The sequence below is a fragment of the Podarcis filfolensis genome, assembly GCF_964270895.1.
Source record: "Podarcis filfolensis genome assembly, chromosome: 6".
Taxonomy (NCBI): domain Eukaryota; kingdom Metazoa; phylum Chordata; class Lepidosauria; order Squamata; family Lacertidae; genus Podarcis; species Podarcis filfolensis.
In genome coordinates, this window is record NC_139609.1 from 48912515 (window position 1) to 49040270 (window position 127756).

A 127756-nucleotide genomic window follows, 5' to 3' on the forward strand; every position below is an offset into this window, starting at 1 on the left:
GCCTTCCTGTATGTGTGGGGAAGATAAATAAGAAAGGATTGTTGCCCTTGTGAAACATTAACTTTGATCCTTTCCTTCCAGTGCTGCTTTTAAACTCTTCAGGAAGTAATGGAAAACTCAATGAGTTGTCTGTCTTGCTGCCACACTCTGTGATTGCTGCTGGAATAGCCTTCTACCCTTTGCCAAGCCTTCTCCCACCAGACCCACTTCTCCTGAAAACCACAATTTCTCCCTCGTCTTTTACAAACAATTCACCTCCCTACCTACCTCACTGCATCACTTTGGGCAGCTCCTGTCTTTTCCTCTAGCTTTTGCCCTTGTCCTCTATTTTAGGTTTTGCAGCAGTCATTCATTTTTAAGGCACAGAGATTAGAAGTTAATTTCTTTGCTGGAATGGGCAAAGACATTCATTTCTGTGCATGTGAATGGCAACACAAGTGGAATGCACACTGCAAATACAGACAGGCAGGGGCGAAGGAAGGGGGTTCGGTGGGTGCAGGCTGCTCTGGGTATCGCCACTGAAGGGGGTGACAAAATGCCAGGTGGCACTCACCACGGGGCCTGCAGCGCACCCAAGCTACACATCTCTCCTGGGAGATACGCGGTGGCTTGGGTGCACACAGGCTCCGTGCTGCCCAGACTGTCCACCTGCTGCCTCCCCTCCAGCTGTAGGACAGCTGGGTGGGAGGAGGCAGGCAGACTCCAGAGGCCCCGTGGTGTGCCCCACCCCTATGAGCGGCTCGCCCCTCCCTGCTCTCGCCCCATGGGCGGCTCATCTCACCCTGTCCCTATGGGCAGATTGTCATGCCCCAGGCGCCTGAGCAGCTTCCTCCGGCACTGAGGACAGGGAAGATGTGCCAACCTCTGTGCTGGGAAGAGTAATTTTTAGAGCATTCCTTCAAACAGGGATGGGGAGCTTGTGGTCCTCCAGATGATGTTGAACTACAATACCCATCATCTCTGACCACTGCCATGCTGGCTGGAGCTGATAAGAGTTGAAGTCCATTAGCATTTAAAGGACCATAGGTTCCCCATCTCTGCCTGCCTTAGATAATAATTGAGAAGCGGTTCGAACATGTAGAAATGGCATGTAGTAGACTCTATCCTGAGGTAGAGATTACTGTGTTCCTTGCAGTTTGGGAATATTCAGATGTATAATTCTCCATCCTATAATATGAAACAATGCAGTTTTTACAAGGTGGTACCACTTGGCTTCCCTACTTATATGAAACAGCCCTTAGAATTTAGTTTGAGTCTTCTGGGGAGGCTTTGAAAGCAGGGGAAATGTGTTTAATACTGATGAGTTAGGTTCCAAGTGGCCTTTCACAACATTCAGTCCCCAGATGTTGTTGGTCTACAACTCCCATCATCCCTAGCCATCATGTCCAGTGGAGATTGGTGGTGGAAGTTGTAGTCTTGCAAAAACTGGGGACACATGGTTGAGAAAGGCTGATTTAGGGTCAATTGTCTTTCTGATGTTTTCTGGAGCAGCTGAAGTTTATGAGGACAGACTCACATGCAATGCATTTATTACAGCATGATACCAGACATAGATAGCTGAAGCTACATCTATCCAGGAGGGGGCAGCTGAAACAGATAAAACATGCTTCATGCCACAGAAGACGCTTCACCCTCCAAAATAAGGGTAGGATCTCACAGCATTCCCAAGCTACAAATGTGATAATTGGCAACACACCTCAAATCCTCTGCTCTGCAGGATCTGGCACATATTTTTCACCATGCTTTATTTGCAGCAGTAAGTTCAATTAAAAACATGTAAGATTAAATACTTGGGATTCTGAAATAGCTGCAGGATTATGGGCTAAATTTCAGACTCTTAACATGTAGACTCTTAACTACAATCTCAACTAGTACACCAGATTTCAGATCTCCAAAACTTAATACAGTACAGGATACTTCCCTATAAATAAGGAGTGATTTAAGTGCCTGCCAGAAGATGTCCCCAGAGAGTTGGTAAATGGCTGCTTTGTATCTTGCAAAGGACAAAGGAGACTGTACAGAGAACAGTGCTTGAGTTTGCTTGAGAGTATGGAATAGCAGTACACACTCTTCATGCGACAAGCTACCAAAATCCTTAAAGTTCTTCCATCACTAGGCAGCTAATATGTTTGAAATAGTGCTAAATATGTTTGAAAACAATTCTACCTATGGATCTTCTCTCCCTTATCTTGTTCTACTACAACAGTGCAATTATTAGTGTGTCTGCAGAACTAAATATTACTAAATATTAGCTTTTACTATTGGAAAGGGGGTTGATGGTTGTAAAAGCTGATAGTGTTTTGAACTAACTAGTCTAAAATTATGTATTTATATCCACCTGCACAAAAGAGCACTATTCTCAGATAACTGTACATTATTTAATGCAAGCAGGGGTGCTTTCTCACAGCAGTATTTCTGCTGATGGTACTGTACTAAAACTTAGGAAGCTCATATGTGTTTTTACTTGCTTTAGTTTGTAAAGTGTTTGCTCTTATTTTGATTCTGATCTTTCTTTTCTGTTCCTATCCTTTATTTGCCTCTGTTTAGATTGTACATTTTTAGCAATTATGTGGTTTGCTTCCCAGCTTGTAAAGTAGCATTTACATTGACTGTGCCACAAAAATAATAAATAAGTAACACAAATGTCCGAATTTGCACCATACTTTCTATATGTTACTTGTTTAATTGTAAACAATATGTTGACAGAATATACAAATCTGTGGCTGGATGGGAGAAAATATCATTTCCTCTCTCTTGAAAAAGTAGAACTGTGTATGTGTGTGCATTTTACATTATGGTATTTGCCACTCATACATTAAAATAAACTGAGTTTCAGAACAGATTTTAGTAAAGGCTGATGTAGTCCATAAATGGAAGTGGGGACAAGATCATGCTGTCAGCAGCTGCTTTCCTGTATTTTTTAGAGCAGGTATATATCGGCTGTGCACCTCTATCTTTGTTGTTGTTTTCTTCCCTTTCATTTAAATATTAACTAACTAGCCATTTTTAAGTAAGTAGAATTGCTACACCATTCTCAAAGGATTTTAATTCCAGATACAGTACCTGTAAACACTTAAATTGTTCACTCTTTTGAACGCTAGATGTCACCATCCTTCAGTGTTTCATAGCACTGCCCTATACTGTACTGTGTGGTCTAAACCACTGAGCCTAGGGTTTGCCAATCAGAAGGTCGGCGGTTCGAATCCCCACAACAGGGTGAGCGCCCGTTGCTCACTCCTTGCTCCTGCCAACCTAGCAGTTCGAAAGCACGTCAAAGTGCAGGTAGATAAATAGGTACTGCTCTGGCGGGAAGGTAAATGGCGTTTCCGTGCGCTGCTCTGGTTCACCAGAAGCGGCTTAGTCATGATGGCCACGACCCAGAAGCTGTATGCCAACTCCCTCAGCCAGTAAAGTGAGATGAGCGCCACAACCACAGAGTTGTCCGCAACTGGACCTAACGGTCAGGGGTCCCTTTACCTTTTTACATCTCTTTTCAGAAATAAGTCTCACTGAGTTTGGTGGCACTTGCTCCCTGGTTGGTGGATACAGGACTGCAGCCTCAGTGTACTCACCACAAGCCTAACCACAAAGTCTGCTGAATTCAGAGGGGCTTACTCCCAAGAAAGTAAGGTTGGGATTGCAGCCAGGGCTATTATTAACTGATCTGCTGATACTAACAGGGATATTTATACTTGAACCAAGAACAAAAACATGTGAACAACCCCAAATGCTGCTAGAGAGCTGCATAAAATTCCTGAGAAATTTGATTTGTAATCTGGGTATCATAGGACCTAGCAGAAAAGAGAAATCTGACTTTTATAGAGAAGCCCTGATAGACTATGGCAACAACGCTTTGTACAGAAGGGATCTATGCCTTTTTATAACTACAACACTACATACCCACCCAAGATCACATTTCCCCCCTCTTTAGAATTCACCCACTCTATTGATAAAGGCGGACGGAATGTATCCTTTTAAGTCAACACCTCAGTTATGAGTACCAAGAGGAGCATACTAAGAGTGGTTACAATGTATTATGGGATAACTGTTTTGCATTATGCTAGGTGCATAATCAGGTAAGTCTCTGCTGCCCTGGGTATCTATTTTGAGTTGGAAACCTGAAGAGAAGGGCAGTTATCATGTTTCAAAGCTGTAATTGATATTTTTGTAACACCAGAGTACAAAGCACTTTGCAGTTCTTATTCTGTTCATCCTCACTGCTACAGTGAGAAGCAAATTAGGATTGGAGTTAGTGACTTACCTAAGGGTACTCAGTGATCAGGAACTGAATTTATGCAGTCCACTGCTCCAATATTGATTCAAAGTCATAGTGGTATAGTTGGTACATTGATGCATGAGGTCTTCTTCTTCTTTTGTAGGTGTAGGGTAGTCATATTACATATGTGCATCATGAAGCCCAGCTGTTTTAATAGGACATATAAATAAAAATGATAAATTTCTTAAATTATCTGCATATACCAGTCATAACTTTTGGTTGTGACAAAAGTAAGAGATGTTCAAACTTAAAATTTGAACCATTGTAATGTCTTTTGCATGGGCCAGTACTTGATGACTATTTGGAAGTTGCAGCTGTTTAAAAATGTGACTTTCTAATTACTGTCTATCACTAGCCACTGGGGGTCATAGTGTGATATGGGAAGTGTAGAAATATCTTCATTGGTTGCTACTTCTTCTGGAAATAATTAGAAATGCTGGTTTCTAAAGTCCTAAGTGATCCAGGATCAGGTTACGTCAAGGAGTGTTTTCTCCTATGCATATTCACTCAGGTGAATCCCTGAATGAATCTTATAAATCCCTGACCTTAGTGCCACATCCACTAGGTTGTGCACCTTGGAAGTTAGGTTGCTGGCAGGTGAGAACAAAGCCGCCGCCCCCGAAGCCCCCACCCCAACTGCAGGCACACAGGCACATAGTTAACACGTGTTAGTTTTTAATGTTTGACTTGATTGGATGTTGCTTGATTAGTGTCTTATATACTGGGTATATAAGAGGTAAGTCTGCCTCTCAAGTGTATGTCAAACGAGACCTTGACATCTGCAGTGCGTTTTCGATATAATTGCTATCCATGTTAAATAATAATTTTTAAAAACCTGAAGCACAACATCTTTACATTTCAAAACACAAAGCAAGATCTCTTTCATGGACAGGTAAGGGAGTAATAATGTGTCTTAATTCTATCTTTACATATTTGGAGCAGATGACATTGTTGCTGAGGCAGTGTGATTCACTGGGCAGAGTGGTGTGGATGGATCTCTTATGTCACAGGGCCGTTTGATCTAAAGATTCCCTTCATTATCTTCTTGAACAAGAAACTAAAGTATTATGCTCATATGAAAATAATTTCCACATTTTAAAGATGAATGAGGATAGTAATGCACATTGGATTTAATTGCACAGATACACAGTGCAAATGAGGCAAATTGGCCTTGTATTGTAAGTGTAACTTTAATTGCTAGGCAATGGACACACAGAACTGCCATTAATTTATGTATCTTAATATGCTAATACAGTGGCACCTCCATTTAAGAACAGCCCTGTTTACAAACAATTCGGTTTACAAACGCCACAAAACCGGAAGTAGTGTCCCGGTTTGCGAACTTTACCTCTGTCTAAGAATGGAATCCAAATGGTGGAAGGGCACCGGCGGCAGGAGGCCTCATTAGGGAAAGCACACCTCGGTTTAAGAACGGTTTTGGTTCAATAAGAGACTTCCAGAACGGATTAAGTTCGTAAACTGAGGTACCACTGTAGTTGGTTGCCGTCCTTCTGTCTCAGGAGACAGTGGAAGAGTGCACCGTCAGGGGTGAATTCAGGTCATTGGAGGGTTACAGTGCTGATGCAGCTGTAGAGACTGATATGAGAGAGACATGTTTTGGTGCAGGTGGGGCAGATGAAGGCATCTGGTTGTGCTGATGCAGCTGTATCATGGTGTTTCTTCTTTCTGTGCTCCTCCCAGTAATCATTCCTTGACTGATCACTGCTGTGGATACACAACTTGTCTCCAGGCACTGTGGGTCATCTGCGGGGAATTACCACACAGCACAGTTAATGTTGCCAGCCTTCTTCTCACATTTACATACATCTTTGTAATGCACTTCCTTGGGGATCCTGCCATTTTCCATTCTGTGGACATGACCAAGCCAGTGTAGATCTTGCAGAGACAGGAGTGCAAACATGCTGGGAATGTGGGCAAGGCAACTATGGCAATACCAAGATGAAGGGTTACCAGGTTTATGTGTTGAGCGCACAGTTTTATGGCAGTGAGACCTGGGCAACTTGCACACACCAGGAGCGATGCCTCAACGCCTTCCACATGTGCTGTGTCAGGAAGATTTTGGGCATCTCATGACACAGTAATACACAAATTAACCATTATTATTACGCGTGCACGTGTGTGTTTTTATTACTAGAAACGCTGCTGCATATCCAAACGCCCACTCAGCAAATCTTGATCCCACCCCCGTCCAGCGCCCAGGCAGTTCATGACTCTTCACTGTCTCTCAGCACTAATTAAGGTCTGAGCCCGTGTTGACAGCTGTATTATCCCTCCTCCCGGGTAAACAGTTTAGAATTGGCTCCCAGGCTTTGCAGTCTCTGGTAAGCACATTCTCATTGGCCTGACGCCCTGTTTATCATCCGCCTTCGACTGACGGCCAATAGTTCTGAAGCTCCCCTAGCAACCCGCCTTCTCCTCCTCCTCCGTTCGCTCTTCCCCGCCCTTTCGCAGGCTTCGGCCGAAGCTGTTGTTGCGCTTGAGTCAAGCTGGCCTGTCACTCAAGCGCTCTTTCGCTAACCAAAAGGCGACCCACACCTCGACCGTGCTTAAGTCTTCGATATGATTAGCCGCGTGAGCCGCCAATCAGACTCTGGTCCATGCGGATTGGCGGATATAGCAGGGGGAGGAAGGTTAGCTCCGCCCTTCTCCGTCTTGTGGTGGCTTCGAGCCAGACAGGCGACTCAGTTGGTCTGCGGCGGCCGCTGGACTGGTGTGAAAGTGCGTCGTCTCATTTCCTCGGCGCTGCGGAGGACGGCGGGCAGGGGGGTGGGGAAGGGCCCGAGGCCGCTGCGGCCCAGCCTTGCCGTTCCCTCTGGAAGAAGGAGTCTCGGGTCGCCCTGTCTCTGCGCCCCCTCGCCCCGCCCGGACGTTCACGGCGGGGCGTTAGACCTCCCCCGGCTGAAGCGCTGCTGGAGTCTTGGTCGCCTCCCAAGGAGCGGGTGAATATGAGCCGTTTCTGGGTGCGCGGAGCCCACCGCCCCTCCTCTCTGAGGCAGGTAAAGAAGAGCGAGGTCCGGGGCGAGGGCGGGCGCTTCGTGGGGGCGGAGGCGAGAGAGGCTGGTTCGCGCGTGGGATGCGGGGGGGGGGCTGTGGAGGGGGGGTGACAATGAGCCGGGAAGCGGGGATGGGATTAGCGGACAGGGCCCCCGACGGCAGCGAGTTCTGAGGCGCGGAAGGAGCGTGGAAAACGCCCCCTCCCCTTCCCACCCCCTTTGTGGTGATGTTGAGGAACATGACTGTCACAGAGTGAGTTCCTGAAGACGGGAGCCTGAGGAGCGAGGCTGGGGGCCTCTTAGGTAGAGAAAGGTTGGGGGGCTGTCCCGAGTTGTGCATTTTGTGGGAGTGTTGTGAAGGAAAAGTGCGAGGGCAGGAACACGAGGGCGAGGAGATTCTTTAGTAGTTTGACAGCACTTTGGAGAACTCCCATTCTCTCTTCTTTCCCTTAAAAAAAAGCCCTAAAAAGTAATGCAAAGCCTTTCTTTTGGTCCCCAAGGGGAGGAACTGGTCAAAGATGGAGGAGTATAGCCACCTGGCTGAGGGTGTGAGGTAAAGATGATGAAGGGGAAGGGGGGAGATGACTTCCTTGCCTTTTTCTTTTTCTCTCTGCCAGCCGCCTCCATGCCGTTTAATGCCCAGAACTTTTCAAGTAATGAATCTCATCATCTTACTGATTTTGGTTCAGAAGGTTTGTCTTTGCTGGGATGCTTTGAAAGATGCAATTGGAAATATCCAGCGATGCTTAATCCCAGAGCTCTGCTGCTGTTGCTTCTGGGTAGTTGTTTCCATGAAAAGGGCTGCTCTTACTTGAATGGGAAAGTTGAATGCTCACTGTGATGGTTTAATTATCGTTTTGTCTTTGTTTATGTTGCACATGGGTTTGCTTTTAATGGAAGGTATAATAAATTGTCGTATGTAGAGTAGGACTATATACTTTTGGTCACTTATTTAGGTTGTTGATTAATTGCCTCTGAAGTTGACACACTTTTTCTTTGACATTGTTCCTATAGTTTTTGTAAAGTTTGTTGTTGAAGTTTTCTATTTGTTAGAAAGCTACATAGAATTCAGTATCTGCAATTCTGAATAAAACATTTTTTTGAATTGCACTTGAATTCCAGCCCTACCTTGCTTTGTAGATCTACAAAGTAAATAAGACTTTTGCAATTTAAAACCTGAGATAAGGCATTCAGAGGCCTTTTACATTAGTGTATGCATCATAAATACTTTCATTGTTTGTTCTTGGTGTGAAAGAGTGAAAATGGTGAAGTGTGTGTCACATGTCTCACCATTTCAATAACATTTTTTCTGCCATTTCTCTTGAGTTTAAAGAAATGCATATTAAAGAATAATGGCTATATTATATATATATTCTACAATATTTAGTGTAAGATGTATTACTTTTCTGAGCGAGTATACTGTTCATCTAAGCATTCTTTTATAATAGTGGTTTGCTTCACTTCCATTTAGAGGCAAACTACTACATGAAAAGGGGATAGAGCAACTCCCTTATGATGAAAGATGACACTATTTGGGACTTTTTTAGTTTAGAAAAAGGCAAGTAAATGATGGCATGATAGTGATGTAAAATAAGTATGATGTGGAGAAAATGAATAGAATAGTTATAGGGAATATGATAGTAGACGGGCGTTCTAAAGGACAATATTGGTTGCAAAAGTGTAGATACTGTATAAATATTTTTCCTAATCTAAGAATCTGTACTCTGGTTTTCTATGAAAACTTGGCTATTTGAGTTTGTTTCCTAATATATATGATAGGTTGTGGCAAGAGTAAAATAAAAAAATCCCACCAAGGAAACATTTTCAATAACAATAGAATAGGAAGGGGACAATGGGCCATTCTCTGTTGGCATTTTGGTTTCTGTCTGGAATTACTACTTGCATATGCGCACAGGAACTTTGCATTTTATATACTGTTTTGCAAATTGATGCTTTAGAAAAGAAACAGCTTTGTGTAGAGGATTGATAATGTAAATCAGCAGTCGACTGTTCTCAGGCAACTGTGTTCTACTGAAATGTTTTTAATTTACAAAGTGAGACTATATACTTGGGACCTCTTCACAGTTAAAGCATAACTAATGTGTATTAAACAATCCTGACTATGCACTCATATTTAAGAGCATAAGGCCTGGACCCTGGATCTGATTCAGTACATCTAGTCTAACACAGTCATAGGACATAATGGTAACAGCCATATTCTCTTATCTGTCACCAGTTTCTTGTAATTGGTGAGATATGTGGTCTCTAACTATATCTTGTGACTGGTCACTTGTGAGGTCCTTATTTGTAGCCAAGCCTTGCTTTGTGTAACTTAGGGCATTTCCTGGTGATTTAAAAAAAGGAAAACAGTTTTGATGTTATATTCCAGTCCCAGTCCAGCACCAGCAATGCAATTTCATGTCTCATAGGATACATAAGGGAAGCTGTGCTCTGGCGGGATTGCCTGTTCACTGCTTTTGCCTTTAAAAAAGAGTGCATACTAGATAGGGGAAATTATACATAATACAAAAAATATGTAGGGAGGTAGCTTGCTTGTGTTTCCAAGTTTGTAATATTAAACAAGTTAAATGATCACTGCAGTAAGTATTGTTCCAGGCATAGGCAAACTTGGCCCTCCAGATGTTTTGGGACTACAACTCCCATCATCCCTGACCACTGGCCCTGTTAGCTAGGGGTGATGGGAGTTGTAGTCCCAAAACATCTGGAGAGCTGCGTTTGCCTATGCCTGGTTCAGCCACTTAATCAGTCTAATTTTTAAAAAATGGTACGGTGTATGTAGAGCATTTCCATCATGAGAGTTGTTGTGGGCACTAACCATTAGGTGGACTGCTGGAGTAATAAAGTTACGGATTTCTCCTGTGTGAATATGACTTTCCTGCAGTTGAAGTGCTAGCTGTGAGAAAGATATCTTGCAACAACTATTTGTCAGTGAAAGGATAAGTCTGGAAAGGCTCTTGCGGACTTGCATCTTGATAGCAGAACACATGCTGACGTAAATGCATATAGATTGCACCTTTCCTCTATAAATCATGACCTAGATAAGATTGCTCACCAATGATCAAACAAGTTGCCTGTTCACTTTTATTATTATTATTTTTTTCAAATGACTGAAGTGTAGAACTCTTATTAATAATGTCTTTAGCTGTAGCACATGGATGGAATGCAATGTTGTGCAAGTGGACTTTGGCTTGCGCAATGTCCACTTCTTTCCCAAACCTCCAGAGCAGCTTTGGAGGTGCAGGGGAGAGAGATGGTGGTGAAGTAAATGCATATAGATTGCACCTTTCCTCTATAAACCATGACCTAGATAAGATTGCTCACCAATAATCAAACAAGTTGCCTGTTCACTTTTTTATTATTATTCTTTTTTCAAATGACTGAAGTGTCATTGTTGTGTGAGCAGAAGTCTGCTTTGCTTATTCACAGACAACATTGGATACAACCCTGTGTTTAAATTGCTATGTTTGCACTTCTGTAAGTGTTCTGTAGGTGCCCAAGTCTGCATTGTTGTAAGCCATAATTCAAGAGAACAAAAATATTTTGAATAAGCTATGTCCACTGACTTTGTCATGCTTCCATTGTGGCTTTTGTTAGGTTCTGATATCCTGTAAATTGAAAAATAAAAGCTGACAATGACTGTTCCTTGTGTGGATGAATAACAAAGCACTATCTGTCCAATTTCCTTACCCACAGGGCTAGGCTTCTGCTCATACTTTCATTTTTCCAGAAAGTCTGTCTTTCCTCTGGTTCTGCAATGAATCCTTTTGTTACCTTAGATTTGCTTATGCTGATAATACTCCTACAGACATGGATTCCTGTTAAAATTGACAGAGCTATTCTAACCCTGGCTGAGCAGCAGCAGGGTGTAATTGAGGAATGGAACCACTGTTGCATCCGTAGCCCTGCTGCCCCTGCTGTCTGCAATGGAAGGTGGGGACCAGGTAAAACCTGCTCTGGTGTAGCTGTCAGGCCTAGATTGGGAACTAGAAAATTCTGGACATGTTCAATCTCTCCCTGTCTGGAATACCCAGTATGGGGTTTTCTACAGGTTACAGCTGGTGGAAATCCATGGGGTATTATATCTGCTGGCCTGCACTTTGGGCAGGCAGAATGGGAATTACCTGAAGCATCTTGTGTAGGTCAGGATAATGAGAAATATGGGCCACTGAGCTGTTCAATAGTTTACCGTGTTAGCTATTGCCCTCCAAGTGTTTGGGGTTACACCTCCCATTAGCTCCAGACAAAACAAAGGCAGATTATTGCAGGGGTCTGAAAATAAAAAGTTGGCTTACTTTGTCCTTTGATCACAATCAAATATTTTTTGAAGTCTAGAATGCTCTTTTGTAAATGTCAGCTCTTTTCACGCATCTTGGTAGGAAAGTTACACACAAATACACCTCCCATTTAAGAACTGGCATTCCCAAGTATTTCTGTGCTCTACAACTGTTTCTGGAGAACTTCTGCTCTCTCCCTTCTGGAGTAAACCACATGGCTAGCTTCTATTAGTATATGCTGTAACTGTAGGCATATCTGAACAGGAACACAAGATTGAAGAGGAATAAAAAAATAAACACACCTGGTTTTATTTGTTTTATCCTGGTACATTATCTTCCTTCAAGGGTACTCAGGGTGGCTTATGTGGACTATTTTATTTCATTCATCCCATAACCTTACAAAGCAGAGTGGGAGATTGTAATTGTAACTGACTGTAAGTCATCTATTGAGTTTCACATTTGGGTAATTACAACTTTACAGTATATCCAATATGCTGGCAGGTTTGTCATTCAAAAATATTAGTTTTTAAAATTATTGGAAATTGATATGCAGTCACGTAATTGAAATAAAATAAAATTTAGCGAGGAGCTTTCTGAAAACATGTTCACTTTAAAATCTGTCAAATTGAAGGGAAAAAATATTTTAAAATAATTACAGCCTCTGAGTTATCAGGGCATGTACAGGAATGCTAAAAGGATTTACAGGCCCCTATTGTCTTGCACTGAGTAGTGCATGACTGCCTCCACTAAAATACAATGGAAGGTAGTGATTGTAGAGGCAGGAGGGTGATCAGGATGCTGGTGCACAGCTGTTGATTGGACAACTGATGCCCTTTGACTTTTATGCTGTCCTGTTTTCTTAAGTTGTAGGAAGAGAAGAGTGGTTGCATATAAGGAGAGTTAGGCAGGTGGTAACAGAAAAATGGGTTGAAAGAAAGCAGAAGGAAATAAGTGTTCAAGAGTAAAGTAAAAGGGAAATTGATTTGAGGAATTTAATGTTTGTAGCATAGACCTCACATTTGCCTTGTACAGTACTTTGTTCATAGCCTTGGGCAATTCACTTGTGTCAAACACATTCGCTTGTCTTACGTAAAATGTTTCAAGAGCAAATTTGGGGTTCAGGTCCCACCACTGCTTTGTATTCCATCTAGTTCAGCATCCTGTTTCCAGCAGTGACCAATAAAACGTCTCTGGGAATTCAAGTAGGTCATGAGAGTACTGTACAGTTAGCCCTGTTCTTCTATAGCATTTGGTATATACTGCCTCTGAACACGAAAGATACATTTAGGTGTCATGGGTGCAGGGCCTGAGCAAGTATGAAAACTTTTGGGTAGGTAGAAGTGAATAATGGGATAGTGCATGTAGTTTGGGGAGAAACATGTAATGCTCTCACTTTTTGGAAGACACAAGCTGCAATTCATGGTATACACACTAATCCATCTTCCACCTTCCTCAGTTGCACCAGAGAGATGTGAAATTCAGTTTTTTGGGGGGCATCTTCTTGGGGAGGCAAGCTAGGTCCAGATTAGAGAATTAGAATGGGCAATTGTAACTGTGTTCTTTAATTTGGTTATAGTAGTTGAAAGTTCCCTACATGTTAACTGGCACAAGCACTGAAGGAATGAATTCTGTGTGAGGTTTTTTGTTTGTTTGTTTTTGCACCACAACTACGTTCCAAGATTAAAAATACCAGTCTGTCTGGTGTGAAGTATAAATTTGAGACTCCCTGGCTCCATTCAGAAAGTTGATGCCTGGTCACTTTATTGGGTTTAGACTTTGCTTTGCTAATGTGAGACGTCCTTTTATAATGTGAATTAATTTCCACCAAACTAGTACACTATGTAGTGACAGGCTCTGCCTGAACCAGAATAGTACAGGGTAAAGAAGGTCACCTCTTGGGACTGATTCCATCTGTGGGAAGTGAGAAATATGATAGCGCTAGCTAAAACTAGGAGTTTTCTTTTTGGAGAAGCAGTTAATCACTGACAGAGGCTATGCATTTAAAATACTTCACAAAAGGTAAGATGTAGAAGATGCTGATACCGCATCTTCAAAGCATTGTAAAAAGTGATAATTTGTGGGTGAAAAATTTCCCTTGCCTTACAGAGAAAGGTGGAAGCAAGATAAACTACCTATAAATGACATACCAAGGCAATCCAATAGATTAATACAGTGGGCACTAACTTTTTTAGACTAGCATTCACATCTTAAATTTTGAGAAAGTCTTGTGATCATCAATCACAAGATTTAACAATATTTATGTTGATTGATTGTTGTGATACCTCTGGCTACCATAAGGAAGAGAGGCATAACACACCACCACCATCATCACCATCATCATTTTCATTTCTATACTGCTTGGCTGCCATGGGGGCAGGTGAGCATGGCAAAACCCAAAAATAGGGCGGGTATAGTCATTGCTACAAACTACAAACATGAGTCTGACCAAACTGCGGGAGGCAGAGGAAGACAGAAGTGCCTGGCGTGCTCTGGTCCATGGGGTCACGAAGAGTCGGACACGACTAAACGACTAAACAACAACAACATAGTCATTGCTGCTCCTTACCCCCAGAAATTCTGATTGTGAAGATTAAACAATACTGATTTCCCCCCTCAAATACAATGCTGCTGCTGCTTTTTATTGACAACAGGGAGCATTCCCCAGTACCAGCGAAATGTGCAAGGTGACCAAAAAATACGGTGGGGGTAGTAAAGCATGGAAAGGGTTGAACAGGCTGATTTGGTACAAAAGCAAATAATGGTGTCTGGGCATTTACCTCATATCTCTTATTCTGAAAATGCTATAAAATCTATTTAAAATGAAAACTGGGAATCTGAGGATCATTCTTAATTCTGGGGCACCAGATAAGGCCTTAATGGGCATCATGGCAGTGACCTCTAGGTTAGTGGTTGAGTGGCCTTGTGAGTGAATTGCTACAATTCTTCTAGGTAACAACATAATAAAAGTCCTACTGGGTCAGGCCAAAGTGGCCTACCAGATGCCTAAGAAAAGCCTAAAAGCAGAACATGAGGGCCACAGCATTCTTGCCGCTTGTGATTCCCAGGAACTGCTATTCAGAGGCATACTGCCTATGACAGTGGGGATAGAACATAGCCGTCATGGCTAGTAGCCATTAATGGCCTTAAGGCTCCTATAGTCCACCTGCTTGTTTGGCATTCTCCCTAATTTGCTTGCACAAAGCTTATGTGGCAGATAGACTATGCCTGGTATTTACTGAACACTTGTTCTGATTTGTTTATGGGGCAGTTTTATCTCAATGAGATTTCATTCTGCTTACATATCTTGGTCATCATTTGTTCATCTTACACTTTTCAATGTGTTTTCCTCATCACTTAGTAATCTGCAGAAAGTCTGAGTTTTTAAAGTGGATCTGTAGTGCTAGTCAGAGGACTTTAATTTTAATTGCACAAACCTGAAGTTCCAGTGTGCCCTTTAATCTCTCTTGAAAAATACTAGCAATCTTCCATGAATTTGTCTGATCCTTTTTCAACGCCATCCAAATTCATGGCCATCACAAATTCCATAGCTCCGTTTGTCTGTACTGACTCTTTTAATAACCAGAATCATTGGATGCCCCCAAATTCTAATACTATGAGAGAGGAAGAAAACCTTTTCCTTATCCATTTTCTCCACTCCATGTATAATTTTACACCCCTCTGTTATGCCCCCCGTCTAAACTAAAAAACTCCCAACTGTAAACTTCAGGTGAAAATATCAACTACGGATCAGTAGTGCAACACATTGCTGCAGGCTCTTGAGAGAGCTCTCCCTTGAATCTCTGGGGCAAGCAGGGATCACAGCACAGGCACAGCTGCAGAGAGCAGCTGGCACTGTGGTCTAAACCACTGAGCCTCTTGGGCTTGCTGATCAGAAGGTCGGCAGTTTGAATCTGCACGATGGGGTGAGCTCCCATTGCTCTGTCCCAACTTCTGCCAACCTAGCAGTTCAAAAACACACCAGTGCAAGTAGATAAATAGGTACCACTGCAATGGGAAGGTAAATGGCGTTTCCGTGCACTCTGGCTTCCATCACAGTGTTCTGTTGTGCCAGATGCGGTTTAGTCATGTTAGCCACATGACCCAGAAACCTGTCTGTGGACAAACGCTGGCTCCCTCAGCCTGAAGCAAGATGAGTGCTGCAACCCATAATCGCCTTTGACTGTACTTAACCATCAGGGGTCCTTTACCTTTACCTTTTTTATGTTGGACTGACTGCATCCTCACCATGCTGAGATATGTGTGTGGAGGATTGCTTCACTATTCATCGTGCTCTAGCTGGAATGGGGTGCAGGGATCTAGCACATTCTGAAATTAGAAGTTTAAAATGTTAAACTATATTTTAAAAATTCAGTTAAACACTGTGTGTGAAAGGAGAAATTATTATTTTCTTTCATTTATGAATCTCTTCCTGTAGGGAATCCCAAAGTGACTTAGAGAATAATAAAACAGTTGCACATATAAACATTTAAAACAATTGCATATATTATAACACACCAGTGTTATATTATAACACATAAAACCAGTTTGAACTGAAACAGATAGCAGTTAGTATAAAGATTTTAGAAGGTTTGTTGAAAGAGGAACATCCTTAACAGATGCCAAAAAGACAAGAGAAGGCAGCAGTCATTTGTGTTCAACCTTGCAAGCAAATATGCAACACTTTAGTATCCCATTACAGTGGTACCTCTGGTTGCGAATGGGATCTGTTCTGGAGCCCCATTCGCAACCTGAGCAGAACGCAAGCCACGTGTGCACAGGTTGCGATTCACCGCTTCTGTGCATGCACGTGACGTCATTTTGAGCATCTGTGCATGCACGAGCGGCGAAACCTGTTCCGTTACTTCCGGGTTGCCACGGGACGCAACCTGAAGCATCTTTAACCCGAGGTATGACTGTAGTTCACGATATTAATGTTATTGATTTTTTTGAGACTAAAAGAAAAGGTACCCCAAGTTTTGCGAAGCTAAATTCTCTGCTCCCCTAGAGTCAATTCTGACCACAGATTGATTGCAAACCTGGGATCAAGCATTGTGCACCTTTTCCCCTTCACATCCACCCAAGTAGAATTATACTTTTGTAGCTTCATCTTGACCATTCTATCAATAGATTTGGGACAAGAAAATGGTTCAATTCTTTTTCCTTCATTTTTAGTATACGGCCAGAGAGAAGAAAAACAAATTGAGCACCTAGGATGTGAAAGCTCCTCTTCTTCCTAAAGGAACCATATTGTTTGCAAGATGGATCGGAGTAAGCGAAATTCAATAGCAGGATTTCCACCACGCTTGGAGCGCGTTGAAGATTTTGATGGGGGTGGCGGAGGCGATGGGAACGTGTCCCAGATGGGCAGAGTTTGGACTTCTTCATACAAGGCCTTGATTAGTGCCTTTTCAAGACTTACACGACTTGATGACTTTTCTTGTGAGAAAATAGGATCTGGTTTCTTCTCTGAGGTGTTCAAGGTGAGTAGACTGACCTTAATTCTCCTCTTTCCCTATTTTTCATATAGTAATTAAACAAATTATGAATGAATATTCTCTTGCTGTTGGTCTTTTGACTGTGCTTTGCCTAAGATCACTGAGTAACAGGGACTTTAAATGCCTTGGAATATTTAACATCTATGAGTATTTCTGGAAAGCTTAAAGTACAGTGAGATGAGACACCTGGTTGGCAGCTGAGTAACATATCTATACTAAATACATGAATACATTTAGATTTTTTAAGTTGGAAAGCTTGCAGAAATGTGTATGTTTTATTTAAATATCTAGCTCTATTTTTCAGACTGAAGCAAGGTGACTTGCAGGCCAAAAATTAAAACGTCATGAAACTGTAAAAACAGGAGGGAGAAAAGATGTTAAAATTAAAACCTCATCCAATGGCAATCCAAAAGAACAACATATATTCTCCTTCACTACTTGGGATCAGAATGAATTGGCAGCTAAGCATAAGATCTTGCCCAATGAATTATGATCTTCAAGTCTTTTTCCTACCTCAAAGAATGGTTTAGTAATATCTCATTACTGGACCACTCCATGAGACAGACAATTCAAATTTCCTTTGCAGGTTTAAGTTGCTGTACAAAAAAACCGCACTTTCTGATCATATTACATTTTATAGACAAAACATTACAAGTCTGAGGAGATGATAAGACTGCCTGAGGAAATAAGCCAATCTTGCAATCTTCCCTTTTTACTGACTGGATTAGTTTCTTATGCACCTTTAGCCTCTGGTCAGTAAGAAGAATTATTTGAAGTGTGCCCCTTGCCACTTTTTAATGACAAGGATTGAGGCTGCAGGACCTTGGTCTATGGCAGGGGTCGGCAACCCGCAGCTCCGGAGCCGCATGTGGCTCTTTTACACCTTTGCCGCGGCTCCGGGCCAGATACTAGCGAGGGGAGGAGGCGCATTGTGCGCCCCGACACTCCCCACTGTGGCGGGTGCTGTACTGGCTGTGACGTCGCATGGGGGCGGTGCGTGCGTTAGTCACGCACCATCCCGACGTCACCTTCCCGCCCACTGTCAGCTCGGAGGGCAGCGGCGCGCATGCAATGGTTTTGCGGCTCCCAGTTGTTTTTTCTTCGGAAGATAAGATAAGATAAGATAAGATAAGATAAATTTATTGTCATTGTCCGTATATACACAGTATACACAACAACGAAAATCAAACACCCCCCCAAAGACCGGGTTCACATACACATTTACACGTATCTCCAACACTCTCATCCTATTCAGACATAATCTATAAAACATAACATAATCCAGAATATAACATAACCTATTTAAGGCATAACATAACCTAAACCTATCTCATTCCTTCCTACTCCCTGCTTGCTATTTCTTGCAACTGGCCCTGAGATCATTATTTAGTGCAATCAGAGCTCTTGGATAGAAACTATTCAGAAGGCGTGTGGTTCGTGTTTTCATTGTCCTATATCTTCTGCCCGAAGGCAACAGTTCAAAGAAGTTGTGAGCAGGATGGGTGGGATCTCTCAGGATATTATGTGACTTCTGCAAAGTGCGAGACGTGAAGATCTCATCCAGGGTTGGTAGTTGGAGCCCAATAACATTCTGGGCAATTTTAATTATTCTCTGTAAAGCTTTTTTATCCGTTTCGGAGCTGCTCCCATACCACGATAATACACTATAGGTTAAGACACTCTCGATGGTACTGTGATAATAGGACAGAAGTAGGTGCTGAGATAGATTCAATCCCCTGAGCATTCTCAGGAAATACAACCTCCCCTGCACCTTCCTCACAACCATATTAATATTTGCAGTCCATGAGAGGTCCTCAGAGATATAAATGCCCAGGTATTTAAAACTACCAACCCTCTCCACCTCCTCGCCATTTATGTACAATGGTAAAAGTACACTTTTCTTTCTCCTAAAGTCAATTATGAGTTCTTTGGTTTTTTTGGTGTTAAGCATAAGATTGTTTTCTTTACACCATTGAATTAACCCCTGTACTTCTTTCCTATAAGCAGTCTCATTGTTCTCACTAATGAGCCCCACCACTGTTGTATCATCCGCAAATTTGATGATTGTGTTGGACTTATACAGTGGGGTGCAATCAGATGTGTACAGGGAATAGAGAAAGGGACTTAGCACACATCCCTGAGGGGCTCCTGTGCTTAATACTAGAGTAGAAGAATAGTAAGGTCCCATTCTCACTGTCTGCGGCCTATCAGTCAGGAAATTCCTTACCCACAGACAGATCTTCTGATGTATACCCAAATTGGTCATTTTAAGAAATAACCTGTCTGGCAGAATTGTATTGAAGGCAGAACTGTAGTCCACAAACAACAGCCTTGCGTAGGTTCCCTGTCGTTCTAGATGACTCAGTACAGTATGGACAGCGATGGAAATAGCATCATCAGTAGATCTGTTTCTTCTGTATGCAAACTGGAACGGGTCTAGAGTGGATGGAAGACCAGCCTTAATATGATCTAGCACCAATCTCTCAAAACATTTCATAACGACAGATGTTAAAGCTATTGGTCTATAGTCATTGAGAGATACCACCACTGACTGCTTGGGGACTGGCACTATAATCGATGTCTTCAGGCAGGTAGGGACAGAACCCTGCAACTTGGGTGGAACCCTGTCCACTTGGAAACGGGTCCAAGTGGCTCTTTTTGTCTTAAAGGTTGCAGACCCCTGGTCTATGGTATGAGTAACCCATTAATGTCATTGAACTCTCACTTTCTCACTCTCACTCTTTTTCTTATCTTGTCCAATGGCATAGCAATACATATTACTTAGAGCAGATGTGGGAGTGGCATAAGCTAAGTTCTCTATCTACATGGTCCACTGTTAAATGAGGTGAAGAAGTTTAACAAGTTTTCTGCATGGCCATTTTACCTACTCAAATTTTGATTTACAGCAGACATTCTATATTTAATGTCTGAATATATTGTTCTAATTGCATTCCAGTTTGTGTTGAAGCTTTACATAGTATGTACCTATTGTGAAAATTACTTCATAAAACTAAAACCCTGGCCTAGGCTTGTGTACTATGCAGTCCTTGGTCATACAAAATTGTGATGCTATGCTTCTTCCAGAGAAAACAGAATAATCCTCAACTGGATTTTGCCCATATATAGAATTTATTGTGTACTCCAGTTATCTTGTTGCATTTAGTAATGGCAATAATATTTAAAGCAAACTGCAGTTGATGAGGTGTAGATAATATGGGTATGTGGGGAGAACTTACTGTGGAGCTTTTAGCTTCCACAACAAAAGCCTTTAATGCTTGAGCTTAAAGAGAGCTGCCATATGCCCAGTTCCTTTTTCAAAGAAAAACAGAAATGTTCAGAACAAGCAAGGCTTTTCCATGTGTTTTTGATTCTGGATATTTTGGGTCATACCCATGACAATGTAGGCCATCTGGGAAGTGCAGTTTGTGCTGAGTATGTTATCCAGCAACACATACATCTATGGGAGGCTGCTTCTGCCTTCAGGTTTTGTTTCAATGTCTTTTTTCGTTAAAACAAACCATAGTAGGAATTCATGACACAGAAACATGACTGCATACACTTGCCAGTTCTAAGCACTAAACTTCCCACCTCCCTGTGTGTCTGGAAAAGCACACTTGTGCATGTTGGGGAAAGAAAATGCTACTTTTCAGCAGCAGCTGCTCATGTCTTATACGTGAGTTGGTGTTCCAGAGTGTCCTTCAGTCCTGAAAGGTTTTGAGGGTGGTGGGGATGGGAAGAGAAAAATCACCTGAGTGCAAGAATACTGTATGTGTCATTTTGGATCCCTGCTGTTGCATTTTGCATTTGTTTTACTTCATTTATTGGTCAAAGGAATTGCTACCAATATCTGAGAAGAGAACCACGTTATCTTCAGAGTTTTCATTGTTTAATGAAGGTCCGAGCTGCTTCTACATCTTGGAGCTATTTATTTTCTTTTTAAAAAACTGTCAAACCATCTATTTGAATAGGAACTTCCACTTATGACCTATTCCAATCCACTGAAGAACAAAAACAACATATTTGAACATTGCCTACTTGCTCAAAATAATTGAGGAAAGTTACTGGAACAGGGGTAGATAACTTGTGGCCCTCCACGTGTTGTCGGACCTGAACTCTCAACAGTTGCAGCTGGCATAACCAGTTGGTGGTGGTGGGAGATGTTATGCAGGGTTTGAATAGTGGTGCAGTTTCCTCTCCTTTTAAAATCTTCTTTACTGGGTCTTTTCTTTTATATTTTAATTATGTATTTTCCTTCTGTATTCTGACCTGACAGCTCATGGAGAAGAATCATTGTTTGAGCAGCCTAGTTTTGGATTTTAGTCTAGTCTACTCTGAAATGGTAGACTTTATACATTTCTTGTCCAGTCATATATGTGCTTGTGTGTGTGTGTGTGTGTGTGTGTGTGTGTGTGTGTAGATTAACTTTGGGAAGCACTTGTAGATTTTCAGATTTTCATGAACCATAGTTTGGTCTTCTGTGCATGAGAATGGGGGAGGGGGAACACTGAATTAATAACTGAGATAGCTAAAGACGAGGCGGGGGAAGAAATATGAGAACAAATTAAAATAAATGACAAAGCAGCAACTGCTGAATGACTGCATGGCATACAGCATAATATGCACATTACATATTATAAGGAATCAACTTCATTTGGGAATCAGTACACTGAGGATTTGTATTATGTGCTAGACTGAGATTCTCTAACTTTACTCTTGGGAAGTTACTTTTAAAATATGATATAAAAGCAAATAAAATCTTAGGCATCTTTCAAGGCCATAGAGGTTGTCCCACCTGGGTATACAGTAGTTGAAAGGTGCTGCATTGCAGTTTCCCATTTACAGGAAATGCATCTCAAGGACAGAAGCATCATTTTTTAGTTAACTGCTTTAAAGTATTATTTTTTAGTAACTGCTTTAAAGAAAAGTGTCTTGCTGTAATCAAAGTGAAGAACATTGTACATGTATTATTTAGGAAATGTGGTACAAATTTAAAACGACTGGGAAAATGCCAAGTATTTTCTTATACAATGTGATTTTAAGAAGAAAAGGCACTGTTTTGAAAACTTGGAATACAGTGAGGCTTAATAGGGTAAAATTATTATTTGAACTCTGCCTAATAATTGTGGAATCTGTTGTGTTTGCTATTCTCCACATTTTGCTTACATTCTGAAAAGCAGAGTGGGTAGTCCTGTAATTTGTTTGCATGTTATGTTTTGGATAAGAGTTGCTAATACAGATTGGGAAGAAGAGGTGGTTAAATTGACAGTTGGAACATGAGGTTTGCTAATGTAAACATCCTGCAGCCACAGTTTGTTCCTTTTTGCTTGTGCAAGTTCATGTGAATTGTTTCCAGAATTTGAAGAGGAGAGTTTTCCTCTTAAATCTAACTAAAAGGGACAATCTTCTGAGGACTATTTGGGGTGGGTGGGTGCTTTCTGTTTTCCTTTTCAGGCATTTTTTATTTTTAAAAAGAAAGTTATTTCCCCTTCTGTTGCTGTGGAAACCTCTGTTGGTGTGATTTGCAAGTTATGTGCTTATCTTTGGTTATAAAAGTATTTATATACCTCCCTCTCATAAATCATCAGGTCCAGCAACATAAAAACATTTAAAAGCAAATAAAGCAATCCTTTAAATGACTGGTAACTCAAGGAACATTTTATATTTTTTATCCTTATTGACTTGTCTAAGTGTAAATCTTCTAAATCAACTTAGTTTCGTGTAAAAAAATGAGCAAGTGCTTAATTGTGGCTTTTGTGACCATAATAGAGATGCTTTACTGTGGTCACCAGGATAGATTACTTTAATAAGCATTGATCTTGGGAATTCCCTGAGGGGAATGGCTCCATAATTGCATGTTTATGTTGTGTACCATCAATTACAGTTAAATGTCTTATTTTACCACTTAAAATCCACTGGAAAATGAAATTAAATATTTAGCAGGCTTCCAATTGAAATTCCTTATCTAATAATGCAGCCTGTAAGTTTCCTAGTTCAATGCATCAGTTCATTTATGTGTCATGGTCATGCTTCACAGCAGAGTTTGTGGAAACAAAATACAGTATGCTAATACTGTGAAAAAGGAAGAAATTTTAGTAGCCTGGTATACAAACTGTCCAACATAATTTCTATCTAGCTGCATTCGAAGTTTTGTGAGCAGAAGCTCACTAAGCTAGTACAGTACAAAGTTGCCCAGAAGCAGGTTTAAAAACTGTTTCTGTGAAGGGTTTTCCCTTGCCATATCTTGTACAGTATGGGCTGTTCCAAGGCTCATTCTGACTTTGTGCGATTTTGCCTTTATGCCCAACCCCCGGTAACATAACCTTCATGTAAGTTGCAATTGCCTTGTAATACTTAATGCACAGCAATAGGCATTTGTAACCAGCTACCCCTACCACTAGTTTGTACAGCTCAAATACTTTCCTCTTTTTCATTCTTGTGAAGAAAAACTCTTGTGAAGTTTTTGTATTCTTTAAGCTGGAGAGGTGTAAAATAGCTCAAAGACAGTTTTCTTTGGGTTTCCTTGGCATCCTTTCTTTACCTGTCAGTCTGATGGGGTGTCTTTTTTATATTTATCCTTTCAGTATGTCTGGCATATAACTAAGAAGAAAGGGTTCTAAATTGGAGGTGAATATTCTTCCCTTGCTCATCTGATTACCTAGTATAAACAAGAATTCTCAAATTGCTTAACTATGAGATATACTAAAATGATTGTAAATTGAATTTCCTTTTTTAAATACCCAACATATAAATGGTTTCTGCTTTAGAGACCAATATTTTTCTCCTGTTTTCTAAAAAGAAAACAAAGTTGTTGATATAATGCTTATTTGTTTTTTCTAGTTTCTGCAGATATGTTTGGCAGGAGCTATTTTATATATCGATGAACTTTTGAAGGAGTAAGGGTAGTCTGTGTGCTGTTTTTTCTCCTCAGCATTTCATTTGACAGTGCTGTTATTTGTTGAAATAACCCAGAAACATTGAGGGGAAAGGGAACACTGTGCAGATTAAACTGAAGTCAAGAACTTAAATTCCTTTTCCCATGATTGCAGAACATAGGGATTATATTCAGCATTTTATATGTGATATGTCTTAACAAATACTGACAAATGTATTTCTAATATAAAAGCATGCTCCTTTCTGTACATGCTATAGAAAGCATTTACATTTATCACAAAGTTAAAAGCACCCCACTCTCCATGCAGCCCAGTAGCAATGTAGTAATTTCTTCTCAAGAAGTCATTTCACAAATAATGCTTTTGCTATTATGCATGTGCTTTTCATTAGTCTACTCCAGCACTAGTTGCCAGTAGCCTACTGATGAATGACTTGCACTCCATCTTCTCTTCAGATTTTTTTTTGGGGGGGGGGCAAGGCTTGACATAAATGCAGCTTCAGTTCCAGCAGAAGAAAATGCACATAAAATTGATCTTCTGTTAAGCATGTCTTCAGGCTACTTTTAAAAAATTAACCTTCTAAAATATTTGGCAGGCTAACTTTTTTCTTGGGTATGCGGATCTTAATATAGGACAATATACAAATTGTGTTTCACTGGCTCAAAGCTATGTATAGTGGGAAATATAGTGTGGAACGATAGGAACTTAAAAACCTGCACAATAGATTTGACCAGATATGAAAGTAGGACAAAATAAATGTATGTACACACCATGGAAACAATCAAGGATTTTACTGCAGAAATAGAGTAGCAAATGTTTAGTTAATTGATTGCATTACTGTTTCCAAGTTGGTTTATAATCAGTTTGCTTGTGAAAAAAACAACCAGCTATGGATCTAAAGTACCTGTGACACAAGAGAAGAATAGGTATCAGGCAGGTTTTTCAAGGCTCTACATAAATCGGGGTGGGTTAGAACGGTCTTGTTCAGCGTAAATGCCAATAACACAGAATATGCAGAGAAGGCCTTCCCTTTCACTCTATACGGTCAGCATTGCAGTGCTGAAAACCAATTTGATTTGATTTGGTTTTATCTTATTTGGTTATGACTTAATGCTCAGTTTTAGATTACTATATGCTTATTGTTGCACTTTTTTACTTTTATTGCTCAGACAATTTTTGTTGTTCAGTCCTATAAATGACTTAATTTGGTAACTCAGATATGAGAGCTTTGGACTTTGCAGGCTTGATTCAAGTCTGTGGGTTATTTACAGTGTGTCACCGAAACTGGAAATTCTTCCACTTACTATTATTGGTTGCTGTGCTCAAGAGTCTGAAAGTGACTAAAAATAGTAGTGAAATACTCTATACTACAGATAAAAAACAAAATAATTAAAAGTAAAGCACAATAAAAGGCAATCAAACCATAAAAGCTATCCTTCTATCCCCTAACGTAAGTCTAACCACCACAAATAGCCCCCAAAGAGGGAAGAGGGCACAACGAACTGCTGCAAATGAAAAAAACAACACTAAATTATCTTGAAGATGAGAAACATTCTCTCATCTCCACACTTCAGACAACTGCTGGAGAGGGCACTCATAGAAAGGCCTTTGACGCTCTTCTCAGGGCATAGTTGGGCTCGTATGGAAAAATTCATTCTGTAAGGCATGAAGTCCTGAGCAGTATAAGACTTTATAGGATAAAACTAGCACCTTGAATTGAGCCCAGAAACTGCTTGGAAGTTAGTGCAGTTGGGTCAGACAAGGTATTATGCATGTGGATTATTTTCTTTGCTGTGGCACTGGCCAACCTGTGATTCTTTTTGGAAGAATCGCATAGAGATGTGAAAGCCTGGGGGAAAAGACAGAGCTGTGGGGGCTGATCCCCCCCATTGCTTTCTGCCCTCCCTCAATTTTGCAGAAACAAATAGGGGGAAACTGAAAAGAGGGACACAACTTTCCCCAAGTTTTTCTGACTTCCCTAATTTTTCTGACCTCATTTGTAGAACAAGTAATGGCTTTTGCTACATGTTATGGTGCTGATGTGAAAACTTCATTATGTAGAGACCATTTCTAGCATCCTCCATGCAATTAAAGATTAAGGGTTTTATCCAGTGTTGGTGCAGCTCAAATTAGAACCATCAAAATGAATGGGCATGACTACCGGTAATTTAGGTCCACTAATTTCATTGTGTGAAAGTTACTTGGATGCAACCCCAACTTTGGACCTGCCTTAAACACTTGTGACCACTTGCAAAATTGGAATAGAGAAGGGTAACTTAACTTAAAGGGCAATTTGTGTGGAGTCTTAGGGTGTTGGCAATACTCCCCTCAACTGCGGAGGAAGCCGCTCGGGCGCCTGGGGTGCCACAGGGCCTCTGGAGTCTGCCTGCCTCCTCCCACTCAGTCACCCTGCAGCTGGGGGGGAGACAGCGGGTGGACCGTTTAGGCAGCGCGGAGCCTGCGTGCTCCCAAGCCACTGCGTCTCTCCCAGGAGAGATATGTGGCTCGGGTGCACTGCAGGCCCCACGGTGAGTGCCGCCTGGCATTTTGTCACCCCCCCTCAGTGGTGACACCGGGACGGCCTGCTCCCCTTCCTCCGCCCCGACTCCCCTTACTCAGCTTTACTATAAATTAACATAGTCTACTTGAAAGTGGAAGAGAACCAGCAAGGAATCCATTGTTACATAAGCACATCTCTGAAGTTTTAGAAATGCTTTTAAATATCTGTAGAAGGTGATTAACTACTATTGTGCCACATTTCATATTAGAGAATGTAATTTTAACTTATTGAGATGTGTTAGGCCCATTACTGTTTCCATTCATTTTCACTGTGTGACTCATAGCTTCTTTTTCGGGGGTTGTCTTTTAGGTGCGGCACAAAGTATCTGATCAGGTTATGGCTTTGAAGATGAACACACTAAGCAGCAACAGAGCAAATATGCTGAAAGAAGTCCAGCTCATGAATAGACTTTCACATCCAAACATATTAAAGTAAGAAAGGTGGGGTGTATGTTTGTATGTGGGAATGCAAATCAAGTTTCATGTACCATCTCTTATGATCCTTCATGTTTGTGGAGGTAAAGTTGAATATTCACGTACTGTCTCTCAAAACTTCGGAGCTAAGTTTTGGATCAGTGGTTAGACTCTTGTTTATCCCTTTATTCCCAGACTCATCCTGATTCCAAATACATTTCTATTAGCTTATACAATAATTTTGACTAGCTTTCTTCTGGCCTTCTGCATTCTTAATTAAATATTATGTGTTGTATTCCACTAACTTTTACTCAGAGTAGACCTTTTGAAATTAATGACCATAACTAATATGGGTCCATTAATTTCAGTGGGACTGCTCTGAGTAAAAACTGAATACAGCTGCCCTGTCATCTGCAGTTGATAAAATGCAAATTGAGCAGATGTGTCTGCAAGTTTATGTACTATAAATGTATAAATCACTTTTGCATAGGGGAGCACAAGAGGATTGGCTTATATTCTTTATGTTAAAATGGGTAACGGTGTTTAAACTTGTGTAGGGAGACTTTTATTTATATTGCATGCCACCGAAGAATGTAATTTATTTTTACAAATATTAGTTGTTTAAATCTTAATTTGCATTGTGCCTGTGTGAAGTAGTGATTCGAGCATTGAACAGAGCTCAAAGACTTTGAGGTGGGTGAGACATAGCAGTGTGCAGTTTTACAAAGTGGTTGTAAATTTAAATGAAACCCCTCTGAAATGATATTTGAGGTAGTGCTTGTTGTGGAATATTTGTTACAGTACAGTGCAAGTATTTTGCACAAATAGAGCATTGCAAAACATAATATTACTACATGTGTTGTGGTGATGACTGGCATTTTGACCAGAAATACTCATGCAAATGATTAGGACTCCACTGTCATCTTTTAAATCAGTATTCTTTTTGTAGCATGATTAAAGTCTCTAAACATCTATCTTGCTTATAGCATATCATTTCCATAGGAAATATTTTATGCAGTTCCATTTAAACCTGTATTTAAATGAGAAAACGGGGAAAATATATTCGTACAAATGAGTTTATAAAATGGGATTACAATTGCACCTGTATACTTTGAGCTTTGTGACTTCTTTTAACTAGAACTGTTCATATGAATGAAGTGCAACTTGTCTAATTTCCTCATTTCCAACGGCTGACTCTGTGCAATGCTACTCAAGTGCTTAGCACTGCACTTTTGGGAACTAGGAACATAGGATACTGCCTTAATGCTGAGTCAGACCTGATAGCAGCTCTTCAGGATTTCAGCCTGGGCCCTTCTGCATGCAGGTCCTTATAACTGAACCACAGCTCTTCTCAAAAATTGTGAGGCTAGGGTGGAATCGAAGCCAACATGGGGTTTCCAGTTCCATGTTTGTTTGTTAATGCAAATGGACAGAGGCATCTACAGAGGGGAATGGGTAAATATAAATTTCCATCTTACATAAACATATTTGTATAGTCCTGCCTCAAGATTCTCCTCCTCCCCACTTGGCACGTTGTTGCATAGGTATGTGTATGAGTGTAAATACTTGGATAGGTGACTGCCTGGAAACCACACGTATGCTACCTTGAGTTCCATGAAGAAGGGAGGATAGAAATGCAAGAAAATAAAAAATAAATAAATAGGTGTGTGCTCTGTTGGGAGTGGTGCTTTTTTTTAAGGTGTGGGGGACACAAGACTTTTTTTTCCAAGAAGAGGAAGTATGTATGCATAGGAAATGCACAAAAATTAGTGGGACAACAGCAGTGAAGGGCAACAAGGAGTGCTGGTGCTAACACGTTTTCATTAAACTAGGAACTGGATTATTTTCAGACTTTGTTTCTGCTCTACTACGCGAAATAAAGTGGGTTTTAATGGATCCTGGATCTTTTTTACTTTAGGAATGCTGAAAAAGTAAAGCATGAGATGTCATAACTTTCACTCATGGTCAGCACTTGCTATTTTCACAAGTTACGTTTTGAAAGTGAAAAATGTGTTGTCAAGCTTTTTTTCTTTTTTTTATGTGGTTCTGAGGTTTGTGTTCTATAACAGCCAGTGTGGTGTAGTGGTTAAGAGCGGTAGTCTCGTTATCTGGGGAACCGGGTTCGCGTCTCCGCTCCTCCACATGCAGCTGCTGGGTGACCTTGGGCCAGTCACACTTCTTTGAAGTCTCTCAGCCCCACTCACCTCACAGAGTGTTTGTTGTGGGGGAGGAAGGGAAAGGAGAATGTTAGCCGCTTTGAGACTCCTTAAAAAGGAGTGAAAGGCGGGATATCAAATCCAAACTCCTCTTCTTCTTCTTTCCTTTTAAATACTCTGATATGCCTTCAGGTAGCGGCATAGTTGCCATACAGTCAGTTTGCTGGTTAGTTATCATGTGTGATCCCATGTGCTATAATGTCCGAAGTAGCATCATTCTTTGTGCTTTATTTCATTTGAAGGCAGAACATTGTATATTGGATAAGAAAGAAATGAGCCTATTTTATTCTATTAACACAAACAGATTTTCATAGCTGAAGGCTTATTTGCTTGTTTTCCTTCAACTCTTTATGAAGTTATCCCTGTACCCCCCCCACTTAATAGGTAAGAGTACTGAAAGTTTACTCAAAAGCAGCTTACATTCTACCGCATGTTTCTTGCATCATACAGAACTTTAAAATATATATAAATGAACACTTTCCATAAGTCAGTTTTACAGTATTCCTTTTGTCAGGCATCTTGTGGTCTTTATTTTTGAAATTGTGCATTTTCACTTCTTCTTATGCTAAATAAAGTCCCAGAGTTGCCCCACACTAAAAATTAAACTATTGTTCCATTTTCAGTTATGACATAGCTCAATGTCATGACAGAACTCAAAGGTACTTTCATAAAAGTCATATTTAAAACTGATAACATTTTGCAGTTGTGAGATGAACTGTAAACAATTGGATTCCTAAGCCTTTATGGCATGTGGAAACTATATTTTAAATGAATAGAAAACTTAGCAGTTTATTTGTTGGTCTTTTCTGGCAGTGTGATCACATTTGGTGGTATCTTCATTGCTGTTCTCATAATCCAGATTTTGTATACCAATACTAATGTCTGGGTAGATATAAAATCTAGCTAGACAATTGCTAAGGCCAGGCCAAACATACACTTTGTTAAGATGTCCATTTCTACTTTAAGACACAGCATTGATTTCTCTACACCAAACTTTTTCTGTATGTATGAATGTAAAACGTTGTGTCTGTTAGTATTGTCCTCACCCCAAATCCTACAAATGTTTAGGAATAGGCAGAATTTAGAAATCTACTCCCCATCTTCAACTACATTGGTTAAGTATACTAGTGCTAGACAGAAACTAATATACTTAGTGATTTGTATTTTTAAAGCAGCAGCTACTAACATAATGATTCAGATTCACTGGTAACTTGTTTTAAAGTTGACAAAATGCACTGTCTGTTTCCCATTTTAAGAAGCTGTTTACTCCTGTTTTATAGGTTTATGGGCGTCTGTGTACATCAAGGACAACTGCATGCCCTTACTGAGGTATGACTGTATAAAGTACCAAGCTATTTATCATATGTACTTCCCTTGAACTAGTTGGGTTATCTGTAATTGTCCCTAGAAACATTGTTTCCTTGGAGGTTTTTAAGCAGAGGCTGGGAGGCCACCTGTCATGTATAATCTAGTTGAGAATCCTGCATTACAGGGGGTTGCACTAGATGACATACGGGGTCCCTTCCAAATCTATGATTCTGTGTTTACCCAAACATTCCAATATAATTGAATGCAAGTCTTAATTGTAAGGGTTCTATAATCAGGCCTCTTAATTTTCACTGACACATTCCTTATTAGAATCAAGTAGGAGACCAAGGCATTGCTTAAGTCATTGCATACTATGCTACTACCACACCTATAGAACTTCTAATATACTCTAGTTCACATTTTAATATTATTGTAGTTTATATTTAAATTTCACAGCCCTTCCTTGCCCAAAGTAGAATATAAGAAAGGATGTGTTAAGAGTATCTCCGGTGTTCAAGTAATTTAATTCCTATGCTGCTTTATAAATTTGAGTGGGATGTCATTTCTGAGCACAACGGAATTAATAGGGAGATGGAAAACAACATTGGTTTCTAAAAGGCAGGCTTGGTCACGAACTGCAGCTTTTAATCTAAAAGGACATTCTCCAGAAGTCAGAACACACTTGTAGTTTGTTCATCTTGTGCCACATCTAATGTTATTCCTATGAAACCAAGTGTCATTAATTCAGCTACTTGCCTTCAATAATTCAGAGCAGGAATATTATTAAAAAACATATATAAACTCTATTGCATTAGCACTGGTTGTTTTTATGTTGCTAGTTAAGAAACATCTTGGATTCAAAACAGGTTTTGTTCAACAAAAAAATTGTGCTCATAGAAGTTCTGTGCATGCAACAGAGCTTCCTCTCCCTCTCCTCTGCCTGCCCCCTCATATCACCTCCAGTTTTGCACTGGAGGGTTGAGAAAACCCTTGGAGCAGATATGGGGTATGTGCAGCAGGAGGAAGGGGAGAGGAAGTTCTTATGAACTAGTTGAAGCTGTCCCACGTGCACAAGTATTTAGTTGGATACAACCCAAGATAGTTAAAGGAATGCTATATCTTTTCTTCCTTTCAATTCCTGTTTAGGTGAGACACAGATTCATACTGAATGAATTTTGAATGCAAAACTAGAGATCTAAAAGGGTTAGATCTAGTATCTAGCATAAGATTAGCACATGTTCAAGTGTCCAAGATTTCACATCTGTTCTTTGAGCTGGAGTCTTCTGGAAAATATTATATGTGGATTCTGTTGATGCCCTTCACTCAAGCAACAAAGATATCAAGGAAGTGTAGCAAACTTGCTAAAGGAATTCTGAAACTGAATAATGCATCTTTGCACTGTTGCAGATTTGTGTTCTGTAGAAGTGCAGAATGGCTATGGATCAAGTATTACAGGCTTCTTTCTCACATGTCTGCTTGAGAGTCTGTACACATTAAAGATTTTGAGGTTATGTGCTTATGTTTGAAGGAAGTTAGCACATCTGGTTCTTTAAGGGAAGGGAGGGAGGACTGATACCAGTCAGTCTTATTTTGAATTGCTTGCTTTAGAAATTAGTTTTCTAGCAAACCAATCACATATATTGCCATCCTGCCCTACAAATCCTCAGCTGGATGTAGAGCAACTGCAGTAATACGTTTCCAAAAACATTAATGTGGAATTAGTTGAATGAAAGCCTGAATGAAGGACAGGTGAGGGAGAGGCTATTTCTTTCAGTTATTTTCTGATCAATATGAACACACCCACCCTCCCAGGCTGCTTGTTTAAACCTGGAGCCACACTATTAGAAAGTGAATAGAGACTGGTTTTAACAAAAGAGGGGTATGTGGGTGAAGAATATAGATCTTTCCCTTCCCCCTTTCCCACTTACTTCCATATTGTCCTTCTTCCCAAGCCTTTTCAACAGCTGAGTTCAGATTGCAAGAAGGGTCAAACAGCTTTTGCATGCATGCCATCTGTTCATGGGATCATATACCTCCCCTCACTCCCTCTTCCTAAATGATTGGGACAAATCTGGATTAAACACTGATCTACTGTTACCATGTCTAGTTTGTCACTTAGTTTGGCACCACTAGAGACAGAAAACTACAAAAGCTATGTTTGAACCATTGAACCATCAATACCACTTCCTAAGTGCATGCTCTATTGAGCTGAAAATCCCACTTGTCTCAGTGGTTACAGAACTTCTGCAAAATCAGAAATCAGAGAAGGGTGCTAAGACAGTAAGGATAGTCACATCCCACTGATTCTGTAAACTATATTGCACCTGGAGGCATCAAAGTGTGATTGCAATGAATTCTGTGGCATTGTTTTGAGTGGACTCCATCCCCTGTGGTTAACCATTCTCCCATTTGATCTTTTGTTCTTAATGATGCTTTACAGATGTTACGCTTTGAGAATATTCAATAGGAAATGCTTCCTATGCCCTCCAAATCCAGCAGTTGTTTTCAGTCTAAAGTCCTTGCGTACCATTGTGCAAGGAGGGTAGGGCACTTAATGCATATATACAAACTAGAAGCAAATGTGTAACTTATTGGGACAGAGTGTACATGCTTCTGGAGAGAAGTTTGCACCTGCTTTGCTTTTCTGAGATTTTTAGCACACTGCAATAGCTAAGCCAAGCTTTTACTTGGCATCCAAACCAGGATTGTGGTTAAGGTCTTAGCTGCCTCACCAAGCTAAAAAGTCCAGGGAGGAGCAGCGTAGATTCTCCAGTGGGGAATATTGTCATTTTCATGTGCTTGAAAAATTGATAGAATTTCTTTGGCTGTAGTTTGCTTTTGTTAGGTGTGGGGAATGGTGAAATTGAGGAGACTCTTCGCTTTTCACCTAGAGATTGTATTCCTATAGTTTGAAGGCCAAAGAGAAAGTCAAAGTTTATAATTTTTGTCAAATTTCTTACTTTTTTGCTCTCCATAGAACACCACAACGGTGGCTCAGGAGCTCTTGTAAAGAAAGGGTTGAGCTGGAAAAGTTATATCTGTAGGAGTAGGGTATGGGTGGTGAACTTGATCCACTGACGGGTGGTGATTTCAAGCTACATTCTGCAAGGATAAACTGCACAGTTGAGTTCCCCATGGGGAACTATGTTGTGCATCTAATTGAACTGTGACTCTACCAGCTCCACACGTAACATCAGATGTGGATTAGATAGGTGTGATTTGGGGGAAACGGCCTCACAGACCAAATGTGACCCATGCTGGGCCAAATTTGGTCCATAGGCCAGAGGTTCACATCCTTGTAGACAGGGGTAGGTACTCCTGTTAAGGGGAGAGTGACTCTTCCTTTAGTTGGGAACAAGAGGTGCCCATTACAAGGAAAGGGTTGGCTCCTTTAAATTTCACCAGCAATTACTTTAGTAAAGGTGTAGATGAAGTTTATCCTAAGCATAGTTATCCCTTCTGTATAAAGTCTATTCTGTGACAGCTGCATATTGCTTAATTAGCACTGCATATTGCTTAATTAGCTAGAGCTTGTATAGTATCTGCAAAAGTAAATAAAAATGCTTATTGTTGTATGGAAGCACTTTTTGATACAAATAAGTCATGTTGCAGTTAGCCATGTGGCTGTACTTTGGCATGAAATCACTCTTTGGCTTGGAAGCTGTTCTTCAGCAATTCAAGTATTCACTTGTAAACTCTCTTGAGGTCTTAATGCATATTTCATGTAGTTATTTTTAGTAACTGCCAAGGCCTTTGAGAAACTTGAACTGAGTTTGGCACTTAGTCTGCACAAATAAAAGATATTTTGTTACTTTATAAGCGTAACTTTTCCTTGTATTTTATACAAAGAATAATTTGCCTTGACATTTCATAATACTCTCCAATTTAAATGCATTAATTTTTAATTATAACAAATTAAATTGGAGCTATTTTCATTTTTAAAAAGCATTGTTAAAATACTATTTTCTCATATTAAATATTTGGAACTTAATCTGGCTGAGGAACCATAATTCTCAGTGAAATTCTAAAAATTCAGGCCATCTCTGCTTCATCAGCATTTTCACAGGTAGACAATAGACTGAAATGGCTTAATTCACATGTTGCATTAAACTGGTTTAAAATAAACTGTGGTTTAACGTGAATGTACAGGGTGCTAGTGCATCCTGTTTAAAAGTTATTGCTCCTCCCCTGCTCCTACTGCACCATCAGGAAACAAGGCAGAATCTGGCTTATCATGAGTCAGGGGCTCATGACTTGTTTACCTTAAAGAAACCATGTGCAGGAAGCCAAGGACAAACCAGTTAAATGTTTTTAAGTACAGTCCTTGAGCTTGTGTGCTTTCTCCTTTCCCTTTCTTCCCTTCACACATGGCAGTTGAATACTTCATTTTATCCCATGCTAATGAAGATGGGTGATTACTTTGTTGCAGTGAGAAATAGCCATGCTACTGTTTGCCCCACCCTCCTTTTTCAAAGCTGGGATGATGGTACTTTCCGGCTGTTAAGCCTTATAATGAGAATTTGTAGAGGAACTGAAACTGATTACACTCAGGATTTATGTGTGGAAGCCTCTGGTTCATTTCACTTCCACTGGTGGTTCAGTTGAGACAAGTTGTGGTTTGGTAACTGGGAGTACCCAGTCACGCAGCAGGCTTCCCTTTCTATTCCTATGTCACAGGAATGATGACAAACTATGGCTAGCGAATATGAAGTGCAGGAGGGAGTTGCATGTGAGAAGGAGGGGTGGAGGAGGCATACAAACATTTGGGTGACTTGTCTTCCCCACTGTGGCATGTGTTTTGAGTTTAATTTTCTGAAATTCTTAGTTTATGGTCATCAGGTGCTAATCTTAAGCCCCAGTTCACTGATCCAGTTGTTACTGCTCAGCCTAGGAAACTAAATTCTATTGCACTATTGCGGACTTGATTACTAGTCCCTAAACTCACTGTACCCCAATATCAGATTACACAGAATAACCTCAGTATAAATTGGATGGTGTGAGGATATAGCTCATGGTGCTCAGCATCCATTTCTTGTAGTTGCAAAAGTGTTTCTTCATCTGTGGAAATGTCTTCTGATTTCTGTAAGCTTACAGCCAGATCCACACATAGGCTTTTCCACATACATAGGAGGGATCATGTGGAAAGAATTAAGTGACCAGGTCCTTCACAGTCCTTAGTGTTGCTGTACTTCTTGCTGTGCTAAACCTGTTTCTCCAACTGGAGCTGCATCTTATTGCATAAGGATACAGCATACATATCTATAAATTCATCATCTGTTCTATTTCTTTCTCTTACCTGAATAGATATATATTAAAAGAGATGTTATGGTAGAATTCACTTTTAAGAATGCAGCCAAGCTTTTGTAGCATTTCTATGAGTAGGTTTGTACAGGCTTTATTTTACAACTAAATATAAGTTCCATGTACTTTTTCTCTGCAGCATAGGGGAAAGGCCTATAGTTAGTTGCCTGCAAACTTAAGATCAGATTGTTGGAAGAAATTTGTGAAGCTCAGGACAAAAATAATTGCAGAATATGTGCAAACACTTATTCTTGTCCCAGTCTGGCGTTTCTGTGGGCCCCTGGCTTCCATCACGGGTGTTTTGTTTCACCAGAAGCGATTTAGTCATGCTGGCCATATGACCCGGAAGGCTGTCTGTGGGCAAACGCTGGCTCCCTCGGCCTGAAAACGAGATAAGCGCCGCACCCCATAGTCGCCTTTGACTGGACCCAGGGGTCCTTTACTTTTACCTACAAATTTCTCTAATCCTGAATTCGCTAATATTTTCCTACAACCCACAGTTTCACAGGACCATACAACAACTTTGCAAACACTCAGAAGTAAAAACACCAGAATCAAGAATTTAGATCTACATGAATTTGTATTGCTGCTTAAAGTATATTCTGTCAAGGATTGTGAAGAAAGGAAACAACATTCAGCTGAGTTCCCACAACACACCCAGTAGGCCTTTCCTTCCCATCTAGCTCTTCAAGGGCAGACTTGTATTTTTAATGGAATTTGAATTGTTGGCATACTTGGAGCACAAGTATTCAGTCCTGAGCTGCCACTCTTGATGTACTTAACCCTTGTTCCAGTTGGAAAAAAGTCCTCTGTTACTTGCAAAGCCGCAGTTTGTTTTGTACATGATGGGAGCAAAAGCTGTCACATCATTACACTTTTTTACTTTACTTCCCCCCTCCCCTTGCTTAGAAGGCTATTCCAAATATATAATTAGGTGGAGCCTTATCCCTATTTTGAAGAGTTGGATTAATTTGGTTTTAAGTATTGTAGAATTGTAATTTCATTTCTACACACAATGAACTTTTAGACCCAACTGTTAAAGCAGTGCTTATCTTGTAGCATCAGGTGGAGCAAGGCCCCATAGGATAGTTAATTTAACTGAAATGGCAGACATTCAGAGCATGCATATTTGAAATTGCAAAGACCACATCTTCCAGTACCCGCGTTGGGACTGATAACTTGTTGGGAGGAGGAGGGTGGAATAGCTTGGTAATAGAGATCCTTTCACCTGAGATTCTTGACTATGGGAGCCTGTGGGGCTGGTGAAATGAGCCATAGTCCTACTATGTAAAGAGAAATGAGCAAAGTGTTATAATTCCTCCTGGGGAAGATTTATTCAGATCTCTGGTACCAAATGTTTGAGGAGACTGGATCTTGCCTTTTTTATGTGGTAACTGCATCAGCAGATGAGATTAAATTACAGTTACAATAGACAAAGTACTCTGAAGCCAAACAGGCAATCAGCATGAAATTGGACACGTTTGTACTATCATACCCTTTCACTATTAAAGGTTTTTCTTAATTAAACCTTCATTAAAGATTTGTAGTCAAATATTTCCAGTATCTGCATACAGGACAACTCCATGCTTTACATGCCGAGCTCATTTTGCTGTGGTGACATAGCATTCAATAAACAAGAGGGTGATATCCACCAGTGGCAAGTTACAGTTTGTGGAATGGATTCCTGCTCCCATTGCAAACCTCTGTACATGCTGCAACTCTGTTATGGCGGCTGAGCTGTAGCAGGTGCAGGGGATTAGAAAGAGGAAGTCCAGTTGCATGAGTGGAGGTCCAATTCTGTGACGTTGACTATTGCCCATAGAAGAAAAAAGAGTGATTGTGGTAAAAATGCAATGTGCTAATATACTTGTAAGCTGAATTCAAAAATGGGTAATACTAAAATACCTGGTAAGCCCAGTTTAATTATTGTCTGCAGTATAGACACCACAAACTAATCAGTGGTTTGTTCCAAATCAATTTATGAATTGCTTCATGCAGGAAAAAGTCCCACAGTGATTTACAACACTATGCAGTTTATACACAATAAAAAGCCATTGGAACAAAACAAATATGAAAAGTCTAAATTCACAAAAACCACCCAGCAATATAAAAATAATCAGCCCACATTCATAACCAAAAGTCAGACTATTGGAACTCTTTCCAAATGCTTGTGAGAATAAAAATGTTTTTGGCTGGCGCTATGAAGGTGACAAAGTCAGTGCCAAGGAAGCATCTTGGGGAAGGACAATCCATTATTTGTGGGTAGCTTCTCTTGTTGACACCCTCTGAATATCTGTTGGAGGGGGTACACAGAAGGACCTCAGATATTGATTTCACCTTCATGTGAGGAAAAGCAGTCCTTGAAGTGCTGGCGTTCATAGCCACCCAAGACTTTATATGTCAAGATTAGCACTTTATATGTCAAGATTAGCACTTTGAATTGGGGTCAGGAAAAAAATATTGACAGTCAGCACAAGCTAGCCAGAACTGAAGTTATATGTTCAGGCCAGCTAGTCCTGGTCAGTCTGGCTACCACATTCTGCACTAGCTGCAGTTACTGAATAGTCTTCAAAGGTATTTCAACATAAAACACAATGCAGTAATCTATCCTATTACCACATCACTCAAGCCAGGCTATCTGTATCCAGATAGGAAGGCTGCTGGACCACCAGCCAAAGCTGTTAAAAGGCACTTGGCGGCATGGAGCCCACTTGTTCCTTCATTGACAATGGAGGATACAGGAGTACCCCCCAGGTTTGCACACCTGTTTCTTCAATGGGATTCTGACCCATATGGACGGGGGAAGGCTACCTACTGACTGTGCATATCTCTTGTCTGAGTTGAGCTTCAGTTTTTTGTCGCTCACCAATTCCATTATCAAGGCCAGGCACTGGTTCAGCACATCTGCCACAACACCTCTCAGTCCTTCAAACAATGATATGCAGGAGACAAAACAATACTGAACTGTTAAGGACAATATGTTCTGAGAAAAATATGAAGGAAGTACTGCTTGTGCAAAGGAGGCTCTTTGAGAATGACGGTTGGACATTATGTAGCAGGACGGTGATCTCCTGCAGCTTAGTACCATGTAAAGGAGGTGTGGTGCATTGCAAGAAGACCTGACATCAGTATTGCTCCAAAACTGCAGATTCTCACACCAGGGAATCTGCGAACAACTGTGATTTGCAAAGTAGATACTGTGGCTCAGTTGTTTTAACTATCAAAAAAGTATGCCACTATTTTCATCCCAAAACATTTGCATGGTTCCATAGAGTGCTGGATGAAGCAAGCAGGAGAGCCATAGCTCAGTGACAGAGCATCTGCTTTGCATGCAGAAGGTCCCAAGTTCAATCCCTGGCATTTCCGGGTAGGACTGGGAATGCCCCTGTCTGAAATCCTGGAGTGCTACTGCCAGTCAGAGTAGAACACGGTGGGGAACCTCAGGCCCAGAGGCCGAATCTGAACCTCCAAAGCCTTTTCTAGTCAGCCATTGAGATTTTCCCAAGGTCACACCCCTCACTGTAGTGCTCCACAGCTGCCTCAAGTGCTCTTGCCTGGCACGAATCTGTGCTTGAACTATGACAATGATTCTTGTTTTCTTGAATGGTAGATGGACTCTGTGTGTGTGTGTGTGTGTGTGTGTGTGAGAGAGAGAGAGAGAGAGAGAGAGAGAGAGAGAGAGAGAGAGAGAGAGGCTGGCTGGCTGGCTGGCTGGCTGGCTGAACTGACTTCTGATGTTTGTGTGGTTGAACGAAGGTAAAGATTCACATCCGTTGCTGCACCCAGTTCTTGTCACTGGCCCTATGCACCACTATCATGTGGCCCACAGAAGGTTGTCCGTGAGAGTATCTGACTGGCAAATGTTCTAGATGGGCTGATGGGTCTCCCTCAATAAAAGGCGGCTTCCTTTGTTCCTAAGCAAGTTGCTGCATTACTGGATGACTCATAAATTGAATAAAATTAATAGAATTTAAATAATGACCTGACAAACAGAATAGAGCAGAGTGCGTGCAAGACTGTTACCATGTACCATCGGAATATATTTCCTACATGTATGTTCATGGGCACCTCTCTTTTAATTATGTCAGTAACCACGCAGGCACAGTGGATCCTGGAAGACTAATTTTTGCTGCATCAGAAACTTGCATTTGCCTGGGGCATATAACTGTTGCTTCCAAAGGGCAATCTGCGTTAATATGCACAATTAATTTGCTTGTAGTGGAAATCGGTACATAGCCTAGTCCTGGTCCACAAGTGGTAAACAACTGCACTTTTTTGTGAGGTGGCCTTGAACTCTCCTGGCATAATATGTTGAGAAACTTGAGCTGGCTCCTAAAATCTGGGCCAAGTAGTTTGGCATCTAGCCAAGGAACACTTCGTTTTGATCCTCTTTAGATCCTCAAGTATTCTGGACAGCTAGAAATTAACAGTTCTTTGATTTGTAGCTCAGTGGATGATACAGTTGCTGGGTCACTGGTTTGTGTTAAAGTAATCCCACTTGGATATAAATTTTTGGTCTCATTGTATTTAAAAAGGGGTGCAAATATAGAATGAATGTTGTATATTTATTCTTTGTGCACATGAATTTCTTCAGCTCTTGCAGTTTAACAAGTGGGACTTATTTGATAGTACTTCTCTACAAGCCTGAAGTCTGGGCTGACTTGCAGAAATATTGCGCTACAGTGTGTGGTGTTTAGCAGTTAGAAATCTACTACATGAGAACTCTTTTTATAGTAGAAATACAGGGAGAGAGGAGAACCTTGAATTACTTCATGCCACCACCTGCTGGCAAAAACTCACCATGTTAATTGAAATGATGTCTCAGTTATCAGTTGTTTTGTCTGCACTACCTCTTTCCAGTTGTCATTTCCTCCTCTTTTGGTGTATACTGTGCTTTAGGGAAGGGTCATAGCTCAGTAGCAGAGCACATGTGTTGCATGCTAAAGGGCCCAGGTTCAATCCCTGGCTTGTCTAGGTAGGGCTGAGAATGTCCCTTGGCTGAGATGATGGATTTTTCGAAGCTAGCCGACCTGACTGGAAGAGTCTGTGACCAGAGGGAGGAGGATTACCAGGAAGAATGGACGAAATTTAAAGACTATTTAGTTAAATATGTTAAGTTAAATTAATTGGAAAGGCTTGCAAATACCAGATAGGCTTAGGACTTAAATATGTAATGTGATAAATTACTATGTTGAAATTTAGATTGGGAAAGAAAGAAAGATGTTAAGTGACTAAGTTAATTTTATGAGAATATAGGTTTTGGAAAACCTTTAAAATGATATACACTGAAATTCAACCAAGGGGATACGAGGAAGTCGCTTAACAATGTTAATAAGATTAGTTTTAATAAGGTTAGGATTTATGATTGTTTGTTTATTTGTTTGCGTGTTTAAACATTTTGTGGAAAACTAATTTAAAAAAATTGGAAAAAAAGAGAGAATGTCCCTTGGCTGAAACCCTGGAGAGTCACTGACAGTCAGTGTTAACAGTACTGAGCTAGATGGACCAAAGGTCTGACTCAGCCTTGACAGCTTCCTGTGCATTCATGAAAAACGGGTCAAGAAGGTGGTTTCTAAACATATCCCAAGTGGGGTCCCTAAGACTGTTGGATGGCACCTTGTATGCCTCCTACCAGCAACTGAGGCAGCCTAGCTTGTGTCAAACATATTGCTCTGCTTTCCTTTGGACCACATCAGTGAGGTCTTGTCCGTCTGGGCAGCTGAGGACCTCCATACACATTGGAAAGTTACTTCTGTACTACCAACACAGCAGTTTGTCTTCACCCCTGGACGCACACTCCATTGTTTCTCGAGATAGATGGATGCCAACAAGGAGGATGTCCAGGAGTTATTGGGGATGCATTCACCTACCAATCTTAAAGTTAATAGATTATTTACTTTTATGATTGTTTGGTTTGAGTTAGTATATCATTAATACAGTTGGAGGAACTTACATTTGCCCCACTAAATCCAAGAAGAAATTCCTCACCTGTCTGTACTTTGAAGTTTAACTGTGGTTCTTTTCTTTTCTTTTTAATTGTTTTTTTATATATGTTCAGTATATCAACTGTGGTAACCTAGAACAGCTGTTGGATGGTAATCAACACCTGCCTTGGACAGTAAGGGTGAAGCTGGCACTGGACATTGCTCTGGGACTCACTTACCTTCACTATAAAGGCATTTTCCATCGGGATCTGACATCCAAGGTACCATGCGTCCCTATCAAATGAAACCATTTGGCAATAGATGTGTATTACTTAGCGAACTACAAACAATCTTGCGTAGTTTTACTTTTCTCCAGCCCCACTCAGTGCCTCAAACTGTAAAACTGTTACGTAAAATGTCACTTTAAAAGATTGCGAGAAAACACTGAAAACATAGTTTAGTGGATTAAACTTTCCCAGAACAACTCATGTTGTGTAGATGTCTGAGAAGAAACTAACCTGAAGTAGAGGTCACAAATAAATGAGTTAGGATTATGTTCCTGGGAAGGTGGTTGCACAACTTTTTTAATTTGTTCGCAGCAAGTTATTCAAACTTCTAGTTCCCAAAGCCTAGGGATCCAACTGCTACACATTTTATAATATAAAACTACAAAAAGATACAGACATACAGACTTGTCTCTGTGTCCCACCCTACTTTCTTAAAGGTTTATTGCTGTATATTTAAATGTTCCCCATAACTTCAGATGCATTCAACATTGTTCTACAGGTGACCTAAACTGCTACAGAGCAACACTAAGCTGGTAGTAGTTTTACTTCAGCAACTGTTCAACTGATGCATAAAACAGGGCTACAAATAATTGCATAAACTTTGCTTTTCAAGATGCCGTGTCATTATGACTATTTAACATTGCAGCTAGTAATATGAAAATCATTTCTTTCCTTATAAATGTCCCATTGTAATTGCAAACTGGTGAGGAAAGCAATCAGAAATTTATCACCTTGACGATTATCTGTTGTTTTGGCACTAATTCATAAACAACACTATTATAAACAGCTAATGATTAAAAAATAGTGATAGTGGTTTTTTAAATGTGCCATAGGTAAAATGCCGAGTTACGATGAAGGTTCTCATGCCAAAACTGCAAATGACCAGCTGGGATGCACTTTAATAGTCTGCCAACTCTGGGGAGATGGGACAAAATGGAATAAAGAGTTACTGTCTCTGTTCTTGGGAAGCAAAGCATCCCAAATGCCACATCTTCTGTTTATATGAGTATTTCCAGACTTCAGTATACTAATTTTTGTAACTGAGCTGTGGTCTTTTTTAAACTAATTCAAATGGAGGGCAAATATTAACAGGTGGTATACTTATGGCTGAAGAGTTGTGTGAGCCTTGAAAGTAATTAGGTTATGCCTGAAACAGTAAGATGAGAAGCATTAGTACAACAGCACTTAGGCTGCATTGATATCACTTAATAGTGTAAAATTGTTTGGTGTTACAATATTGGTGAGCAAATCGTAATTCCTGTTAGTGTTGCCTGTGGTTTCACTCTATCTTACTATTTAGGTGATTGAGATACAAACGATGAATTCTCCCATTTGAATCAGCCCTGAACTCACTAGGTAGCCTTAAAAAAGCTACATCCTCTCAATGTTGACCCCTCTCCCCATTTGTACTATGATGATATCTACCTTTATAGATAGTTAGAATTACAACACTATAATGTATTCATATGTGCAACCTTTTTGAACGCTTTAAATCGGGGGCAGGGAAGCTTTAGCAGCTGGTGGGCCATTTTGGCAGCTCCCCCATCCCCTGCAGACCAATTTGACAGCTGGGTGGAGCTGTCCACTCAAATTACCAAATTACCTGACTTCAACATGACATCAGATGACGCAGAGTAATTATTTTCCTTTGTCGCCATGGCTTGAGCCATGCCAGTAGATTAAAATCATTTGAATCACCAGCTTGAATTCAAGCTGGGAATACAAAGTAATTGGTTCTTTCAGCAGCACCAATCCTCACTTGCCAAGGAACAACTGGGAGCACACTCCAAATCATTTGTTGGCTGCTGTGTGTCTACCTGCTGCATACTTGACATCACAGGTATGGGGTATAGAATTGTAGAGTTGGAAGGGACCCCGCGGGCAATCTGTTCCAACCCTCTGAGAGGCAGGAATCTCACCTTGCAATCCCCCATCCACTTTGAAACCAAAGCAGACCTGCTTAGCTTTGCAAATGTACTAGCAGTTCTATTTCCTGGCAGAAAGCCCCATTTAATTCAATTGGATTTTCTTCTGGTAGGCGTGGTTAGGATTGCACTGCAAACCTCCTTTGCCAATATCTATCTGACTTGTTTGTGTTTTGTAGGTAGGATCCCAAGAGGTTTTATATTTAAGCCCAGCAAAGCCCCTAATGGTTGAACATCTTTATCAGTATCACAAAGGACTTGTGTAGAACAGCTAAAATATTTGCATTTCTTCTTTGCTTTTAAACACAGCTTGGGAGGCCTTCTGTGAAGCACAGAAGCTCTGACTGAGGGTCCAGTTCTTTTCCTCATTTGAAAAATAGTAGCATTTTTGCTCGTATGCTTTCCAACCAGATGCACATTCATTAAGCTTACAAGGAGAGACAGACAGCTCAGGGTTTTTTGAGGAAAACATCCTTGTGGACCATTTTGGGATCCTTATTAGACTAACGACCAAAGGTTCTTCCCTGCACCCTGGTCTAAATGCAAAATATATTGAGAACACTGTGGAGAATGAGGAGTAGATTTCCATGTTGCCATCATACTTCTTGAAAAGTTTTCAAGATTTTCAAGTTTGACAAGCCAGAGTAGTACAAAAGTTCCATAATCCTAAAATTAAAAATCCTAAAATAGAAATACCAATGTTACTTAAATGGTAACAATTCTACTCAGCATATTATTTTTTTTATGCTAGCCTTTTTCCTACCTTCCTTTGATTTATGGAATTGCTATTTAAGCTAGTGAACTTTATATTTAAATTTAGATAATTTGCTTGTAAAACCTTCAAGTTGGCAGAAAGGAATAATGAAAAAGCATGAGAAGCAGGAGACAATGAGTTATTGTGAGGATGCATTTCTTACCTGTTAATGTTTTTAGATAAATCTGTTTGTCTGAGACAAAATTTTACAGTGCACAATGTCTGAATTCTCTCTTATTTATATATATATATATATATATATAGAGAGAGAGAGAGAGAGAGAGAGAGAGAGAGGGAGTTTATATCACACTTTTCAGCATAAATTGCATCTCTTAAATGACTTCATTTAGCAGACATGGATTTCTTTAGCATTACTGTAAAAGTTGTATGTAACCATTAAGACAGTGGCAGGATTATATTGTCCCATTTGGCTGTTTTAGCTAATGTGAAGGAAACTCTGGTAACATGCCTGAATATAAAGCAATCCTTCTTTGCTTTCCGCAGCACAAAAAAAATTAATGGAAACTGCATTGGGCCTGAACAAGCTATTGCTAGTGGATATCTTTTCTTATGTGAGAAGAAAATAAATGTTGAACTTCCTTAGCAGGATTACACTGTGCAAAGCAGATGTTAAGCTCTCTCAACACACAAAAGGAGCTTTATGTTCACTCACATCTGTTTATGTATAAACATTTGTTAACTCTTTGGAGCTCAGTTTCAGCTTCTTTAAGTGAAGATTTCAGCCTAAGGAATAACTCAGGTTGTATAAACTTCCAGAATTGTATCTCTGGGGAAGTCTCCACAGAGAGATTTGATCATGTATTATTGGACTTTTTTATACATGCAATGTAGCAATACATTCCACAGAATTTGAATCTGCATAACGAGGGGCCGTAGCTCAGTGGTAGAGTGCAGTATTTGCATACAGAATATTCCATGTTCAATCCTTGGCACCTCCAGCCTGTGAAAAGCCTCTGTGCAAGACCAGTCAGGGTAGAGGGTACTGGGCTCAATAAATAGAGCAGTGCTAGTCCCACCCACCATGTTTCAGATGGTGATGGGTGATTGGACATACAAAAAGCGCCTCTCTCATTGACCTCAGTGGATGGGCAAGATTAAAGTAGGGCAGATGGCAGTCCTTTAAATATCCTGGACTGAAACAAATAGGGTTTTAAAGACAATGACTTTGAATTTTGCCTGAAAACAGTATGGTAGCAAACCTGATTTTTTTTTCCTCAAGGGGAATACAATTCCACCTAAAACTTATTGCTAGACTGTCACTCCTTACTAACCAAGAGCACTCCTGATTGTTCAGATTAAATTCATTCTAAATACTTATTTTCAGGGATGTTATAGTGACAGTAAGTATTCCGAGTAAATGTCACCATTGGTTCCCAGTCTGATTGCCTTCTCTTTATCAAAATAAATATAATTAAAAAGTTTCCCAGAGACCTTCTGTGAAGCTCAATCCAGGGACATATCTATAAGAAGTGCTCACAGTTGCCTTGTAGAGCACAGCTTGGCTAATCAGTGATGTGGGTTTTCTGGAATAATTTTCTGATGTCCTTGTAGTGTTATCTGATTTAGCAGATTGCCCATGTTAATTTGTGTCTCAATACATATTAGTATTTGAACTGAAATTTGATTAGAGAAGAAACTAAATAAAGCACAATTAATATGGCTTAAAATTGGGTTTTTAAAAAACAAATCTATATGGGACTACCTATGTACACATAGATCATAGATTTGTAGAGTTGAAAGAGACCCAAAGGATCACCTAGTCGTGCAAATGCAGGAATTGCAGCTAAAAAATAGCTGACAGGTAGATTTAAACACTTCCAATGAAGGAGAGTCCCTTTCCCTTCTAATGTAGTGCCTTTCCACTGTTGAACAGCTCTTACTGTCAGAAAGTTCTTCCTAATGATTAGTTGGAATCTCCTTTCTTGTAATTTGAACCCGTTGGTTCAGGTAAAACATGATGCTTTACAAATAGCATTCTAAAATAAACACAGGAAAAACAGAGGAAGTGGGAGGGAAATGGAGGCAGAGAAGAACATGGTGGTTTCAATTACACACACTTTGACTTAGTTACAGTAAGGTATAGTTATTGGGGTGAAGGGGCAGCAATTTCAGAGAGAACAGGAAAAGGGAAGTTTTGAGCGAGATAATAAATAGGAATGAGTTTAGGAGACAAACTGTGGGTGGGTGCCATAATGATTGAAAAGGGTATCTCAAGCAGAGTTTGACATGAAGTTATGTTCAAACAAATTCAAAGCAGTTATTCTTATTGGAATACTTGTAAAGGTTTGGACAATAAGATGTGCCTCCCATGCATTGTTTACATTTAAGGAAAAAAATATTGAAGGCTAATGCAGGAAAGCATATGAATAGCAACCACTCACTGATCAGCAACATTTTTTTTTTTTTTTTTTTTTTGAGAAATACAACTCTGTATTCAGGGCATATAGTTTGAAAGTTCATAAACTGTAAGAGAAAGCTTGATTTCATTGTATTCTACTAAAAGCTTCTTAAGTAGGTAGAAAAATTACTTGTCATATGAAGCACCAAAAAAGAACCCTAGCATTATCAAATGGCTGCTGCCCAACATACGGTTACTTCTACACCAACTGCTGAATTTTCATCGTGGTTTTAACATTGCTGTATGATTAATGTTATCCCTCTAGGATTTAGCTGCATTTTGCTGTGAACAAATAGTTTACCACAAGCAAGCTGAATGAATGCATTCTTTGACGAGAGATAACAAAGACCATAATTGAGAAGCTTTAGTGTGTGTTGGGTTGGCCTGATTCAGTTGACCTTGTGCAGTTTTTTAAAACTCAAAGTGAGCTGTGTGTGCTATAACTGATCCAGGTTAAAATAAAATAAATATTAATTGGGACCTAGGAGTCAAACAGGAATCTCTGTGTGTCCATGATAGAAGTACAATGAAGATCTGAGACCTCCCCCTTCCTCCCCCTCCCCTTTCCTATCTGCTCTTTTTATGAGCAGGCAAGTACCTGAATTTATTTGCTGGTTTTGCAGGTTACAACTCAAGAGAAGTCCATAAAGATACTGCTGCCTGCTGTTAACATGGATGTGTGTGTTACGCACAGTGGGCAATGCAGTTGTGCAAGAAATTAAACTGGACAAAACTAAAACAGAACAGAACTTTGCTATACTTTCATTTTATAATGAAAGGCTAACAGTGGCCAGTGCCAGAGGCATCAGTACATTAGAGAGAACAGTACACAGACCAGAATGCTTAATTTCCCCCATCTGCTCCTTGTCTTTGACAGTTAAGTATCATTGTAATGATGTGGCCATTGCTCTCCAAATCCAGTAAAGACTACAGTTCACAGTCCTAGTTAACCTACAAGATTTTGGCTAAGTGAGACTTGACAGTGGCTTGCAGACATTGCAAGCAAGTTATTTTTTAATTTTAAAATAGATTAAATGTATGTAAGCAAAATCCCAAAAATGTTCTGAATGGAAATATCAAATTAATGTTCTACCTGAGATCTTAAAATCAGTAAAAGGCAAAAAAAAAAAAAAAAAAAAACACTGTCCTTAAACTACAGCCTAAATGCAGTGTAAACCTAGAAATTATAATTCATAGTTGTAATAATCCATGAACTGAATCTAGCAGTGATTTCACTTAAAGATATCAAACATCACAAGAGCCCAATGTATCATATTTGTTCCTTGTTCTGTTTGGAACTCATTCCTATATGTGTTTGCTCAGAAATCTTGCTGCGTTCAGTAGGATTTGCTCCCAAATGTGAATAGAATTTCCAGCCTTATGGTGCAGTTGTATACTTGTTGAGAATTCCTACTGTGTTCAAGGGGAATTGCTCCCTAATAAGCATGTTTAAGAGTGGAGCCTTAGGCTGCAATCCAAAACATACTTACCTGGGAGTAAGCCTCCTGAATGTAATGTGGCTTACGTCTGACTCAGCGAGCATAGAATCGCACTCCTAGTTTCTCTAGCCTCCCCAATGTTCCTGTGCTATTGGGTAATTATTCAGGTAACTGTTGCATATTTAGAATTGGGGTGGACATTCTTTTTCCCAGTCAAACTGTTTAGTAAACCAGAACAGATTGCTAAAAAAATGAGCAGTAGCTTTGGCTGATCTTCAGATCAGTCATACCTGGAGATTGCAGAAGCCAGAGTTTTAGTAGGTATATTTGCCTAGGACTGTATAACTAGTCCTCAAATACATACACCTGGCTGCCTATTGGCCACCAGGCCAATTTCAGTTTTATTTCTGACACACAAACCCCTAAATGGCATAATAGGGGCCTGATTATCTGAAGAAACACCCCATGTTGTTCTGGCCAGGCTTTGTGGTTGGAGGCTCCTCTGGCAGTGCCATTGCTGACTGAAGTCACAAGATGACGCACCAGAGGGTCTTGGCAAGAACACTCCATTTGTGGTACATTCGCTCCCCTCAGAACTTCACCTGGTGCATACTTGTCTATATTTATGCACCAGCTAATGACTTATCTCTTCAGCCAGCCCTCTTAAATTTGTGGTGCATGTGCCTGCATTACAATGAGAGGTGTTCCTTGTAATACCTGACAGATGGATTAGTTACTATGATTAATGGTTTGTTAGTTGATTGTATATTTAATTTTGTGAGCTGTCTCGAGATCGCTTCTGATGGAGGGTGGGATACCATATAACACACACTCTTACTTGCATTGCTTCCTAGTTTTAAGTTTTTAATGGTGGGATTCAAATGTGGACCACACTAATTCCCCTCTTCTTTTCATTCAGAACTGTTTGATAAAGCATGATGAGAATGGATATTCTGCTATAGTTGGTGACTTTGGCTTAGCAGAGAAAATCCCAGACTTCAGGTAAGTAGCATTGTCAGCATGAATCAAAATGAGGAATATTACTGCAAACATAAAATATGGGGGAAATCCTCAGCCGTGGGAATAAAATGGCAAAGAAATTTAAAGGTACAGTCTGAAAATTCAGTAAAGCTTTTAATCTGTCAAACAAGTAGTGACCATTCACAGCAGCAGGTATTGGTTATAAGTTATTTAACAGAATCAACTTCTCATTGCTAATACCTGTAGTGGGAGAGAGAACCGTTTTGTATATACAAACAGAATTAAACTTGCCAAACAGGGCAAACAAAATCAAATATAGTTATTAGTTCTAATTCTTCTATTTCATGCTAGATTTCTTTTTGAATTTCTTCTAATAGAGAGTGGCAGCTTTCAGATCAGCAGCAACCTGCAAAACCAAAGCTGAAGAAGAACAGGACTGTATTCCACCTGTTTGCAATTATTGGCTTTTTTTAGCCCACCTATTTATATTTTCTCTCTTGTATGCCCCAGTGTGTACATGTATCTGTCAAGTGAGGATAACAGTCCCAGCAGCAACTTATGAAATGGACTCCAGACCATGAAAGCTTATGCCATAATAAATTGGTTAGACTTTAGAGTGCTATAAGCCTCTTTGTTTTAGCTGCAATAGACTAAGACTGAAGTTGCTCTGGGAGTTTTTACCATGAGTTTGCATGGTGGCTAAATGAGGTCATCTCCTAAAAAAGATAGATGTTGGTGCTCACCTTGACATGCACCTTTTGATCCTCAGTGTTTGCTGCACTATATGTTTGCTCAGTGATGAATATAAGTACTTTGCACATGCTCAGGTATATCTTCCTTTACACGATCCACATCTGAGTTCTCTCACTGAAATCAGTTCTTGAAAGTTCCATACAGTTCTTTCAGATATCATCACGCCACTTAGAAACCTTTCTCCTTGCCTTCCTATTTTCATTTTCTTTTTAAAAAAAGATATCAAAATGGTTTAACTGCTGTGTAAAGCACCATGAATACTAATGAGTGGGGTTCTGTAAAATTACTATTTTGACCCTGAACATACTTCAAGCAGTTATGCAAATCAATATTGTCATATTCTTCCCACTGGTTACAGATAGGTAGCCGTGTTGGTCTGCCATAGTCAAAACAAAAAAAAAAATTTTTTTTTTCCAGTAGCACCTTAAAGACCAACTAAGTTAGTTCTTGGTATGAGCTTTCGTGTGCATGCACACTTCGTCAGATACACTGAAACAGAAGTTGCCAGATCCTTCTATATAGTGAGAAGGTGGGGAGGGGTATTACTCAGAAGGGTGGTGGGAATGGGTGGTTGGCAGATAGCTGAGATGAGCCTGTTGACGGCTCTTAACGACTGCAATAGGTCTTACAGGAATAAGTGATCCATTCCCACTGGATAAGTGATCCATTAATGAACTGAACTAGAACAGTTCGGGTGAAACAAAATTAAACTAAAAAATGTACTGACTCGACACAGCTGCTCTGTAAATATAGAAATGAATTATTTCAATTTCTAGGAAGCTTCCTATCATGCTTCCTAAGTAGAATTGTCTGAATTTTCTAGGGAGAAACTTCTGAATAGTCTGATTTGTCATGGGATATTTTGTTCAAGATAAGGGTTATCTGCTACTGAATGGTGTTCTGAAGTGTCAACTGTTGCATGTTAATGATATCTGAAGACTTGCTCTAAAGAGCCTAGAACTATGAAGAGGCCTTTCAGGAGAAAGGACAGAAGCTCTTTTGGCTTGCAGTGGTACTCTGGCCACTTCACACTTCACCTCTGCTCTCTCCATCACCTTCTGTTGCCCAGACAAATAGAATCAATATGAATGGCAAGAGAACAGCTTGTACTTGTTCCCATGCTGAAAGTGAAAGGAGTTGCAAAGAAATGCTTAATTTGCCAGCTTCTAACCACCTCTCTCTTCAAATGTTTAAAGTGAGAAACTGCCAGTGGTGGGCTCTCCTTACTGGATGGCACCTGAAGTGCTGAGAGATGAGCCATATAATGAAAAGGTTGGTCTTCTTTAATTATACATCAGTTAATAGATACTGGGTTGCTGGTTGCCTGGCATAGTTGGGGGTGGGGAATTTGTGAGCATCTGTAGCTTTAAAGCTGTTCTAACATGATAGTAATTAATACGTTTAGCTGAATGGGTCCTACGTAGAAAATTCAGTTGGAATCTGCTCCTTCCTGAACATGATTTCAGAGTTCTGTGGATTACTATAGATCTCATCTGAATAGAACGACAGCACTTTTTATTTCATTAAGTGGAATAAATATCCAAGGTTTCTGTTTTTCTTAATTTTCAGAGTAGCAAAAAATGGGTTTCTCAACCTTTACAGTTTTATTATGACAATAAATGCTTCTAGATAAGCAAGTAAAAAGCAGCACAGCATAAATCATATGAAACCCTGTGCCTGCAAGTACCTAGCTGAATTATCTCATATGATAGGTATGATATGCTGTAGGGGAGGTTGTTTTCTCTAGTCATACACATGCTGTTTTGTTTTGAATATTGCACAGCAATATGTTATGTACTTTCTCTTTTCTTTGAGTAGTATTTTCTATAGCTCTAAATACATTTGGTAATTGGTTGGATGAGCTCTCTCTCCCAATTAATACTGCAACATTTTCTGATTTTCCTTGTTTAGAGTGGGCAGTGGGATACATGTACATTAGATGTACATTATTTTTTAGCACACCACATTTTTGTCAAGGCTCTCCCAGACTGAGCTTAAATATGTTCTTCTGGTTTGCAACAAAAGCCAGTTTTGCACAGTACTGATTAGCTGGCCGCAACCACAGTCACATCTTCTCAGAGCAGTTTTAAGAGTGAATAAAGGTTAGCCATTTTTTAAAAAGTATAGTAAACACACACTTGATCATATAACAATACAAATTGGGCATCCTACCTGAAGGGGGTTGGACTCGATGGCCCTTGTGGTCTCTTCCAACTCTATGATTCTATGAAGCATGGAAGGAAAGGGAAATAGGCAATTGGACTTTGATTTGGGGGCTTGCACACATGCACTGAGCAGCAGAGATGGGGAAGCAGAGAGCACCTCAAAGTTGAAAAGTCCACATTGAGCCCTGTTTACAGGTACATCTCTGGGTCCTAAGATACCTTTTCAATGAATATGCTTTTATGCATTATCCCTTAGGAGAAGGGAGTGAGACTGCCACTCTGCAGGCCTAGGTTTTAATTGCTTGACCTAGAACTTTGGCAAATGTTGGAAAGTAAAAAGCATGAACACCTTAGAGGACACTTTTGTCATGTGAATGGGGAAGGGAGACCCTACCAGATCAGGCAGCATAGGAGTGCCTGTAATAAAGTTGTGGTCATGTTTTCTTTCTCCCCCTCCACCCCTCCTCAGGCGGATGTATTCTCGTATGGCATCATTCTTTGTGAGATTATAGCAAGGATCCAGGCAGATCCAGACTATCTCCCTCGCACAGAGGTAAGCAGAGTGCATTAACAAGGACTGGAAAGGGAAGAATCCTCAAGAATTTCGCTGGGTCATTAATGTTTGCAGAGTTGCTGAACACATGATGAATGACCACTGTATAAGTCTTCTAAGAAAGCATTCATCCTCTGCTACAGTTGCATGCAGAGACTGGCACTAACTCCTTCTCTCCACTCCTTCCCCATTTAAAGCACATAATTATACTTTGCAGGTGAATGCTACATCAGGAATTAGTCATGAGCTTCTATAATATCTGACTGGTATAACCCAAAGCAGGTTATTGATGGTACCTTATTCACTGAAAGAGGACTATCTGCATAGGAATCCTTCTTTTCTAAATTAGAAATACATTTTGGTATTGGCGAGTTGCCTCACTACCTCAGATGCACTTCTGCCTTTTCACAGGAGAGCAGGATAAGAGAGAAGTTGTCATGTCCTATCCTAGCTATTCAGAAAGTTCCAGGTTCAACCCCAGGCATCTCCAGTTAAAAAGACTAGGTAGGCACTGATTTGATAGACCTCTGCAGGAGACACTTGAGAATTACTGCTAGCTGAAGTAGATGATGCTTGGCCAAATTGCAAGTAGCCTGACCTGGCTTAAGGCAGCTTCCTATGAAATATTCTCAAACTGAAAGTGTAGAAAATGTCTTCTCTTTGCAAGAGAAGGGGGGATTTTGAGGCAGTCATCTTGCCTTGGAGAGAACTTATGAAATTACCAACTCTTAAAGTAGTCCATGCCAAAGTTATTGCAAAACTAGATGGATTATGATGCAAGTTGAAAGTTTTCCTACTTCATCACAGATACGTTATGCAGTTTATTTATGCATTTTAAGCTGTAGATGGCTAAACATTGTACAGTTAGGAATGTCAGGTTATATGAACTGTGCTTCAGATAAATTCAGCTCATATGGCAGAATGTTTAGGAGACAGTAGGTATACCTCAGTGTCCATACAAGATCAAGGCACAAACTGAGACAAGAAGAAATTACCCTTTCCCCTTGCCATTGCTCATATCTACATAGGAACCTTGTATTTGTGTTAGAGCACTAATAGATGTGATTTGGTGTGTTGCTTGTATGGGGAATAACCTATATATGTAATTCATTGTATTGCTTAAGTAGAGAATTATTATCTGTAATTCCCTTTCATGCTTTGCCTTGTAACACTGTCTTCATGATTTCCTCATTTCCTCGTCTAGCACATATTTCCTCCCCCCTCCTCTCTTGTGCCTCAATTGTTAACTTTTCCCTTCCTTTTCTTTTTCCACCTCTACTTGCAGAATTTTGGGTTGGATTATGATGCTTTCCAGCACATGGTGGGAGATTGTCCCCCTAACTTCCTCCAGTTGGCCTTCAACTGCTGCAATGTGAGTATATTTAAAGGAAAATAATGGAATGAGCATATTTCCTAAAACAAAACATCAGTACACTGAGTCCTCTGGTAACTTGGATAAATGGTTCATGAGGGACTTGGAGGAGAGGACATCTATACAATCTAACGTTAGATTTCTGGAATGCAAATAGAATATTTTAAAGCAAAGAGGATATTTTAAAAGTTATAGTTCCTCTGCTCCACATTGCTTTAGATGTATGGCTTTGTCAAAATGAAACATCAGTTAATCTTTCTTCCATGTAACATAACAATATGCCTGTAGGTATACATGTGTTAAAGGTGGTGCCTGTGAGAATTAATTTATAAAAAACCAAGAAAATAATGTTTTTGTAACATAGTGCTATGTGTACAGATTTTTCTTCATGACTAAGCTCTTATGTATCTTGTCACTTATTTTGTTAATAGATGGACCCAAAATTACGTCCTTCATTTGCTGACATTAGCAAGACACTGGAGGAAATTCTAGGGAACTTGAAAAGTGAGGAGGCTGAAAGAGAAAGAAAGCTCCTAAATCTGGACAGCGCAGATCGAAAACCCATCTCAGTTTCCAAAGGTAGGGATCAAGGGGAATGAGCACAAAGCTGCTCCGATTACTAATCAAGAATAACAAAAATTGTATTATAGTGAGGGTTCCTTTCTTGAATTTTTGATGGGGAATGTAAACCAGAAATAATACTTTTATTTCTAAATAAGAAAACTTGACTTGAGCTACATTATCACGAAATTCAATATTGATGTTGCATTGGGGAAACAAGGTGTGTGCCAAAGCCCCCTTTCCCCAGACAGGCCCATGGAAAAGGTGCAATTCTGTCCCAGCCCTGTCAGTTCGGGCTGGGGAGAGAAAAGGAAGCTGCTCTGTTTGCAGTGGCAGTAGCAGGACAGTTGGTATGATGGACACTCTGCAAATGGATCTCCAGGATGTTGTCTTGTCTTCTCTCTGCCACGCCCCATGTGTAAATGTGAATTAGAATTGCTCTGCTTAATGTCATTAAGGGTCATCTTGACTAGTGGAGTAAAATAATCCTTTGTTTAGTGTCGTAATCCTTGCAGGATCAGAGGAGGTGCCACTTTGAGAACAAACTTTCCCCCATACCCTAATATCATTTCTGAGACACCCATTTTTTATGCATCATAGGCTATGACAGATGAAGACCAGTTCTCACAAATGCTTTGTTGCTTGACATTAGTCCTCTTATTTTATTTTTCAAAGGGAACATTTTATTTGCATATGATGTAAACTTTTGATCGTTCATCTTTTTTATTCTTATTTCCCACTTTTTCTAAAGCCCAGTTCCGTAGGTACCCAAATTCTAACTATATAGACCTCAAAAGGAAACTGTTACATAAGTAACTACTAGCTGTTAGTAGCTTTTTCTGTAGCTTGCACTTTTGGAGTTTAAATATCTAATTTTAGAAGCAAACAAGGCTCCTGGTGTCTGCTGTGCCCTTGTGAAACAGATTCCAGGAACTTCATCCAAATTAAGCTCTTCCTTGTTGGCTTGGGATGTCTGACCTTTAACCAGAGGCTGACTTATTGCAAAGTATTTCCTAGAGGCTATATCAGATCAGTTTGAATTATTGCAGCTTTGAAGACTACTGCTGCAAGTTGGTTTGTGGAAACTGCGAGTGAAATGAATCTAGGGACTGAATACATTGTTTTGGGCTATAGGTGTCATTACCCCACACAATAAGGATTGAGGATTGTATGGAAAAGTGCCTTCATTTGAACAGCGATAGCCACTGTCAGCTTCATCCAGAGTACACTGGGTTCTTCATTCTTCAAAGTTTTTTGCAGATAAAATCGCTCAGATTCGGGAAGAAGTAGACTCCACCGTGGGAGCAGGGCCAGGGCGGGAGAGTGCTAGAGTTCTGTCTAGTCAAGTTGAGTGGGATCAATTCCAATCTGTTACCTCCGAGGATGTGGACAGGCTGCTTGGACGAGTGAAACCAACCACCTGTCTCCTGGATCCTTGCCCATCCTGGCTTATAAAAGCTAGCCGGGAAGGGCTGGGCGATGGGCTTCGTGGAGTGGTGAATGCTTCCCTCCGTGAGGGAGCCTTCCCAGACCCGCTGAAAGAGGCGGTTATTAAACCGCTTCTTAAAAAACCATCTTTAGATGCGGCCACGATGGCCAACTATCTCCCAGTCTCAAATCTTCCATTCTTGGGCAAGGTGATTGAGCGGACGGTTGCCGAACAACTCCAGGCACACCTGGAAGAAGCGGACCATTTGGATCCCTTCCATTCGGGATTCAGGCCTCATCATGGGACTGAAACTGCCTTGATCGCACTGGTTGATGATCTCCGGCGGGCTAGGGACAAAGGTGAGAGCTGTTTCCTAGTTCTGCTGGATCTCTCAGCGGCGTTTGATACCATCGACCATAACATCTTTCTGGACCGTCTTGAGGGGCTGGGAGCTGGGGGCACTGTCATACAGTGGTTCTGCTCCTTCCTCCTGGGCCGTGTTCAGAAAGTGGGGGGGGGATGAGTGTTCAGACCCCTGGGCTCTCAGGGTTCTGTCCTCTCCCCCATGCTTTTCAACATTTACATGCAGCCGCTGGGAGAGATCATCAGGAGGTTTGGGCTGGGTGTTCACCAGTATGCGGATGATACCCAGCTCTACCTCTCTTTTAAATCAGAACCAGTGAGGGCGGTGAAGGTCCTGTGTGAGTGTCTGGAGGCGGTTGGAGGATGGATGGCTGCTAACAGATTGAGGTTGAATCCTGACAAGACAGAAGTACTGTTTTGGGGGGACAGGAGGCGGGCAGGTGTGGAGGATTCCCTGGTCCTGAATGGGGTAACTGTGCCCCTGAAGGACCAGGTGCGCAGCCTGGGAGTCATTTTGGACTCACCGCTGTCCATGGAGGCACAGGTCAAATCTGTGTCCAGGGCAGCTGTTTACCAGCTCCATCTGGTACGTAGGCTGAGACCCTATCTGCCTGCAGACTGTCTCGCCAGAGTGGTGCATGCTCTGGTTATCTCCCGCTTGGACTACTGCAATGCACTCTACGTGGGGCTACCTTTGAAGGTGACTCGGAAACTACAACTAATCCAGAATGCGGCAGCTAGACTGGTGACTGGGGGCGGCCGCCGAGACCATATAACACCGGTCTTGAAAGACCTACATTGGCTCCCAGTACGTTTCCGAGCACAATTCAAAACGTTGGTGCTGACCTTTAAAGCCCTAAACGGCCTCAGCCCAGTATACCTGAAGGAGCATCTCCACCCCCATCATTCTGCCCGGACGCTGAGGTCCAGCACCAAGGGCCTTCTGGTGGTTCCCTCATTGCGAGAAGCAAAGCTACAGGGAACCAGGCAGAGGGCCTTCTCGGTAGTGGCGCCCGCCCTGTGGAACGCCCTTCCAGCAGATGTCAAAGCGATAAACAACTACCTGACATTCAGAAGACATCTGAAGGCAGCCCTGTTCAGGGAAGTTTTTAACGTGTGATATTTTACTGTATTTTTTGTTTCTATGGAAGCCGCCCAGAGTGGCTGGGGAGGCCCAGCCAGATGGGCGGGGTATAAATAATAAATTATTATTATTATTATTACTTCATTCTTTGCAATATTAAGGGCACTGGAGACATGTGAGGAGAGCTGTACTTGGCACTGCGCAAATGAGGAAGCACTTTCATATGTGGGAGATACATGTGGACCCTGAAACTTGTTCAAAAGGTTTCTGTATCAGTGCTGGTGAATTGCAAATCCTTTAATGTACCCAGAAATATGTATGTTTAACATAATAAAACATAGGAAGCATTGGTGTTAGGATTGGATTGTACCTTCTTGTAAAGCATCACACTGCCCCCTGGTGTGCTTAGAGAAATTGCAGCCAAAATTTGGGTACCTGTTCTCAGTTTTGAGAGGAAGCTGTTACATGGCTGGGACAGCTACTTTCCACTTGACCTTAATATTTGCAGTTGCTCTATTTAGTGATGCATTATTTACATGTATTTAACAGATTTTACCCCCAAGCCCAACTGCTGTGTGTCATAGTTTCTGCACTGGACTATGTGCTGTTTCAAAGCTGATGTGGAATATAACCTCTTCACTTCCAGAGGGAGGTATTATTGTTTGCCTTCACCTTTCAAAGCACAGGGGTGTCTTTGCTCTAAGGAAACCTCACATTGAAAACATCAGCCTTTAGTAGCATGAATTTGTCTTATAGTCTCATGAAATGGTGGCTGTCCTCCTCAACTCTTGTTCTTGGGAACAATCTGCTAGTGCACAGAGCACAATAATAGAATGGGAAGGCTATATCTCCTGTTATGCTGGCCTTTGAAAATACTTGCCCACAGATAAGACTTGTTATTCTGTCTTCAGTCTTTAACAATTGGTACTTCATTCCCCTCTAATGGTCTATGCAGAATGAAGCTTAAAGCAGTAAAATGTTGACTTAGAGAAAAGATTTTGGATGAACATGAGGAGTTAGAGATCATATCAATCCTTAGATTACATTAAACACTATTTATTGGCACTAATATTCTACACTAGACCTTTACTTCCTACTTATGATGAATAAAAAATTATTTAGATCTCAACTGATACAGAATTCCATGTGAGTCCATACATTTCCAAGGTGTGGGGTTTTGTGGAAGACTGAACAGAATGTCATATGTACACTGGTGATCTTTTTCTGTATCATTCTAATCCTGTCACTAGCAACATCCTTTAAGTCTGATTTTCTTTTTCTCTCCATTCTAGGTTTACTAGAGAGGGGACAAGGAGTAAAAAGGCTAAGTTCACTGGATGACAAGATTCCACCTAAATCACCCCGTCCACGGCGCAATATCTGGCTATCGCGCAGTCAGTCAGACATATTCTCTCGCAAACCTTGCCGCAAGATAAATGTTCAGGATCCCTACTATACACCAAGCAAAGGGGCAAACCGGAAAGTCAACCCTTTCAATTCTAGGGAAGACTTGAAAGGTGGAAAGGTCAAATTTTTTGATTTGCCAAGCAAATCTGTGATATCACTTGTATTTGACTTGCACTCCCCGGAGGCAGAAGGATGTCTAAAGATGAACCAGACCCCATTCCGGCAGACTTCTAACACTGACTGGCTGGACTCCTCTTTCCTTCCTGCAAGACGGAGCAGATCACTTCCAGGATCTCTTGAATTTGTGCATAAAGATTATAGAACATTTGGGGATCTCTCTTCAACCATTAGTAGATGTGATCCTAGCCAGCTGGGGGCTGAAGTGCGGCAGAAGCTACTGAGCAGCAGTCAATATGGAGTGTCTGAGATTCCTCCTTTTCAGGCCAAACATCATAGGCAGGACTCGCCTTCTCCTCCTCTGCAGGAGGAAGAAATGGACTATTCTGATGGACTGGAGCCCCAAGATGAAAATGGATACTGCCCTGCAAATTTTGCTAAGGAAGCAGAACTCGGAAAGCCCAGGGGGCAAGTTGCCCAGAATGTAGATGGTATCTTGGCACATAATTTAGACCATTCAGATAGTAGATCCTCAGAGATGTTTATGAGCTGCATCTCCTCTGAAGATATGGAAGTTGAAGATGAAACTCAAAGGAACATGCCTTCCACTAGGTCGGAGTCTTCCAAACTATTGTTCAGTGTTAACCCTTCCCCGCAGTCTGGCAGAGAAGCCTCTCTTTTTGAGGCAGTGGATAGTGACATCTCAAATCTTGTTTCTCTGCCATCTTCAGATGCACCAGCATCAGTATGCGAGCAATCAAAATGTGACATTTAAAGTTCAGCCATGATACCATGGTGGCATATTCCTCCCAACTTCTTTGCTTTTTTAATTTTTTATTTCAGAATACTCTAGCAAAGTGTAGCAACCAGACCAGTCCATTTGGTGAGACAGCATGTATGTCAGTGTGTGAGAGATCATAATCCCTTACTGTACCTCAGGAGGCAGCTACTGCAGGCAGAAGGGGAGAACAATATCTCCATGGAATGCCTGGATCAATGCAGGGCCATAAATTTGGGATCCTAGGCTTGCCTCTACTTAGAAGCCATTTTCTGTCTGTGTACACAGTTAGATCCGATTGAAGAAATTCTTCCAAACTTGGCAGCATCCTTTAAAAAAATCTATAAAACTCTTTTTGTGTCCCTTCTTGAGAGCTGCTGAGCAGGTATAAATGACCTCTTATTGAGTATAACAAGATGGAAACTGGCAGTGCTGGGACAACATAGATAGATAAGGTGGTAGCATCCTGTACCTCTGTTATAATGACAGGTTCATAGTGCTGGCCTGAAACCCAAACTTCCACTGAAGAAAGTCAGACTTGACTGCTGGAGCTAAATTTCCTACCTCTTCCAATCCAGTTTCGAACACTGGAAGCAAACAGCTCAGATTCCTATTTCAAGCATTCCTTGTCCAATTATTACTTGCTTTGGTCACCTTAATACCATGACTAAGAAAGAGGTCGATCCCATTTTCCTTAAGCAATAATAGGTGCTGTGCAACCAAATGCCTATTCAGTATATTTGAAGTGCACAAAGAGGATGAACAGCTGTGTGTTTGTAACTCTTCAGTATCTCCAATTCTATATTGTAGAAGAAATTAAGTATATAACCATCCAAGTGTTTGACATGAGAGCTCTTAAAAAATAAGCCAGCCATTCCGCATCAGCATTCTCTTAAAATCCAGCTCTGTCCAGCTCTTTGTGCAACTCTTCAATTAGCCTCTCCATGTGGGTCAGTCACACACTCTGAACAGATGTGTGCACATATGGAAACTTGGTCTGTATTTGCATTTTGTATAACTTAAAAGTACCTCACCTGAGATTCCTCCATTGGAAGAGGGATGCTTGTTCACTAGACTCTGACTGTAGCTGCAGAAATAGTACTTCCAGTCCTTACTGGTCTCTCTTTCTGAGTATCAAGTCCAGCACAATGCTCAAAGTAGAGAGAAGTTAGTATGTGCTGAATAAGAGGGATTGGAGTCCCAAGTCTTGACTCTAGTCCCTTATTTTAATATAATAGGCTAATGAGAACTCCCCTGTGGGGAAGAAATAAAAAAGCAGTGCTGCTTCCTGATGTGTGTAGATGTCCTCTCTTATTAACCCCTCAAAAAGGAACCATAAAAACGGTGAAAGTCCACAAAAAGTATCAAGCAATAACTTGGGGATCACAGATATGGAAATATTTGAAAAACAGGTAACAATATTTTGCCCAAGAGTTGCTTGTTGCAACCTTAACAGCAGTAACATCTTTTTGCAATCTATGCTTATTTATATAGGAGCCCTTGTCAAGTTCCTTCCAGAGAACTCCCCACAGCTATTTTTTTGCATGCATTTTTTTAAAGACAGTGAAAAAGAAATGTGTTACCATCTCACTGCACACTTAGGATATAGTAACATTTTGTTCCTCCAAGGAAGAAGCATTTACTCTTGATCAGTGCATGGATACTGAAAGAACTGAGCACTGGAGTCTCCTTTAGAGGCCATGAAAGGAGTCCACACTTCTGCCTACTCTGGTCTGTGGTTGATGTGTGAGCTCCTAGAACCCTGTAGCCTTTAGATGTTTGACTTGTGCTCTTACTGTTTTGTGAAGATTTAAACAAGTGGCCTCTCTAATTTTGCTTCATCTATGTTTTTCCTGCTTTCATGCAGTTTTTCTGCAAACAACCTATCAGATGTGGTATTCTTTCTTGAGCTGGGGGAGAGGGTCGCTGCTTATATGGCTGCTCTGCATTTTTAGCAGAATGCTAGTGCAAGGCTTTAGTCTCTTATCCTGGTACAGAAAGCATGACATTTCTCCAGCCCACACTGTAATGGAGTTCTTTTTGAAGGAGCTTGGTGGAAGCCAATTCCTTGGTCATTGTGTGGCTAAAATTAAATGTATGCTATCCACTTTTACAACATGTAAGAGCCCCTGGCCATAAGGACTTCTGGGTATGCAGTCTAGAGCCAGTATTGCAGAGCAGCTGTTGGCCATTAGCTGTAATGAATACAGATTGTGGCAAGACAGTGGCAGTGCTTTGTACAAATACAATAGTGAATTTTGCTTTTATCATGTTTTTGATTTGCTGACAGATGCATCTTGCTTTCTTACAAGCGACCTGCAGACCCATCTAAGATCCCCAATCTGTTTTTAATTCACTCAATCTTTCTATGTTACATTTATTAAACACGTAATAGCAGCAATACTTGTGACTGATTGGTGAAAGATGACTGTGTATAATTGTATGTAACAAATTGCTACCCCAGCAGAAGACAGGAGTATGATAGGTTATTCTTGGTTGCTGTATCTTGTCCAAGAACACTGGTGTTTCTTGCCAGTTTAACTACAGACACTTGAATAATTCCTCTTTGCACTTAATGCTGCTGTTTATACTGCATGTCACTACATTTCTATGCAAAAATAACCTTTGGGGGCAGCCAAATATTTGATTAAGGTTTAAAGATCTTTGCAAGGTCTATTTTCATATTTATGAAGGAATTTTATGTCTTAATATTTGCAGTCTGTAAATAGCTAAACTTTGTCATTAAATCTTAGGAAAAAAGTCTGTAGCCTGTGTATAATTTAACACTGCCAGAAAAGAATCTTTACGAAACATTTTTCTAATACTGCAGATATTTATGGATGTGTAAAGAAGGCAAATATTGGTTTTTATGTTTTACTTGGTCTGACTTTTTTCCTGAACTACAGCAGCAGTATGTTTTACTGGAACTGAAATAAGTAACCAAAGATGAATCTAGTTTAAAGTATTTGAATGTTTTCTTTGTCAGTTTTTGTAAACTGTTTCCCAATTTGCTTTCAGAATAAAAACAAATAAATCTACTTTTGTGGTTGAAAAGACAGAGCTAAGGAAGAAAGCTCTAGCCTGGATTCAGCATCCTCTGACTGCCAGAGCAAGAGCTGCTGCGCTAGCAATAAGGGCGAGAATAATGCTTGAGCAGTATGAAATCCAATGAAACAGTTGCATTTCTTGTGCAACTTTTAAAGGGATGTGATAGTCAGCTTCTTTGATAAATGTCTGATTTCACAGAGGTTCCTTTTATAGTATTTCATGCTACAAAGACACAGTTACTATTTATTTGTTGTGTGGAATTCAGATTCCCGCCCCCCCCAAGAAGCTGTTTCTATTTCCAACTACCCAACAGTATGCGGCTTAGAAAATACACCCCCCACTTTCGTTCTGATCTTTCATCAAAGCTGTGCTTTGAACTCAAGTGTCATCATTCTGTTTCCCCCAGTGGTCAAGTCACACTTCCATAAAGTCAAGAAGCAATGCATAAACAGTACCCTCCCCAACACAACAGGTATTCAGAGGCATACTGCTTCTGGCCTATTTCATGTATTTGGTATAATCTTTTTTTAGTCATTTAACCCAGTAGTCATCACATCATCTTGTGTCAACAAATCAAGTTATATTAAATACTTTTATAGTTGTCCTGAATGAACTTAGGATGCTTGGCTCTGCTACTTATGTGAACAGGACCTCTTGAGGACTAGCAGCTATAACAACCTCTTGTAACACATGCAGGGCTAGCCCAAAAGGCTATAGTACACCAGTGTTGGCACCAGTTCAGGCAAAAGTGGTAGATTAATATGTTCTGCTCTTTTCCCCGTACAACTCCTTTGTAGCTGAAACCCACAGATCACCAACAATTAGGAATATTAGCAATAAGTGGCAACCAGTGAATTAAAATGTACCATCAGTGTTAGAAGCAGAAAACAGAAGTTAGAAAAGCAAAAGCAAAATAAATTCAAGCAGAAGAAAAAGATAGAGAAGCTTAATGTATAAATATATTTGGGTGGGGGGAACAGTAAGAAATACTGGATAGATTTAGAACTTATGGCTGATCTGTACTGCAGATGTGGGGAGCCTTTGGCTCTTCAGATGTTGATGAACTGTCATCACTGGCCACACTTGTGGGGGCTGATGGGAGTTGTAGTTCAGTAACATCTGGAGAGCAACAGGTTTCTCACACCTGCTGTACTGATTTAGTTGTATACCAAGTTTGCTTGATAATTGTGCTATGACAATAAATTCTAAGCAGCAATATGCAGGAGAGGTTTCCTGTTCCCACTGTGAACAAATGGTTAATGGCTGCCAAACAAGCTAAGATATATAAGCAAACTTAAAACCTTTAACTCCATATTTTGGCTTGTTTGGAAGCCATTTGGGCATAACCAAGCACTATGATCAACCAAGGCTTTCTGCTTGTTCACAAAAAGGAAGTTTGTGCGCAGCTGATACTTGGGCATACTATACTTCTACTGAGATTAGATTGGTCAGAGGGCCAAACTACCACAGCATGGGGAGGCCACTGTCTTTGCAACTAATTGGTGGAAGGATCATTTGGCCTGAGAAAGAGAGTATTAACAAAACAGACTGTTTTCTTTCCCTGCTAAAACTAGTGGTGACAAAGTTGAGTAAGATTAAAAGCCTTTTATAAGTAAAGGCAGCCAGCAAGAGATTAAACCTCAGCTGTAACTGCATTAGTTGGCTGGGCACATTTCCCCTCTACTAATGCCAAATGTGACTTTGAAGATAGCATTTGTGAATCGATTTTTTATCCTTTGTTGTTTCCAGTAGGTTTTCCCTAAAGTACACTCCAAGGCTTGAGCAGTTTGATTTAGTTTGAGAACAGAATGCAGAGTATGATGCAGATACCTTCCTCTGCCCTTTGCAAACTAAGGTTCGCAGAAGCCCATCTAGCTTCTTACTCATTTATTCTGCAGCAAACTTACCAAAAAACAGGCAAGTGGTATGGGTAGAAGAAAAGCATGAAACCTATTTCTGAAATTCTCTTGCATCTTCAAGCTCTTGTGCCATCCTCTGTCTCACACATAGCTGCAGTTTTCTAGCTCCTGCGGCAAGAGTTTCACCATTATTGTTACAGAAAAGAATAGGCCGTATCTAACCAAATCATTGCACACACTGCCAGGTTGCAGAAATGTCAAGAGCACATGGGGGGCATGCAATGGGAAGAAAGGGAACACTGTTGCACTTGTGGAAGTCATTCGGTGCACACAATTATTTAGTTGGATACAATGAAATATTTCATAAAAGGTGATATGAGCAACAGCAAGTCTGCAAAAGGTATGTTGTTGTACTGTTGGTGCCTTGTTCAAAACAGACCTGCTGAACCTCAAGAATGTCTTAAGTTACTTTAAGGAGCAGTCTCTTTTACTAGGTTTTCTGCACATGCCTTGTACTAGGCACTGATGGGGCCCATAGAACTTTAGTTAACTACTTTTCCAACCCATCCAAAGACTCAATCATCAAAACAATTAGCTTAATTATATGACTACCATGCGCATTTTAAAATATGCAAATAGTGGGCACAAGCAGCAGGGTGGGATGAAAGCACCCCCACTGCCACATACCCTGGAGTCTGAATGTTGTTCCTTCTCCCATTCCTCTGCAATTTGCATCTTTTTGAATATGCACTTTAATGGAATTTACACAATACTGTATCTAGTTTGGTAAGTATGCTGGTGCATACTTACCAATATACAGTGGTTCCTCTACTTACAAACACGATCCGTTTCGGGGTGCTGTTCGCCGCTAAGTAGAGCGCCGCTACTGCACATGTGCAAAGCGCTTCTGCGCGTGGCGAACCCGGAAGTAACCACTTCTGGGTTTGCCATGTTCATAACCTGAAAAGCCGCAACGTGAAGCAAATTTAGCACAAGGTATGACTGTAATCCCCAACAGGCTCTGATCTGAAATTTAAAATGCACAAATACTGCATAGATACAAGGTTTAATACTACTATAAATATTGTTACTTATATATGGAAGCTGTTTGGTCTTTGTATGCAAGAGAAGTGGTCTCCATGGTCGTTACAAAAATAAGCTTCTGGTTCTCATGCTCTTGGTTTGAATGAGTGGATTAAATTAATATGCTATAAATTAGGGCTCCTCATAGCTCTCCCATGTTTAAGACAGTTGCCTGGTCCTGTGTACATAAAGGCTCTACCTTTAACAAACAAAAACGGAAATTCTAGTACTGTACAGAGTAATTTAATTGTGCAGATGTTTAAAAATAAAGTCACAGTCTGCTGCTTTTGTTTGATGACTGTGGGTAGAAGCTGCTGCTATTTTCAACAGCTCTTATGTAAAGTCCCAAGTAGGAGGGTTCCCAGCTCTACTTACTAGCCCAAGCCAATTTCATCTTCTGGCTGTGAGCTTTGGAGGATTTAGAAAACAAACTTTTCACTATCTGAAGGGGGACAGACTTCCCACTGAGGTACACTTTGTTATGGCAGTCCGGCAACCAAGGCCCTTCACTTGAGTCTTTGTGTTCATCATTTTTGAGCATATGGACGTAGGCAATAATGTAACCTGTCATGAAGGCATCAAAGCCAGCCCGGTGAATACCACCCTCTGAACAGCCAGGCACTGGTGCCACTGGGTTCTGGGTGCCAGACAAAGCCGTCACTACAGAAGCACACTCTATCTGGACTTCTGGTCCTGATCCTTCAGTCCCTGCTGCCCTTTGTTGTGGCCCATCTTTGGATGGTGATAAAGTGATGCCCTCATTGTCTGTGGCACTGGCTTGTTCCTCATCCATCTTGGTATCAGTTGTCGTGTCAGAGCCTAGTTCTCGTTCCACATCCATAGAACTCTCCTCATTACTGGATACAGTTTCTGTGCCTGCAGAATCTACAGTAGGAGCAACCATGTTGCTTAAACAGGACTGCTTGGATGGGGGACCGTCTTCCATATTGCAAGCCGCCTCTCCTTCCTTCTCAGGGCTTCTCAACACAGGTTCCTTTGAGGGCTCTACAAAATTCTTCCGATGCTTCCACTTCTGCTTCCTTTTCTTCCGCTTGTCCTCTTTGTGGTTCTCATCTTCATTAATTATTAGGTCAATGTTGTGAGACTGTGAACACTTCAATCCATCTGGGCACCAGCCATAGGCCTGCAGGGGAGAGTGAGAATCATTAGCACACTTGAGAAAATATCACTGGATCTTAGATACCCTACAGGAGTGATTCTCAAACTTGGGTCTCCAGCTGTTTGTTGGACTACAGCTCCCATCATCCCTAGCTAGCAGAACCAGTGGTCAGGGATGATGGGAGTTGTAGTCCAACAGCTGGGGACCCAAATTTGAGAAACGCTGCCCTAGAGCAACTTTCAACATTAACTTCTGGATATTTAGCACATTTGTGAGATTGTGCCATGCTAATTAACCGGAAAATAGCAATATGAAAAGACTATTCTGGATCATCCAAACCTCATGTATTACTTGAGGCTTCTGGGCTGGGCCACTGTTGGGAAAATATACTGGACTAAATGGACCTTTATCCTGACCCAGCAGGTCTCTTGTGTTCCCTAATAAGCTCCCAGATACCCTCATTATTAAAAGGTAGCACCTCTCCATTTTTATCAGAAAGCTGCAGAAAGAGGTACCGTGCTTTAAAATTGACCATAATACCAGCATAAGCATTTGCCTCCCACTGCCACACGCACATCCAGCCCAAGAGCCTGTCTATCATTCTAGACAGCTTGTCCTCATAGTCCCTATCTGAAATATCCACCACACTGAATGAACTATTTACAATTTACTATTTGACAAACTTTCAAGATAGAAGGTAGACAGAAGTAATACTTACAGAAAACGTCTGACAGATGGTGACTTTGTTTGCAGGGTCAAGCCCAGATTGGCTGGCATCTGATAGGGAACAGAAGCGATAATCGATGTAGGAAGCTATGCTGTCTGGGTAGTTGCAGAACTCTATGCTGAGGTGCTGCTTTTCTGAATTCTTCAACCTGTAGTTTTCTCGCTTGCTGGAAGGCAAGAGTAGCATTAGAACCTGGAACAGAGGCTGTGTCAGAGCAAGGAGATCAACTGCCCTTCAGGACAGGCTCCTCTATGTACTCATAGGAAAGCACCCTGCATGTAGAAAAATGAGCTAAAGCGGAAATAAGAATATAAAAGATACATAGCATTGTCTTTTAGAAGAGAAGCACAGACACATGAAAATGCTATCAGCACAACTGCTTGTTCCCCTGACTGCCAAATATCTGGAACACCATAACAGGGTATGAGCATCTTCCCAAATTAGTACTTTTCTCTAAGCAGAAGGCAAACCTCTCATTTGATTATTAGAATCAGGGAGTGGGGAAACGGAGAAAAGGGAAGAGAAAACCTGAGGAGTTGTTTAGTCAGTTCCACACATTTCTACTAGTTTCTTCTGCTAGTAGCCAAGGACAACATGAAAAACCCTACCCCTTCATTCTGCTGCCACAGAGAACTTAAGACAGGAGCCATCTTCTGCCGCATTAGGCAGACAAGACTGTTGCAGTCTCTTTTTCAAGTCTTCTGATATATGCAAAGAACTTTTGCTTCGTGCCACATTTTGAAGATACTGAAAATTGAGTGAGAATCCTCCTTGCTGTATTTTAGTGTTTTAAAGGCACAGCATGGAATGTGACTGACCCTTCATCTCTTGGGTCCTCTGCATGTGCCAATAGAGTAGAGTTTGTGGAGACCATAAATTATGGCTAACTGCCAAGGCCTGTCAAAATTTTGTGGACTGGAATTAAGTAAAATACTTTACTCAGAATCCAGGCTCTAGTATCAAATAGGAGATTTCAGTCTCCTAAGCAGTACAAAGAAATGCAACTCATTTTCATTATACATCTTTAGGCACCAGGTGAAAACGTTCCTCTTCAACCAGGCCTTTGGCCAATTGACATCCGATGCCCTTTAAAATGGGTTGTGGAAGGGGCGATTATTGGTTTGTTTTTGTTCATATTTCTATCATGTATTTTGTGTCTTTTATATTGTAATTTTATGTTGTGAACCAGCCTAAGATCTACAGGTATAGAGCAGAATACAAATTTAATAATAATAATAATAATTTAAACTCATAAAGAATTTCTGCTGAAAGCTGTAGCAAGAGAACAACCAAAGACAAATAGCAGGCAAGTACATGCATGTAGAGTTATAAGTTTGTAGTGGAGCCTGGGGTTTAATTGAATCACAATTAAGATTTAACTGAATCACAGTATTTGCCCAAAATGCACATAAATAGAATAACCGATATGGAAAGTAACAAAGTCACTAACTGGATATGGTATTCATACTTCTTGTCCTCCACCCTACTCATTCATACCCAAAGCAGACCCTGTTCCAGTAAAAATAGAAGAGCAGCAGCCTTGGACCCAGCAGTTGTTCTCTCGTTACTTAACGCCCTGGAGCAGCATTCAATGATGTATGCCTGCTTACCCAACAGAAATCAGCCTGTGCAATGGAACTTCCAATTTCTATTCTACCTCCCACACCCATGTGCTCCCAAAACCTGGTCCCTCAAATCTCCAGAGTAGATTTTGGGAGTACATGGGGGAGGTGAAGGGGGGAGGGGAGGAAGGAAAAGCCTTATTATGTGATCAGGCAAATGTCCACCTGTGCTACAATGGATCTCAGCCCAAGAATCCTTGTCAGGGTGCTTACAGCTTGACCTGACAAGATACCTACCATTTCTTGTAGGCATACTCTAGGTAAGAAGCCACAAAACGTGCCTCAAACTCGGAAGCATACTTGGTGTCATAGATTCCAGCTGGGAACATCTCTGAAAGATCAGCAGTGAAGGTGCCCAAATTGTCAGGAAGGTGAGCATAAAAGCACTGGTACAGGAAAACCAAATCAATTAGGCCATTGTGCAGAATGAGGGGCTTCTTGGCTCGGATCAGTTCCAGGAAAAAAGTACGGACAGTCTGGCTGTGGTTTTCATTTCCCTGTGAGAGAGCAAAGAGGGGATAAGGTTAGCTGGCCTCATTTCCAAAGCCTGCACTAGTTTCTCTGATATGGGAACAGCCTGGATGAAGATGAGCCTCAGAAGTGTTGGGCGGTCAATGCAGGCAAAGGCAGCAGAAGTAAATGCAAAAGAGGGTGGCATTGATCCCCTGGAGTTCCCTTCACCTGTTTTGATGGTACAGGTCTACAGCCCAAATTCTGCCACTGCTTATGGATTCATGACCCAGGTTCTAGGGCAGAACCACCACACCTAGTTTTCGCTGAGGTAAAGCCTGGAAAAGGCAGAATGCCCACCACCACTCTCTCCTGTACTCTAGGCAGAGATGGTGCTTTATTCATCTACCAGAACTGTCAGATGAAAGTGCAGGACATTTCCCACCCCTTCAGCTCAGGCCCTGGTATGTGTTCCCAAGCTTATTTCTGTGAGGGCAGTTCTCCTCCAGCTCAATGGTGAAACCAGCTGCTAGCAGACTGACTCCTCCACAGAAGCTCCACAGAACTACTTTGACTAGGTGGTGGCTATGTTGGTGCAGCATCAATTCAGCCCCATGACACTGAAGTGTGAAATGCATTGTGGGTTGTTAATTGATGTTAATAAAGATTTTTAAAAAATACATGTGGACAATTCTGATTAGCAAAAGAAGTGTGAAATGCAAATGAAGCCAAGCAGGTATTAAGAAAGAAACCAGTTACTTTCTCATTGTGGTCTCACCTCACTTATACCTTACAGTAAAGAGTCCCCATACCTTGTCATTGCCTCTGTGATAAGGAATGCCCTGAGAATACTGCTTGTTGAAGTCAAAGCCATGTTGCACCAGGAACTGAACTGACTGTGGTTCAATGATATAATCCTCCATACAGAGCAGGGTCAGGTTGTAGATCTGGGAGAGGTACGTGTTCTCTGACTGCAAATACAGGCCAGTTCAAAGAAATTGAGAGCAGCACAGAAAAAGTGCAAACGGTAACATCCTAGAAATCAACAACTACTTCCTTTAGTGTCTAGAATCAAAACTGGTCACTTTATGCATCACTTTATGCATTGAAGACTGAACCTTCAATATACCATCCTCTTATAAGCAACACATTCTTAACTCAGAAGTAGAATTAGGGTGAAAGCCAGACAATGAGCACTATACCTTATCAGGAAGATGTTTGAAACAAGCAATTCCTAGAGACAAAATGGAGCGTGTTCTGGCAGCACTGCAAACAGATTTGTATCGTTCTTCAATACACCTGTGGGGAGAAGCCTCAGGCAGCTTAGTAGGAAATTTAGACCACTGAACCATAGCTTCCCTATTGACATGACAAATTTCACCTTCCCATTCAAGATCGAGACCAGCCTGAATTTCGAAGCATATTAATAGCATGTGGGCCTGTTCTCCACAGCTTGCATATTTCCTGCCCTCAAAGAACTGATTACTCCAAATGGGCAAGCACATCTTAAGCCATCCACACCCACACAGAGTCAATGAACTGCTTCCACCAATAGGTCCATTCAACTAGTGTCTGGTACTAAGTCGGGGAAAACAAAGACTCCTGAAAGCATCGGCAGACGCTTCACCATACTGTTCATATTCAAGGACCTAATAATTCAGAACAACAAGAATGAGAACATCATGCTTCAGAAAGGACTCACACAGAAGCAGCACATTACTTACTGATTCAACAAACTCTTCCTTGTTCCAAGCCCACTAAGCTCCTATGGACAAAGATAACAATTAGATTTCTACTCCATGGTAGAATAAGTTACGTAAAATAAGTTGTAGCTCAGTGTTGCAGTTTTACATGTACAAGGTTCAAGGTTTAATCCCTGATGTCTCCGATGGAGAGCTGGAAAACTCCTGTCTGAAACCCTGGAAAGCAGTATAAAGAATAGGTAGATAGACCAATGGAAAAATTAAAGAAAATGGTGTCAGCTTTCCCTAGCAAAGACAGCAACCCAATTACCATCAAAGTTACAGTCCCCGCCCCTACCCTTTTTGAGAAATCACAAAGAAGGGCAACTCTACCCACCGTGTCAATAGCTATAAAGCTAGATGTTTTGATGGCCAAGAGCATGGACGGCCAGAGCTCCTTGAAATTATCATTCTGGACGTCGATGACTGGCACTTTCAAGGAAGTCATCCTTATGCAGCTGTTGGGACACAAGAGATTAGAAACATGCATAACTTTTAGAATCCAATGGTTAATTTTGCTTTGGGGGTACCAATGACTAATTTAAAAAATCCCAACCCCCAGATTGCTCCCTGCATATATCAAATAACAACACCTCAGGAAAAAAAGAGAGAACAGGAACCGCTGCTTTATATGGCAAAAAACCCAAGAGCCCCAGGTATAGTAAATGCTTCATCTCGTTAAAGCTCAAACCAGAACTAGAACCGGAACAGTAAAAACTCATCAGTACGTGATCCATAACATGCACGTTATAGGTGAGATCAAGTTTAAACCTCCGCTCCACCACCATTTCCTGGTCCCTGGCCACTAACTCGTTTAGGAAAATGCACATCGTCTGCGCAAGAAACCGCTGAGCACTATACCTCCTCCCGGAAGGTGCTTTCGAAAGACCTTCTCTTACCTTCGAGAAGTGACACCTGCGAGTTACTTAGACAACCGCCATCTCCCTTGTCGTTCAACTCGCCAGCTTCCGACGCGTCCTGCTCTCTGGGGTCCTTCCTCTAAGGGTGGCGCGTAGGCCTAGCTGTCTTTGCAAGTGCCTTTCGCCGGATCCAAACCCACTCATTCTCCCCTGGCCCATAATCTCCTTAGCTCACTCAGCTGTTCACCAGCGCAGCTTTGCATTGCGAAAATGTACTCTGAAAATGCTTTTTGCGCTTGGGTAGGGTGGGATGTGTGAGTGTGTAAAAACTACCCTACTGCACCAAAGTAAAATTCGCATTCATTGCTCTCTGCCCACGATTTGCATGTGGCGTCCGGAAGGCAGAAGGATAGCAATACTAAGGGCTGGAATCATAACCCTACGTATCTGAATGAGGCTCATTGAATTATGCAGGACTTACTTCTGAGTAGACATAGTTGCAATGTGCTGTAAACTACCCCCTTGTTGTTCCCTACTGTATTCATTCTCACTCGCTTTTGACCACAGCCCCACTTCTTACTTGCAACATCCGCGGTGCGCTACATTGCAGGGATGTTGTGAATGGTTGAAACTACACATTTTCTACACGAAATGTTAGGAACAGCACGGGCGGGTTTTTACTGCCCAATCGCAGTTAACGCTAAAATCCTAGCTTTGCTGCATTGCCCCTATGGATACATTTCACTTCAACCCTGGACGAAAATGGCGCCAAAAGAAACCAGGAAGTTGGTCGTTGTGACTCAGTTTTTGTTCCGTCTTTGACGCCGATTGGCTTGATGCTGTCAGCTCCTTTCCTTGCGAGCCTTCCGCTTGCCGGGGTGAAGTTGTGCTTCGGTTTGATTGGCTCCACGCTAGTCAGAAGGAGGTTCTGAGTTGGACGCGCGGAAAGAAATCAACAAAGAGGCGAAGGTAGGGATGTTATTCGTGGCCTGTCTCTCTAATAACGCCGTTGTGAGTGTGACCGTGCGTAGAACACTCCCTAGTGTGCATATTCCTTCGTGCATGTGATATGAGGAGCCGAGCCCTTTGGTTTTACTACACACGCAGCGAGTGAGGTTACAGAAACTTGAGGTGGTATAATGTACCATACCAGTTCAGGCTACGGATGAAGGATCCGCATTTCTCCCCTATTGGGGAGCTGGGAGCTTCCTGCAGATAGAAAACTAGCACAACAGGGGAGTGACCCGTGTATAACTTTTCTCTCTGATGTGTTAAATTTTGTACTTTCAAATTTTGTACTTTCAAAAAGTTTCAAAGAGTATATATATAAAGTGATGCAATCTATTACAGAAACTCAGGATTCTGTCTATTCTTGTATATGTAGACTACATCTATTAAGGAGTAATAAAGGCAGGCCTCTTATATCACTCTTCAGTTCCCCTATAGTTCTGTATATCCATATTGTCAGCATTTATATTCATAGTTCTTATTCACATCTTGCCACCTTGGTGGAATACAGGGTACTGTATACAGTATAGAGTGTTGCATGTTTTGCTAATTTTGGATCTGGAGATGGTGAAGAGAAATTTAATTTGACAGTGGTACATTTTTTTTTCTAGGCTGGCAATGAGCAAACTCCAGTTGGCAACACGCAGCAAGCTAGGAATACAAAGGAACACTGTGAAACAACAGAAATCGCTGAAGAAATGTGAAGGAAATACCACACTATACAAAGGTGCTTGGGTTACAAAAAGATCTTTTCGTCAGCGTAGGATGAAAGAAAATTGAAAGGAATTGTTTGAACCTCTTTTCAGGATCAGTTATTTTGTGGTAACAGCTATTGAACTCCCCTCAACTTTTTAGCTGGCTATGCATTCAAAGACTGAATCAGAAGCTGAAGTTACAAATATCTCAGATTTAATGCATCACTGATTCCACAAACTGGCTTTGGGATAGATGGAGTATTCCTTATGAAGGAATTAGAAAATGCCTAGAGATGCTTGGCCAACAACACAAAACCTGAAAATTTGTACCTTCCTTGCCTCCGTTCTTGTAGCATTCTTTGACTCAAATTTATTTTTAAAAGAAATTTAATTGAAACTTGTAGAGTCAGAAAAGTATTCTGTTTTAGAATAGTGTGACATAAGCAGACACGGTACTTGTTGTCTAGTTTGCCGTCATAGGGGCTCATCTTCCTGCTTTGAATCTGTGTGATACAGGGATGTGGAACTTCCAGGCTGGGGTCCAATATGATCCTCCAATAATCTCTGTCTAGCCCATAGGACCCTCCCCAGACCACACAACCTTCTGAGCCCCGCTGCTCATCAGCCCTGCTTTGCATCCTCCTTAAGTGTTTTTGCTGGCTAGAATGTGTCCTTTAACTCTGGAAAATGCTTCTTGCTTGAGTTGGATGGAACATAGAGAAGAATGCTTGATTGCGTAAGAAAGTAGCCTACTACACAAAAGTAAAAATCCACATTCATTGCTCTCTACCCACATTTGTCTCCAGCCCTCCCCACCATTAGCATGTGGCCCCAAGAAGGTCACTCAGAAGGGAATGTGGCCCTTGGGCTGAAAAAGGTTTCCCCAGCCCTGGAAGAATGACATGGACAAAGGAGATATCTGCTGAGGACTTCTGTTTCTGAGGTTAACAGAAAGAGCAGATCTTTGGGAAATATTTGTAGAGGGGTATGCCAGTAGGACTGCTGTTCTTCAACTGTCTATCAAATACATATTCCCCTCTGGCCCAGCGCAGGTTTATCCACTGCCATGTATATTTGTACAACCCGATAGAAATTGCCACTGCAAAAATTGTAACTGCCCTCTCTTTGTTGCAGGAGTGCCCAGCCAACAGTCTCCATTCCACACCTTCAGCAATGCAGCTGAAATCAAAGAGTTTCGGAAGAGGCTTCTCACCTGGTACAACAAATGCAAACGAGATCTTCCTTGGAGGAAATTGGTATGGCATATTGTGCTGGGCTTCTAGGATGCACAGAAATATCTCAGAAGAGAGAGACAATTGCTTTGCTGTGTCCTGTTCCCTAAAGTCCCCTGTTCACTTTTCTATAGGCTGCAAGTGAAGAGGATGCTGACAGACGAGCATATGCTGGTGAGAGAAAGAACCCTCAGGAATTCTGCTGGGGATTCCTGCCATCTATCTGCATTCAGGGGTGCTCTGGAGATAAATGCCACAGGCTGCACACAACATTGTCCTAGTGGTAGCAGCAATGTGGTGGTATCAGTTTTACTGCTGAGAAAAATACTTTGAATTGTGGCTCCTTAGTCCAATGAAGGACATTGGTGTTCTGCGTTGCTAGAGATCCCCTAGTCAGATCATGGCACTTGACTTTTGGCAGCAGTGTAATATTTAAGGGGCAAGATAGAACTGCATGCAGAACTAGTTATCTCCAGCTAAACAGTCCCCCTGGGATATAAAAAGGTTGCTTAACCTCTTACAATTGCCTTTAAAGTACCGTATTTTTCGCCCTATAGGATGCACTTTTCCCCCTCCAAAAATGAAGGGGAAATGTGTGTGCATCCTATGGGGCGAATGCAGGCTTCAGGAAGCTCTCCGCAAGCCTTGGGAGCCCGCGGGAGTTCCCGTCGGGCTCCCTAGACTTGCGGATAGCAGCCTGCATCTCTAAGCCTGGGGTGCGCTGCACAGCGCACCCCGGGCTTCGGTTCCCCGACCTGGTTTGGAGGCTTGCAGCGGGGAGAAGCGCACTTCTCCCTGCCGTCAGCCCCACAAGCTCGGGGGACAGCGGGGAGGCGGAGCGCCGCCATCCTGCTGTCCCCCGACCTGGTTTGGGCTTCAGGCAGATATCTGCAAGCCGTGGGAGCCCGGCGGGAAGTCGCGCCAGTCTCCCAAGGCTTGCGGAGAGCTGCTGCCAGCCCCACAAGCTCGGGGGACAGTGGGGAGGCGGAATGCCGCCATCCCGCTGTCCCCCGACCTGGTTTGGAGGCTGGCGGCGGGGAGAAGCGCACTTCTCCCTGCCGTCAGCCCCACAAGCTCGGGGGACAGCGGGGAGGCGGAGCGCCACCATCCCGCTGTTCCCCGACCTGGTTTGGGCTTCAGGCAGATATCCGCAAGCCGTGGGAGCCCGGCGGGAAGTCGCGCCAGTCTCCCAAGGCTTGCGGAGAGCTGCCTGTTCTGGGGTCGGTGGAAGCTCGGGCTTCCCCCGCCCCAGCCCCGCGCCTGGGGGGGGAATAATTTTTTTCCCTTTATTTCCCCCCCCAAAAAAATCTAGTTGCATCCTATGGGCCGGTGCGCCCTATGGGGCGAAAAATACGGTATATTGAGCAGCACATCCCCTCCCACTTGCCATGCAGAACAAGGAAGGTATCAGAATGCCTGATGCACCTGCTTTCTCTTTGTGCCTGCAGTGTGGGTATCAGAGATAATGCTCCAGCAGACCCAGGTGGCTTCAGTGATCAACTACTACAATCGCTGGATGCAGGTGATGCTGAGATCCTTTTCTCTCTGTGGCATGCTCTGTTGTGCATTAGCGCCTGAATTCTGGATCTTGGATCCATTGTGCTTTGGAGACCTTGTAAATAAGTCCCTGTTTTCCTTTTTGATACAGAAATGGCCAACCTTGCAGGACCTGGCTCAGGCTTCACTAGAGGTAAGAATCAGAATGCAATATTTTGTGTGTGTTCATGCATGAATATTTGAATGGAACATGCAGCTTTGCTCTCCACCCCACTTTAAAAAAAGGATTTGAATACATTTTTTAAAAAAATACAGAAATACCCAAAAAAATCCACAAAAATGAAATAGCAAAAAAAATACACTAAGCAAAAGCATTCATTATTGGTCTGGTCTATTTTTTCCTCTAACTCTTTCTATTTGGAAATAGGAGGTGAATGAGCTATGGGCAGGGCTTGGCTACTATTCCCGAGGGAAGCGACTCCAGGAAGGTGCACATAAGGTACTCTATAGGCAGTTGGTCAAGACTCAAGGCATTTTTGCAAGAAGATAGTTCCCTTTATGTCCTGTGCTTACAGAAAGAAAGATTTTCTAATAGCCACTTAGGAAAGAACCAGGTGCAAGATAACTAGCTACTGTAGCTATTGTACTAACTAGTCTAATTGGGAGTTCAGGTAGGAATAGCAAAGTGTTATTAGATGGCAAGGTGGGAACCCCAAATGGTTTACTCTTGAGCTGAGTAGCTTCCTAAAACTGAGGGCATAGTTTGTAGGAAATGTATATCCAAAATCCCCTAATGTTTGTATCCGACCCTTCCTCCAAAAGGCAATGGGCAGTATTTTCATTTCATGATATCTTATCACCAGAAAGGTCACCTTCTTCTTAATGAGCTGCTCAGGTTGTGCTGTAGAAACACGGAGCTCTGATACTGTTACAGTCACTGAACCCTATATAGTGGCAGCAAGGCCATCCCAATTGTTAGCCCCATCTGCAAAGGCAAGTGCTTCTTCAGTGAAAGCCAACCTACTCCTATTGCAATAGAGCAGGGGGCTAGGAATGTTCTGCAATAGTTTCTTCCAAGGACAGTAGTGCCACATCCTCTGGCTGGAGGAACACTGCCCTCACAGGCTCATCAGATAGAAGTACTTCTGGGGCTGGCCCTCCATTCCCTTTCCCCTCCTGCTTCAGAGTCCTCAACCTCATCCCCTGAAGAAGGGGAATCTGACTCCAGGATCATGACACCTTAAAGGGATGTTGGAAGTTTTAACGGTGTGCCTAAGAACCACCAGAGGTGGTGCTTTTGAGTGACGATGTCCCTGTGTTGCTTCAACTGGGTTTATTTTGCAGTTGGTGTCACAGATGGAAGGACATATGCCCAGGACAGCAGAAGAGCTGCAGAAGCAGTTGCCAGGAGTTGGAAAGTACACTGCAGGAGCTATTGCATCCATAGCGTTTGGTCAGGTAATGAGGTTGCAGTCTGAGTGGGCAGATTTGCTTTAGGAATATGCACAAAGGAATATTACCCAACCTGGCTTTGGGCTTCTGAGTCCTTAGTCAATCTAGGGGGCTAGACATTTCTTATCTCCTTTCCCTTTGCAGCTGTTGTTCACTCCTGTTTTTCCCTTGATGCCCCTAAAAACAGTGAATTGGCTACTAATTCCCTCACTGTTAGCGCTAGAACAAGTAGGAACAAATAGGAAGATCTCAGCCAAGGAAGTGGTGTGTAATTTAGATTTCTGCTCTGTATGGAATGATTTCATAACCTGTATAAATGAAAAGAAAGAGTATCAATACCTTTCTAACCCTGTGACCGGAAGAAAGACTAAATTGTGGCTAGTCTTGGTCATCAGTCCTAAAGAGTAACTTCCTTTTGTACAATACAAACAAACCATAAAGAGGTGGTATCTGGCAAGAGAAACAAATATTAATACAGAATTTAATACGGTCACTAGACATTACTATCTAAGCCACTAAACAATGACTTGTACCTCTGTGCACTCTACTTCAAAGACTTCCTGAATCATACTTGATATCTTAACCACTACGTAATCTCAACTTTCCATGGATTCACAGAGTGAATTTGATGCAGGCAGAGGGCCCTCTTTGGCCTAGTTGGGCTCTTCAGTAGCTCTGTCAGCAGCCCTTAATAGAGGCTGGAGCACAAGTTGTCACAAGTGCAGTAACGGCTGGGTTGCTGTTTTGTCCAATGCATCCAGGTGACCGGTGTGGTGGATGGGAACGTAATTCGGGTCTTGTGCCGTACACGAGCCATTGGTGCTGACCCTGCCAATGCATCTGTTGCTGACAGACTCTGGTAAGGGAAGGAATGGGGTTGGGATGATGCAAGCATAGTTTTAGGACCTGAGAGTCAGGAAAGGACAATAGCTTTTGGAAAATAAAAGTATTTTGTTCCTTCTTCCCCATCAGATATCCAAACTGGAGACAACACATCCTGGCAAAATCTAAACTGTTCACAGCCAGTCTCTAATTGCATATAGTGAACTTGCAGTTGGTCTCCTCTTGCTGGTAGTGGCCCTACGCACACATATGAGTTTGAACTCTTAAGTCAAAAAGATAGTGAATTAGCAGTTGAATCAGCAAACCAGGAGCCGTACACACACCCAGAGAAGTTGGAGTGAATAATGCAGTCCTTCACATGTAAGAAAGTTCCATTCAAATCAATGGTAGTCCTAACTAAATGTTTGTTGGCTCAAGAGGAAGAGCTAGGTGCTGTGGAGACTGACAGAGGGCAGAGAATTTAGAAATGCTGCTCTTCATCTTTGGAAACTCCCCATTACTGATTGCTGAGCTTTTACAGAATGCTGGTTTCTAAAGCCCGCTCTAAAATTAGGGAGTAGGTAGCCACCTCCCTAAAAAATGCTTCCCTACAGCACAGAGCGACAGCTGACAGCCCCAGGGCAGTTTTTGTGCAAAACTAGCACCTCTCTCTGTCTCTTTTTTTCAACCTCAGCTCTCTCCCATCAATGCGGTTTTAGGTCGAGAAGGCTCAGGAGTTGTTCTTTTTTGAGGCTGCTGCTTTAGAAAGACTTGTTATGCTTGCTAATGTAGGCTGCTGTCGTTCTTAGGGCTTTAGCACACACTCTGGTGGACCCATCCTATCCCGGTGACTTTAACCAAGCGATGATGGAATTGGGGGCAACTGTGTGCACTCCCAAGGCCCCACGGTGCATGGAGTGTCCCGTGAAGCAGCACTGCAGAGCACACCACAAAGTAAGGGAGCTCCTCCTCTATACCCTTTGCTGTTCCCCATGCTCTGGTGTTTTGCTGTGGAGTCAGATTATTATTATCTGTTGGGAAAGAAGAGCCATTTCCTGCAAAGCTCCCTGAAAAACTTAACACTCCTTGTACACATACCACACAGACATTGTATGGGGGTTCTGCATGTCTACCTGCATGTCTGCTCAGAAATACTTTCTTCAGTGGTGCTTACTCCCTAGTAAGTGTGTTTAGGAATGCTGCCATGCACATAAATTCCCTCGGAGTTCGTTCAATTTCATATGGTTGGATTTCTTCCTAAGCAGAAATACAGTCTAACAAAGCCACCTATTGATGCTTCGTTATAATGTCTTCAGTTAATCATATTCTAAATTGTGGATCCTTCCTAATTCCTTTCACATAACAAGGCCCACTTCATCTCTTTTTTAAAATGTTGCATATACAACACAGATGTGTATCCTATTCTGTCCTTGTGTTTGGTCTCAACTTTGGAATCATGGCTAATGTCAGCATATAGCTTGATGTTAAGACTGAGGACATGGGAGTTCTAGAAGAAGCCACAAGTACTTGCACAGTCCCCCCACCTCTCTGTTCACTGATGGTTGGAACCTTTTCCTGCAGGTGGAAAAAGAGCAGGCAGCCTCTGCCAAGAAACTGTTAGGAAAACCTGCTTCTAAGTGCCCCCAGGTGCTGGATGTAGAAGAATGTGGTAAGCGCATGAGAAGACCTGGCATTACCAGGTTGGTGGTTTGGAGTTTTTACAAGGTGGGAAAGCTCTCAGATCTCCACCTCCAGCAAATCTCTACCTTCTCTTCCCAATTCCACCAGCAGCCCTTCTTTATTCAGGGTAGTAGATGCAAGAAGAAGGGGGAAGAACCACAGCCATCTTCTGTAGCCAGCAAATTAAGGGCACTCCCCACCAAAAAACCAAACATACTAAATCCAGATCCGTTTTTAAGGAGCAAACATGTGGCCTTTTTATTTGAGCAGGCTTTTGTGATGGTTTATGAGAGTGTTGCTGTGATGAATGGTTTTTGATGAGGTCTCCATAAAAATAATCATTAAAATGCAAACAAACAAACCCACCCTTAATATGTTAATTGTATTCTAATTATCAATCTGATGGATTTTATGCTTGTATTTGTATGCTGCCTTAGGCTTATGGCAAATGCATGACAAAATTTCATTTTTAAAAATGTCTGTCCCTAAAAGCTCTCTGGTAGAGAAGCAGAGGAGCACTGGATCCTTCCTCTGAAGTATCTTATTTCCCCTGCAGCTAATTTTTTGTACTATATTTGCTCTCTGCTTCTGGTAATCTATTGTTTGAATTGTGTAGGTTTATCTATGAGAAGCTAGTAAATGGCTACACGTTGATCTCTTTCACGCGTGTGATTGCATAGAGTCTATAGATAGATCAGAGGCGGGAAACATTTTTTCACCCCGAGTGCTACGTTCTGTAACGGGTAACACAAACGTCTCTATCCTTCAGCCAGGCAAGCAAAATGTATTATCACAGTTCAGGGAACATTCCTGCCAGGCTGAGACACTTGAGGAGGCCATGAGAAGCATGACCTGTGGAGAGTTCCGAGGGTCCAATAGAGAAACCTGGGTGACTGGAGGTTTCCCACCATAGAGCTATTGACTAGACTGGCTCAAATTCAGTTTAGGTGTGCAGTTCATGCTACACTGAGGAATTTATTTATTTATTTGCAGTGAGATTAGTAGTTTCTTGTTTGGTTGTGAATTGACATTTGTCAGCTTTGCCACCATGGAATGGGCAGCATTGATTTAACTCTGGCTTCATTAGCAAGCCAGGCCTTCCTGTCCTAGAACATGCCACCTCCCGCCAAGATGCTTTACAGACAGTTGCCTGTTGCCAGCAGTTCAGAGCCAGGCATCTCATCTGTTTCATTCTTCCGATTTGTAGCCGCTGCCGCTACAGGAAGCTGCTCCCTCTGCCTGCCTCCTTCAGAGCCATGGGATCCCAGCCTTGGTGTGACCAACTTCCCCAGGAAAACTGCCAAGAAGCAGCCCAGGATCGAGTGCACAGCCACATGTGTGCTACAGAGAAAGTGCAGTGATGGAAAACCAGAGTACCTTATTGTGCAGAGACCTAGCACAGGTAATGGTCTGAGAAAGGGAGGCTTACCATGCCTGGAAAATCTGTTGTTACATCTCGAGCTCCTGTACCCCACCCATGTCAGTGATCATTCCAATTTTATGTTGAGGCACGTTTATGACTTTGAGCTAGTGGTTGCAGAAAACAGATGCCTGCAAGATGGGTCAAGTCTATCTGCCAGTCCATTCCAGTCTGCTATACTAGGTGCCAGGCAAAAACGTTTCAATATAACCAGGCCTTTGGCTGATTAAGGTTCTATGGTCTTTAAAATGTGATTGTGGGAGGGAGGGCTATTGGTTTGTTTTTGTTTATTATGTATCTTGTGTTCTCATTTTGTATTTTTATGTTGTGAACTACCCTGTGGTTTTCAGATGAAGGGTGGTATACACATTTAATAAATAGATAGATACCCAGGGCACCCGGACCTGTCTCTGTTACTGAACATTTTTTCAGCTGTTGAAAAATTCATGCCACAGTTGAAGTAAAAGAAAACCAGCTGAATTATTTAAGGCATTACTTTCGCCTGCACTAGTCAAGGGAGAGAGCACTCAGCCCTGACGTAGGCATGTACCTTAGGAGCACTGCTCGCTTACTATGGAAGCAGTGTTTTCTAAATACATGTCTTGTATGCCTGATAGAGGGTGGTTATGTTTAAAATATGATATTGACAACACAGTATTTATTTAGAGAATTTCCTAGGTGTTTTGTGTACATTATCCCAGGAATCTCTGCAACAGCCTTATTAAGTAAACACATATTATTCCAGGTTTTTAGATATGGCTGAGAATGTGTAACTTTGCCAGAGGATACCAAATTTTATGTCCAAGATGATTTTTTGAACCAGGGATTTCTAGCTCATAACTCAGGCTCTTAACTATGATACAATATCAGCTTGTGCTGGTGACGGTACATTTTCTTGCAGGTTTGTTGGCAGGGCTTTGGGAGTTTCCAAGCCTCCTCCTTGAGTCAGGGCAGGAGAAGCGGCAGAAAGCAGCGCTAGCAGATCACCTCCAGGCCTGGGTTGGTAGTAACGTGGCAACAAGGCGCCTGCAGCATGTTGGAGAGGTACATTGGACCCCCCTCCCTGCAGAATTGGCCCATTGTTTATACAGTGTCTCTCCAGCGAGTACCTCCTCTCTTGCTGCCACCTCCCCTTGCATGGGATTTACAACCTACAACCTGGGTGGCATTAGCATCAGAATGTCTCTTGCTATTAACTGCCAAACAAAACCTTCAGGATGTGTGCCATGCATGAAGCTGGTTTGATGGGGAAGACAGTTGTTCTATTTTGTAACTGACAGATGGAAAGTTTTGCAGTTAAATAGCTGGCAATGAAATTACTGCCCCCATGAATATCTGGAACAGTATTTGTCAGGATTGAATTAAATCTCACTTCCAGCCATTCAGTCCTCAGATTATTTTTAGATTATCACTCAGATTATGCCATAGTTGGGAGAGATCATCATGTCTTGCTAGTCAGCTACTGCCCGTCTTAAGCTTGGCAGCCCCAAGTGCTGGCCCCCCACTGTCTGCCTGCTTCAATGGTTGCTTGGAGCTCAGAGTATCACTTGACAAGTGGAGTGAACTACTTGACCCCCAAAGGCGCACTCCTCCATTATCTCCCGAGACAGACGGATGCCAACAGGCTACATTCCAGCCAAACAAAAGTCAGGTTTTAATATACATACACACACATACTTTCATCCAGGCAGGCCAGGAGCATTATTGCACTTCAAGGCCACATTCCAGCCAGGCAAAAACACTTGGAGGAGTATGACTGGGGAGGGGTGTGGAATGGGAAGGAGGCACAACCTGGTGTGAGTCTCAGCGACTGGGAAGAGAAGCCTGGAGAACTGCAGTCTGCCTCCAGGCCTGCGCCCCTGTCCTAGTTCTAGAGCACAGTCTCTGCTTTCTTCCCTGTCTTCACTCCCACAGACAAGTAGGTTATGTACCTGCAGCTCCTTGTCCTGAAACAATGAAGGTTGGGAAGGAGAAGCTCCCAGGTCTCCATGCAAAGCCCAGCCTCCCTCTATGAGGCTGCAGCTGGGTTTCTTCCTTCCCAAGGAACTTGTCCTTCTTACCTGCCAGAAGGGAGGGAGGGAAGGGATGCTGTGACATAACGGCATCTCTCACCTTCCCTAACCACATCTACATATCTTCAAATCCTTCACCAGGTTCTCCATATCTTCTCCCACATCCGCCAAACATACGTGATCTACTCTTTGAATCTGGATCAAGATGAAGGAAACTGGGATGTGGAGCTGGAGCTGCCGGCATCCCGGTGGGTGACCAAAACAGAATTCCACAACTCTGCCATCTCCACAGCCATGAAGAAGGTACTGAGAATCTAGAGCTTGGTTGCTTCAAGTTTCCCAATGGACCCACATGTCAATTTCTCCTGAGAGATGCAGGTGACGCAACAGCATGGAATGTTAGCCCCAGCTTCTGGGGAAATGCAAACGCTAACTGCAGCTGGAAGTATGACTGAACATAGCTTTCTAGCAAGGGATACACTTGGTCCACTTTTAGCTGCTTCTCTTGTTATGTGTGCTCTGTCTCCTCTTTCACACTGTCCCTGTGTTTCTGGCTCAAGCAATCAGTGGTTCCAGGGGGCAGCTGATACGTTAAAAACGCCTTTGTACGTAAACAGTTGCAACCTGCCCCCTCATATGGAGTCAACACCATGTATTCATTATGGTGCTAGATGTGTTATGTGGACTGTCCTACTTTTCCAGGTCTTGAAAGCTTATGAAAAGTGGAGCCCTACAATCATTACTGCCAAGGTAAGGACACCCATTTGCTAGAGCTGAACAGCTCTTACCTCTCTCTGCAGTTCCAATCATGTTCCTAGAATTATTATTATTATTTATTCCCCGCCCATCTGGCTGGGTTTCCCCAGCCACTCTGTGTGGCTTACAGCATATCTAAAAACATAATAAAAACATCAAGTGTTAGAAACCTCCCAATACAGGGCTGCCTTCAGATGTCTAAAAGTTTTGTACTTCTTTATCTTCTTGACATATGAAGGGAGGGCGTTCCACAGGGAACAGCATCTCGCCCCTCTGTCTACTGAGCTCCATCACTGGTCCTGCATGTTGGGAGCCACCAGTTTGAGGCTTGCCAACTGCACATCCTTCCAACCACGCTGGGTGGGTCCTGCTGGTTTGTCTCCACCCTTCTTACCAATGTTAGGCCTATAAGCAAGAGGATGGGATTTAGAGGTGGCCGCAGTGCTTTCTCTATCAAATGCATATGCATGTGTGACTGTACAGATTGTCAAGAGGAAACGGGACTCCCTACACACCAGCCAGACCCTGCATGAAGAAGGTAGTTTTTCCAAGAGGCAACTTTCTCTGGATTCATTTCTTGCAACAAATCCCGGGGACTGATGGCAGTCTCTATGCTCTGCCTGACCTCATGTGAGTACACCTCATTCCACTCCCAGCAACCTTGTACAACACTTGGAAGCCCCATTGGTGCCTTCTCAATGAGCATCACCGAAAGGTCTCAAGATTCTCGCCTGGGATGACACTACCCAGGCAGTGAGGTGTGCCTGCCTGTTGTAAACAGTGCTAAGCTCCATAATCTTACTAGAGTTCAGGGATGTGGGATGAGTCCAGTTGTTTTGTCTGCATTACCATTCAGCTGATGTGCCTTACCTTATAGTTTCGGAGATGAGGGACTGATCTCCAGCAAGGATGTGGTCATACTGGAATGAAACACTGTGGCTGCAATGAGGGAATCATGGGGATGTTGTGACTTTAACATTGCCCCCCTCCACTCCAATACATAACACAGGCACAATTCAAACAAGTGTGGCTGTAGTGGCTCCTAGGAGGTCAGAGTTTATTGGTGTGCCACACTGCAGTAAAATGGACTTTATAAAAAAGTATATGAGGCAGGCTGACTGAAAGACTTATTCTCCAGTGGATGCTAAGCAAAAAGACTCAATGTCTCTTCTGCATCCTTCTTAAATGCTGCTTTCTTAGAGCTAGTTTATTCTCAAGGACAAGTAACTATGCAATTGCCATTTGCTCACATCCATAGTCAAGAAAGTGTTTTGCTGCTGTACTAGATGCCACAATTGCTGGAGTTCACAGATGAAACTGTTTTTCAGTACATGCAGTGTCCTGTTTTAATTGTGGGTTTGCTAATAAAATTTTAATGAATTTTTACTGTGGCGGTTATTTAGTTATGCTTTCTTCTTCTTAACTGATTGTATTATTCACACTGTAGCGTTGAAAATTGGCACACACACAACCTTAAATAATGTACTAGCATGTTGATACCTGCACAGCTATGTCACTGGCAAGGAACCAAGAAAGTCCCTTTAAAAGCAAGCATTCAGAAATCTGTTAATACAAAGGTGGAATATTGTGGAGTTTTCAGTTCTTTTCCCACTATTTCTAGTATTTGCCATTTCACAGGTGAAAAAAGCACAATAAATGACCGCTCTATAATCTCCCCATTGCTCCCCTGCGACCAAAAGGGGCACATTGGTAACATTTATCAAAAGGGTAACTACCCTGCCATAAGCAATGTGGAAAATATGCTATTAGGCATGTCCTTTTTGTAAAGTACAGCTAAGTAGCAGTATCTGTTCCCCAAGGTGAAGAAACAGCAAGTTCATAAAAGCTCAGCCACACAGTGAGCAAACACATAAATAAGACCTTGTTCGTTGCATAATGTTGATAAGAATCAGATTCTAAATATTCTAAACTCAGAAGGGAATTAATACAGAGAAGCATGTAACAATGTGTTCTATTACAGAACTACAAAGAAATATTTAAAGTTAACGCAATTGTGTTTTTAATGCAAATATAACAAAAAATAGTCTCAACTGATATTAATATTTTTTTTAAAAGATCAACCCTGACTTAAACAAATATATCTTTATTACTATAAGTATTCCACATGCCCAAATAAATATCCAAACAAGACTGACAATTGAAAGATGTTTAAAACTTAACACAATTGTAACAAAAATTAAGCAAGTTTACTAAAGAAATAAGCTGTTCTTCAGCTGACTAGCAGGCCAAATTGAAATAGTAAAACATATTACCAACTAGACCTAAAACAAAAAAAAATGCTATTATACCCAACACTTAAAAGAACATTATACTTCAGTGTTATAATTTAAATTATAAGTTATAAATAAATCTTATAATTTAAATTGTTGTTAATAAACATATTAATGTTTTGCTGTGATCTCATCACAAATATACTTGAGGCAGAAACCATTCAAGTAACAGTTTTTTAAAAGAGCTTCAGCACATAGTTTTGTACTGAAGAAGATGGATTTCATATATTGAAGAACACCATTTCCTGTTCTGGGACAATGTTGGGCAAGCATCAACCTGATACTACCCCTTTCCATGTTTCTTAGTCTTTGCCTCTGGAGCCCCAGATCTACAAAGAATTAAGAGCCAGATTTCTATGCTTTCTGTTTGTCTCGCTTGTTCCAGCAGTGAAGCTTGTTGATAAAGATGCAGAATAGAGAAGCCCTGTTCTAGGAGTATTGACCACACTTGTTTGCAGGAAAGATGCAGCTGCCATCACAATGTTTCTTCGCTGTGGTTAGAGCTCCCAACTCAAAATACGTCAGCAATGTGTAAAAAGTTCTGATTAGGTGGGTCATCCAGATCACATGGATACTTTTTACACCAGTGAAAGCAACTCTGGTGGAGGTGCAGAGCCAGTTTAGGAAGTATGCACATGATCTAGAACTCCTTATGTCATCAATATAACAGGGAAACCAACCCCTTAGGAGCAGGTTTGCAGAACTCGCACCATCAGGTTAACATATACACTGAGCACAATATTGTGTAACGGGGTGTTGGTGCGCATTCTTCAAACTTGCTGGTCCATATAGTTTTGTACAGACTGCCAGAGAGCACGAATGTTTCCCTCGCCAAAACCTGTGGCCCCACATCGCTCTATAAGCTCCAGGAAGAAAGTATCCTCTGTAAAGAGAGGCTTTGTGAAGATCTGCATGAGGTATTGCTTCTCACAAAGGCCTCCAAAGCCACCGCTGCCTCCTACGCCAGCGTCCAGAAGGATGCCGTGGTCCTTCAGGAGCTGAAGATTTTGCCCAGCTTGCCTTATCTCCTCCACCTTCCTTTTCTCACTGTAGTATGATAAGGGGGGCTTGAAAAAGTTTGCGCCAGATCTGGCCATGGCCGCAGCGGCCCCTATAATACCTGTGGTGTAGAGTGCCACGTGTTGGATGCCCGATCCACCGTGCTGCTCTAAGAAAGTATCCACCTGGTTCTTCTTTTGCTCTGACAGGGACTCAGCTAGAATAATTTTACAGTCATTGCGAAGCAGAGTCGAATCGCTCCCATTGGACTGCATGGCAGTAAGACGAAGACCCATACCAGCACCCTGGATTGTATAGCCATCCGTACCACTGTCTTGCTGGTGGATGGGAAAGCGCTGGAATCCCAAACAGTTCTTGTACCAGTCCAACACAGCTTGCGAGCTACCTTGGGGGCAAGCATAGGTGATATGGTCAAAATGTGTCACCTGGCCACCCACCTGGACCTTGGGAGCACCCTCCACCATGTGGAAACCAGGCAGGAACGGTCCGCTGTACCGAGATCTGTCAAGCAGTGTGTGGCTGATGTTGCCTATGATGGATCCCACTACTGAATAAGTGACGTGGCCATTTTCATCTCCCACAGCTGTGGGAGGGATGAGGATCTGGCATCCTCGTTCCTGTAGGCTTTGGGAGATGCCAGGTACATCTTCTGCTTCAAAGCAAATGTTGGAGGCTGTACTGACGGCATACTCTAGGTCCACGTCATACAGAATTCCTTTATCCTTGCGGCAGCCTGAAGATGGCACAGGTGGAGCATCTCTCTTGGCAGGCTTCAGCCTTTCATTGACGAGAAAAACGGCATCCCCTCTCCGGAAGGCCAGCTGCCTGCTCCATTCTGCCACCCGTGCAGCAAACAGCTCAAATCCAAACTGGCGCACCAAGTTGCTGGCCAGCTGTTGCCCCTCAGGGACATGGAACCCAATGTGGCACATCCGGTTCAGAAGACCAGGCATTATGCAGTTTGAAAGGGTGGTCAATGGTAACACAACTTTTGCTGCTAGACCTACAGAAACAGAAAAGAAAGCCAGCTCAGTTGTCGTGGGGTGGGGAAGCTCGGTCGGTAGAGCACGAGACTCTTAATCAGGGGGCATGAGTTCCCTGCATTACAGAGGGGGTTGGGCTAGATGACCCTAGTGGTCCCTTCCCTGGATGGGAACAGGGGCCTGTTCTGTTAGTGCCTCCAGGTTTTGTAGGGGGGGCAGGAGGAGGAGGCAGCAGCTCTGTGCCACCTCCCTTCGGTTGACGTGTGCCTGAAAAATCAAAGGAATCCAGGTCTAAGGGGGGGGGGAATCTGCCCCTCCCCCAGAAATCTGCACGTTTCTCTGCCTAGCTGCAGAGTCTATCTTTTCCCTCTCTTTCCCCTTTAGATCTTGCCTCAGGCCTCTGGGTGAAAGCTTATCTGCCGTGTGTCTTTGATTCCTCATGCGAAAGTGACTTTCACGTAGCGGGCCGGCAGGCGCCGGAACTCCTCCTCCTCCCGCCGCTGACTTGAATCTCCCGCAAGGAGGGGCTCCGCAGCACGCGGTCGGAAGCGGAAGGCGAGTGTCTCCAGTGCGCACGTGGGGCTACGCCAACATCTTCCACCGGCTCGCAGGTCCTAAGCAAAGGCAATTGCTACGCTTATCAGCCGTTCAATGGGCTGCGTATACCGGAGCCGCAATCTCCTTTCCTACAACGCCATTCCCCCCCCCCAAAAAAAACCCAACAACAACCAAGAGCGTTTATTTTACCTTTGTTGATAACACTGTTTTGTGCTACAATTATTTTATTTTTAAAAATCCCAAGGAATGTTCTGCGGCGGCAGCAGGAGGCCCCATTAGCTAAAGTGGTGCTTCAGGTTAAGAACAGTTTCAGGTAAGTACAGACCTCTGGAACAAATTAAGTACTTAACCTGAGGTTCCACTGTACTTTATGATGTTGATGATGATGACTGATTATTTAATTTTTGTGCTGCTTATTTAAAATATCTCTTAAACGGTTTACAATAAGCTGAAACAGCAACAGCAGACAAAACAAAATATTACAAAAATACACATAAAAATGTTACATTAATAGAAAGTTACCACTACTGCATATTTAAATCCATATCAATGCATTTTCCTTCTGACAACACCCTCCCTCTCAGCACCCAGGGTCGAAACAAACTCTCAGCTCACCAACAAAAGTTTCACAACGAGAAGAGTTCCTGGAAACCTCAGAAATCACCCTAGCCTCTCAGAGACTTGCAGATCCAAGGTGGATGGGACATCCTCAGGCTGCCCTCGACTGTGTCCCACTCAGCTGCACTCTCTACTCCCAGCTCCAGGCACAGCAGGTTTGCATGTGTCTTTATCAGATCTTGGGAAATACTTTTCTCTCCCTTCAGGGCTTCTGAATTGGGGTGGGGACTATTGTGACGGAAAAGAGTGCGTGTGTACTGCTGGAAAGGTATAGATTTGGAGAAGGCCAATACTTGGGGGCAGGGGTTGATTGGGAATGGCCTGTAGGTACTAGTTGTACAGAAACCTGGCAAGAAAATGGGGACAGGACATAATTTCTAGGTTCTTACGTTACTCTGCTAGTATGGGATCTTCACCAGCACCACTCCTACGTGGTACAAAAGTGTATCTTAATGGTTAGCATTGGCACAGGAAGGAGCTGTGACGTGGGCTTTGTTACTCATGGTCTGGGCTTCTCACTGTTACCCCAGCAATGCAAGAAGGAGCAGCACTGCAGCACTTCCAACGTTGTTGGGGTAACATGAGTACGGGGCCTTAAGGGGCAGTCTGGAAGCCATGTAATCTGCTCAGGAAATCCTGTTTCAAAATGTATTATACATGACAGCTTCTCTCTTGCAAGGCAGAGGTGTTCTGCACATGTTCAGAGGAACTCTATTTCACTTGTACCTCACATCACTCAATCAATTCACTTTTATTATCCCAGAAAACCAGTTTTCCACCCAGGTTCTCTCATGTCAGTTCACATTCAGTTAAATTTCCTCCAACCCCATAGTTGACTGCTCATTGTCAAATCTGTCCTCTCATATACTTTAGAGTAGGAATATTAGGGAGTTCATGCCTGAATTGGAAACTCAAAGGAACTGTTTTTTCATATACTCATGGATATCTCATCATGCTGTACCAGTCCTACTAGTGGGACGCGGGTGGCACTGTGGTCTAAACCACTGAGCCTCTTGCCAATTTGAAGGTCGGCAGTTTGAATCTGCTCAATGGGGTGAGCTCCCGTTGCTCTGTCCCAGCTTCTGCCAACCTAGCAGTTCAAATCACACCAGTGCAAATAGATAAATATGTACCGCTGCGGCAGGAAGGTAAACGGTGTTTCCGTGCGCTCTGGCTTTCATCACAGTGTTGTGTTGCACCAGAAGCAGTTTAGTCATGCTGGTCAAATAACTCGGAAAGTTGTCTGTGGACAAACGCCAGTTCCCTCGGCCTGAAAGTGAGATGAGCACCACAACCCCATAGTTGCCTTTGACTAGACTTAACCATCCAGCGGCCCTTTACCTTTTACCTTTACCTACTAATCTTAAAACAATTTTTCTTCTGAAGCAAAAAGTCAACATATACCACCCCATCACAATAATGCAAGTTGAGTGGGGACAATTTGTCTCTTTCGGAATCTGTTGCCTGTAACCAGAGCTTCTTTTCATCCAGAACTCACCGGAACTCAGTTCCAGCATCTTTCAGGCGGACACCGTTGCCATGATAAGAGAACAATGGAGGCATTCATGGTGAGTTCCGGCACTTCTTTTTCTAGAAAAATAGCACAGCCTGTAACAATTGCTTCCTTTTGCTTTATAGCAAGGCGGCCCATCTCATCACACCAGTAATGTATTCCTCAATGTAACTGAAAACTGCCAGGATGCAGTCCTGCCATCTTCCAAGAGCATAATGCTTTCCAGTGTTCCTAGCCTGGCACTGCATGGTATTTCTTCAGTTCCTGAATGTGATGTCTCTGAATGAAAAACAAGTACCGCTGGGTGTATGGCAGTGGTGAACGCAATTCATGCTGCTCTGAAATTCTTCAAGGACATCTGTGTATCTAGCCCCCAGCCAAGCACCTCCTCTCTCCCAGCCCCTTCTGGGTGGAGAGACCTTGAATGAGAGATAAAGTATGCCACAGCCAGCCTGGGGATAAGAGATCAGAGAGAACAGAGCTACAGTAGGACTGTCGTTGATTGGAGTAGAACAACAGCTGGAGTCACCTGAGAAAAGGCAGAGTATCACCTGGTGGGAATTCTTGGTGCAGACCTGTTGGGAAGGGGGGTGGCAATGTCTATTAAGTTCAATTTCTGCAGTTAGTCAGTATAGCTGGTGCTTTGTGGAGGGGAGGCTCATGAGAAATATTTATCACAATGAAGTTAGAGCAGAAAGGTTCCGAACAAGGAAGGCAAAGTTGTGCTACTGCTTCCTAGAACAAAGTCTTGGTGGATTCCTGAGAGGCCCAATATTGGCATGGTGTCAAATCACCTTTGAATGAACCACCTTTTGTGGGTGAGACTGTGAGAGGTCTTGAATCTTGCCAAGATAAGCATTATCTGATCTCTGAGTTGTTCCTAATCTACTACCACCACCCCAAGGCTGTTTTTCTTGGATGTGGGAAGGTGAGGAATATATGGGAGGGAATTGCACACAGCCTGTGTGGTGACAAGCAGGGGATGACAGGGACGTTGTGACCAGCTTTAGAATGCAAGCGCCGCTGCTTCTGATGGTGGAGTCAAAAGCTTGGACCCTGTTCCAGAGGACAGTTAGGGGAGGGGAACATCCTGCCAAGATTTGATCCAACCAAAGGCATTGCCTTCCCTGTTTTGCCACTTTCTGGGATCAACAAGGGCTTTCTAAAGAACTATTTTTATTGAGAGATTAGGGTGGTATGGCTGAATCATGCTGGGTTTCTGTGGCTTGTTTTTACAAGTTTAACAAGGCTTGGGTGTGTGTCCTTTTCTAACCAGTGTGTTGGAAAGCAACAAGAGTCTTGCTGAGATTTCATCCATGTGATGTGGTGTGGCTCACCAGGACTGTGCAAAACAGGCTGGCTCCCAGAGAGGAGCTTTCACCTGCTTTGTTCCTCCCCAGGCTTTTTAGCTCAGTTGGGTAGCTAAGCTGCAATATGTAGCCAGTAACAAATCTTGGCTGTAGATAATTGTTAAGGAGGCAAGAGCTTAATCAGTATCCCAAGTTCAGACAACTCACTAAGCCACCCTTGGCTTTGGTGCTGCACCCCGCTGAGCTAAAGGGGCCACAGAGGAGCAGCTGTAATCTTCTCCCCAGCAGCCAGTTCACACTAAACTATGGCTTTGCTTAGCATTAGATGTGAATACAGCCAGAGCTGTAAAAAAATGTGGAGGAGAAACTAACGGTGCTACTGGACGTTCACTATCTTGCAGAAGGGATGCAAATACATGCTGGAAATTTAGATTTGCACAGTTAAAGCAGATTAAAGGATTCTGGGCAACAAATCCACTTCACACAAAAACACCAGACTTTTTGCAGTTTGGAAAGTGATGGGGAAATGCACTGAAAACATGTGCAATGAGCAAATGACTAATGGGAAGACGTATAAACACCCTGCAATAAAATCTGAATGGATGCTAATTGTCATATAACTAACTACCCTGCAAACAAATCAGAATGAATACTCAGCAAAGACTAGCTAAAGTATAACTTCTGTGTAAGCTTTGTGCAAGCAAATCAGGATGAATGTCAATAAACAGGGGGCTCTGGGTTAGGAATACAGTTTGTTGCGTAAACTGCACATGAGAATTCTCTGCTTTTAGTTTGCTGACAACAGAGGAAGACAGTGCTTTTTTTCCTCTTTGCTTTTTGAACAGTTCTTAATTTCTAGTAAAACCTATACTGGAGCATTCATCTATGTAGGAAACATGCCATCACATCATCAGCCCTGCTTTGTATTTATAAAAGTATAGGGAAAGGAAAACTGCAGTTGTTTAGTAACAAGTGAAAAACATATGCTCAGCTGCACACTATTCCTAAATTCTAAATGCAGGGAGGAAGGGGAAGCTGCAGCTGTTAAGCAGCAAGGGGAATTACTCTGAATATGCTCAGAAGCACACTCTTTATTAATGTTTAACTATTTGTGCATTCTCTCCCATGGTTATCTGACTCATATAGGGTGCTGTGCCCCACTTGTAAAATGGGGCCAATATCCTCTAAAAGCAATAGGGTGCCTATATGTGTCTTACGTATGTGAATTGCCTTGTGGCCTGTGGCTTACCTGATTGCTTTTGTCTGGTCTAGATATTTGCTTGCATTCATTTTTAGATCCCACTTTCTTCATAAGGCATGTTTCAGTCCAGATTGTGTTGTCTTCAGCATTGTCTGCCAGACCAGAGTGCTTGGCTGCCAGACTCCTTCCTTGGCCCTATCTGCTCATCAAATTATGGTGGGACAACACAGTACTAGGCATACTCAGTGCTTTTTTCCCAGGGGGTACTCAAGGGTACGCAATACCAGCACCTCCTTTTGTTGTTGTTAAAAAGTGTGGCACTTACTGTAACAATTTCATGGTACCAGCACCTATTTTTCTAGGGAGGAAAAGCACTGGGCATACTGTGTACCATTCAGGTCACCTCCCCTAAAAATATATCCTGTAGAGTTGGAAAAGTTTCAGAAAAGGCCTGGGCAACTAAAATTATCAAAGGGCTGGTACAACCGTCCTATGAAGAAAGGTTACAACATTTAGGGATTTCCAGATTAGAAAAAAGGTGTATAAGGTAGGGACATGATAGTGATGTCTACAATTATGCATGGCATGGAGAACGTGGATGGAGAGAAGCTGTTCTCTGTCTTCCAGAATATTAGGCCATCCAATGAAGCTGAATATTGGGAAATTCAGGGCAGACAAAAAGAAGTACTATATAAGTACTTGCTCTCACAGGATGTGGAGATAGCCACTATTTTGGAGGTGTATGGGAAATGCATCTGGAAAACAAAATGTATTGAGGAGTTAGTGATCTGACACGGTTACCCTTCCTGCCTCTGTCCTTTCCCCCTCCCTTGCTCTTGTTAATTTTTTTGATGCTGTGAGAACAGTCTTTAATGTCCTGAGAACTTTGGGAGGAGGTGAAGCCCCACTCACAGCTGCCTTCATCAGTTGTGGAGGATAATTCTGGGCACCTTCTTTGATGCTGGACATTGTTTTGAGAAAGTGAGGCCTTGGGAGGGGGTGGCTAATGGGTGATCTGCATGTAGCCAGTCTTGGAAGCCACACAGGCTGTCTATAATATCGGACGGTTTGGGCAGAGTTTCTTTGAAGTTCATGCACAGACTGATCGGCCGCAGGGCCGTGCAAACTGAGGGTACTTGGGGGAGTCGCTTCGCCGCTTCTTGAGGGCTTCCAAGTGGTAGGTTGAAGTGCTTGCTTGGTATATGTATACCTTGCTTGCTGTTTTAGAATAAAATATTTAAACTTCTCGCTCACTTGTGTATTTTGTATTGCTTCTGAATCTCATTTTAAAAGAACCACCTTGCCTTTGGCAAGACAGGAGGATTAGACAAATTCCTGGAGGACAGGGCTATTCATAACCACTAGATATGATGGATACCTTCACTGTCTAAGACACTTCTGCATACCAGTCAATGGGAACCACAAATAGAGGGAGTGCTGTGGCACTAGGCATCTGGATGGCCACTGTGAGAACAGGATGCTGGACTAGATGGGCCTTTGGTCTGATCCAGCAGGTCTCTTCATATGTTCTTAATGACCATGCTGGGAGTTGTACTGCAACAATATCCAGAGGGCCAGAGGATAGCAACAACCCTTGCTGTAGCTGAAATCCTGGGCAGCTAATATGTGAGTGTGTCTTTAAGCATCCATTACTGTCACTTTCAAATACAGGGCACTAGGGCATCCATGTAGGACAATCCTATGTTTACTAAGAAGAAAGTCTACTGAGACTTAGAGGCTGCATCTGGCCTGCTGAGGGAAGTTCTTTTTTAAAAAAAAGTTTTTATTAGCAATTTCAACATAACAAATTATCAAAACATATCATATTCATTATTTCCCCCCCTTCAACCCCCCCCCCCCCCGCCGAGGGAAGTTCTTATGGTCTTAAGCTGCTCTCTTCTACTTTAGGCTGAAGGGAGGTGGCCAGGATGGGCTATTCAGCCCTAGCCACAACAACCTTGCTGCTGCTCCTGGCAATTGCTGCTACGCTGGCAGATGTGGCTGAGAACAGGACCCGAATATGCCAGCCTGCACCACTCTGGAAGATCAATGGGGTGGCCCCCATGGCTGGGATGGAGGGCCAAGTGACAGTGGTGGCACTGTTGAAAGCCAGCTGACAGTTCTGTCTCAAGCAGGCCGCCAGGTGAGTTCATAGAGAAGATTGCCTGAGTCAGGAGCTGCTAGGTCGCAGCCACACCATACATTTTGTTGATTCAAGCCTTGTCAGTCAGAGGAATTTGGCCACCCTCCAGGTGCCCGGCTTGAATCCTTGTGACCTCCTGTCTGCGACTCCCGGCAAGATCAAGGGAGGTCTCCAATCGGCGATTCTCCTCAACGCGAAGAAGAACACACCACTCCTCCCCCTCCTCCATTCCCAGGGGGGGAAAGAGACAGACAGAAATATATCTACATGTCTTTATTTCTGTCTTTCAGCAGTACAGAGAAACATGTCTGTACCCTCTGATACCCAGCTGCAGAGAGAGAAAAACTCCACCCATGTACTTCCAGTACAGGGTCATGTGACACTCTGAGCTAACATCCGGTGCTCAGTGCACATAATAGACTGTCCCTTGTTCCCACGGTACAGTCTCAAAACATCAACATCCTGTTTGGCTTTCCAGCCACCTGGAGCACTCAGCAGCATTGCTCCTTTTTCGTAACATCCTCCCCCAAAAGAATCAATGCGTGTTGCGGCAAGCAAAGCGTGATCCAGAGAAGAAAACAAACAGTTGTTATACACATAACACTCCCCTGTTGTTTCAGTTCCACCCTTGGAACTCCCCGCCACTGGTTTCCCCAGTGTACCTCTCTGGTTGTCTGGTTTCCAAGGAACGAGTGCATCTGCACTCCCTTGGCTAGCAACTCTCTGTTGTGTCTTTGTCTCTGACTTAGACACAGCTCCAACCTGTCCTCGGTTGTTTACAACAGCAACACATGCAACAGCTAAGTTAGCAAACTCTTTTGAGTACCTTTTGGGTGGTTCACCCTTTGTGACTCTCACAGACCTGCGTATGAGGTGCTGATCCTCTCTGCTCACTGGTTCTGTCTCAGGACTCTTAGGAGAACCAGTTCCAACAGCAAACAGTGGTTCATCCTTCACCTGTGAAGGTCTATCCATTGTGTGAGATTTCCTCTCAATGACTGTGACAACAGAGCTCTCTGAGCTATCACTGTCACTCTCAGTACCACTGTAATCTGTGAAATCATCATCATCATCTGAATCGTCCTCTGTGGGAAATGTGTGTCCTATCACTCTCTCCTGTTCGGGAGCACTCTCTAGAAATTTTGTGAGAATCACCTGACCAGATTCAGACAAAATTACTCTGTAGAGACCCTTTTCATATCCCACAAAAATGCCTCTGGCATTCTTTACTCCACCTGGAGCTTCTGTCCTCACATGAGACCCAAAAACCCTGAAATGGGCAATAGAAGGTTTTCTCCGGAACAGTTTCTCAAAAGGAGAACTTCCCAACTCTTTCGAAACCTTCCTCACCCATGCATGACAAAACGACATGAGTGACTCCGCCCAGAACTCATGTGGCAGATGTGAACTAAGCAATTGCGCATTCATTCCCTTTTGCAATTCTTTGTTCACTTTTACACAAACACCCCTGTTCCACGCTTCCGCTGAAACAGCAATCTTGTGTCTGATCCCCTTCTTCTGCAGGAACCTCTGGAAATCCTGTAAAAGAAAAATCTGCTTCTCATCTGTCAAAAGACAATCAATGTTAGCATCATGCATATCTTTAACTTTGTCACAAAACTCCTGAAACCTTTCTAAGGCTTCCTGTGGCTTCTTTAACACATAAACCCAGACAAAGTTAGAGAAATGATCCACACACACAAGATAATATCTTGCATTGCCTCTAGATGGTTCTAGAGGACCAATCACATCAGCATACACCCGCTGAAATGCTCTGTCGACCCTGGCCACCTTCTTGGCGCTTGTTTTGGTCACACCTGCAAGAGAAATCATGTTAGACTCAGAATTACATTCCATGTAATCACTTTGGTCAAAGTCCAACAAATACAGTCCACCTTTCTGTCTGGCAGAAAGATATACTTCTCCATCTTTGAAGATCTCGCAGCTCTTATCATCATAGGACAGTTTCAGTCCTTTCTTTGCAATCTGCGAAACACTCAGCAGATTGAACTTCAATTCAGGAACCAAGTAAACATTGTTTATTGTCAAGTTCAGACTCTTAAGATAGACAGATCCAACCCCAGTCGCCTCCAGCTTCTGACCGTTGGCTTTTTCCACAGCGAAGCTTTGCTTCTTAAACGTCGAAAAGAGTCCTCTGTGCGGGGACATATGAAAATTACCTCCAGTGTCAATTACAAACGAGTTCCCAACATCTGGCGTGGTTCCTTTCGCCATCAGAGCCCTTGCAGGTTCCACCATAGACTTGGTATGACCTTTGCCTGCTGCCTCAGGCTTTGCTGAGCGGCCCTTCGCTCCTTTTGGCTGACGTGGCTTCTTACAGTTCCGCTGAAGATGCCCAGCCTGTCCACAATTGTAGCATCGGACAACGTTCAAAGCTACAGCATCCTCTCCAGTAGCAACATCAGTGGGGGAATTAGAACTCCGTTCTTCCCTCCCCCTGTCCTTCACCTCCAGTGCAGCAAGCCTGTTGTGTTCATCCTGAACCACGGCACTCAGGGGCACTCCCCCCTTCTTGGCATCCATGCTGAACTCAAGTCTCAGCTCTTCACCCTCGAGCTAGTAAAATCCCAAAAGCTCCTTTTGAGCTCTCTTTCTGCCTCTCTTTCAGGCAATCTCCAAACTGTCTCAAAGTCAAAACAACTTTCGCTTTCCCGGCTCTGACTGAGCCAGCCCCAGGTGTCAGTAGTTTTCCACTGGCCGACTGTCGTTGCTTAGCAAGCTTCCCCGGGACGGGAATCCTTATCTCACCACAGGAATTTCTGGTATGCAAGCCTTTCTTTCAGAGCTTGTTTTGCCAAACACAGCTCTCTCGTGAACCAGAGAATAAATCAATCTGCATTCACACTTTTAGCCCGATATTCAGCATACCTTTTTGGGGCTCCGTTGCCTGGAAAACACCCCCTCTTGGGGCCAGCCGTCTGTTCAGCTTCTGGCTGCAATTGCAGACGTTATCTTCTTTCCTTGGTGCAGAGGATGGCACACGATCCATCAACCTCTCACCTCTCATGCTGATTCCCATGGATCAGATAACCAGCAGCTTCTGCTACCATATGTTGATTCAAGCCTTGTCAGTCAGAGGAATTTGGCCACCCTCCAGGTGCCCGGCTTGAATCCTTGTGACCTCCTGTCTGCGACTCCCGGCAAGATCAAGGGAGGTCTCCAATCGGCGATTCTCCTCAACGCGAAGAAGAACACACCACTCCTCCCCCTCCTCCATTCCCAGGGGGGGAAAGAGACAGACAGAAATATATCTACATGTCTTTATTTCTGTCTTTCAGCAGTACAGAGAAACATGTCTGTACCCTCTGATACCCAGCTGCAGAGAGAGAAAAACTCCACCCATGTACTTCCAGTACAGGGTCATGTGACACTCTGAGCTAACATCCGGTGCTCAGTGCACATAATAGACTGTCCCTTGTTCCCACGGTACAGTCTCAAAACATCAACATCCTGTTTGGCTTTCCAGCCACCTGGAGCACTCAGCAGCATTGCTCCTTTTTCGTAACACATTTGACGCACATGGCTTTCCCCAAAGAGTCATGGGAACTATAGTTTAAGAGTGCTGGGAACTGTAGCTCTGTCGGGGGGTAAATCACAGTTCCCATAATGCTTTGGGGAAAGTCGCATGCTTTAAAAAGATGTTCTGGATGTGACTAGAAAGTCAGATATGTGTTGGAACCCTGTATCTGGTGTTCAGTGGCAATATCACAACTCTTAAGGTCACATCTTTGCCCCTAGGCTTTCTACCAGGAAACACAGAACTGAACTGATTGTCTATAAGCTCCAGTTCAGCAATCAAAAATTGAGGCCTGGGCTGCAGCAGGCCAGATATAGCGCACATATAGAAGGTAGATCCAATTTTCCTGGTGAATTACAGCTCAAGCATAATATGTATCATTTAACTTATTGCTGGATCTATGTAGCAGGGACTGCTGTAATGGCAAGTCCAGTGAACTGATAAATGAAGGGGCCTCCGTCCAGCAGTGCAGGCTCATATCCCACATGGTATGTTCAGAGGGCAAGGGCTGGAACCTATATCTATGCACCGCATTTCCTAAACGTTGCTTGTTCTTCCTACCCTCCAGCCTTGGCAGCTTGCAGAGGAAGCTGTCCCTTGAAGGAGTTACCAATGTCAGCTTCATGATTGTGAATGAGAAGACTCCTTTCTCCAGGGCTATGTACTGGGAGCTCAAACGGCATGCCCCAGAGGGAGTCCCTGTTTACCAGCAGCAGATTCTGGAGCCTGACGTCTGGCAAATTCTAGACGGGGACAAGGATGACTTCCTGATCTATGACAGGTCAGTGCTTAAGGGAGCAATTCTAACTCCCCACCCACCCAAGACTGATTAGGGTTTTTGGAGAGTCAGGGCCACTGCTGTGCATAGCAGCCAGGGCAGAAGGGAGGGAAGGCAGATCACTGAGCCAGCTTGGAGCTGGTGCAGCAATTGAGCCTGGAAGAAGCCCAGTTCTGGCAGTGGGACCATCTCAGGATCCAATGGACTGCAAGGTGGCTCAGTCCAGCTCCTTCCTTGGCTGCTGAAAGCCCCTGCTGCCACCAGCAGGGATCCCATCAGCAGCACTAGCGGGGGCAGAAGAGGGTGCTCTGTAGGCAGCTGCTGATGGGAGGCCAGTGGGGGTCTGCATGCCTGGGCAGAAGGGAGGAAAGTAAGATATATGGAATTCAGGATTCCTGAATACATTATCAAAAAGTCTGTTTGAGGACACATCTGGAAAGAAAGGACATACCATGATGTAAGTGTTTCTCTTTACCATCATGCCTCACAACTGTTGGTGAGGAAAACCAGATTCTTCAGGCCAGGTTAGATTCATTTCCAGTGTAAATTAGTGGACTACAGGCTCTCCTGACACTAACTTTATGTCCATTTGTTTCATGGCTCTCGGGCTTTGCAGGTGCAGCAGGCTGGCTTTCCACATCCAGCTGCCATACAGTTTTCTGCACTTGCCCTATGTTGAAGCAGCCGTGCGGTACACACACAGCAAAGACTACTGCGGCAATTGTTCCTGGTACCCCTCTAACAGCAGCCAGGAGGTAGGGACTTGAATCCCCTCATCAACTTCCTTTTCAACTCGTTTTGTTTAAGCCAGACGTTTCCTCATTTGCCCATCCTGAACTTCTGCCTGGGAATTCTAGGTTTCTGATCAGATTGGTCTTACAGCAGGGATGTGGGAGGAGAAGGTGGAAGGGAGGGTTTTATTATATTGGGCCGCTACTACAAGCAAGGATGTTGAGATACCACAAAGCATCTTTCATCTTGACAGGAAGTAAACCATCTTGAAATAAAAACCTCAGAAGCAAATTGCAGGTGGAGACACCAGGTCTGCCACAGTCACAGATAGTGTAGTGTGGAGGGGTCCAGGAGAACCCAGGTGGGAGGAAATGCTAAACTCCCCCCACACAAACACTTTCAGCTTCTCACACTCCCCCAAGTGCTTGCCCTTCCCCAAGTGCTTTTCTCCCCAGTTGAGTTCAGATACTAAAAATGAGATTGACTTGAAGAAAAACACTTTGGAACGGAAGCTGTGTGGCATCAAGTGCAGGAAAGGTTTGGTTCCTCTCACCCAGGCACCCCTTAATCTCTAAAGTCAACCCCACCTTCCTGTTTTGTACATGGTGGGTCAAGACCTGGATGTTCTGCCATCATGTACTGCTTGAGCCTCACCCAGTAGCCATAGTCTGCCCTCAGTTATTGGAAAAAAAAGAAATTAACAGCCTTAATTTGTCAGGTTGAAGTGCTTCCTGTTCCCAATGAATGGGAGCATATTGTTCCTTGGACAGAAGAAATAGTAACTGCTGTCTTGTCCTGTGGTGTCACTTCCTGCCCCATCAGTGATCTGAAAGTTCATTCCTCAAGGTGGGATTGCGGGGGGGCCCTGATGTATTACCTATTTTAGTTTTTTGCTGTCCTGATAGCCAATGCAGCAAAATATTATAAATACCTTTTAAGCCATTTCGACCATACCGAGAGTGAAGTCAAACAGATCTCCTTCCAGGAGCGGGTGCAGGTTTTTCTGATCTGAAGAAATCAATCCTTCTTCCCTCCCCGCTCTTTTGAGATATATATATACTTGGCTTAAACTCCTGTGCAGCTTTTTGCCTCTCAAACTTTGGGCTTTTAAAAACCATTTCTACGCCTAAACATCCAGCATGTTCACTCATTTAAACTTCTATTTTACACATTCTTTAAAACCACTTTTTAAGTGACTGCCAGGCAATCACCATTCTTCACAGCCAATTTCTCCTGAAAACAGAAAGTAGCAGTTGCTCTGAGCTCAGTTTATTTTGGAAGTTTACATATTTTGTCAAAAAGGGCTGAATGCAGATCACTTCAGATATATACATCCATCTTCACTTTAAAAAATGTTTCTGTCTTCACCCTAAGCCTATCTGTATTTACATGTACATATACTAGAATCTTTCATTACCTTCACAGGTGAATAAGACAGCAAGTACTAACGTGACGACAACTGAGGCATCTGGACACAAAGAGAAGCACCTGGAAGAACCCAAGTACCATCACGATGAGCCAAGTCAAGAAGCACCTAACACCAAGCACACAGCCCATCACTATTCACATCATGGAGGAGTCGGTAACCATAAAGCCTTGGGTTTGAGCAGTACACACCAGCCAGTTCTCCACTCTCAGAATCGCTCACAGAAGCATCAAACAAGGGAATCCCCATAAAACATTTAAACTTCAATGTATGCAACACCCAACTGTTAGCCATAAGCACACTCAGCACTAAGCAAGCTTTTAAGAAGAGCCAGGGGGCAAACTTACATGCATCAGAAGGAAGAAATATGATGGCTCAGTTTTCAGCAGGGGAAGGGAAGTGAATGTTCCACTCCCTAAACGTTCAAGGTCTCTCAACGGATAGCAGAGGACATAACACAAACTTTTGTTGTGTCATATATGTGATTGGAAAGTTTAACTGCTTGTCCACAATGAGACCTCTATCCTCATTTTGAATCTGTCTCCCAGTTAACCTCATATCCACCAGTTTTGTTCCACCAAGCCTTAAGGTGGTGTTCCTCTTGGGCTCAGATGGATTTTTAGATACACCCCATTTCTGTGGTGAGGACTGCCTAAGGAAGCCATCTTGTTTTCCTCAGGAACACAGAGCTGCTATGGTAATCAGCTTCTTGAGAAGCCAATTTTGACCCCATTTTTGCATTTCCTGCTTTTCTGCACTCAATGAAGCATGTGATGTAAACTTTTCTGTCACCACATGCTGACACTGTACATAAAAGCATGTCCTTGGAGATGGAAGGATGGGGATCAGAACTGGTATTAGCAGGAGGGTGACTGACTGTGGCAGAGAAGGCTGACTTTGAGCCTGGGGCTCAAGATTTTGTACATTAAAGTCCATGCACACAAATTACTAGCTTGTAAAATGACATTTGTTGTGTTGCTGGAAGTAAAGAACATTTGCGGTTTGTAGGAATGGAAGTGGTGAGACAGAATTAGCCAAGTTTACAGGTATGTTGATAGAGGTATGAAAGACAGAGAAGTCTGAGGTGAGAGTTGAGTTTGTCAGTGCTATGAGAGCTGAACAAGGGAAGAAAATGCCATATATCAGGAAAATTCATGGAAAGGGATGCACTGCTTGCTGATTAAAAGTAGTATAACTGTTTCTGGGGAGGAATGTTGGAAATAAATTATCTGAAATGAATATGTTTGAAGTCTTTGTTGACAATACCTTAATGTACAAATGGTGTCATTTATTTCAGACAGTACCCATCATTGTAGAACAAGTATTCACCTTCAACATTTAAGAGATGCCCCATAGTTTATCTGCATTTATGGCATACTAAGCAGTCCTTATTGAGAATAGTCCAGGTTCCTGTTATTTGTTGAAGGTCAGTGAATTGGTGCACACTGTACAAGTCCTCCACATCCCAGTTTTAGGAAGCTACTGCTGCAAATATTTACGGGAGGGTGTAATCTGTCTTTCTTGTATTGTTAATGCTGATATGTATCCACCTATAATCTGTTTATTCCAAAGTAACCCTAGTTAGTAAAGCCAGCTAGACTAGACTGCAAATGGTGGCAGCTGCCCATAGGTTTATGGCATTTCTTTGAAAGCCTCAATTCCTTTTTATTACATCTCAGCTGGTGGCTAAAGGGACCAATCTTCAATTTACAGGACCTGCCATAGGTATAACATGTATAATAGGTAGCTCACAATAGGTAGCTCACTGGCCGCCTGCCAGTGGTGCACAGGGCCAGAGGCAAAAGTGAATGAATCAACAATGGTTAATTTTACCTTTCATACCAGTAGGCTAGTTTCTTCATACTCACACATTCCTCTCTATTCTTCACCCAGGCAAGCAAGAAGCATGATCAGAATTCAATGACGCAGTCCAGCCACTCAGAAAGAGGGTATGAAGCAGTGGTGTGGCCCGGAGAGAAACTTAAGGGCCAGATAATGAGTTCTGGAGGGCCTGAGGTTCCCTATCCTTGTTCTGTTCTATAGGATACACTTACCATCATAAGATTCCATGCCAGCCCAGGGTGTGTGCCCTTATGTGTTAGCTGGTTAAAGAAAAAAACCCAATAACAATACATACAAAAAAGCAGCACAGAACAGTAGCAGTAGAAAGAATGAGATTAAAATAATATTTAAAACGCAATACCTTAAAGGTTTTGGGGAAAGAAACAGTTCTTCACCCGGCCCCAGATATTCATAAGGCTTGCTGCTGGTGTCAGGCAAGCTTTTCTAGGAAAGACAGGGCAGTATAGCTGGAAAGACCCAATCAGAGTCCCTGAAAGTGGGGAGATCTGAAGAAGGGCCTTCTGGTATAATATTAGTAGTTCAGGAGGTTCTTGTGGAAGAAGGCAGCCTTTGAAATTCTGCAAGCAATAAAAGGGCATTAGACTGTCAGTGAGGTGCTTATAGTTAACAAGCCACCTTTGGTGTAAACAGCATACTTACTGCAGATTTATTTATCCCCTTGTGTATATCAAAACTCTCCTGATATCTGTACATGCTGGCTACTCTTAACATACATGTATTAGAGCTATAACATAATTTATAGCTTTTGGTAATATGTCATATAATTAATCGCCTTCACCAGCACAATGGACTCTAAATAAAATGCTCTCAACTGTGATTCAACTTGCAGCCTTAGTTGCTTAACAACTAGTTTAATGTTCTTAGCAATCTTGCTCTCCACAATACATAACGTAGTAACAAAGAAAAACAATATCCCCACCCTCACCGTTCAGCCGTATGGTAGCTGCTATGATCTGGTGTAATATTTGATTACTTGCCTAACTGACATTGCAAAGATTTAGCTGTCCTTCCCACATGCTGTTCCATTCCCTTTTTATGTTCCTTTAGTTCATTTCCTACTTATGTACATACCTAGCTGAAACCATCCCTGCCCCCCAGAAATCTGCAGAGGCCCAATCTACAACAGCTAGGTCATAATTTAATTGTTAAGAGACTATTTTCTTGCTGATAGTTTTGTGCCAACCAAAGTAATTACGGTATATGGCTGGCTTGTTTTGGTTTTTTTAACATTCCAATTGTATTTACAATCTCTTCCCTTTATTTCTGTGTACAGTATTGCCATTATTAATTACCAAAGAAAAAATCTTCAGTAGTACCAGTGCTAAAAAAAGATGGGCAAAATTATATTTTGCTTAGGACAACAACATTCCTACCTAATGCTGGCCTTGGGCTCTGATCCAGCTTTCCTGATGCCCTCTGCCCCAGCCCACAGCTCCCATTATCCAAACTAAACTCCTTTGCGTCATGTCCTGTTTGCTTACATTTGCAGCAGAGTCCACAGGTTCACAGCAAAACTGGAGCAAGACTATTATTATCATGTTTAATGCTAATCTCATCTAACATGCAGGTCAAATATTTGCTAAAGATCCTCTTTAAACTGGCCTCTCTGATTGCAGCAGCCAGAAAATCTCTTATAGTTTGCCTGTGTATGCCTACTCAGAATAAAGCCTCATTTGAGTTCTATGGCACTTACTGCCAAGTATGTGGCTCTAGCATTGCAGGCGTAGTCTCTTTTTGATGGACAAGGCTGGCCCTACCATTGGGCAGAGTGAAGCAGCCACCTCAGGTGGTAGATGCTAGGGGGATAAAAGTGGAGGCAAGATGTTGGAAGAGAATTGCCTGTGCCACACACAGCCTCCCCTGCTGCCCTCAGGCATGGTGGAGGATGCAATCCCATTGCGAATGGAAAAAGAAGACATCTGAAGGCTGCCCTGCATAGGGAAGTTTTGTAATGTTTAATTATGTTTTTATATATGTTGGAAGCAGCCCAGAGTGGCTGGGGCAACCCAGTCAGATGGGTGGGGTGCAAATAATAAAACTATTTTTAGTATTACATGTATTTTGCCTTGGTACTAAATCGCATTAGGGTTTTGTTTGACTGCATGGTTACAGAATCAAATCAAATGGATGCTCAGTTCAAGGAGCCTTAGCATTTAGGGTAGAATTAGTAGAACAGCAAAGTCTTTCCCACAGATTTTTATTGTTAAAGGTCTCCAGAGGGAAGCAGTAACAATATTATTGATGTTAACATCTTCCCCTCCAATAATTTTTCTCCGTGGATGAGCTCCAATATTGTAAGGGACTTTGACTAGATGAGAAGCGTTTTGGCAGGGAACTATGGAAAATTAAGGGTTCGGATCCTCTTACCCTTCTGGTTATTTGCCTTAAAAATCAAACCTACACAAGTCTACAGGGTAGGTAGTATAGCACACAGAGAAAGGAGGGATAAAATTTGCTAGGCTACAGTCTGTGAGGAACTGTCCTCCTCCCTCCCTTCGTGTATGCTCTGTTTACAATTCCCCCTGCATTTGCACCCATACGCTTGCCTCTTACTTGATTAGCACCATGAGGACCATGAGGTTGTGTAAACATCTGTACAGCTTTTTTATCTTCTACTTAACATTGTCATTTGCTCTAGAGGCCCTTTAACCCTGTTCATCTGAGGGATCAGCCAAAGAATGAAAAGCAGAATGGGGTGTGGGTGTGGGAGAGAGAGAGGGAGAGAGAGAGGAGGAGGGAAGGAGAGGCTGTGTCCATGTCTATTTCTCCATGGAATTCACACTATGGGCTGCATTTAGGAGATGTAGTACTTCTCTTGGAAGCCTCAAAAGTGGGACAGCATTAGACTTTGATCAGCAACGGAGGAGGCAGCTGAGGGGTAAATATGCTTTAATGCCTCTTAAGTACCCTTTCCCTGCCCAATCCACTTTTCCCTGTTGGGCAGTGAAGTAAAAAGAAACAAAAGCCTATCTAGCCAATTCAGAGGGGTTTTGTTAACTGGCTTCATTATTCAATTAAAATGTCTAACAGTGCTGTAGAAACTCGTTTATAGAAAATGGTCTGGCACATTTAAAGTTTACGCATGTAGAGTAATTGCTTCCATTGGAATGTTATGTTCATATAGTATTCAGGAGTATTTACATAAGTGATACAATATAAAATCCAACTAATAGGCCATGTCTGAGTATTCTTTAAGTTTGCAATCTTATACATACTGATTACAGTTTAAAATCTTACATGCACACTGAAATCACTAGGATTTTCTTCTGGATACGAATGCATGGGATTGTGCTTTGAATCTTTCACCATCTGTTGTATAAGTAAGAGTCCTCACATGTAATTCCCAAGTATAAAACTCATTTATCAAATAATTCATTCAAAGCAGTATGCTTCTGGTTTACAATGATATTCATTTTATAATGAGGAGCTCAGAAAAGTTTTAAGAAATTATTTCAAATCATCATTTTAAACAATATTTCTACTGACAACTCAAAGTCCTCTCATGAATATGTAGGTTTTATATTTTATAGCTTCTACAAAATATTGATAGAGCTTCATAAAATACAGTAAGAATAATTAGTTCGCTCTAATGTATATGATTCTGTTTTTGCATGAAAAGTACATTTGAAAACTAGCTGTGAGCTCAGAACTCAACAGGCCATTTCCTAAAAATAAGAACAGTCTTCTCCAGCACATCTAAATATTTTATTTTTGCTGCAACTTTAATGGCAACTTTCTGCAATTTTAAATCCCACACCTACAAAAAATGTTTTAAAGACAGCTTACAACATATAATTTTAAAAAGCATAATGATTAATCTCCAGCTTTTGTGTCACCAGTTCTTATCCTGCTTATCTTCACGTGCTTTGGAGGTGTGGTAAGCTAGATTTCTACATCCATAATCTACAGTGTTATCTGCCAATATCATAATGATGTTGAAAAGTTGTGCGCTCCACATGCAAGGATCAATGTGGCAATTGTTCTTGGTACGGAAGTATGAAGCTCTTCTGGTTCCTAATCCTCACTAATCTTACTCCTTGTACACAAGAAGAAATAGCAACTGCCTTTGTTAGCTCCCCTCTAATTTTTCTAGCAGTTAATTCTGTTTGTCTGTGTGATACACCAGATGCCTATTATTACCTTCACAGGTGTGTAACACAGCAAAGACTAGTATGATGGCAAGTGAGGATACCAAACATGGAGAATCAGAAGGAAAGGAGAGCCAAAGAACACTTAGCCCTGGGTACAAAGCTCACAGAAAATATAAAACAGCTACAGAAGCCTTGGGTGTGTGCCAGCACATTTCAGCCAGTCCTCTTAGAGGCACCCATGGAAGCAGGGCAAGGGGGATAAAGTGAAGGGACTGCCTCAGAAGAATGTACTTTGAATTAACCAGAAGTCTGCTAGTAATCCTTACTGCATTAATCCACTTGACGCTATCAATTTAAGAGAGGGTCCCAGCTATAGGAGGTATTTGAATATCACCATCTCAACTGATGCTCTGCAATCTTAGGAAATCAAGTCCTTTTAATATAGTGCCTTGTGGGGGTATTTCCTTATGTTAGATGGCAGTGCCACATTGTGGGTTCTATCAGTTAGTGCAGCAAGTACTGTTTCCCTCTTCCTCGGGATATCCCCTAAATTGCAGGATGTTCAACCTGAATGGGTTCTCAAGATCAAGCACTTTTGGCAGCTGTTTTGTATTCTAATGCTTGGACAAGTACAGGAAGTTTGCTTTTAAGATGCTATTTTATCAATTTATATATCATATATTACTCCTTTCATATTTCTGGGAAGTATGTTGATCCTCCAATTTACTGAGCGCTGTTGGGAAACATGTAATCTTGATCCACCTCAGTCTGGCTTCAGGTTGTTTTGGGACCTAGTCAGCATCAGTGGTCCTGATGGATGACCTTGATCACAGGAGACACAGGAGAGTGTGACCCTGCAGCTCACTCTTTTTTGACAACAATCATGGTACCCACTTGGACCAGCAGTGCTGGGTGGGGATTTGTGGCACTTTACTTCACTGGTTCTGTTCCTTTCTGCAGCACCTTTCAGAGAATGACTCTGGAGGACTATAAACCCCTGGCATTTTTACTATTGGGTCTCTCACGGTACCATCACATCCCCAATGCTTCTAAACATCTACCAGGTTACCTAAATGACCACCTTACCCCTTATAAACCAGCCAGATCACAGCACTCTTCTGAAGCCCTCCTGACATCAATTAAGTTTCTACGGGAACCATCATTCAGCGTAGCAGCACAGGTGCTCTGGAGCATTGTTTCAAGACTTACCACTTTGATAATTTGCCACTGATAAAAGTTGCTTTCTCCAGTCATTTTTAGAATGATTTATTTGATTCCTTGTTGGTAATTTGATCAGTATTTTATGTTGTTTTATTGTACTGTACACTGCCATGATTATTTTCTATGACTTGGCAGTTCATACACTTGGAAACAGAAAATATATAAATAATGTAGAGAAATTCCAGAACTGCGTAAGTACACAAAATGTTGTGAGAGGGAAAGGACCATATCAGAGCCAGTACTGATAGGAAGGCAATTAGGACTATGCAAGGACTAAGATCAATGGATGATTTTGGGCTTGCAGTTCAGGTTTTGGATAGTGAAGGTCTGTAAGTCATGAGTTATTAGACTGAAGGCTGCAGCATCTGTTACATGGCTATAAGGGTTTGGCAACATGGTTAACAAAGTCTATGTAGCAGGGGTTGCATAAAGCTTAGGGTTTTTTACATGTTCAGATGTACGGTATTTGATTATCTTTTCACACCCAGCTCAGAAATACCATCTCCCCTCAAAGGAGTACAAAGACAAGCTTTCTAACAGAAATAATGCCCTTTCAGAAGAGCTATTGCATGTTCCTGCTATACTGAGATCACTCAATTAATTAGAGACATAGGATTCCGATTTCCCCCGAGTTTAATGACAGTACAAAACACCAGAAAAACCGACTGTTCTACATGCATCCCTGGGCCAATCATATACATGGTACTGGTCCTTTTTATCCACACTAGCACAAGGAGCATTTTCCCTTTCCTGGTTCTGATCAAAAGGACATATACTCTTAACAATAGCTATTAAGTACTGACCAATGTTTCAGTTCATAATCCATTTACTCCAAAGCTGTCCTAGTAATGTAAATTGGATTGATCCAGAATAAATGGCATCTGAACTATAAACCAGTTAGCTCACAATAATTTTACTATTAAAAATAAAGGGAATTACAAGTACAGGTCTGCTTTTACTTATACAGGTTACAGAATAGATGCCTTGTACAAAAAAACAATCACACAGCACATTTAGTTCTGCTTGGAGAAGTACTCTCTACTCTTCTGAACATCAGGCTTGATAGTGTCTTTCCCAGGATGCCAGCCAGCAGGACACACTGAGGAGATAATAATATTAACTTTTAAGTTACTCCAGTAGTACAGACCGAAAACAGCATACAAAGAACTAAGTTGTTATGTCCACCACTAGACTTCACACAAGATGACTTGGATCACTACAAGCTCCATCATCTATTTGACTAACTTCTGGAACTAGCAGCAGTCACCACCCCACCTCTCCTACAGACGGGCTTCTTGATGCAATTGTGTACCTGAGTTGCACAGGACAGCTGCCTCTTGGAAAAACCGAAGCGATTCAGTGTTTATGCATCTAAAATACTAGCCAAATAAATGCCTGACAGCAACAGAAGACTGAAATAATGACTGAGAGCAGGGAGGTTGGATGGAAGATGGGCCAGAGTTGAGAGCGAAAGACTAGTATTATGTGTCCATTGAAAAATAACAGCTGAAAGAGTCGCTTTGAGGGACTGAATGAAATGGGAATGAGTTTAGAGAGCCAATGAGAGGCATATGTAGAAAAGCATAGACATTATGAAAGTTAGAACAGTCTGTACACAGTCCTGGACATTATGTTCCTTAAGTAAATACATGTTTCTGTTTTAACTGTTCTGGTCAGGGTAGAGTCTAACGTAAATATATCTCACTGACTAAGAATATAAAGGAGGAGCCCTATTGCTTTCTGTAAGTAAATAGGTGGTTGATGCAGGTATTTTAAGGAAAGTCTTGATTCAGTGAAAAAGGAGGAATGCCCTTAGTGCCCACCTGGAAATAAACCTTGCAAGGGAGCCTGGGAATATCACAATATGGTGGCAATGTGGCGGAATAGTAATATATACGGGCTATAACTGACATTTATTTGTTGGCAGTAGGGAAGGAAAAAAGGATGCATGTTGTGCCTTGAGGGGACACAAAATATACCGTATTTTTCTGCGTATAAGTCTAGGTTTTCCCCCTAAAAAATAATGTTAAAAATTAGGGGGCGTCTTATATATGGATAGTTCTGAGGTTGGATTGGCGATTGGTTGTTGCTGCAAAAATACATGGGGGTGTCTTATAGATGGAAAAATATGGTATGTTCTGTAGGAAATGGCCTCAACAAGAATCCCACAGAGAAGACAAGCAAATAATGTGAGGTGCCAACACTTTCCCTAACACAGTCCCCAAATGCAATAATTGAGATTTCTTCCCATGGGAATGAATGGTAGCTACTCACTTATGTGGAAAAATGCTACTGTGTATATGGGATACTGTCTTTACTGGGACAGTAGTTACTGTCTACCTCTGACTCTAGTTTCTTGGTGGAAAGATGTTCTGCCCCTCTACCAGCTGTCAATACTATCTCTTATTTGTCCTGTAGACATGGCTAGAAACCACAGAGACTCTTAAAAGCCTATTTCTATTTACCTATTCCTGGACTTTTTTTTAGCCATACAAGATGCTACTCAGGAACTGGATTTTTATCAATGAGATACTGTTTTAGAGAACTATAGTTCTAGATTTTCACATTTATGTTTCTTTAAACATAGTATCCCCTTTTGCAGGGAAGAGGATACACCATGAACTGTTAAGTGCATCCTTCTTTTTCCACTGAGAAACTTACTGCAGTTCATGCTTGCCTAGCCTGAACTTGACAGTCTTACCTTCTCCATGTTTGTCTGTAAACTGAAAAGCCTGAACTAGCCGGAGTGTTTCATCAACTGAGCGACCAACAGGGAGATCATTGATTGTGATCTGGCGCAAGATTCCTTTATCATCAATGATGAAGAGGCCCCTAAAGAGAGAAGGCACACACACAAACACTTGAATGTATGGTGGCAGAATACACAAAACTACAAGCTAGCATTCAATACCAAGTTCTGTACCATTTTAGTTCTTCTGAAAACATCAAAACCAGTTCTCTTAAGATCTGGTACAACTTCCACCCTATATATAAATTAAAAGCAAAACTATATGGAGATTCATTTGCAATTCCAAGCACTAAAACCTATATAGAACATTTCATAAAGGAATGTGGTAAAACTTCCTACGTACAGCCTCTTTACCTTTCACCCTTCAAGAGACTTCTAATTTGAATGTTCAAACTTTTGTTACAAGATACTAGCACTATTCTAAAGAACAGAGTTTAAATTTGAATTGGTGTTTTTCAACTCAGGTGCTGATAGCGGATCTGGGAAGATGCCAAACGGAGATTGCACATATTCACACATTCACTTTCCTCTTCCCAGTGAAAAGGACATTCATAATTAAGGGCAGCCTTATTAACAGGGCTAGTAAAGTGTGCATGTTGACTCAAAACTTGCATCACTTATTTTCTGTGGGCTTCTCCCTCTGATTAACTTTTATCTTTTAGAACCTTTATCGTGCAGTGCTCTATATGCCACAAGTCACTAAGTCACAAGTCACTAAGAGGCTGCAGTGGTAACCTTACCTGTAGGAAATGCCTTCATCTCCTTTTAATACTCCATACTTTTTAGAAATTTCACGGTTTGTGTCAGACACTAAGGGAATACGCATGCAGCCTAGTCCACCCTGTTTTTTGGGTGTGTTGATCCTGTTAACAAGAAGAAGAAAGGCATTTTATAATGCAGGTTAGTATTTCAATAATATACTTGTCCTTCTGTACACTTAACACATTCGACTACAGCAGAATATCTAAAGTACAGGAGATTCAGTGGTCTTTGCAAAAGAGGCAGTGACCCAAAACTTCCTGTCTAGTTTCAAGCACTAGTTTGGAATTATTTCAAGTCCCAATCCATGTTACTGGAGTGGTGTGGGAACAGCTTCCTAGTGGTCCGGTTCCACACTGCTCTTACAATATCCAATAAAGGAAACCCACACGGTTCTTACCATAATGGTTCTTACCAGAGAAGCAGCTTCATTGGGTCTAAGGTTACAGCTCAAGCTGCTCAAGTTCAGGGACTTAAGATGACTACACTTAAAAAGCTACAGGACCAGATCAGAACAGGATTGTGAAGGGTGGGCAAAAAACCCTTAATCAACCCCCTTTCTAGCACAAATTGATTTGTGAGCAGGATGGTGTTTTCTCTCTCTTGCACAGGACATGAGGCTGGGTTATCGGAAAAAAGAAATAGCTGGCAATAGTCACTTGTTGGTAGCTACTTCTTTCACCCATTTAACAGGCTTATAACTTTTAACGTGGGAGACCCCCTGAGAATAAAAAGGCTGAGGTCCAAATATTCTTACCAGGCAAGATGGCAAAAGTGAGAGTCGACAGAAGCACCAATCACTTCACAGTTGATTTTTCTAAACTCCTCAGATCTGTCACTGAATGCAATGATCTCAGTTGGGCAGACAAAGGTAAAGTCAAGTGGATAAAAGAAGAACACGACATATTTCCCTGGAGAAGAAGGTAACAAATTAGTCTCTTACATGAAGATTCCCACCATAGCAAAGCTGGAAGTAATTCAAAAGTCACAAATTTCTGATTCCAAACATTAACAGCTTTGTGGCATTCTACCCCAGAGTTGAGGAGCCTTTTTTGGCATGGCAGGCCAGTTGTTTATCTTCTGCCACCATGGCTAGCAAACTTTGCACACGATCACCTTACTTGTCAGTCATCTGATGTCATACTGGCACCAGTTGATTTGACAGGTGAGTTGGCCCACTAGGGAGGGGAAGAGAGAGATATATTCATCACAAAGCAGGACTGAACTCCCTGGGCATCTGCCACACCTGAGGTCACATATGGGGCAGGTGGGTGTGGTTTAAGAAAAACAGCCCAGTGAGCCTAGTTTGGACTGTAGGCTGAAGGTTTCCCACCCATGCTCTCTTCTCTCCTTGATCTCCAAATAAACAAAAGAAGTGCTGCAAATAAAACTCATAACTATTTTCTTCCAAGCTAGCTGAAGTGACACATGCAAGGACAACATACATACTAGAACAGAATAGGATACCTACATGCAGATATGTTAGTAACTTTCTGAGGACTTATTTGCAATACTATCCAATGCATTTTTGTGAATGCCAACAAAACTTCCATTTCAGAACCAAAGAAGGTTATGTTGTTAGTCCAGACAGTTAAGTTAGGGTTTTATACATGTCACACACTTATCAGTACCTCAGTAAACCATTGCCAACAAATACAAATACAACATGCTTTATTGCACTTACCTTTGTACTGAGAGAGTGAGATTTCTTTGAATTGCCCATCTGGCATTACAGCCGTGGCCAGAAAGTCTGGGGCTGGCTTCCCAATGTGAGCATCTCCTGCTGACATTCTGACTGGAGCTGGAGAAAGTTTGAACTTGTTAGGTTCTGTGGCTTTTACATTGACCCATCCCAGAAAAGGAAACCCATTAGCAAAAGTTTGGCATACATTTAAAATACAATTTAGAATGCACTGGACTGAACAGAACTACTGCAGGTTTGTCAAGATATTGTAGGAACAACTATTTCATTACCTCAGTATTTGGACCAAAAGGAAAAGAACCTTCACTATCTGTATATTCAATACTTTTTAAAAACACAATCAATGTAGCACACAAAACAGATGTTAAATGTTCCACATGCTTTAATTTAAGCAGTATCTGCTGAGTTATAAACTCCATGGGTACAAGTAAGTAAACTCTACTTTTACCCTTCAGTATCTACTCTGCAGCACGGGGGAGCCTTCAGCCCAAGAGGTTATTTCAGGCAAGCAAGCTACGCCCATACTCTTTGATTTCAAACTACCGTACGTACATGGGCAAAGGAAAGCGGCCCCACCTGCCAAAGTTGAACTGCAGAGTATGAAGTCGCAATAGGAGTCATAGGGCCCCTCTGCCAAAGGTGTGCATAAATAATGATGAGCAAGGCCAAATGCCATCATGCATGCAGCCTGAAATTCATTTTAATGTACTTCAACTAAGTTTATGTTGCCACATAATTTTAAATATCTGAACCTTAACACAACCAAATTTTCTACTGTGATTGTAGCCAACTATGCATTAGCATAGTTTTTAAGATATAATATGACTCAAGAATACATACCAATCACCTTTAAATGCCAACATTAATTGTCTCAACAGAGCAGAAAAAAGATTAGATGTGTGCATCCTGCCATCTTTAAGCAAACTGGAAAGATACTGAGGGAAGCGCTCAGTCAAGTGTAAATGTATCAATTTTGTTTTTTTCATAGATTCACAGAACTGCAGAGTTGCAAGAGACCCTCAAGGGTCATCTAGTCCAACCCCATGCAGTGCAGGAATCTCAGCTAAAGCATCCATGACAGATGGGCAGCCAACCTCCACTTCAAAACCTCCAAGGAAGGAGAGTCCAGAACCTCCCAAGGAAGCCTGTTCCTCTGTCCAACAAGAGACACTTCAAGGGATAATCTATACTAACAATAGGAACATGAAACTTAACAGCATTATGTAGAACAAGAGTGGCTATTCTCCAGTTTAGGGCCTAATCCAACCCTCCCACAAGCATTTTTCCCCTTCCCACCATCACCCATGGGGCAGCAGGGGCAAAATGAAAAAAATATTAGATGCAGAACTGGGTTGGGGAGTGGAAAACTGTACCCTCTAGACTAAAATCATTTATAAAAGTATTTATATACCACCATCTGCTAAAGTATCAAGGCGGTATACAATAAGTATATAATAAAATGCAAAACTATTAAAAATATAAAATTAAAGGTAATGTGAAATATGCATTCTAAGCATATTTAATAAGGATGGCTGCAAACAGTTCCCAAAGGAGCAATCTGATAACCACATGAGGAGCAATAATTCCCCTTCAGGTGATCTGCCTGGAACAGCTGCATAGGGAGGGTTGTCTGACTGTTTGTGCATGCACATGTATGTGAAAGTGTGTGCAGCCCTTAGGCCAAAAAATTAAAAAGGAAATTTAAACCACAATACATTTCAGTGGCTTTAGTAGCTCCCCATCAGTGTTCGAAACTCCTATTGTTCTAGGTGCATTTTGCGACAGGGAATTTCATTAGGGTAAGCAGTTTCTGAGCTCTGGGTGCAGTACTGCATCTAAGATTTCAGAATAAAAATGCAGAGTGGAAGGAAAGGAGGACCTTTTTCTGCCTCTCCACTTCTAGCTACTCTCTGAAAACTGGAGAAGAGACCCTCTTAAGAATATTAGGGAAAGGACTGGACCATGTGAAAAAATAACATAATATTTTAGCTGCAAGTCATTCATTTTCAGCTTCGTATTCTTGTTATAAAAAAGTGTGCCTAAACATTCCGTTGTTGCACCCATAACCTAGGTTTAAGGCGCCATTTAGCTCTGAGCTTTCATATCTCAGTTTCTAACACTGTTCCCCATACAACTTAGCTCTAGCACAAGAAAATAACAGCTGCGTTATTTTAAAAGTAAGCCTTGAGATTAGCTGTGTAATGCACAAGAAGTATTCAAAGTATAAACTTAGTACATCCCAAAACAGGCAACGGTGCACAAATCAGAGTTCCAGATCATCATCTTAACCCCTAATATGCCAAAAATAATAGTAACACTACTCAAATCAGTGCAGTTAACTTTAAACGGTTTAGTTTTCCATTACGCAATTGTATGGAAATGAAACCGATAAGAGGAAACTCGTTCATAACTAGCTAGCCTTCGCCCATTTCAACTCTCTTGCACACTGTGCGTCATGTTCATTCGCTGAATTCCATGGCGCTCAGTAGCACCTTTTCAGGTACCTGAGCCCAGGGCTACAACCTCGACCTTACTCTATAATTACATTTAAAAACTGCCATCTCTCGTGGAACACAAGACAACGGCCCCTGACCCGCGGAGGCAGCAGCCTTCCAACTCCCAAATTTTGTGTCCAAGCATCCCAACCTCTCTCCCTCCCAAGATAAATGCAAGCTTCACGCCCAACCAAACCCACCATCAGCCCATTGAAACGACCAGCGGAAGGAGCCGGCGGCCAGCCCAACAGCAGCGAGAACCGCGACGTCCTTTGAAGTTCATTGACTTAATAGCGCAATTTCACTTAATAGCTCGGGCGTCGATCGCACCCAGAGCTTTTCCCCACCCTGCAGGCTGCACTTGCCAACTTCCGAGCCTCTTTAAACCGGGATCTTGTGTTGCGCCAGGAAACCGAGGCGAAGAAAAACGAAGTGAAGCTCGACCAAAAAGGCAGGAAACTGAACTCAGCTCAGCTCTCCCTCCACCTGTTGGGCTACCAAGCGCCGGGGAGCAAAGCCCAGCTAAGTTACACACACACACACACACACACACACGGATCTCCATCAGGAAACTGTCTACAATTTTTTTGACACACAAAACAGCAGATCTCAAATACTATTAGGAAGCACACTCTATTACAGCAAACGAACAAAACCTGTACGAACTGCAGGCCAGCCCTGCCCTGGCCCAGATTCTCATTTTGGACGGCGGAGAGAGAGGTATGTTTTACCTAATGCGAAATTATCCGCTTCCTCAAATATCCTCTTGCCGCTCCCGGCTCGAAACAAAAAAAGATCCAGCCCTGCAGGCAGTGCCCCTTCTCTTTTATACCTTCTCAACTCTCGCGAGAGCACGAAGCCGAAGAACTTGTCGGTTGGCGCCTCCTTCCCGGCTCTCCTGCTTTCTGGCGTAGCTGCTGCGCCAGCATGACTTTGCATTTTGCGGCTTTTTGTTCGCTAGCATAACTTTTGGTGGTGCTGGTTGTAGAATCGGGTGTTGTTGTTGTTTTTTGTAGCTGGTGGGTGGGCGGGAATCAGGGCCAACTGTACTGCACAGATCTTGATAGTTTTTTGGGGGGAAGGTGCCCCCCTCCCCTTCGACAGATCGCGTGGGGAAGGGAAGAAACATGAATTCCAGCTTCAGAGTGATGGTTGCATTAGACTCGGGTTTTATGGGTGATGCAAACCAGGCATGACTACAAAGCGGCGGCGAAGATGGTTGCAGTCGTTTCACTGAAACCGTGTTGTGCAACCGATCTGAATTTAAAATGCAAAGTCATGTGGAATAGACAGTTTGCTGTGTGAAAGGGAAGGACTTGGGGATTTGCCCAGTTAACACCACAGTTCGGTCACAACGATGGTGCTTGAGCGAAACTTGGGTCACATAAGGAATTCTGTTTTCAGATAGATGTGACACGTTGGCATTTAAACTATCACGTCCCTCTGTTGCAAAAATGTGGAAACCTCATGGATTCTATTCATTCCTGGGATCCCTCATTTCACAACTTTAGTTTTCGGTGTAGACATGTACATTGCTTCAGACTAGTTGGGTTCCTGCCATACAATTTACAACTGAACTCCTGTTCCTTGCTGACGTAGGAATAGTCATAATATATTTATTTAAGGATCATACCAAAGGCCTGTCCAGTATCATGTTCCCCACAATGCACAATCAGGTGCCCCCTGGGAGGCCAAAAGCAGGAGGTGAAAACACTGCCTTTGTTGCTCTAGAGCAGAAGTATCAAGGTACTTATGAACCTGTAAGTGATATATAATCAACATGACTAACAATAGCTACCTACAGTCTCCCATCTTCCCCTATAATGAACTCAGAATTGCTGTCCCACATAAAGCAAAAGACAATGGCCCGTAAATCCTGAATACAACCTGAATATTTCTCCATTTTGTGTCCAAGCATCCCAGACAACACACTGTTAACAATATGAGTAGTAAGGGTAAAGGGACCCCTGACCATTAGGTCCAGTCGTGGATGACTGGGGTTGCAGCGCTCATCTCACTTTACTGGCCGAGGGAGCCGGTGTACAGCTTCCAGGTCATGTGGCCAGCATGACTAAGCAGCTTCTGGCGAACCAGAGCAGCACACAGAAACGCCGTTTACCTTCCCGCCGGAGCGGTACCTATTTATCTACTTGCACTTTGAAGTGCTTTTGAACTGCTAAGTTGGCAGGAGCAGGGACCGAGCAACGGGAACTCACCACCAACCTTCTGATTGGCAAACCCTAGGCTCAGTAGGTTAGACCACAGTGCCACCTGCGTCGTAGTAGTACTAGCACCTATTTTTTTACTAGAAAATGCACTGATTGTAAGTAATATAAAATTCAATAAAATTGCTTTAAGTCAGTTTTCTGCTGGAATTACAACACTGAATAGCCAATAGTTCTGTTCAAACAGGTTTTATAAAATGGGAGTTGCCTGGATGTGGATTTGTCCATAATCCTAGATTACCCTTGGGCTGTTAGTGGTGAGAGAATGTTACTTTACACTCAGAGGCATATACTATTATTAACCATTGATGTGCACATTATCCTGCAAGGCCAAATAAAGCCACATTTTCAGTCACTTAAGCTGTAACTGCAAGCAAACAGAAACTCAGTATTTTGTTGATTCAGCCAAAAACAACATTATCAACAGTGTTTGCAAGACACCAGTGCCATATTTCCTTGTAACCAGGGAGGTGGCATGTTACTGGATAATCTATTTTTCCTATTTGAAGGTTAATTATTTTAAAATCTCTGCTATTCATTAGTTAGTCTTATTCACATGAGCCATTCTCTTGTCAGTGGCTCATACATGCTACTTCGAATAGCTTATTCATCTGTTCTCTTCAACTCAGGTATTTATTGTTGCATTATTTTCTCTCTGCTCAACTTTCTTATGCAACTTTTCTGTTCCTTTCCTCTGGGATATCTCTTTTTTACTTTGATTCCAAGAGACAGATAACACTGTGGAGAAGTAATCATGTGAGAAGCCAAATGGGGATTTGTTTCTGTACCTCTGAGATGTATGGATTTGGGCCAAATGACTGCAGTAATCATGAAGGTTGACTTAGAGGAATAATGAATCATTTCAGAGGCAAATAACACCTGCCCCAAGTCCCAGTTGCCTTTAAATGCATGTCAGTGTTTCCATTTATTGAAACAATATTTCCATTTTAATGCTATGCTACTTCTCAGATACAGGCTGCTATAACATTATTGTAAAGAATCAAGAGTTTGAATTAGTATGTATTATGGAATAACGACACTCAGGACTGGTGATTATATAATCCAGGAGGAGGAAAAACGAGATGGGCAAACTAATTCAATAAATGTTTACTCAGAAGTAAGACACACAAAAAGTTCAATGCACACTTCCAAGTAGGTTTGAACTCATTGAACTCAGTGAGGCTTACTTATGGGTAACAAAGTTTAGTATTGAAACACTGTGCTAGATTAGAAGTATGATTGAACTGATCCACTATGATTTTTTTCATGGATTATGTTGCAAGAATAATGATCTGAAACTCAGTGTTTAATTCTTTAAAAAACATAATATTATACAGGATAATATTCTTATCTTTTGGGTTTATGTTTAACTTTATTTTATATGATTTGAATAGTGTATTTGAAATTCACGACTATAAAATGCTAATCTGAGGGGGGAAAGGAAAGATGGATTAATCAATAACAGCAGAATTAATGTCTAAAGTCCAAGCCACATGTACAAGTGTGCAAAATAGTAAGGAATGTGTTACATATTACCAACTCCCTATACAAAAGGAAATAATGTATTCATGTATTTATTCATAAATGTAAATTATATAATATCTCTCTGTGTAAATTCATAATCTAAAGAGGTCTAGAAACTATCCATTAAAAGTATAAATTAGGGAGATCTAGAAAACAATCTGGAATTTTTTTAACTAAGTGAAAGAACCGGAGCTGGTACAATACTTTTTGCTACCTGATGCAAAAAGCAAATCAAAAAACACTACCACCACCCAATCCCTAAGGCTGGCCAAGTTATTTTGACGCCAGAGGCAGAAAATTCCACATGTAGTACTTCTCCCTTGCAGTAAAAATTCAATAACAATACATTAAATAGCTAACAATTTGCTACTCTTTCATGACATGCAATATCATCTGTCTGAGGCTGCTTCCTCACTCTACTTAATGTTACAACAGGTACGGGGTGGGGGGAGAGGAATGCAGGTGTTACTGCACATTATTTATCTCCTTAAATTACTTCATATGCCAGTGGTCTACTCATGTGAGCCATATAATCTCTTCAGTGGGAGTTCATGAAGGGTCACAGGAACTACATTCATAATAAGAATTACTGTATACCAAGATACAGTGTTTCTAACTATTTTATAATTTATTATGGTTCATATTATGAATTGGATATATATGGGGGCACCAAAATATTTTAAGTGCTTAGGGCCTCGAAAAGTCTTAATCTGGCCCTGCCCAGATGACAAGCCCCACTTCTTGGCCTTGCTGATGTGATCCAAAGGAAAGCAGGGCAATACATTGGGCACCAGCTTGGCTGCAGGAGTTGCTGGAAGGAGTTGTACAAGATGCCATCCAGCCATTTTAGGGATTCCAATCCAGATTTGTGTAGTTTAATTATTAACCTTATCTTCTCCCTAAGATGTCCTGCAAGGCATGGGGTATGGGGACAAATATAGACTTGATTATCAATGGCAGAGTTTGTCAGAAGCAAGTAGCAGATTGAGACTGCAATCCTAACTCCATTTACCTGGTAGCAAGTCCACGCTGAATATAGTAGGGTTTACTTCTGAGTAGGCATGGTTGGTACTGCATTCTTGATCTCCAACCCATCTACATAAATGAGGCCTGGTGTCTGTTGAAATTCCTTTATCCACACAACTCTTAGGTGCAGGAGTCCTATCCTCTTGCATCTGGCTACCTGTATACAGTATATAAATGAATTATTTCTATTCACACCTGTGGAGAAAGGTAAAGTACTGCATTTTAAAACAACTGTGTGGGGAAGGCAAAACATGCCTGCTCCAGAGACTAGACCCAGCCTCCATTGCCAAGGGATCTGACTCCTTACCACATTGTGCAATTATGACTAAAACAATGCCTATTATTATGACAGGTGGAGAAGATAAGGAAGAAATGTTTGTATTTTACAAACACTTAATAAATTTTATTTCTTTGTCATACTGGGGAGGAGGGACGTGTCACTTCAGCCCATTCACACATCGAAATAATGCATGTGGGAGATGCGGCGTCAGTACTGTGTAGTTCAATTTGCTGTCAGCTATGCATTTTGCATTGACGTGAAGAGCCCTTGGCATATACTGACATATATATTTACACAGCCTGGGGTGTGTGTGTCTGTGTGTGTAGGATCCCAAAAACCATGGGTGGAACAAGAGCTCTACCTGCACACATATGTATGTGAGGTGGTAGCGGGACCCGTGACAGGACTACACACTTCAACCTCCACAAACTGCTTTACCATTAAAAAATGGATGTGAGTGGGTTCAAGCGAGTGGATTCAAGCATGACTGGAAGTAGAATATAAGGTGGGGTATGTGCAGATAAAGGGGTGTAACCAATGTTTTTTTTCTGGGGGGACGCAGGGGTACACATACCCCTAAACATTTTGTGAATCTAAGTTTGGCCTCATTGAGGGGCAGTATTTCAAAATGAGTATGAGAATGTGAGTACCTCTAAACTTTTTTTTTTAAAGAAAAAAAGCACTGGGTGTAACTATTCAGACAAGGAAATGTTCTGTTTTCTTTATTAAATTATATGGAACAAATAGGTTGCAACCAGCAAATCTGAAAGCAACTGAAACTATCAGAGGTAGGCAGTTACCAGTAGGCCTTTAGTCCCAGTCTCATCATGCCCTTGAATGCACATTTCTCCTAAGTGAATTGCTGCAAATGGAGTCAGGCAGGAGTAAAGATACCTTTTGGCATTGTTTGTTATTGCTACCACTGACAATCCTGGTAGTAGCTTTCGCCACATTCCTTATCTAATTATGAACATCTTTCTATCTTTGACTGAGATTAGGCAATCCTGGGATCCTGCCCTTTTATCATACTCTGGTTGCAGCATGACCAGGCAAGTCCACCCCAACTGTCGTAGATAATACAGTATACCCAAAACTTTATTCAGTAAAGCTTTCTGCCAGATTGTAATGAAAGCGATTTAATTCTACCAAAGCCTTTCCGAAAGAGGGGGAATACAGAGCAATAACTGTTAACGCATCGCACCCACGTGAGCTGGAAAATGTTGAAAAGTGAGGAGTATAGGGTTACATATCAAACCCGGAAACGGAAACGTTGAAGTTGGAGGCCGGGGGAGTTGTCGATGTGCAGTATTTTGAACTGCGGTGAGGGAAGGGAGCGCTCGAGGACGCGGCGCGCTGCAAACTGGTTGTGAGTCTCCCGTGGTTAGCTAATCTCTTGCTTTGCCTGGCTTGATTGGCGTCAGTCAGATTCGTGTATAATCAGGAGGTGGGGTAGAAAGTAGAGGAATCGCTCCTGTCCCGCAGCCTCTGCTTTTTTTATTTTGTCTCCCTTCCCCTTTTGGTGGGCATGGGGATGGAAAAACTGTTAACAGAAGGAGGGGGGGGGGGAAACAACAACAACGTGTACCACTAACGTGCATTAAGCGCAACGTGGTATTATGCGTGGCGAGTGAAACTACACGTGTTTGCATTGAAGTGAGTTCCACATGGTCTTCTTTCCAACTAAGTGTGCATAGGAGTTACGTATACAGTATTTGTTTGGAAATAAGTCCCATTGAAAGCTGTAGCGGCCCCCCCCCCAGTGAAGGTGTAGAAATATCTGGCTGCATTAAGAACTATGGCAGGCGATGCATGTATTCACACCAGTACAACCGTGTCTGTAGTGTACTTTGCAGCGCTTAACAGATTTTTAATTATGGGTGCTGTAACCACTCTTCCTGGAGATTACTACCACTGAGCACGCACCACCCCGGAGTAGCTTAGTTTACCCCTTGGCAGTCCTGTTTAGAAATCCTTGGTAATGCCTGCCAATAATGTCTGCATGGGTAAACCATATATTTTTTGGAGAAACAGAAAAGGTTAAACTACTAATGTTTGTGGGTTGAGTGCAATGCCTTTTTAATTTTGAAATGGAGGTACAGTAACATAGTTGGGGGATTCTCTACCAAAATGCAGGGAGCCTACATTTTGTATCACATGCCTCTGGGCAAAACTCTGCTCTCTTGCCAGCACCCACCCACTCCCCATGCATTTCTGTTGCGAGTGGTTGCAATAAACCTTGAGGCAAATGACAAGCATCCAATAGCTAGGAGTGTGGTGTAACAATTGGCACTATGGCAAGTTGAGGTGCTAAGGGATTGCTTGAGCAAGTTCTCTTAATTATTTTGCTGTCTCAATTATTCAGACTGCCTCAATTTGTACTTGGTTCAATTATATCTAAACTGAAAAAACTAAATTGCTCTGGTTGATCATATTCACAATTCAACCTGATTCAGAAACCATTTAACAGAGTGTTTAAAGAAAAAGTTTTGTAGGTTTTATCCTAATCATAAATTTGTCTAGAAGAAAGCTAAGTAAAACCAGAGGGCATTTTTTTCTGGGATTAGTGTGCAAACTAATTAGACTTGTAGTTTCCTCCTGCGTATGTAATGTTCAGTAAAAATTGGGTGTGCATGGGATTGTTGCTCAGTGCACAAATATGCTGATAGTTGAGTTTTGGGGTGGGGAGGCAACAGCACCCCCAGGACCCCTATTCCCCTCACTTGCAGGAGAGAGCTGTGTGCATTCTCACGAAATGTCTTTTCTCTCACCCCAAACTAGACTGCAGCTCATATGTTTTAGAAGATACCGTCACATCAATAATGTGTGAATCAACTATTACTTGTAATGCTATCAGCTGGTAATTTTGTTTTGGACAGCTTCTGTACTGTTCCTGCCCCTGCCGCCCAAAGTCCTGTGTGCCCTTTGCCCAAGTCTGTTCAGCAGTGATTTAAAATCAACGCTTCTAAAACCACTATTATATCTGCTGGACTGTACTTGCTTTCTAAAGCAAGCAGTTTGAACCAGTGTGGCCTCATGGCTGGTGGTGGGTTAAACTAGATCCTAGGAACCCTGAACTTAGTTCCTGACTTAGATTGGACTAACTTTATGGTGTTGGATAAGTCACTAAACAACAAAAAAGTCACTATCAGCCTCTGTTTCTATTTTACAGATACAGTGGTACCTCAGGTTACATACGCTTCAGGTTACATACGCTTCAGGTTACAGACTCCTCTAACCCAGAAAAAGTGCTTCAGGTTAAGAACTTTGCTTCAGGATGAGAACAGAAATTGTGCTCCGGCGGCAGCAGGAGGCCCCATTAGCTAAAGTGGTACTTCAGGTTAAGAACAGTTTCAGGTTAAGTATGGACCTCCGGAACGAATTAAGTACTTAACCTGAGGTACCACTGTATAGAGTAACCCTGAACCATCTTGGTAACATGATAGACTTTGTAAACCATGCACTTTAAAGGATAATAATTTTAGGAGAGATGTCTAGACCAAAGCATAAATAAAAAAATTCATATAACTTGTCTTCAAAACAGAGTCAATTATAGCCTTTGCTGTTTTAATTCTGCAATCTATGCACTATAGCTGCAGTTGGAACTGGGTTTATTTGCCTCTGTGTCAGGTGAAATAGGATGAAACTGCTGGCCTCTACTGATCAAGTTACTGATTATATATTATAACTTGCCCCAGGTTAAAGTTTAGATTGATGTGTATCTTATCTAAAGTGCAGAGCTGGAATGAATAGTATACATACAGTGCATATATAACTTTATTTGTACGCCACATTTCCACAGTTTATTATGCTCAAGGCAGCTTAGAACATGAAAAAAATACAGAACTGCAAAATAACACAAGTAGTAATAAACAATAAATAAAACATTCAAAAAATATACAACCATACGGAATAATTTCCACATAAATCACAAGAACTAAAATAAAAACACAAAAGAACTGGCAACAACAGCAACAAGACCCCCCCTCCAAAAAAGCCCCCTAAACAGTAGCCCAGCCCAAGAGTCTGCTCATCAGCCTCTGCTAGTATACTGAACTGCACAATTCAAATCATATAGGTGCTAATTATGCTTTGTCAAATGAGATTCTTGGGCATTTTTTAAATAACGTGTACTTTTCTTTGCTGGTTGTCCTCTTAAAGGCTTCCATGTCATATTTTCACAGGGCAATGAATCAGTGTAACCAAGTGGTTAATATGCTAGCTTTGTACATGAGTTTGAATCCTAGCATGCTGGTTTCAAGGACCTCCCCAGGAATAATGATGAGGTTGAGGCTGCAAGTCATAATCACTTGGGAGTAAATGCCATTGAATTCAATTGGACTTTACTTCTGAGTAATCATGTATAGGGTTGCACTGCAAACCTGTGCATGCTTCCTTGGGAGAAAAGCCTATTAAACTGAATGGGACTTGCTTATGATTATGTATAGGATTGTCCTCCACACCTATATATATATATATATATTTGTCCCTTCCAACTCTATGATTCTGTTCTATGATTTTAAAGACAGGGAAGCTATGAATATACATG

At 42.0% G+C, this 127756-nt stretch overlaps 7 protein-coding genes across 17 annotated transcripts in view; 4 read left to right on the top strand and 3 right to left on the bottom strand.

Annotated features, from left to right (window-relative positions):
* Positions 1-6756: 6756 nt before the first annotated feature.
* Positions 6757-63117, top strand: TESK2 (testis associated actin remodelling kinase 2). 3 transcript variants are annotated; one of them, XM_083619858.1, is made up of 12 exons: positions 6757-7293; positions 8762-8848; positions 16758-17065; positions 26840-26961; positions 30440-30488; positions 41827-41973; positions 49436-49518; positions 51447-51522; positions 52885-52968; positions 54254-54340; positions 54772-54919; positions 59070-63117. In XM_083619858.1, exons 3-12 carry the CDS (start codon positions 16844-16846, stop codon positions 60074-60076), a joined length of 2025 nt encoding a protein of 674 aa, XP_083475984.1. In that variant the 5' UTR covers positions 6757-7293; positions 8762-8848; positions 16758-16843; the 3' UTR covers positions 60077-63117. The 3 variants fall into 3 exon arrangements, with proteins under 3 accessions (XP_083475984.1, XP_083475982.1, XP_083475983.1); XM_083619856.1 differs by lacking the exon at positions 8762-8848; XM_083619857.1 differs by lacking the exon at positions 8762-8848 and having other exon boundaries at positions 6757-7289.
* A 3179-nt stretch (positions 63118-66296) lies between these two features.
* Positions 66297-72740, bottom strand: TOE1 (target of EGR1, exonuclease). 2 transcript variants are annotated; one of them, XM_083619880.1, is made up of 8 exons: positions 72630-72740; positions 72068-72188; positions 71713-71753; positions 71191-71287; positions 70801-70959; positions 69776-70035; positions 67908-68082; positions 66297-67213 (listed from the first exon to the last, which is right to left on the bottom strand). In XM_083619880.1, the coding sequence occupies exons 2-8, from the start codon at positions 72176-72178 to the stop codon at positions 66437-66439; spliced, it is 1620 nt and encodes a 539-aa protein (XP_083476006.1). In that variant the 5' UTR covers positions 72179-72188; positions 72630-72740; the 3' UTR covers positions 66297-66436. The 2 variants fall into 2 exon arrangements, with proteins under 2 accessions (XP_083476006.1, XP_083476005.1); XM_083619879.1 differs by lacking the exons at positions 71713-71753; positions 72068-72188; positions 72630-72740 and having other exon boundaries at positions 71191-71698.
* A 19-nt stretch (positions 72741-72759) lies between these two features.
* Positions 72760-86550, top strand: MUTYH (mutY DNA glycosylase). 2 transcript variants are annotated; one of them, XM_083619893.1, is made up of 17 exons: positions 72760-73559; positions 74210-74325; positions 75428-75549; positions 75660-75699; positions 76974-77047; positions 77174-77215; positions 77450-77521; positions 78367-78480; positions 79236-79333; positions 80106-80250; positions 80878-80965; positions 82184-82378; positions 83298-83440; positions 84550-84711; positions 85111-85158; positions 85648-85794; positions 86042-86550. In XM_083619893.1, the coding sequence occupies exons 2-16, from the start codon at positions 74217-74219 to the stop codon at positions 85762-85764; spliced, it is 1569 nt and encodes a 522-aa protein (XP_083476019.1). In that variant the 5' UTR covers positions 72760-73559; positions 74210-74216; the 3' UTR covers positions 85765-85794; positions 86042-86550. The 2 variants fall into 2 exon arrangements, with proteins under 2 accessions (XP_083476019.1, XP_083476020.1); XM_083619894.1 differs by lacking the exons at positions 72760-73559; positions 74210-74325; positions 75428-75549 and having other exon boundaries at positions 76920-77047; positions 85648-86550.
* A 610-nt stretch (positions 86551-87160) lies between these two features.
* HPDL (4-hydroxyphenylpyruvate dioxygenase like) lies at positions 87161-89566 on the bottom strand. Its single transcript, XM_083619934.1, has one exon. It carries the CDS (start codon positions 89426-89428, stop codon positions 88226-88228), a length of 1203 nt encoding a protein of 400 aa, XP_083476060.1. The 5' UTR covers positions 89429-89566; the 3' UTR covers positions 87161-88225.
* A 387-nt stretch (positions 89567-89953) lies between these two features.
* Positions 89954-104512, top strand: LOC310765200 (selenoprotein Pb-like). 4 transcript variants are annotated; one of them, XM_083619978.1, is made up of 7 exons: positions 89954-90069; positions 90601-90780; positions 92126-92202; positions 96567-96801; positions 100908-101120; positions 101734-101872; positions 103275-104512. In XM_083619978.1, exons 4-7 carry the CDS (start codon positions 96587-96589, stop codon positions 103524-103526), a joined length of 819 nt encoding a protein of 272 aa, XP_083476104.1. In that variant the 5' UTR covers positions 89954-90069; positions 90601-90780; positions 92126-92202; positions 96567-96586; the 3' UTR covers positions 103527-104512. The 4 variants fall into 4 exon arrangements, with proteins under 4 accessions (XP_083476104.1, XP_083476103.1, XP_083476102.1 ...); XM_083619977.1 differs by lacking the exon at positions 92126-92202; XM_083619976.1 differs by lacking the exons at positions 89954-90069; positions 90601-90780; positions 92126-92202 and adding an exon at positions 92304-92686.
* A 6835-nt stretch (positions 104513-111347) lies between these two features.
* Positions 111348-119049, bottom strand: PRDX1 (peroxiredoxin 1). 2 transcript variants are annotated; one of them, XM_083619973.1, is made up of 6 exons: positions 118887-119049; positions 115643-115759; positions 114716-114869; positions 113940-114062; positions 113152-113282; positions 111348-111549 (listed from the first exon to the last, which is right to left on the bottom strand). In XM_083619973.1, exons 2-6 carry the CDS (start codon positions 115746-115748, stop codon positions 111464-111466), a joined length of 600 nt encoding a protein of 199 aa, XP_083476099.1. In that variant the 5' UTR covers positions 115749-115759; positions 118887-119049; the 3' UTR covers positions 111348-111463. The 2 variants fall into 2 exon arrangements, with proteins under 2 accessions (XP_083476099.1, XP_083476100.1); XM_083619974.1 differs by having other exon boundaries at positions 115643-115753; positions 118887-119014.
* Positions 119050-124419: 5370 nt separating this feature from the next.
* The window catches only part of AKR1A1 (aldo-keto reductase family 1 member A1), a 17653-nt gene continuing 14316 nt past the window's right edge, over positions 124420-127756 (top strand). The window contains exon 1 of one of the 3 annotated variants that reach the window (XM_083619950.1): positions 124420-124576. Coding sequence is in view for 1 of the 3 variants with exons in the window: in XM_083619949.1 (XP_083476075.1) it covers positions 124509-124533 (25 nt within the window). In the remaining 2 variants the exon portion in view is untranslated. Of the gene's footprint in view, positions 124591-127756 lie in introns of all 3 variants that reach the window. The other 2 variants (XM_083619949.1, XM_083619951.1) reach the window with 2 other exon arrangements.

Bases quoted from the DNA above. Each gene is read 5' to 3' on its own strand.
- PRDX1 (XM_083619973.1), bottom strand. From the start codon at position 115,748: ATGTCAGCAGGAGATGCTCACATTGGGAAGCCAGCCCCAGACTTTCTG. The intron at 114,870-115,642 runs GTAAGTGCAATA...CTTCTTCTCCAG, and splicing joins CTCACTCTCTCAGTACAAAG to GGAAATATGTCGTGTTCTTC. The intron at 111,550-113,151 runs GTAAGACTGTCA...TTATCTCCTCAG, and splicing joins TACAGACAAACATGGAGAAG to TGTGTCCTGCTGGCTGGCAT.
- MUTYH (XM_083619893.1), top strand. From the start codon at position 74,217: ATGAGCAAACTCCAGTTGGCAACACGCAGCAAGCTAGGAATACAAAGG. The intron at 75,550-75,659 runs GTATGGCATATT...ACTTTTCTATAG, and splicing joins ATCTTCCTTGGAGGAAATTG to GCTGCAAGTGAAGAGGATGC. The intron at 82,379-83,297 runs GTAATGGTCTGA...ATTTTCTTGCAG, and splicing joins TGTGCAGAGACCTAGCACAG to GTTTGTTGGCAGGGCTTTGG.
- TESK2 (XM_083619858.1), top strand. From the start codon at position 16,844: ATGGATCGGAGTAAGCGAAATTCAATAGCAGGATTTCCACCACGCTTG. The intron at 30,489-41,826 runs GTATGACTGTAT...ATATATGTTCAG, and splicing joins AACTGCATGCCCTTACTGAG to TATATCAACTGTGGTAACCT. The intron at 49,519-51,446 runs GTAAGTAGCATT...AAATGTTTAAAG, and splicing joins GAGAAAATCCCAGACTTCAG to TGAGAAACTGCCAGTGGTGG.
- HPDL (XM_083619934.1), bottom strand. From the start codon at position 89,428: ATGCCTGGTCTTCTGAACCGGATGTGCCACATTGGGTTCCATGTCCCT.
- TOE1 (XM_083619879.1), bottom strand. From the start codon at position 71,493: ATGTGCTTGCCCATTTGGAGTAATCAGTTCTTTGAGGGCAGGAAATAT. The intron at 70,960-71,190 runs GTATAGTGCTCA...CTGTATTTGCAG, and splicing joins TCAAACATCTTCCTGATAAG to TCAGAGAACACGTACCTCTC. The intron at 70,036-70,800 runs GTATGGGGACTC...GCTCTCTCACAG, and splicing joins ATCACAGAGGCAATGACAAG to GGAAATGAAAACCACAGCCA.